A 144,179-nucleotide genomic window follows, 5' to 3' on the forward strand; every position below is an offset into this window, starting at 1 on the left:
CCATTGGTTGATCACAAATCTAGGAAGATGTGGCCAAGGGAAATAAAAAAGAAGCCTTTATGAATGCGGAGTAAAACCAAGTCTCATTTAATTCAGAAGCCATAGATACTTGGAAAGTTCAAACAGGAGTATTGAACATATTTCTTGCACTTAAAATGATTAATCGGTAATGATATTAATAAGTCAGGCTGTCACTCTGAAAGCCCCCATGGAGAACTCCCACTGGAATGGAAGCTACATCCTATAGCCTCACAATTGGGATGAAAATTGAACTCAATGATAGCAGAGGAAAGGAGAAATTAAATGTTATAAGCCTGATAGAAATGAGAGGGCATAGACAATGAGAGTTGAAGAGCAAAAGGAAATTTAATAAGGGTAATGTAATAAGCTCTTCTGTCTCTGGCAGACACTGAAGGAGATGACTCCCCCACCCAAAGGAGAAGGGATGACAGGGATGTCTAGAGAGACTGATTATTCGAGGGAAGCTCAGAATATGTCCTGAATGAGCTAGCTATCATGGCACAAAATGCCAGGGCTGGGGTCCTGATGATACTCCCTGATACACCTCTCCAGCACCTACTCCATCCACATTGCAGCTTGGCCTCTTGTTTTGTATTTTTAATATCAACTCTGATGGGCAGCCCAGCCCTACCCTTGTCCCATCCATGTCATTGCTCAATAAAAGAATTGCTTTAGCTCCTCATACATGTCTGTCACTGCATACTTTGGGACAAACCATTTTTATTCAACACTTTTGCTTTACAATAACTCTGGGAAGTCGTTAAATCAGGAATTATCAACACTATACAGGTGTGAAAATCGAAATACAATATGGTAAGTGGATTTTCTAAGGTTAATTGTAAGCTGGACTCTGAGACTCCTGGTTCAGAGTCTTGTTTTCTCTAAGAGTAGCAAGGGGGGCAATAAGTATTCTTTCCCCTCATGTTTTCAGTACAGGTCAGAGAGCAGGGCTCTGTGCTGCTTGCGATGTAGAATAAAGTGCTGTCATAGTAAAATCTGATTCTGGCATGAAGCTTTACAAGGTAGCATTTTGCATAACAAAGTCATTCTTAATTCCCTGGGGGAATGGCCTACATAATAGCATTTTGTTGATCTGGTCACAACAAATCATCTACAATTAATAATACTATATAATAAATGTTCTCTTTCTTGGCTATTTATAAAACATGGAAGTCTCTAAAATAAAATAAATTCCTTAATTATTGTTTAATTATGGCTTTTTAAAAAAAGCAGTTGATAGAAGAGTACATTTTGTTAGAATTCTAGGTGAGAAGGCATGATGTCCAGTTCTGTACAAGCCCAGCTCTTCCAAGTTTGGTTTCTGCTTTCCAGCATTACCGGTCAGCTCTCCTAATCTTTCCCAGCTTTCATGTATCACCATTCAGCTGCCACTCTAGCAGAGAAATAAAATGCTATGCAAACGGCAGTTACAATAAACAAATCATCTCGGAGGAGGAAAGGAAATATGGAGTTAAGTATATCGGAAAACATCTTTTCATTTCTGAAGTCACTATAAATTTCTGAGTGCCCTATAAATATTTGATGGATTTTTTTGTTTTGTTTTTAGCTCCAGCTCATGCCAAGGGTAAATATGGTTCACAGAAAAAAATCATTACAAGATGAAATAATTCGAATTTTTTGCAGTATTGCTCTAATGAAGTATGATTGGTATCTCTTTTCATGGTATACTCACTCTTATGCAGAATCGGAAAACAGGCAGTGAATCCTACCCTTCTGCCATACCGAAGTATTTTTTGAACAATGCTGCTAACTTTCCTTTTTAATCACCTTTTTTCCAAAGTGCTTTTTGATCTTGGTCTGTCTTATATAAACATATATACATCTGCATGCGTACCTAGACATATATATGTGTATGTGTCGGTTTATTTTGTAATGTGTTTAGATTGAAATATTGTCAAAAAAGAATTGGATGAGGGAGGGCCAGATTATGAAATGCAGTCACCTTTCATTCAGTGGGAAGGTTCTAAATTGGTTTTGATTAAGCTTTAAGAGCATGGTCGTTACAGCCTCGTTGTGGAAATAGCAATCCAAGACTAAAAATTAGAACATATGTAATTCTCAAGGCTACACTCACCCTGAGTGCCCAGCCTGTGCCAAACCCTGAGCTAAATGACTGTCCTGTGTTACCTTGTTTAATTCTTCTTAACATTCGTGTATGGTGGGTGCTATTATTTCACTGTGTGGATTTAAAGAAAACACAAACTAGGAGAGATCAGTTATGTTGCACAGAATATGCAACTAGAACTTTAAGTGGGAATCACACCTAGATATCTTCTCCTCCAAACTCTGTTTTTGAACATGGGAAAACTTAGTAAAGATAGGTTAAGAACAAACTACTGTGTGATGGAGGGGGTGTTTAGGAAGCAAAATGCTCTTTTTTTCTGAGTCAAAACAGGATAGAACAGATAAGATTTGGGTTTTGACATTTCAGACCAGCATTTCTCAATCATTCTTGGCTATCAGCTTACCTCTTTATGGAGCCTTTTAGAAAATGTTTTCCGAATTGCTCTCCCCATGAAAAGTTCATTTGATAATATACTGTTTTCTATATATGTACTATATGTATATCCACACTTTATACATAGAAAGAGTAAAATTTTTTTCATCCTCAGGAACCAGTTTTCATTTCTATTGAGAATGCAAGTTCTAGAGTTATCTAAGTAGTGATAGAAAAGTCTCAATATTAAAAAAAAAAAAGAAAAGTCTCAATATTCAAATATATGGATCCCAGAGTAGTAACAAAAATCTTTAATCTTTACATTTCTATTCTTTTAACTGTAAATAAAGATTTTTTGGTATTTATAAAAAGTGAATACAATTTAATCAATATATAGAATTTTGCCAAATTATTTTTTAAACATATTTAATTGACTGTTACTTTGCTTCATTATCAGCATGTTAAAAGATAAAATACTGGTTAGAATTAAGTTGACCTAAGTAGATGCTACCGTTAAACTCAAACAATTACCTGAAATGAAGACACAATCCTTGTTAGCAAGTTTTCAAAAATTAGGAGAAATGAAAAAAGTAAAAAGAAAAGCCTTAAATATAAAACAATCACATTAGCTAAACAAAGTTTATATGCATGAATGGATTATGCAATTTTTGCAGTACATAACCATAAACTCTTTAATACTGGCTTGCCTGAAATTTATATATTTCTTTTCATGTATGTATTGCTGTTGTTTCACTGGTTTTGGCCCCTTTGCTCTCTTTCTAGTTTTGACTTATGTCTGAAGTGCATTATCTTTACTTCTCTAAAACTCTGAAAATTCCAAGAAAGCATCATCATTTTCTATCCTCAGAATCTGAAGTATAATATATTTTAAGTCCTCTGGATGCAACTTCATGATTCATTTCATCCCTTAGCCTTGACCCTATGACAAGTGTGTGACCCTATTCATTTATATGTAGTGAGAACCTCCTGCCATGTCACAGTGGTATCCTAGGCCTAGGAGGTGGAAAATACACAAGTCAGGCATGGCTCCTGAATGTGGGAAATGGATGGCAGAGCTGGAGAATGCCAAGAGATGACATTTAGACACAAATTTGAGATGAGTCATGACTTTTAAAGTTAAGCTGTTCTGTCCCCTCTTATTTTTATGACTTTAAAAAATCCATTTAACCTCTGTCTACCTCAGTTTCCTCTTATAATAAATAGCACCATTTCTACTACTGCTACTACCCCCACCATTAATAACAATGATTATTATTACTAAGTGATAATAATAATAGCAGCTAATATTTATATTTGCCACATGCCAGATGCAACACTAATTTAATCAATGCAGGGATTTCTGAAATATATGTTATGATTATCTGCATTTAATAGATGAAGCCAAAGCAAAGAAAATTGTAGTCCTCCTGAAAGGCATAGCAGAGCTAGAAAATAACAGGACATTTGAACATAGTCTCCACTCAAGATCCCATAGTTGTAACTGTTACACAATGTGTACTGGATTAAATGTCTCCTAAAGTTTCTCCAAACTCAACTGCTTTCTGGTTCTGTGATTTCCCATTATTCTATCCAGGTCTGGTTCAGCACTACAGAACACCTTCTTGCATTTAATGACAGTGAAAGCTAAGGTTTTCCTCCAGTGAAAACATGGAATCTAAGGATACTAGGGTATGGCCACAGGACCACAGGAGAATCACACAGTGGCTACTTTAAAAAATTACCTCTTAAATTTCTTGTACTTTCCTAGGCATGTTTCTCATGTTATTAGCCCAATAATGATTGGCCATTAACCATCACCAAAAATTGGGAGAGGGAGAGAAGTGGGATGGGAGAAGGGAAAAAAGAGAGAGAGAAAGGGGGAGAGAAATAATCACCAAGATAGCAGATATTCACAGAGAGACAGAGAACCATTGTAAGGAGAAGAACCAGCTAAACGGTTTGCAAAGATAAGTAAATAACCAGTGCATTTCCATGGATAAAACTTAGGAGAATTATTTTGAACAGATAATAAGTCTTGGTGGAATTGGTTCCTTATAAGCATGTAAGTTCCTCACTTATCTAACTCATGGATGAAAAGTTAAGCTAGTGATTGGAATAGCTCCAGTTGACTTCCAAAATTTCATGTAAATGGACTAGCTGCTTCTTTCTGAATAAACTGAATCTAGTATTTGATTTGATATCAGGAAGACCCCATGGTCACCGCCTTCTTAGAGCTTCTGGTCTAAAATGTATACCATTGATATAGGAAAATCATATAAAGGCATAAAGCAACTTTTTTGTCTCAGTAAAAGAAGTTCAGCATTACTCAATCTAATAAAGTAGATCGAGTGGCTACCATATTCCCTGCTCTATACAGAATGAAATATCAAGACTCTTTTGGGGGATTCTATAAAGCATTTTTTGCCTTTGAAGAGAAATCCTGCTCCCTTTTGGCAAAGTTTACTCTTTGCATATGGCAAGTACTCCAAAGGTGTGGGCTGTGCCTTTTGTACTAACTTGGGACAAAGCCAGAACGTAACACATTTGGGTTTGTGTAAACTTCTTGGCGCCTGCTTCTTGGTTGAGGAGTGAGAGCCTCAGCTGGAATGAGCTACTCTAATTCCCAACCCTTCAAACTAACCACCAGACGATAACCACTCACAACAGATATTGACTTTCCATGCATAAGGATTCATTTTATGCGCAGAACATTTCATAGCGTTCCAGTCACAGCTCACTGGTTGTTATTCCAGAAAGCATCTGTCTGAACCACTAATCGGGGTTTCTTAAACAAACTGCATTAGGCATCTCTTACTTGGTTTTGCAAATTTCTTAGAGAAAAGAAAACAGATTTGAAATGATTGTGTATCATTATCAACAATATAATCAAATATGCCAGGTATGGTAAGGCCTATGGTGGGGGCTTATTTTCTTCTGAGATTAATAGAGATTTCATGGAGGGAGAAAAATTTCTCAAAATGTGTTCTTTGGAGTAGCTAGAAATAAATGATATTTAGTTAAATAACTCTGGGAAATAGTATATACTGCATATCTCTCCTAGAAATTTACAAATATGCTAGCCTATTAGGACATACGCACACACACATGGTACTAACAAAAAGAATTAGTACCCCATAGAACTCTGGGACAGGAGGACATCATGGGAATGACTAGGATTAGTAGATAAGAGACTGGCTCCTCCTTTAAAACCAGCTCTGTAAAAAAGAAAAAAAAGAAAAAAAGAAAAAGTAAATAAATAAAACCAGCTCTGTGACCTTACACTCAATTTTACCTCTTAGATTTGGTTTACCTATCTGCCAAATTCAGGTAAAAGTGTTTAACATGTCAAAGGAGCTACAAAATTTGTAGCAACAACAGTTGTTAAATAGCTGTGGGAGCACATAGACATGTGAAGGCAATGCAGACAAGTGACATATGTCTGTGTCCCCGAATCTTGGCTTCAGCACAATTCTAAATGTATCACTGAGGTTTTTTCCATTGTTTGCAACTCTCATCTTCATAACAAAACATTTACGGAAACAACAGTGTACAGCTGGTTAGGTTTTGTAGATTGTTGTTAGCAGGATCTGCATGTACATTCAGGTAAAACTATATAAGTTTCCCTCCAAGATAGTAGTGAATGAATACACTACAAGCCTCAGATACTATGTAATCTGACTGCTTTACTCCAAGACTTGAATTAAATTATCTCTCTGTGAATTTGTAAAATTTGGATGGTTCCTTTGTGGTTTGATGATGCCCAAGCCTCTGGAGAGCCCAATTTAGAAAACCCATTTATTATTTTTTCAGATAAAGAGAACAATGTCTAGAAAAGTAACATTTTCTCCAAGGGTACCCCTTGGAGTCTATCCTTTAAAGCAGGGCCTGTTTGAGACCTTCTTGTTCCTGGCCACTCTTTCTTTTGGGTGTCTCACCATTCATCATACCAAACATTACATCAAACATCACATTTGTATGTTGAGATAGAGCTGATGAGTGAAAGTGATTCTATGTTTTATAGATGTAATGAAATACTTATGATTTTGATGCTTTAATTTTCTTTTTAGATTCTGGGTCTGTATTTACCATTTTAGTTTCCAAGTATCATTATTGTAGGCCCTTGGAAGCCTCAGAGTTAACTAGGGAACCTAAAAGAAAAACACCTTGTTTCAAAAAATCATATTTTCCTAAGTACAGAATCTGTCCTATCCAAGTGATCTCTCTCTGCCTTCTCTCCCACTGTCAGCCAGTGTGGCTAAAAAAATCCATCTATTTGTAGGGCCAAGCTCAAGCCCCATTCATAAAGATGTTCTTAATGGATTTCCTCTCTGTACTTCAAATTTGAGAACTTAATCCAGGATCATTTTTCCATCTAGCTGGCACTCTTTGTCTCTCCATTACACTGTGAATTTCCTGTTAGGAAGAACTATACCTTTTTTTCTCCTTTTTCCTACAAAGATGGACTTGTGCTCTAGTGTATAGTGAATAGAACTTGAGGACAATGCTTTAGATTTAAAAATCTCTTCTAGTGTGTTCTGGAGGTATAGTCAATACAATGTATGTGCAGAGACTGTGTGAAGTCATGCCTGACACTCTTGCTCCTGGAACACCCTCTTCCTCCATGCCAGCCCTGTAGACAGGCAATCAGAGAAATACTGCACATGGTTCTAGGTCTTGCATAGTTTTCCAGTTTGCTGTCCCCTAATCTAGGGATTGTAGGAATCCTAGGTTACAAATGTTTGCTGATTCCTACACAGTTGAGTAAAGGGGGATTAATTAGAAAACCTGAAGAATATACTTGCTTCTCTTCTGACTGGCATCATAATAGCTGATTTCATAAACCTAGTCTCCTCTCTCCAGCTTCTGTTGGCCCAAGGTTGGCCTAAAGAGGTCTTGCTACAGTGGAGGTTTGAGACCATATACCTGCCTATGGCCTCTCTTTCCTGGTATAGCCTTTTAGGCACCTGCAGTGTTTTAAGAGGGTGGGTGGCAACCCTAAGCCTGGGCAGCACAACCTCTGTTACTTCCCAGAGGGTTCTGGTTTGACTCCTATCAAACTGTTAGAAAGCAAAGGCTTACTTTGAAGCTGGCAATCTCTGGGTTTAGTAATGTGCCATTTCTAGGACACCCCTAGGAATTGGGATGAAGTTGGGTACTTCCAGAAAATGGATCCCTGACTTCAGCCTATATGTATCTCCCTACATTACACTTTCTTGTGCCACACACACAGGCATACATACATGCATGCAGGCGTATGCATCCATAGACACCACATATTCATGCCATATACACATCACAAACAAATGCATTCGTCCCACCCACACCACACAAGCCAAAACACGAGATCACACATGCACGCGCGCACACACACAGAGCTTATGCTTCAGTTCCAGATCTGGAGTATCAGTGGGGCTGTTGTGAGGGCAAGCAATGTGCAGGGGTTTAACCTGAATGCTAAATATACGAAAACCAGTCCTGAGTCTCATATATTTCCCTTGGCATACTGTTTTTGATCTTTTAAAGTCACATGCATTACATTATGTAAAGCTTGAAAACAACTTTGTAAGGAAGCATCCCCAATTTACAGACAAGAACAGAAAATTCAAACATGGTTAGTGATTTGTCCCAGTTCTAAAGGGGATGAACTAGATGTCTAGATTGTCAAATGAAGTCTCCTTGGTGCTGTTTCCAGAACTTGTCATTTTGCCATTGGCAATAGAGTGAAGTTGGCAAATATATAGCCTTGGTGCCCCAGTCAGTCTCAATATCGCTGTCCTGCATTCCACAGGGACCTCTCAGGTGACCTGGCTGTCGAGATCCCTCCTGTGAGAGCCAGGGAAAGATTGGAAAAACTCATTGCATGGAAGAGCAAAGAAATGGTGAAATGTAGTGTGCTTCTGTACTCCCAAGAACACCAACCACATGGGCTCTCTTGCAGTTTCTTTAAAATGCTGAAAGGCTATAAGCTTTCACAAATGGTGTTTCTTCATCTAGGCCATTTTGTTCCTATTTTTCACCTACATGTTTACTACTCAGCTTTTGGGGTTTGGCTCAAATTTCACTTCCCCAAATGAGTTTTCCTTCATCCCACAATCCAAGTTAGATGACTTAGTCACTCCCCACATAGCACCCTAGGAATCTTTTTTCTTAATTCCAAAGACACTTCATCACTCTGTGCTTATTTGCTTGTTTTCTAAAAATCTAGTTCCACTGGTATGTGTGCTCTAGGAGAAGAGGGACAACACCTGGGTTTTGTCATTGTTATTTCATCGGCTTCTAGCATAATGCCAGGTAAATGGTAGCCTTTCAATGAACATTTTTGAATAAATGAATTTGTGGGTCAATAAAAGAGTTAATGTCCTTCTTCCCCAGCACAAGCTCCTTTCTCTATTTCCCATTAAAATGTGCTTGGTAGGCTCTCCTTTTAGGAGGAGTATTCTTTCACAAGTTTCAGGGAATTAAATGATGAGTCTGGCCCAGAACTTCATGTGAAAGATCTGTATCACTTATGGGACAAACATAGCTGTACACGACAATTTGAAACTCTAGATGGCCAATATGTCAGGGATTTTAGAAGGGCAAAAATCATACATGTGGTGTGGCTCAGGAGACACTATGAAGATGATAGCATCTCATATGAGACTTGTAATGGATATGTGTTGCTTAATTGTTGGGCTCCTCTACCAAACCCCCTTTGCCTTGGAGGAACTGTTTCTCTACAAGCTTAATTGTATGATTCTGGTGGGATTTCCTATCCCATGGCCCTTGCATTCATGTTTATCCTGTGACCCATGTTTGTTCTATGACCACACTGAACCATTCATAGTACCCTACTGACTAGGTCAAGCTGGCCTTCTTAGTGTCCTCTTTTGGGAAATTTTTAAAATTTAGAACTGGACGGTAAGAGGCCTTATCTTACAAGTCAAGGAGTTGAACCCTAACTACTTGCAGGCCTGGACTCTGCTGCCTAAGAAATGTTTTCTAACAATAAGAGATAATTAAATGAGGTAGAGATAAGTCAGGCAGAGAGATGGGTAAAGGAGTGAATCAGAGAGAGTGGGAAAGGGAACATGAGGCAGGAAATGACATCATATCAATTGGTAGGCCCAGTGACCCAGAGACTAATTCAAATTCTGTTCTTTTAGTTACATAAGTGAGTAAATGTCCTAGTTGTGTGTTTGCCTTCATTAAGGGTAGGTTCAGTAGTGTTTCTATTTACAGCTGAGTAATAAAGCTGTTGAGGTATTTATCCATTGTATAATTAGATGATAGTCTTATAGGCAGCATAAAAAAAAGACACTGAAGTTAAAAAGAGAAAGAAAGAAAAAGAAAGAAAGAAAGAAAGAAGAAAGAGAGTGTACTTAGGAAATTGAATTAAGATGAAAATCAAAGTACCCAAGGGGTAATTCTTCTTCTCTAATCATCTACTTGTAATGATTATCTTCCATGTCTGTCTTCCACTTGTGTCTCAAAGCACTAGAACAATGTCTTGAGCATGTGAGGAACTTAATATATGACTACTGAGCAGAATGGATTCTGGAAATAAGTAAAGTACTAATCAGATAAAGGTTAGATTGTAGACTATTTTCAGATTCTGGTTTCTAAGAGCTGGTATGGAAGGAATAACAACAACAACAAAAATACAGAGGATTTAGAATAAAACCAATATGAATTTATATACTGCCCCTTTAATTCACTAGTTTTATAAAATTGGACACTAACATTTGCCTCTCCTATAAAGTAGGCACAGTAGTCTGGATTTTACCAGACTAAAAGATTTGAGAGTAGTATGGATTATATGAGATAATCTATATAGAATGTTCTTAGAAATATCGATTCATAATAAATATTCAAGAAAAGTCTGTTGAAATTCTAGAATTCTTAAGAAGTAGTCTTCGCCATCCATTTGGCAAGATAGGAATTGTCCTTCTAAATTTTTGTTAGAGGGTCACCATGCTTCTGTTTAAATATATTCACTACTGAGGAGATTCCTGCTTTGTATTCCATATTTAGACCTCTTGAGATGCCTTGTCCAGTGTTTAACTGTGACTATTGGTCTTATAACTTTTACCCATTGTTTTTACTTGAGCTGTGGAGCCATTCATCAGCCATTACAACCCTAGTTAGAATTTAAGGTAGAGAGTGACGGGGTCAGGCATAGATTTAGTACAATCAGTCCTTCTCTTGGATGTTGTTGAAGAAATACAAGAATAGGGGATGCCTGGGTGGCTCAGCAGTTCTGTGCCTGCCTTTGGCCCAGGGGATGATCCTGGAATCCTGGGATCGAGTCCCACGTGGGGCTCCTCTGCCTGTGTCTCTGGCTCTCTCTGTGTGTCTCTCATGAATAAATAAATAAAATCTTAAAAAAAAAAAAGAAATGTAAGAATAAATATTTTTTTAAGAATAAATATTTTTGAGGATAGTTCTAAGGTTATTTTTTCCCCTAAATTCAAAAGATAAAATTTTTATTTTAATTCAGGTATAGAGAATAGGTTTTTGAAATCAGTTCATGTCACAAATCAGAAGGGAAAAAATGTCATATGTTTTTTGTATAAACAAACAAAATTAGTCTGCAAATTAGTATGATTTTTTTTCAAAGCTTTATTTCATAATATGGATTTATAGATTAAGCAAATTCTGAAAATAAAATTCAAAGTCCTTACAAAGAGCTATAAAATCCTACATCTACATCATGTGTCTCCTCTCTTCCCTCTCTGACCTCATTTGTCTTGATGCTCTTCCTTGCTCATCCTGCTTCAACCCTCCTGGCCTCTTAATGCTTCTTTTTTTCTCAGATCTTAGATGTTCAATTAGGCCTCTACTGACAACCCTGTTTAATATGCAACCTGTTGCTCCTCCTTCCTTCTGCTCACTCCCCTCCCATTTGTTTTCCATTAAATGGTTCAATTCTCCATGCTACATAGATCTTTTAGTATGTTTATTATTAGCAGTCTGTTTCCCTTTGCTAGAACTTAAACTCCTCAAAGGTTCAGCTCTTTATCTCTTTTGTTCCCTGGTGTATCCCAAGAATCTAGTACCTGCTTATAGAAGGTTCTTAATGGGTGCTCACTGGGGGAGTGAATGAAGGAATATGCCCATATGTGAATGAAAGGAGGGGACAAAAGAGACAACACTCTACCCTGGGAGCTATTCACTGCCCTATAATAAGGAAAAATCTCGGCCATGCAGAGAGGTCATAGAACCATGAAAGGGACAGAACAGCATGGAATACTTCAGAAAATGTCCCTAGGAGGCTTGAACAGTGGACGAATCCAGCTCGGACTTGGTGGGCAGGAGAAGAGAAGTGGACAGCAGATAGCAATGGCTAGTTTTCCTCCTGTGAGTATCAATAATACATACTTTCACTTACAGTTTACTGTCTCTGAACAAAAGCATGTAGAGCAGATCTTTGGATGGGTACCATTAGAGCCTCCCAGGAAAATGCCCAGATGACGTTTTTTGGAAACACTAAGGATTCCAGACTTTGACTATTCCAGTTGCTTATCCAAAATTCTTCACCACTACATAGCATTCACTTTTGTCTAGGTCTTGTATCTACTCTGGTTTCTCTAATAAGAGATTAATCCGGAAATTGCTGAAGACTAGATTTTATGTTCTCATTTGTTCACTAGAGCTCCTAACACGTTTAGAATGTTGAAGCTGCTTCAAGGATGGAACTAGTCAATTAATACTAATAGATATTTTGTAAAAGCATGATTGATTTATTGTAGTTTGTAGTGTGTCACAGAGTGTTTATAGAGAAGATTAGCTAAAATAGGGGCAGTTGCCTGAAATAAATATTTTCAGGGCACCAATGGGGGGAAAAAACATGATAGACCAATGGCCAGTTCACAAAGGGGGCAGGACTCCCTATCTTATGCTCCTGTGTATGAAGAAGTCATATGGCAGGCAGTGAGAGTCTGCATACTAGAAACCAATGAGCCTTCCAACTCTAACATCAGCCAATCTTTGACAGCAAAGCCAATCCTCTCAGCCATTCCTTCTGTACTTGCTTGTGTCTTACTTGTGTCTCTCATGAATAAATAAATAAAATCTTAAAAAAAAAAGAAATGTAAGAATAAATATTTCTGTACTTCTGTACTTCTATTGATATATGTTCCTGAAACTCAAAAATCAAAGAAGTAACTTGAGTCCTTTAAGAAATCTGTACCTTATGTTGGGTACTCAGTGAAACTTAGGAGGCCACTTCAGCAGTCAAATTAATCGACCTGTTTTTGTCCAAAATCTTTTTTTATTTTTATTTTTTGGCCAAAAACTATTTTAGAAGAATCTGTATCACTCTTTTCAGTTTTATCCTCACCCATGCCTAAAACCATCTTCTGAAAAAAGAAAAAAAAAAAAAAAAAAGAAAAACTCCTGGTTACCTTAAAAAGAACATAAATGCAGTAGGTGAATATATCACTTACCATTTCTCATGCCTAATTATCCAGAAATCTATAGTCGTGTCATGCGTATTTGCTTCAGAAGCTATTTGCTCTTTCAGACTTCTCAATTCAAAAGCTGACTGTGCATTAACACACCCTTGTTCTCTGGTGCTCCTTTTCTCAGGTTGTTATCTCCTCTTCTTTTTAAATTTCATTTTCTCTTTTATGTATTATGCCTTTTTACCACTTGGCTCTCACTTTTTTTCCAAAATACATGTGTGGGGGCAGTGTGGAAGGTGGGGGGTGTGGTACAAGCACACATGCATGCATGTCTGAATCCTGCAGTAACTGAGCAATTTAAGTTTAATAGAATTTCAAACTTGCCTTTGGAGATAGGAGCAGTTTTCCTGGGCAAGGATGAAGAAATATAGCCTTAATGAAGCAGAGAGATAGTGCCAGCAAAAAATAAGATGCCTCAATTTTTAAATTTTCATATGTATATATGTGTATATATATATTTTTTCAAAAATCTGTCCCAAAAATTGTTTTTCTAAATGCAACATAGCCTCATCATTGTCAAAACAAAAGCAAAACAGCAAAATTTCCCCAAATAACAAAATAATTGGAATATATCTGAGGTTAGAGTTTCGTTTTACTCATATGAAGCATTAATACAGATCTTCAACAGGGGGAAATGGGCTGATGTTAATCCACTTTTACAATCCTTTTTATAGGGTTTCAAACAATTTAACAGCTGCTTAAAGAAACCAACGTTTTGATGAAATAACAAAGGTGAGATTGTTGTGGAGAAGAGAAATATTAGGATTCATGAGAAATTATACAGGCCTTCATAAAAGATGAGCCTCAGTGTTAAGCAATATTAAATGTTTCGGCCTCAGCAAATAGCAGACATTTAGTGAATATTTGTTGGATAAATGGAAGGAAGGGAGGAAAGGAGGGTGAGAGGACGAAAGGAATGGGAAAAGCTTATTGTTTTCAGTTCCTGTGAACTGTTTCAATATGTGAAGTGAAGCACCATGTTGCTTCTGGGAAAAAAACCTTCAAGAATAATTTGTCAGTAAGAGAATCCTGAAACTCTAGCCCCGTGTAATCCTCCAGAGCTCTTTTTTTTTTCATGCCCCAAACACCTCAGCATCAGACCCACTAGTTGTAAAATTGGGCTCCCAGGCTGGAGACTAAGCCAAGGCCAAAAGTGAGGTGCATTATGTAACAGAAAGATCTGGAATGAGATCTGTATGCATGTCTCTTTCCCTTTGGAGGAGATTGTGGTCCTATGGACAGGGAACAGTACCCTAGTTTGAATCCAAAATCTGTTAGTGATGTACTTCTACATTCTTGGTTTCCAGTTTTCAAAGGACATGTAACAGCAACTTTCTTGCCCTCTCCCCCTACCTATCATTCAGTGTTCCCCAAGGAATGAGTCCCTTACTTGTCTGGTGAACAGTTACCTCAGAGGGTTCTCTCCTGCTCTCACATCCACTTGCTGTCAGAGGGTGTGCTCTGGTCTGCTGTCAGGCATGAGGTAGGCACGAAGGACGGTGGTTGTCCACCCCTGACAGTGACTGAGTAGGGCAGATCAGTGTCTCCATGGTAGGGTCCATTAGGACTGCACATCTAAGCCATATTCTCCAATCTAATTTTCAGGATCTCCACTGTAATTTATTGCTAAGTCCTTGGGTAAATCATTCGTTTCTTCTGAAAAAAAGGTTGGTTCAACTATAAAAAGATTCCTGTGTGTGTGTGTGGGGAGACAATGTTTATAAAATGCCTAATTCAGTGCCTATCACATCATACGTCCTTTGTAAGTGGAAGCTAAACCTTCTTTGTAGTTCCAACCATGACTCTTTTGTAGCCAGTATTCAATAAATATGTGTTAATTCACCACTGTCAAGTATGGTACACAAGATTAAATCAAGTAGAAAAGCAAGATTTTTAAAAGTGTCCTTCTAATCTTAATTACTTTTTTATATAACTTACTCCCCACTAACCCCGCAAACTTGAAGCAATATAGGAAAAGCAAAGTGTTAATTTAGGCAGTTTTTGGTGATGTTGATTAATGCAGAAAGATATTACTCACTAATTACAGACAGAACCCCCTCATTTGAACTCAATAACAGTTTTAATTAAAATTCTTAGTCTCCCAAATCATGGCTCCTTTAACCTGGTTTAATTATTTTGTGGGTCTTGCCTATGACCTTTCATTAATTTGCATGGTGCTAAACATGTTTCTCTATTTGTCTGGCTTTGTGCTATTATGAGGGAATTTCACATTTTAACTAAAATCAACATTAACCAAAGATGCCAGCTGATTAATTGGGCTTAGAGATGTGTCATACATGCACTTAAAATGCAAATAAATGGTGAACTTTAATGGTGAATAGGTAATAATAATGTGGAAGATTTCAGCTTGTTTATAATTTTTATTAATTGTGAATTGGTTAACTGTGTACCACTTAAATAGTTCACTCTCTGAGTCTTCTCAGTCTTCTTTTAAATGTCTTGCAACCTGTGTTATTTCATGATGGTGTGCAAATCAAATATAGGGTCTCTATCAAAATTTAAAACGAGCATACCTCATTCGAAAATTTAAAATGGGTTGCAAACATATAAGCAACTCTGCTTTAGGAATTTACCCTGCAGATACATAAATATATGTACAAGAAAGTTTCACATACAATTAATTATTTGTAATAAAAAAACCCTGAAAATTACCAGAATGTCTATCAATAGCATGCATCTCTACAACAAGGCAAACATGTAACTACATTCTCATGAAACCATGTTCGGTACACCGTGCAGCATTACATATGGGTTGCAGAACTGAGGAAAGAGATGATACCTGCTCTAAGGATGTCCTCTATTACCCAGGAGGCAGAACTGAAGGAGAATGAGGTGATAGCACAGACAAGGAACTAGCATACCCTGCCTTAGTGCAACTTATCCCTTGCTCTGGGCTCTCTTCAAGGAAAGCCAGTGCCAAACATTCTCCACCCAGGAAGGGTCCTAATGCTGAATGATCAAGGAGCTAAATTCTTGCTTTGCCACTGACTTTGTATACCCTTGTTTCTGTACCATTCCAGAAGAGTTTAGACTTAAACTCTATACCTTCTGTTTAGGGTGGTGTTTCCAATATTGGGCCCTCCTGGTCTTGATCTGAGGTCAGCACCAGCAAGACCACTTGCAATCAAAGGAATGAAAATAGGATTGACACCCAGAGGTCCTTATCCGATATTTCTGCTAGACCCTAGCACTTTGGGGTCCCTGAAATCCCATCTCTCCTAAAATTATTTTTAAAATAAAAATAAGAAAGACATAAGCAGATGACAAAACACTACTAATGGTATGAAGTTAGTTTTATGTTCACTGCAGAAAAAGTAGAAGAACAAACATGAAGACACTAGCAAAGTTAGACTTTGGATGGTGAGTTCATACTAAGTTATGTTTTCATATTGTAGTTCTGTATATTCTAAGTATTTTAAAAATCATGAATATATATCTTCCTATTAGTGGAATCCTGAATTAAAGTTAACATGCTTGATCAAAATCGATCTAATCCTGCCTAAGTTTTCATGCAATACATTAAAAAATATGAAAATCACTGCTTCCCATTAAAGAGAGTAAAAATAAAATAAAACAAAGTAGTTAATATATCATTCACTTAATTAATGTAATAGTTACCTAATTGTTTTAAATATAGCCCCACTGAATTGAGTGAAGAAGCTGCATGTTATCCGAGTATTATCCATATGTCTTTTTAAGACTTTCTTGCTCTCCTATGCATACCTGCGCATACACCTATGTGCACCCACAGAAGAAAGAATAAAAATATGTATATACCTATCATATGTGGTAAATTTGTATTAAAACAAAAACCAAGTGGTATTTAAAATTAGCTTTTTTTCTAACTATATACATTTCAGAATTTTTCTTGTATAGTTTTAAAGATTTTATTTACTCATTTTAGAGAAAGTGAGCAGGGTGGAGGGAAGAAACAGAGGGAGAAAGACAAGCAGACAATGTGCTGAGTGCAGAGCCAGATGTGGGGCTCGATCTCATGACCCTAAGACTGACCTGAGCTGAAATCAAGAGTTCGACACCTAACGGAGCCACCCAGGCACCACCAGAATTTTTCTTATTTATAAAACACAATCATGTCAGAGTAAAGACTTATAATTTAATTCCCTATAACCTATCAGAACAGATATTATTAAGGAAACATTCTTGAAAACAAGGCAATGAATGCTTTTAAATAGCATTTGCTCTCCAAACAAGAATAGCATATTTTAAGATGAAGTCAATGAAAAATCGTTTAAAATATCATAAAGATGACACAACTGTGCCCAATTTTATGGCACACCTGCCCCACTCATTGCCAATGCTTTATAATTATTCTGAAGTCTCTCTTTATAATATGAGATGTATTAGAAGAAAAAAGATTTCCATAAGTACTACTTTAAAAATTGTAGTTAAACAATTTAGAAATGAGAAATGATAGTCGGCATAAAAATAAGATTCAAAGAGAAATTTAGCTTTGATTTTAAATTATGTACAGGCAGAAAATAAGATGACTTTTTTTAAAAGTTCAAATACCTTGAAATATGAACATTTAGTTCTTGGGGTCATCTTAAAACAGAAAACAAAAAACTACAAATATGTTTTTCTTTGTCATGCTCTTCCATGCCTTACTTTTAGCTTAATTTCTCTCTTAGCTTCTCTAAGCATGTCATAGATCCTATCACAGATGGCTTGTTGAAAAATGTAATATCTTCATAGGGAATTTGAGTGGTACCTTAATCATCACTTTTTCTTTTTTTGAAATCTTTTTACATTGTCTTTTAATAATCTACCTTAGAGTTCCAGGTCAATATTTTTTAGAACTCTAAGTAGGAAGAATATTAAATACTGATCTCTGGGAAAATTTTATTTATGGAATATTGTCCCATTTCTGCTTTTTCACCACCTTATTAATTGTCTGTGATTCTTTTCCCAAAATTACTAACCTCGACATTTTACAGATTCCTTTTTTTCCTATTAAGTAATTCATTTGTTCTTAGAACTCTGAAATTATTTAAAGCAACCATCCATAACTCACTTCCAAAGTTTTGATTTTCTCTTAATCAAGTCTATCCTATCCTTTTAAGTGTGAAGATCATTTTCCTGAGGTCAATAATAGATGCAAAATAAAGATTGTTGATTGGTTCTGCCTTTTCTGTGTGAAATCTCACAGAGCCAGCTTATCCAAAAGTTTGAAAAATTCATAATCATGTGTTAAAAATATCTAGATCTGGGGTAACCCGGGTGGCTCAGTGGTTTAGCATTGCCTTCAGCCTAGGGCCTGATCCTGGAGACCCGGCTCGAGTCCCACATTGGGCTCCCTGCATGGTGCCTGCTTCTCCCTCTGCCTGTGTCTCTGCCTCTCTTTCTCTCTGTGTCTCTCATGAATAAATAAATAAAATCTTAAAAAAAAAAATCTAGATCTGACTCCAGTCTTGTGATTTAATTAACCTGGCATTGGATTCAGGAATCCCTGTTATCAATAAGGTACAATGTGTTTACAATCTTGTGACTTGGAATTGGAGTAGGAAACAGAAAAACTCATATTTCGCAGGATACTATTGAAAACCTTTATAGAACAGGTGTGGTGTCAAGGTAGCTCAGAGGATAATTCACTGAGTCGAAGCCAACAGAGTGTTACTGTAATCCTTTTCGTGCTGCAAACAAATCACATCATCTCGAAAGCCCCAGATTCTTCATCCATAAAATTCTAAAATTGATCTAAATCAATGTCGTAGACTCACTATAGTTTGCCTGACTCAACATTATTCCCAATTTTCTTCTCCTTTGCTTGTCTTTACTAGAGAGAGTTTAATATTTGTTTTCCTGGCTTCATTTTAATTTAGTAGTGGTCCATTCACACTGTATTTTCCAATGGGACCTAAATGAAACTACTGAAGAAGTTTTTGGGGAAAGTAGCTTTTCTGAGAAAAGGGAGTAAACTCTATTCCTTTCTCTGTCCTCTTTTCTGCCTTGAATGAGGACTCCAGATCTGGATTGAGGTGGCCGTTTTGTGATAGCTTCTGATTCAAAGTATGAGGCCAGTAGTCATTAGCTAAGGATGCAGGAGTGGGAAGATTACATGTACCTCGGTCTCTTAATGATATCTCTAAGCTATAGGGTTAATGTCAGTGGCCAACTACTTCCAGACCTGGGGTAAAAACAAGTAATTAAATAAATAAATACCTTCAGGCTTGAGCTTTTGTCAGCTGGCTATTCCATTACTTGCAACCAATTGTGTTCCTCAATCATCGTTTCACTAAATTGGACTGCTCATAAGAATCACAGAGTGTTCAAAATAAAGTTTTATAGTCTCCCCTAAGTTCCACTACAGTAGATTTGGGACCAGAGCCAGTGTCTTTGGTTAGTATTGTTGAGATCTAACTGACATATAATATTAATGTGCTGGAAGAAGTCTTCAAGAGCATGTAACCACTAGTTGACCCGTGAGCTGGACCCCAGCAGTCACAGGCTCCCAACCCTTTCCCCTACCCGGGAATGTGCATTCCACTGCCTTATCCACTCCCAGAAGTTGCTCTATGGACATAGCCTTGAGATAGTGATGTGGCATTGAGACCATCTGGATGGTATATGTGATTGAACCCAGTCAAGGCCTCTACATAAAGTTTGAGATTTCGGAGGCAGATTTGAAGTGTACTCATCTTTTGGCCATGCAAGACAAGCCTTATATGTAAGTTCTCTTGCTTGTTAAAACTGCCACCTCCAATCTGGAGTGGCCTACCTGTTTCTTCAGTCTCTCCTTATTCTGCAAAAACTGGGGCCAGTTTCAGATTACACCAGGAAGCTCCCAAGGAGCTTGTGAACTAACCATTAGTTTCAGTTGTACAACTGGCCCTCTCTTATCCAGGTTTTCACTTTCTGTGGTTGCAGTTACTCATGGCCAATTATGGTCTGGAAGCAGATGATCCTCCTTCTGCTGTATTGTTAGAAGGCCAGCTATGTCACAATGCCAGTGTCATTCACCTAACTTCATCTCATCAAATTTTAGGCATTTTATCTCACATTATCACAAAAAGAAGGGTAAGTACAGTACAATGACATAATCTGAGAGACAGAAAAAAAAGACCACATTCATGTAACGTTTATTATAGGGTATTGTTATAATTGTTGTGTTATTACTTATTGTTAATCTCTTATTATGCCTAATTTATAAATTAAACTTTATTATGGATATATATATATATATATATATATATATGAAAAAACTTGTTATATATAGAGTTTGATACTATCTGAACTCTATGCCAATCACAGGCTACCATTGGAGATGTTGAAGCATATCCCCCATAGATAAGGGGGGACTCCTCTACAGCATAATGATTTAAACTTGCGTGTATTTAAAAATAATCACCATAATAAGTCTAGTTAACATCCATTACCACCTATGGTTATAATTTTTTTCTTAGAGTGAGAACTTCTAAAATCTACTCTCTTAGCAGCTTTCAAATATATAATATAGTATTATTAACCATAGTTATCATGTTACACATTATATCCCATGACTTATTTCTTTTTAAGTGGAAGTTTTAACAAAGAGGGGTTAACTCTTTGACCCCTTCATCCATTTTGCCCACCCCCCCCCACTTCTGACAACCACCAATGTGTTTTTAACAAACTATTCTAGATGATCCTTAAGTCAGTGTTCCCTGACTTACATGATAAAATACATTTGGTAAACCAAACATTGTCAATTACCTAAAAACTTGGCTCTATTGTTCACTTGGTGTTTGTCAGTGCAGCCCTAAGATAAACCAGTAAATATACAGCGTGAGAATTTTTCACAGGTGCTTCTCATTACCTTCCCTCCTTTGATGCCTGGGTCCCTGCCACTTTGACTCACTCTATCCCACCATCATTCATCACCTTTCCCATTCCCACCCCCCACCTCCACCCCAGCAGTCTTTCCTCTTGCCTGCTGGAATTCTCACTTTCCCTGGAATATTCGCCTCTCATGTGTCACTTTCTCACTTTACAATTCCCCTTCAATCCTTCTGTTCCTCTTTATTCTATGATTGACTCTCCCTAAGAAGCCATTTGCGATCCCCTATTATGAAGAATTCCCTATAAAAATAAATTATATTGTGCTGTGTTTGGGAGATAAACTTGATGGGGTAAACAGCTGTACACAGCAGCTCTGTGCAAACAAGTTTAAAGCAAAATCCAACCAGCTGCTCAGCATGAACCCTCTGAGAGCTGAGATCAGCTGTTGTACTACCCAACAGTTGTCCTACAGAAAGCCAGGCTTGCTGGGAGAGAAATGAAAGAACAGTATCTCCAGGTGATTGAAGCAGGGGTAGTAAGTGAAATGTTCATTATCCAAAAAAGGATGCTACAGGGATAATTCTTATTTACTCACTTTGGCATATTTTAGCAGGAGCAAACCCACATGATTTTAGGAAATGTTTTGTTTAAAGAAGGACATTAAAAAATAAATAAATAAATAAATAAATAAATAAATAAATAAATAAATGACATTAATCAGCCACTTTGATGCATACCTATCCTGACTTTTAGAATAAAATACCACGGGTTAGTTGCAGAAATTAAAATCACCTCCCCTTTGGGAAGTCATAGACATATAAGTTCCTGATAAAATATCTTCAAATTCAACTTGGAGATTCCTGAGGTTTCACTTTCATCCTGCAAAGTTTGCTTTTTCTTTAAAAAAAAAAAAAAAAAAAGCATGACCATCTATGTTTGGTAGAAAAAATAAAAAATAACCAGGATAAGTTTGGACGTTAATGATTTTGTAGACCAACCACTTCTCAGTCCTCAATCCCTCTCCACCATTTACTCAAATGACCTTTAGAGAAAGAGAACCCCTGCCTCAAAAGTCAGCCCATTTGATAACTGTATCTTTGACAAGTTTCCTTATATAGAGCTAACATCAGCTTCTTTTTATCTTCTACCCATCAGGCTTCATGTGGTCAAACAGAATAAATGAACCTTTGTCAGCTCTTTGAAGCAAACCAATCTTCATACTATAATATACTCAGTCTTCCTTATTCCAAGCTAAACTTTGCTAATTCCTTTAATCGAATATCCTAAGTCATGAATTCAATTCTTTCCAACATCCATCATTTGAACAAGTTCAAGCTTATCTCTCTTAAATTTAGGGCTCAGAATTATGTGACATATGTAAATTGAAGTTTGATTAGCAAAGAATAAAGTGAGATTATTATTATCCCGTAATACTGTATGGATGTTACTCTCAACCTTTGCTGATTTATGATTTTGGAGATGTTTTATTATATTGTTGATTCATAGTTAGCATTTTAATAATTCGTAATAAGCTCTTTTCATATTACATATTACTCCACCACATCTCTAACTATTCCTAGATTTGTGTAGCTGGATATTGGCTCCAACATTAAATGTTAGGCATTAGCATTAGGCATTAGATCATTAGGCATTAACATTAGACCTGTTAAATTTTACTTCATTATATTCAGCTCATATATTATAGCTTCAATGGATCCTGATTCTGTCATCCAACATACTTTCTACTCTTCCAGCTTTAAGCCGTCAAAAAATTGCAGAATCATTGTTTTCTATCAATTTCTCCATTAAATTGTCTTCCCTTTATTAAACCAGGTTATCACAGAAAAATGAACATCAAAAATCACTTTATCTTCTCCACACACCCCACATAAGGATTCTTCAAGTTGCTTTATAAAGATATAATTAAATCACATCTCTCTGGCTTTCATTAGTAAAGGGACAGCTACATGTAGAACACACATATTTTTGGTAAGACCACTATGCCATGGGACGCTTGGGTGGCACAGTGGTTGAGTGTCTGCCTTTGGCTCAGGTTGTGATCCTGGGGCCCTAGGAACAAGTCCCGCATCAGGATCCCCAGAGGAAGCCTGTTTCTCCCTCTGGTTAAGTCTCTGCCTCTCTCTCTCTGTCTCTCTCATGAATATGTAAATAAAATCTTAAAAACAAAAACAAAAACAAAAACAAAAAAAGACCATTATGACAGCATTGTTTGTTATGTTGCACAAGGTCTCCACATAAATTTTGTTCTTTTCAAATGGTTCTCTGAGTTGAGAAGGAAAAGCTGAGGAAAGGAAATATTTTTCTTTATTTTTTTATTTATTATTTTTTAAAAGATGATGTTATTTATTGATTCACGAGAGAACCAGAGAGAAAAGCAGAGACAGAGGCAGAGGAAGAAGCAGGATCCCTGTGGGAGCCCAATTCAGGACTCGATTCCAGGACCCCAGGATCAGGACCTGAACCAAAGGCAGATGCTCAACCACTGAGCCACTCAGGTGTCCCAAAAATATTTTTCTTTAATTTCAAGATGAGAGTTTTATATGCCATAGAATTTCTCCCCTTTGCCTCATTGCTAGAAGGCTCAGAATAAAAGTCTGTAGTAATTGCCAATAATTTTTATTTCGCATAAGTATTTTGATAGTATTTTTTCTTTTGTATGGACCTTTATTATTTTGCTTTTCCCTTTTATTATATTAGTTGTTTGTTGGATTTTAAACCATATAGGTATATCAATAAAGTGAATCAGTTGGCATATTGGTATAGTTATTAAGTGAAAGAGGATTAGGAACAGAACTCACCTCTCTGTTTCCATAATCATTCTGGTAAATTAATTTTTAATCCATTAGTATTCTTTAGATATCTCTAGTCAGCTGGTGACTTATTCATGTATATTTAGCACAATGTAATCCACTTCACCTAACAGGTTCTTACTGAAATTTAAATCTCAGCTAATCATGCCTTAACTATCCCATTGTTATTGTTTGTTTATTTTTAATCAAAGAATTTATCAATGTCTACTATTTTTTTTCTTGGTCGCTCACTGGATTCTACATTTTGTGACACCAGGAGCTTGTCTGCATTATTTAACTTTATATTATTTAAACAGCCTCTGGCAGATAGTTGGTACTCAATAATTATATGCTGAATGAATTAATAAATCTGAGTTTTCACTTCACACACACAAAAAAAACTTCAAGTGAACCTTATACAAAATATGTAGCATGTATGTATTGCCTACTTTTTCTATATAGCAAAAAAGAAGCAAGAATTTCCAATTATCCAGTTATGATGATGTATAGAGTCAAATAAAACAGTTCAGTTAAAAATGATGTTGGTGCTCTCAGCATCAGTATGTAGCTGGTTAATATATTTGAATAACATTTCATAGCTTTCAAAATTCTTTCCCATATATCAACTCATTTGAATTTAATATTAACATGGTAAAATAGCCAAAGCGATATTATGCTCTTGATTTTTCAGAGGAAAAGCAAACAAAACCAAGCAAATGATTGAAGCAGTTAAATTATTTGTCAAGAGTGTCCCATTATGTAGATCTGCCTTTGTATATCTGCACAGTAATGCCAGAAAAGCCCAGAAATCTCCATTTTAAATATGGTCGTGGTGTTAAATTAGTTATTTGACTAGGTGAGTCAAGGCTATCCACTGAGTTTTAATTTTATTATTTGTAAAATTGGAACTAAAAGGCCATCCTCACCATTTTTTGTTAGATTGTGAGCTTCTTTGTCTTATAAAAAAATTAATATGAAATCTCATAGAAAGAAATGTGGAATCATAATTTCCCAGGTATAAGAAACCTTACAGATCAATATTGCAGCACCTTATTTTTCATAAGAGGGAACTGAGACCTAGAATTGTTAAATGAATTGCCAAGAGACACTGACTTACTCTGGAGAGGAGATAGGATCAAACCCTGATGATCGTGGGAATGAGCTCTTCCCCCCTACATAACCTTGCTCTTTATTCAAACATATGTCTAATATCACATTAACACAACAGTCACATAACTTATACTTCAAGGATAGATATTACTTACTGTTTTGAGTAGTAACATTTTCATGTAATAAAATGAATAACATTATACGGTAATAGTGGATTCCAGATTGATTATCCTAGTATTTGTAGTCCTAGTTCATATTTGCTGTATAGAAAAACCTCAGTATTCCTCAAATTAATAAGTCCTGATCATTTCTGTTTAGTAGTAAGATTGTACTACTACTTACTAGGAGGGGAAAGGAACACAAAAAAATCAGTTTGAAATGTCACATATAGAGGGATCTATAGCTTCATGCTGGGTTAAAGCTAAACGTCAGGTAAGCTCTTGGCTGGTTTGACAAGTTAGTTGTAACTTCTACCAAATTCCTCATCAAAAAGCTGCTTATTGTCTTAACATTCCGCTCAACAACCCAACTTCAAAAACATAAATTCTGAATATTCACTTCCCATCAATTTTCTCTTCTCCTGACCATTTGGGCTTAATTGCTTTTATGGGTTTGCTAAACCACAAAGTAGCAATCATTCACTTCTACTTATTAGGGGATTTATTATTTATTATTCTCAAGTATAGTGGTAATTTCTATAATAGATATGTGCCAGCACAGAGGGGTGAGCTTGTAGTGGCTTCAGGGTGTGATTACTCTACTACTTTTACTATCCTTTGCTTGCCATTTTACCAACAGTTCCAGTATTTGGTCCTTGGAATGTAGCAAAGAAAGAACATTTAGAGGCTACTGATTCCAGGAAGTGGTGGTCCCCCAAACCACAGCATTTGAGTCAACTGTATTTTTTCTACAAAACTGTAAGTGTCTCACTCACAGTGGTGCTTGACCACTTACTCAGCAGTCAATAGAAATGTATGATGTAGATGATTGTCCACCAGGAAAAGAGTACAGGGACATGGACGTTGGTGAAGTCAGTCCTAAATGTAGGCAGTTCCACATGTGAGAGTGTCATTGGAAGGCTTGGGATGAAAGTAGTTATGATGAGCAAAGAATAAAGGGATTTGGGGCAGAAGATAACTCTGTTCTCTGCTTCTGATGTTTCCTCAGCATCTTTTCCAATGTTCTGTGTTCTCTACTTTTCATGTTTCCGCAGAGTTTTTTTCAATGATTTTTCTAATTACAGGGATAAGATATATGTGTCATTTTAAGCATTTAGGAAGTAAAGTCTAAGAAGTTGTGTATGTGTCACTGTGTTTAAAGAAGTCCATGTGAAAAATTCATATCTAATGACTTTCATGGGGCCTCAAAATCTCTAGGAATACACATCTGTAACTGCTCAGACATGATATGGATATACTTAAAGGTAAGAGAAGCTCACTGGAAGCCAAGTTGTCCTTGAAAGGGGGGCCTGGTGAACCAGGCAATAGGTCTTGGGTATGGGAAGAGCTGTGGTTCCAGATGGAACTTAGAAAATGTATCTGAACCTTTTTTGTTGTAAAAATGAATGATTACCTTAAAGTGGGTAGACAAGGATGGTAGTAACAGAGACGCTGGATATTTGAGGTCATGTGGGAGGATCAGACCCAGTCTCACCATGTGGTCACTCCTATTAAAGAAGCAGTATTTCATATACTGCTACAGCTACCTTGAAACCATGGCAGCCCAGAGAAGGGCATTAGCAGTTGAAGCAGAAGATGACCAGGAAATCTCCTGCCCCGCCCTGCCCTCACTATTTGCTAGTCTGGGGCTCTGAGAGGGTATTAGGAAAGAGGAAAATATTGAGCTCTGTCATTTTGCTGGCTCAGCATGTTGACCCAGTTATCGAGGGGTGGATTTATCTATGATCTTTAGGCACACTCTTTTCCAGATATGCAAATTTACTTTCCCAGAGTCAGCTTGGCAGTACTCTTTGCTTGATGTGGATTATTAAAAAAAAATTAGCCGATTATGATGCAATTTTACATTTCAAGAAAACCTAGTCATATAATGTTGTCATTTGTTCTCCTTACTAATGTGTCAGAACAGTTTCTCAGAATGACCATCTTCAAGTTGAGGCCAGGTGGTTTCCAGACAATAAGTGCATTGAAGGACTTTGACATTCAGTCATGTATAATGTTGGGGAAAGCTGGCAGTTTATTCCTTTGAGAAAGGTGCCTGGAGGGAAACACATGCATTTGCTTCCCTTTCTCTCATGTGTAGAATATTCAGAAATCAGAAATTAAAATAGCTCAGGGACTCTTTCATTTTGCCTTTGTCAAATGGATAAAGACAGGTAGTTTCTGTATGACTAGGCTTTAATTAGTGGACAGTGAGGCAGGGGTACCCGTGAGAAGAGCACTGCTTAGTTGTGTTTACATTTCAGCTGGAGGAAACTAGCTCAGGGCCATCATGGGGACAGTCAGAGTAAAAGTAGGACCTAGGAGCCATTTGTTCTCTGTTCTGTAAATGTTACTGTAAGGGTGACTGGTGGGAATATGCTCAAATTTGACAAACAGAAGTAAGACTAAATATTAAGGAATCTTAGACAAACAAGGTACTATTTTTGCTTCTCACAATTATGAGTCTACACACTTCCCTCCTGTCTAAAGCACTTATTGACATAATATGCCTAATGCCATATTATATGGATGCTGTCACATGTACGTTGTAATATGTACTGATTGCTCAGATTACTGCCTAGGAGCCAGAGTCCTGTCCAAAACACACACACACACACACACACACACACACACAGACAAACTGAAGTCTTTATTCAACGGGTAATTGTGAATGCCTAATATGCTAAACACTATAACCAAGCCCTTTTGGTATACGAAAGAGTTGGATATCAGCCCTCAGAGAACTTGAAGGTTATGAAAGCATTAGACAAGTAAATAAACAAAAGATGGATATGTACTTTAGTGAGAAAACTATGGGATGCCAGGAAAGCACATAGCAGTAGCACTGAACTTGGTTCTAGATGTTCAAAGAAGGTTTCCTGAGGGAGATGATGTAGGGAATTGAGGTAGGAGTAAAAGTTGTTCAGGTGAAGATTTGGGGGGAGGAATATTCCAGAAAGAGGCAACCTCATATGTAGATGGCGTTTCAATAAAGGAGAACATAATCTATGATAGGATCTTAGTGGTAGGAATGCAGACAGCAGGTAGAGAAAGGAGGAAGGAAAGATGAGAGTGGAGAGAAAAGTTAGGAGACTGGTAATCTAGGCTATAAAAGTCCTCATAGGAAAAGTTAAGGAGCCTAAACTCTATCTTATAGGCACTGTGCCATCTGATGCTACCACTTTTTTACAATTCATAAAACCTCGAACAAATTATTTAAGCATCTTGTCTATATTTCCTCAACTCTAAAATTGATCAAAGAATTTAAATGACATGTCTTCACATGACTGTATCAGGATTTGCTCTTAGGGCCTCTGACATCAAATGCACCAAAGCTCTGTGTATCATAATACATCTCTTTGTACTTATGAGTAAATTGAATTATATATGCTTTTTCCCTCTCAGTATCCCTAATATATAAAATGTGGGTCTACCTGTATTTTTACTTTTATCCAAAGAATGATGATTAGAATATTTAGTTTAGAAAGGAAAGGCTTAGGGGAATTATAACTTTTTCAAATATGTGAAATCCTGTCATTTTAAGATATAATGAGATTTTACTGCCCCAGAGGGCATAAGTAGGATATATAGATCAAATTTATAAGTAAGTAGATTTCGGCTCAACTGAAGTTTTGAATAATTTGTGATATTCTCAAGTGCAATAGGCTACCTCAAAGATAATGAACTTCCCATCATGGGAAGTATTCAAATAGGGGCTAGATGAACATCTGGCAAATATGTAATAGGGAGATGGGAATTTAGAATAGATGGCCCTTATGGTAGATATATTGCAGAGTTATTTCCCTGACTTATTTCTCAGAGAAGTTGCTTTTATTCACAATACCAGCTGAGTGGTCAAAAGGCCACACAGCTTCCTCCGTTGCCTATGCCCATCAGCCAAGGATATATCTAGATCACAAATGATTAAATAAAAGTACCCATTCTACCTTAAAAGTACCATCATATTCTACCTTAAGAGAGTGAACTTGATAGACTGTTATCATATGATGGTCTATACTTGAGCAGAAAGTTCCTGTGATGTTAGAACCAGATAGTGAAATGGCCCCAAATGGTGACAAAGCCAGGGAAGGTTATAAGAGGTCAGAGAAACCATACATAAATAGAAAAAATATGGACTTCATAGGTAAGCAGGCAGGGAATGGCATAGCCATACAACAAAACTCTGAGAGCTCCATGAAAGACTGAGGAGAGAAGCATTAATACCTGATGTCATGGATTTTTATCCTATCCAATACATTTCTAAGATTTTGCTTCATATAGAAGACAGCTTAATTTAGAAGCCTGTGCAGAGTAAATTGAAAACTCTGAAGAGAATGAGTTCATTACACTGACATAATGTTTGTTCCTTTTGCATCTTCTATTCCTGAAGTCTGAATAAGTCTGCGTCACCTGCTCGGCCTCCGGAGCTGGCCGCGCACACGGAGGAAGCCCAGCCGAGGCACAGTCAGGACTGGGGCGGGAGGGTGCTCCGCAAACAATCTCTGTTACTAACATTCTGGAAGGCTGCTGACAGGTTTTCCTTTTTTTTTTTTTTTTTTTTTTTTTGCCCTACCACCCTCCCTTTTTAATAATTGTATATAATCAGTAGTTTTGTTTTACCGGCTCATCTTCTAAACTGGTGGGCCCTGTAGTTCATTCCCGTTGTTAGACTTTTGCCCCTTACAAGTGTACCCGACCTGCAATAAACCCTTCTTGAGAAAAAAAAAAAAAAAAAAAACTGAAAAAATAAAGAAAGAGTAGGAGAGAAAGAAAAGTAGAGAAAGGAAAAGACACATGAGCATGATCCTTTGAGTCAGGAAGAGACAGAGACTACTTGCAGGAATTATTTGGACCTCCAGAAAGTCCTTCACAGGTGGAGGGTAGAATCTCCAAGCAGATCTGTCACTCTTGGGTTGACATAACTACTGCTGTCATCCTCTCCTTTGGGTCTAGTTTAACCAGGGGGCATTAATAGTCAAACAGTAGTCCCTTCATCTTAGTGTTCGTGAGACCTCTCTTCCTGCCATGTTAGCATTTTGGTCTGTGATATTTCCCACTGATATATAAAGAACATATTATAATAAAATAATAACAACAAAAGTTATTTAAGCAAAAACATTTCTATAGTTTAGGGTGAGGAGGAAATGGTCAGCAAAGATCAAAGTAAAGGGTGTTTTTCCCACTCAAATACTCTTATACTTGATTTTTCTAATTTCATTGTGTATGTGACCTAGCTGTATTTCGCTTTTCGTTTTTGTATGTCCATGAGCTTAACTCCTATGTACTTTAAAACATGTTTTTAAAAATGGCTTGGTTTATGAGAGTTTTATTCCTTACAACAAAAATTTCCCTAATTGAACCATCTCAAGATTCATAAGTTTCAACCTCAGAAAATTTTGTTATTGGAAAAGTAATTTGATGTTTAAGAATTCCTGAACAAGAGTAATAACAATATCTTACATTCACATGGCATTTTAAATTTTTAAAAATGGATTTTTAAAAACCATTGTCCATTATTGACAAACACAATTGGTGGCTAACTTCGTAAATAAAGTTTTAGCATTTTGGACTATAGGCAGTCGAAGAGGACGAATGGCTTAGAAGTTCAGACCCATTATTTAGAGTTGGGGAAGCTTAAATATCAAAATGTGACCATATATACCCTACATAAAAGGTTGAAGCAGTGGAAACACTACAATACAGTACAAATGTCACTAGCCCATACTACATTAGCCCACATGACACTTTAAATAAATCACCATGAGTGGATGTTGTTTTAGTGATTTGAGTTACTAGAGAACGCTAGATTATTTGGTTTGGGGTACATTCTAGAAGCAATGACTATGGAAAGAACTGGATCCATTTCTAGAACTGAAGCAGGACAGCAAGGTTCTTGTCTCACGGACTTGAAAAATGAATCTCATGGTCAAAGGAAGGTGAGTAAAACAATAGAGTTTTATTAATTATTATAATAATTAATTATTATTATTATTAGAAAAAGCTCTCAGGAGTGAGAGGGGTCCCAACCATATTGCCAATGAGGGCTTTTCATCTCTGGCCTTTTATTAGGATTTTACCAGGAAACTTGCCAGTGGTTAGGTCAGTGGCCTGGAACTAGACAGGACACTACTACATTGTGTGAGAGTCTTTGTCTCTGTGACCTCTGGGATCTTTAAGTATATATTGCTAAATCTGGTTAATCCTTATAGTGAGCTTTTCCTCTGAGGCCTGATCAATTTTTGTGCTTTTTTTTTTTTTTTAATTTTCTGTGTTATAATGTATTTTTTTTTTTAAAAAAAGATTTTATTTATTGATGAGAAACACAGAGAGAGAGGCAGAGACACAGGCAGAGGGAGAAGCAGGCCCCATACAGGGAGCCCGACGTGGGACTCAATCCCGGGTCTCCAGGATCACACCCTGGGCTGAAGGAGGCGCTAAACCACTGAGCCACCAGGGCTGCCCTTATAATGTAATTATTAGAAAAACATTTTTTTAAAAAGATTTTATTTATTTATTCATAGACACACACACAGAGAGGCAGAGACACAAGCAGAGGAAGAAGCAAGCTCCAAGCAGGGAGCCCGATATGGGACTCGATCCCGGGTCCCTAGGATCACACTCCAGGCTGTAGGCAGTGCCTAACCACTGTGCCACCCACCGGGACTGCCCTAGAAATACATTTTAACCCTAATTGTAATTTGGATAGGGTGGTCTAAATTTTTCTGATGTTTGTCTTTGTTCTGTCTCAGTGTCTTCATACCTGAAATACCCTCAAACCCTAATCAGGGACCTTCAGTCTCTCCCTGCTTAGACCTTAACCCTTTCCCTACTCAGAACCATGTAACACCCTGGCCTGACCTCTGAGTCACTGCTCCTGGTGCTGCTGTAGTGGATTCCTTCCTTTGATGCTACTTAAGTACTATGTTTATCACTTGCCCTCGTTGGTGGATATTGTAAAATTTGAGACTTTCTGCCATGAATTATTTTTAATATTACAGAGTCCATAAAGTACACAAAGTGGGAACCATAGAGTCATGAGTAGGAAAACCTGCCAGTGCTACCACCATTACCACTCATTTTGTTGTGCTCAAATGATATCTGTTTTTTTTTTTTTTTTAAGATTTTATTTATTTATTAGAGAGAGATAGGAGAGGAAGCATGAGCAGGGGGTGGAGGAAAGAGGGAGAAGCAGGCTCCCTCCTGAACTGGGAATCCCCTTGCAGGGCTTAACCCCAGGATCCTGTGATCATAACCTGAGCCAAAGGCAGATGCTTAATCTACTGAGACACCCAGTCTTATATTCAAAATATAAATTCCATTATGTTCAATAGTTTAAAACTAGGAGTGGCTTAAAATTGATTTTCAAATATTGTAAGAACTGTCCAGAAGAAATATTTTACCTCTTCCATGAGCTGGAGAATGACCACACTGCAACATGAGGAGCTCTAGTCTAGTATGATCTATCATACTTTTGTATCTTCTTTACCAGTCCTGCTGGATTGTTCAATAATTCCTTTTAGATTGGGTTCAAAGTTTTCTGACTGGTTGTCAGTGCTTCCCAACCTATTTAGTTTTTTGTACTGGTTTAAAATCTCTGAAAAGAGAATAAAAGTTAGAGTAGAGGGAGAGTTAGAGAGAGGTATAGCCCTAGAGAAGGAGACAAGCTTGAAAGAGGGAGACATAAACTGAGGTAAAATGACAAAGACATTTCCCAGAATCCTGAAAAATCTCAAGGCAAGTCGACAGAAGGACTGTGGAGAGAAACACAAGTGTGAAATCAGTCAAGAAGAAGGAACATTGGTTTTTACATGCATATTATTCATTTAATAGATCTTAGCATCTTTGATGGGTTGGCTATTAGGAGGGTTTATTGATTATACTGCTTTTGTATCCCTATGTTTGAGTGTTAATCTGATGTATTTCCAGTGTCTTAGATTTCAAGATTTCATTGGGTTACCAAAGGCTGCTCAAAATAAGAGAAGCAAACACAGTATAAAATACAATACTTGTATTGCAGGTAAGTGCATTTTGCTTTCCTGGAGTGTGCTCTAACTTAAACCACAAGGAAGGATTTCAGAGCATCATATTTATAACTTATTTGACTGTTTTAAAACTCTATTTCAATTTGTTCCTTGAAGGCAATGCAATCCTAGAATTATTTAGATTTTCCTTTACATTTCTTCTCCAATTTAGATGACTGCTAATTAGGTCTTTTTCTCTTCAGTGCCCCAGAACCTAGCTGCCTAAATTGTATATGGAAATATACATGAATACATAAAAGCTAAGGGTTTCTGTTAAATATTCATAGATTTTTATATGAGAATTCCAGTTTTGATATTTGGGTAAGTATTTCAGTTTTGGAAATTTATTTTTGTAACAGTTAAGTCATTTTTTTTTTTTTATTGTTGTTACAGGTGACTTGAAGTTCAAGCAAGGGAAAGTGCTGTCCAAATGCCAGGTAGAGGGATAGAAAGAGGAGCTTAGTACTTATTTGGTTGTCTCCTATAAAAATATGTATACTTATTCTCCTCTGGCCAGTTTCAAGATCAAGATGAACTGGATCCATTCCAAGGATGATAGATCAGTGGGATGATAGGTAGATCAAAAGCACCATTTTGCCCAAAGAGACCTCCAGAATGAGAGGAAACAAAAAGTTCTTCCCAATTTTCCATTTTAGCCACATTTTTCTAGTTTTTGGGAGAGTCAGCCAGCTTAACTCAAACTCCCTGTGATCTATCCTCATATTTTAATACTTATATTACTTTGATATATAACACAATGCTCTCTTTCACCATGTTGTAGTTCACTCTCATTTTCCCCTTGTGGTTACTATTCAGTAGAATTGGAAATAGCTCATCTACAGATTCGAGAAAACCACCTTGTGTATTCGTGAAGATCATTGCAGAGTCATTCCATTAAACTCACATAAATTGAACATTGTTGAGGGCAATATAGATGGCATTTTTTTTTGTCAAAATAAGAGCACTATTCAAACAACAAATATATATGGAAAGGAAGTAAGAATTAGTAATATGTGAAGAGGATGAATCCATATAGAAAATAAATCATTTTGCTTTGCACAGTCCTATTTTTCTTATAAAAACTTCATAGTCCTATGTTAGTAATAAGTTTCCTTACTTTTTTACTCATTATATACCCATTTGTTGTAGCAGATTTTTCACTCAAAGGAATTGAATTATCTGGAGAAATCAAACAACTTATTAAATAGTATACTCTATGTGGGTTGCAAAATTCTTATGCTCTTTGCCCTCTATTTAAGTTTTCTTGAGTTACTATCTTATAAAAGATTACATTGTACATGAAATTATCTCTAGCTTCTAATATCATGAGACAAAGCAAAACTAAGTTTTAAGAACTTGGCCCTATGTAGCCAAAGTGCCTAGATTCACATCCCAGATCCGTCAGTTACCAGCTGTGTGATCTTGGGCAACTTACTTAACCTTTCTTGGCTCCAATTCTATTTGTCAAATTGTAATAAAAATAGTATTTACTTTTTCAGTCAAATGAATCCATGTTCGTAAAGTGCTCAGAATAGAACCTGGATTACTGTCAATAAATGTTGACTATAACAATTACTGTTATGTTAAAAAAAAAAAAAAGGGCCATTGCTGAATGGCAAGTATAAATATGACCTGTAACAATAGATTGTAGGGGGAGAAACAAAGTAATTTTCACTCTAACCTTCTGAGTTCTCTGCTGGGAACTCTGTAACAAAAGGCTGATTAACAAGAAAAGAATAAACAAAAGTTTATTAATATGTATACCTCATGTATACATGGCAGATACCCAAGGAAAATGAGTAACTCTCAGAGGTGTTTTAGAATCCATGCTTACATACATTCTTCAGCTAATGGCAAAAGAGGCCAGTTATGGGAAGAGTACTGTGAATAAAAATAAGGTTTGTTATGCAGATTTAGATCAGTGTCTTCTCCAATGAGAAGAGTTTCTAGAGATTTAGCCATCCTTTTCTTTCAGATGTGGAGGAGAAGACACCCTCACAAGTGGAAATTTCCCTTATGCGTGTAAATTTCCCTTACAAATGCATAATTTTGTCTCTGTTTCTAGAACTTCTCCTGTGTCTGATGTTTCTCAAAATAATTAGCTCAAAACAGTCCTTATGCCAAAGAGACATAATTTGGGATGGTGTATTGTACCACCCTACAAAGTGGCAGAATGAAAGAAATTGTATATAATCCAAAAACCTAGTGCTTAAACAGGGCTGGAATGATACCATGGGTGTCAAAATGCGTAGCCCTATTTCACACATGTGACTATATTTCTAGATCTTCAAACTGAGTTCAATATACATTGTTATTCTCCTTTCCCAATCCTACCTCGAACTGATTTGTTTTGTTTGTTTGTCGTTGCCATCTTTGGCTTATTTCGTCCAATTTTCTATCCACAGACAATTTTGACCAAATTCTTAGAGTGGTATGTTAGAGTCATGTAGGCTGGAAATTGATACTGACAAGCTGCCCGAATGATTACTGTAAATCCAAAAGAGCAACTAATTTTCAATTTCTCAACCCTCCAAATACTAGGTGTCTGAGCCTTATCACAGACAAAAAAAGAAGTAGAATTAAAGAGGAAAACCCTGATTAATTAGCAGCCAAATAGAGACTTCCTTGGAGATCTAAAATATAAATTGATTTGATGAAACCTCCCCTTTTGTTAAACTCACATTGGGATTACCTTAAAAGGGCAAACTGTACAAGACTTGAATATATGGCATTAAGAATGAAGACCACAGGAAGTGGGGGTGAATGTCTTCCATATCTGTATACAAACTGCACTAAACAATGTGACCTGTATGTGCTCCATCATGGCTTCAGAGACCCTTTTCTATAGTATGAATTTATTGGATATGCTAGAAAGAAGTCTCCAAGTTTTCACGGTGGAAATAATCTCTCAGGGATCACCTAAGAAAACCTCTTTATTTTACCTAGGAAGAAGTTGAAGCCTTTTAAAATCATGCTATGGCTAATTTGGGAGAATCTAGGCCTCTACAATCCAGCCCACTTTTCAGCAGCTCTTCCTGTTAGGTAAGCAAATTATATGCACTTTCCTCCTTGTTTGAGTTTTGCAAGTGGGCACTCCTTAACTCTTTGTCAGCTCTATTAAGCTGGGCTAACTTCCTAGGGCTAAACATACAACCATTTTTCATTTCTTGGCAATCTGTTCTATTAAATTTGCATATTCAAATATGCAGCATTTATGTCTGATCTCTAAAAGAAAACTCACTAAATTCCTAGTAGGATTATTCTCTCTCTTTCTCTTTGGCTAGGGACAAAGATTTGAATAACAACTGAGAGAGAAAGCAGAAGTTAGGCAGTGCTTTCATAAATGAAATTAGCAAGTTTCTACAATTTAAAGGTTCTATTTGTAATTCTAAAAACCTTTTCCTTTCCTCCTTGCTTAGCTTCAGGCATGAATAAAAGTGTTGGGGAGGGGGGAAATGTTTGCTTTTCTTCCTCTTAATGGGTAAGAGATAACTAAATGCTGAATTTACAAAATACTTTGCTGGTTCTGGATTTTATGCATAAGCACAAGATGAATATCATGGCTTGGATCTTAACTGAGTAATATCTGCAAAGTCACTTTGCTGTATATATGAAAAATCTACATTGTTTAACTTGACAATCTTCTCAAATGATATCCACAAGTATTTAGCATTAAAAAGCTCAGTTTAGAATTTGAATTGCTAATGTTGAGTTTCCAATTCAAGGTTCTACAATCCAAAACAGGCTTGAAAAGGAAAAACAAAAAAGAACAAGCATAATTGAAGGGAAACAGTAACATTGGCTCCCACTTGGATAAGTTGCTTGCAGGCAACCTAAGGGGTCCTCACTCTGTGTGACTTCCAATTGCCTTACAGTCTACCATGCTCCAGGGTGGAACATCCTAAAGAAAATATTGATGTTATTGTTATCCAAGCTGAAAAAGAAAACACACACACACACACACACAACACACACACACAGAGAAGCACACAAGCACATTAAACTAAGCAAAACCCCAACATGAATTTTAAGAGGGAAGAAACCAGCCAGCTTTTCACACAAATTCACTGTTCTCATCAAATTTGGTCTTCTTTTTTTTTTCTCTTTCTTCCTCCTACACCCCATGTTGTGGTTGAAACCTCTGGGCTTGGGCAGAGTTATGTGCAAAAAATGCAAAGTTTGAAATGTTTTCTTTGTGTCCTACTTCCCCCCCCTTCTAAAATTGATCTTTCTGTGGATATATTTCTTTCTTAGAGGATCTAGTTTTAATTGCATTGTTTATGTTTCTAAGGGTAATCACATCACCTTAAGGTATTTAGTTACTGATGGGGAATCAAAGGCTAGCTGAGGACAAAGCACAAGCTGACACCCCACAAAGGACCCACCACCACCACCAGGTGGGATATGTGTGACATTCCCCAGGCCCTCTTGACTGCCCTAAACCTAAGGGAAAGGAGAAACAAATAGTTAATTTATATAGAGATTATAGTCCTATAGGCTGATATTTTATAAACTGAGTCTCCCTCAGTTTATAAAATATCTTAGTGATTTACAAGAAAAAAACATCCTAACTTCTAGAAGGAAACTCCCAACTATCTTAATGTAATGCCTTGCTAGAGGGAAAAACAACCTTAATTTGACTAAGGCAAGGCCTCCAGTATCTTGTAGGTTCTCTTTAACATATGAAAATCCTTTTGAAACTTCCTCTTTCCTTACCTCCTACTCCCAGGTATATATTCAGCCACCACTCACAAGCCCTGGGCAGCAGCCCTTCTGGCCCATGGTTTAATAAAACCACCATTTTGCACCAATGACTCTAAAGAATTCTTTCTTGGTCGTTGCTCCAGACCTCACCCTACCAAACCTCCCCTATATTCCAAAACCACATCAGTTACCATCACAAGTTTCTTACTGAAAATCACTCAAGAAATTTTGTAGTAATTGCAATGGAAACCAAAAATGTTCATCATTGATTAGTCAGTCTTTGGAATAAATTGTTCCTAAATTCCAAGCCAATTGAAAAATGGATAGTAGATTTATACAACAGAGAAAAGGCTGCATAGGAAGCTTACTTTTTATTCCTCTATCTATGTTCAAGGGTAATTTTTTAAAAAATTAAATCATGACTCTCCTTGAAATATAAAATGTGTGTCAAAGATTTTTTTCCAATTAACTAAATAATTAGCATACCAGTAAGGTGTTACAACTTGTTAAAAAAGAATATCTGAATAACATCTGTATGTTTAGGCAATTAAGAATGGTCAAAGAATTGCCTAATAAATGTAAGATTGCTTAACATATTGTGTAAGAAGAGTGACCAAGATTTGCTCTTTGACCAAACTAATGAGGCACCTTAAAGGCCTCTTCTTAACTAGACTTCAACATTGGGCTCCTGTGTCTATCCTGGTTGAGCATGTGTCTCCAATTTTAGCAAAAAAATCTTCTGAGTCAGTTATAGATACCTTTGATACCCAATTACCCTTAATTCTGGGTCAGTTTTGTCATCCCCCACCTCTAGCATCTGATCACCCTGGTCTGCTTCAAAAAGAATCCTTTCAAGTGTTTTTAGCCAGAATCCCCACCCCCCCACCCCTGATGTTTTCTCTTAGCATTTTCCACCCACTAACCCACTTCCCAATCCTGCTTTCTGGATTTATGAATTGGCTGTTGTAGTAGGAATTGAGCCCATCTCTATACTGAATTCTGTATTCCACTTTTGCAATAATTCTTGAATAAAATCTGTTTTTACTGCTTTAACTACTGTCCAGCTTTGGTTTTCTTTACAGAACTGAAAATCAATTGTATTTCTATTGAACACAATTAATTGGCCTATTTTGGGGAAAAATTCATGTGCCTTGCTCCTAGTTTCATACAGTTTGCAGAATTATAAGTCAAAGGTGATGAAAGCGCCTATAGGTTCAAATAATCCTTAAAAGTCTGCTAGAATATGCTCAGAATTACATTAGTAAGGATATCCAGTAATCATTACACCCATTTCAAAATCTTTCACAATTTTTCCTTACATCAGATACTGGATTATCTGCAGTAGTAGAAACTTGGTAGTCATCTTCCCTCTTCATTATCATTCAGTAGCTGTTTCTTTCAAAGGCTACACTTATTTCATTCACCCCATTGGTCACTGTTTCTAAATCCATCTGAGAGACTATCACTAAAACAAGGTTGAGTGAAATGAATTATACACTTTTTATGAAGGCAGAAGCACATTTTGATAATCTTTTAAGGTCTACTTCTCCCAGAATACTCTCAGGATTCATATATATATGAATATATATATGAGAGAGTATATATATATATATATGAAATAATGCATCTAGAGAACATTACATCTGTTTTCTAGAGAAAACAGAAAATCTCAATTATTGAAGGAAAATAATTACTATCTGCAGGAGGCAGAATAATGCCTATCATAGTTGTCTATGCCCTACCCTGCAGAATCTGTGAATATATTACATGTAATTTAAGGTCACAGATGAAATTAAGTTTGCTGACCAATTTAACTTGATTTAGGGAAATTATCCTAGATTATCCAGGTAGGCACCACGTAATCACAGGAGTTCTTAAAAGTGAAATAGAGAGGTGTAGCAAGTCAGAATAAGTTGTAACTGTAGGAATATGGTCAGAAAGATACAATGTTACTGACTTGAAGGTTGGAGGCAGAGGCCATAAACTAAGGAATATGGAAGGTTTCTAGAAGCTGGAAAAGACAAGAAAAGGAATTCTCACCTAGAATTTCCAGAAGAGAATATAGTTTTGCCAACAACCTGATTTTAGCCTAGTGAAATCTGTGTGGTACTTCTAAACAACAGAACTGTAAGTTAATACAGTTGTGTTGCTTAAGTCATGAATTTTGTGGTAATGTATTAGGAAAGCATCCATAGACAATATGTAAACAAATGTACATCTGGATTTGGCCCATGGGAGGCAGTTTGTTGACCCTTGTATTAGTCAATGCCATATGCAATATTAAATATTAGGGAGTAAGAAGTGATCCAGTGTGGTGCCCATATTTTCTGACCTCAAAGTTAATATGATAAATGTAAAAAAAAAAAAAAAAAAAAAAAGAAGAAGAAGTTTATGGAGTGAATAGGCATTAACTTTTTGGAAATATTCTGTAAAATTTCATATCTTGTCACCATATTCACAATTTATTTTCTTTGACCTTCATGAACTTATAATTTAGTTCACATGAGAAGCTATGACTCAAAGAACATTGGAAGGTCAAATGAGTGATGTGGATAACAAGTGTCATAAATATTCAAGATAGAGGGAAGTTAGTTGAAGTGAATGAATCGAGAGAAGATAGAATGGGAACCATAGCCCTAATCTAAGCCATAAATGATAGATAGGAAAATATTCTAGAAAGACTCTGACTGTATCTGAGTAAATCTCTTGATATAGTGCCCTGCAAAAAGTAAATACATACAAAAACTGTATGTTTTTGCAACTGTTATTGTCATGAATAAAATGATTCTTATGAAAGACTGGAATCCAGTGAAACTGGAGTCAATGTGTTACAGGGTTGATGCTACTCCTATATAACTCAAACACATGAATTTGATTCTCACTTCTGATTCCCAATCTGGTGTTTATAAGTCGTCATGGCTCAAATTAGGTATCAAATTTCTACAATTTATAACATCTTCTTTAGCAATAAGATCCTGAGAAGAAATCAGCATAACTTTCTCTGATCTAGCATTCAAAACTCATTATTTGAAGTTTCTTGAGTTTATACTCAGAATGCCATCAAAATATATGACCATAAAAATCACATTCTTTCAATTCACCTACTCATATGCTATGCTTTGTATTATCACCCATTCAGTCCCTTAGGTTTTTAATGATTGAGTTTTTGCTCACCCTGCTTGCTTTTTGCAGGAAAAAAAAAAAAAACACCCCAGCTTATTGCCTAAGTGAAAAAGCATAGACTAGAGACACAGAGAAATGATGCCATGAGTAACAGATGGACTTTTTCCCTCTGGTTAACTGCTCTTAATTCCTAGTGCTTTTTTTAGGGCTTGAAAAAAAGTATATCTTTTCTCCAGTGCCACGTATTCAGAACCAATACATTAGTCACTCTATTCAGAAGTATGCCTCTGTGTCTGAGAGAAGAGCAGTCAGGAGGATGACATTTTTTAGTATCTGTTCTGCCTTTTTCATCATCGGCATAAAAATAGAAGGGTTCAGTATTTTGTTCACAGTTCTGCATCTGTCCCAATACATTATTTGTCTCAATATGTACCCTTATGATCTCCCCCTTCTCTTCCTTCTTTATACCACCACCACCACCACTACTACTGCCACTGCCACTGCCACCATAGTCATTGTGGACAGTTATTCATTCCTGCAGGGTGTTAGCAATCTAGGGATGAAAGATGCCACTAGACTTGGTCTTTTCCTTCTTTTAAGAACTATGTGCCATAGTGGGAGAGAGATCTTATTAAAAAATATATATCTAGGGATCCCTGGGTGGCTCAGTGGTTTAGCGCTGCCTTCAGCCCAGGGCATGATCCTGGAGACCGGGGATCAAGTTCCATGTCGGGCTACCTGCATGGAGCCTGCTTCTCTCACTGCCTGTGTCTCTGCCTCTGTGTGTGTGTGTGTGTGTGTCTCATGAATAAATAAATAAAATCTTTAATCTTTTATATATATATATATATATATATATATATATATATATATATAGTGAAAACAAGGTGACTAAACTAAGTCAAAAGAGTGTTAAATGCATCACAAGGCAGATGGTTCACTGAATGTGATAGGTGACGTGATGATTTTCTGCTTTCTCTCCTCTCCATGACATCCCTTGGCCTAAAACATCATTTTCCTCTTATACTATCTTTCTGAACCTCCTCTAAGAAGGCCTTTCATACTTCCATCTCCCTTCCTGCCTACATTAGGAAAGCCTTCTAGTAAGCAAAGTGAGTAGACCTGCTGCAAAATATTTATTATTCCTTAATGCTTGTCTTCCCAAGTAAATAATAATCTTCTTGAAGACAAAAATGGCAATGTGTACATCATTCTGTCCCCAGTACAGTACCTCAGATGAGAAGCTACTCAGTAAAGAGTTATTAAGTGAATGGCTTTGCATAAAGGAGAGCTTTCTTTAAACCAGAGCTTCATAAAGATGAACAATGAATATTCAGCAAAAACTTACACGTAATGAAGAGGAGGGTTATGCCTTCTGGACAGGGAGAAATGACTACATATTGGTGAAAATAATATAGGGTAATGATTAAGAGGTTTGATTCTGAAATCATTTTGACTTGGGCTTATATTTTCACTGATACTTAGTTGTAGTCCTCTTAAAAATTACTCAAATCTCTAAACCTCTATTTCATAATCTGTATGAGAATATCAACCTCACAGATATTTGTGAAGATTAAATTTAAAATGCTTTTAAAGTGCTTAGCAAAGTATATGGTGGGAAAAAAAAAAAAACACCTTGCCTCAATAAGTAAATAACTTGTTCTAAGTCTCATAGTATGTCATCGTCATGATTGCACCCACATTTGGCTGACTGCATATTCCAATCCCTTACATTACCTTTGTAGCTTACAACTTAAAAGGGGCCTTTTAAGATTACTTTCAGGGTGCCTGGGTGACTCTGTTGGTTAAGCGTCCGACTTTTGATTTTGGCTCAGGTCATGATCTCAAAGTGTTGGAAAAGAGCCCCAAGTTGGGCTCTGAGTTTAGTGCAGAGGCTGCTTGAGATTCTCCTTGTATTGCTCTGACCCTGCCCTCACCTATGCATGTGAGAGCTCTCTCTCTCTCTCTCAAATAAATAAATCTTTTTAAAAAAATTACAACTGATTTTTATCATTTCTAAATATCTAGACCACAAAACCAAGAAACTCCATTTGCAATGCAGATTTCTAGAGTGCACAGACCAGAGCTGGTGTTCCAAGTGGCACCAGGACAACAGCATTCCCCTTTACAGTGATTAGGAAACAAAGCATGAATATCTTATATTTAACTTTCTGCCAGTTTTAAAGAGCAAAGCCAAATGATGAGAGACTTGGCCTGTGTCTGGCCTAAATCAGAAGGATGAAGAGAAAGAAGCCAGCATGCACTGTGATCATGCCGATTGGTTCTTTCAGTGCTAGGAGGGGCATGGTGATGGGTGCCAGGGCACAGGAGACATTGTTCATTCCCTACATGTGAAAAAATAAGAGAGTTAAGCCTCCAAACACCTGTGCTCTCCCAGCTTGAAGTCAAAGCTGGTGCTGGATGAAAATTCAATTGTGCTCTAGGTCTGAGGGAAAGGTAGACTCTGTGAGCCAAGATTTCAATTCCCCACATGCAGTAAACTGGTGTGCTTTCCTTCCCTTTTGAAAAGAGTGTTAAAATATGGAACAAGCATTTCCAAAATGCATCTGTCCACCCTCAAAATTATTTAAAATGTAAAATAACTATCACTAGAAGTCAGGAAGCAGGGAATTTGGAGAGTGAAATGATTCCTAAATTCGTGTAAAACGGGCAGGGAACAAGCACAGCATGATTTTCTGGGAAGCAGTTTGCTCTCATCAAAACCAAACAGCAACATTCTATTTTGCCTTGGCACAAGGATCAACAGCAGAACATGGGCCCTCTTCAGTGTGCACAGAACAAGGGCACGTTAATGTGTATTTCAGAGACAAGTACCATAGAAGCTCAGGTCAGGGAAAAATGAAGAAGGGTTCTGTGCAGCATTCATGGATCGAGATCCTGAGGAATGGAAAAGGTGGAGTGGAGGGAGAAAGAACTCCATAAGCACAGGAAAACTCTTGAGAGAAAGCGCAAAGTAACAAACATAATATTTATATCCAAGACTGGCTAAAAGTTGGAGAAGGCTACTAGAATACTTAGAATTCTGATTGGTGTCCCTGGAATTTTTATTTATTTTATTTTTTGGTCATCTCTGCTCCCTGAGATGCCACCTACTTCTTATAGTGACAAAGGTTCTATTTGGGGGATGCTTCAGTGACTCAATGGTTGAGTGCCTGCCTTCAGCTTAGGGCATGATCCTGGGGTCCCAGGATCAAGTCCTACATCCAGCTCCCTGCATAGAGCCTGCTTTTCCCTCTGCCTGTATCTCTGCCTGTCTCTCTGTGTGTCTCTCATGAATAAATAATAAAATCTTTTTTTAAAAAAAGGTTCTATTAGGAAATCACAACTTTTTCCCACTCATTTGTGCTTTGGGAATGACTTTCTTAATGGATCCTTTGACCCTCATTTTCTCTTTATTCAGTCAATAGGGTGTAGTGAGAAATCTAGAGTATGGAATCTGAGGCTGCCACTTGTGTGCTGATTTCTCTGAACTTCACTTTTTTATCTATAAAATTAAAATAAGCATAATTTTATGCTTTTTTTTAACCTAATACATCAAAATATATGTCTACTAGATCCAACTGCCATTCAAAATTCAAAGGAACTTCAGCAGGTTAACTTTCCTTATATGTGTTTCCTTATTTATAATTTGGGAATATAATATGGTCCAGTTTAATCTCTAGAATGGGTTATGATGGTACAAATAAGAGTTTGTAAACCATAACATATTATATAAGTTTATCCACTCACCATATTGTGGAATTACATTGTACTTTCATATCTTCAATTGTTGTGTTTCTTCCTTAAAAGACTACCTTTATTATCCATCTCTCTCTTATCTACATGTTAAATATCAGCTCAATGTGCACCTCTTCCTTGAAGCCTTCTGAAGAGCTTAGAACTCAGTGGTATCTTTCAGATTGATACTTATGTGAGACCATACTTCCAGTTATTGTACCTACCAGTCATCTTCTGTTAGGTATTATTTATAATGCCTTGCCTCCTCTTTTTTAATTTTTAAATTTTTTTTTTTTATTAGAAAAGCTGTTGTTTCTCTCATACTCACCTGAGCATGGAGTTAACTGGCTGGCCTCTTGCCCTAGTGACCAAGAGGTCTGGGTAGTAGCCCAGGGAATTCCTGAAACCTGAAAGGAGGTTCTCTGTGAGACCCAAGAGAACTTTAATCCTTAGGAGATAGTCTTTATATGTGTGACATGCAGTCATGCTTCCGAGCTCGTCTTTTGCTTGGCTAGACTAGTGGATAGTGACTTGAGGTGGAGTACATAGGGATTTAGATTATTTTTAATTACCCACGTCTTTTATCTCTCTGTGTGTGTGTGTGTGTGTGTGTGTGTGTGTGTGTGTGTGTGTGTGTTTTAACTGACCTTTCTAATGATACCTTGATGTTGGTGGTTTTTTTCCTATTTTGATATTATTTCTTTTTCTAGTAACAGACTGTATGTCCATACTTGATAGCTACCAATATAAAGAATGACTTTCAGTCTACTCAGACCAGACAGTAGATGAGAAGAAATGGTCATTTTGACTTGCACAGTTAACATTCAGATGGATAAATCAAACAGGATTTGCATAAACACTTTCCTAAGATACGCCCGGTTTAGGGGAAAAGACTCTTGTGTTGTCCAGCAATCAGATACCTGACCTTTGATCCTCTCTCAAGCTACCATCTAAAAGACTCATGACAAATTACTTGGGAGACTTGGCAGCAGTGGTGAAGTTTGAGTATCTGGCAAGTCCAGCTTATTGACTTATCGGACATCACTCTGACTACAGCTGACATATATTGTATCCCATTTGCATTGGATTCATTTGTTAAGTAAATAAATTCTTTCTTTTTTTAAAAGACCAAAAAGTTAGTCTACATTGTTTGGAGGATTAATCACATAGGAGTTGTGCCCCAGATTCATCAACTGACAGAGGAGCCTGTTGTCCTCTGGAATTATGTCCATTAGAGGTAGGTTAAGCACCCCCAAGTCAGTGCCCACATTACTCCTCAGCAACTGTACCGACAATGTGTGCTCAAGGTAGAATGACCACATGTCCTAGTATACCCATGGCAGTTTGTTTTACACCTGCTATCTAAAAGTAATTATTAATAGTGCCTCCTTCTGCCATCGGAAGTGTCCTAGTTTAGGAAATAAGCTATGTGGTCACCCCTATTCTAGGTGCCCATCTGGAAAGCAAAGATTGAAAAGGAAACTCTGTACATGCCTAGACCCACATCTCTTTATGTGGATTTCTTAAGGTGTGTCCATACATAATTAGCCTATAGAAAAATCTGAACTTTACTCATTGGGGGAGGAGGTGATGAAATTTGGTATCAATGACTAGAAGTAACTGCCCCTGTTCAGAACATGTAAGAAAGCTTAGAAATGTATACAATTTATATTCAAATGCTCCTGTAAACAGGAGGAGAGCAAGAGAGTGCAAGTAAATGTTACAAAATGTTAACAATTATTGGGTTCAGGTAATGAGTACATACATACTCATTATATTGGCCTTTTAATTTTTCTGTTGAATTGGAAGTCTTCAAAATAAAAAGTGGGTGACGGTAAGGGAAGTGGTCTTCGGACCAGAATGGCCTACTAGGCACCAAGGGCTTCCTTAATTGGTTAATAAGTAAGACACTTAAAAAAAAAAAAAATAAGTAAGACACTTTCCCTCTGGATCACATACAGGTCTATGTGTGTGATAACACTTGTGTGTATTAATAGCGGGGACCATACCTCCTACTGCTTGTTGACCCCTCACAATTCTGATTGAAGAGTTGTTGATGTGCATTCTGAAATGACCATAAAATTTATTTCTGATGAACATTGTTTTTGGTAAATTCAACAATACATGTGTGACCAGTTCTGTTAACATAGTGATATTTAATTCTTTTTTCTTTACTTGCCCAAATTCTAATTCCCAACTTCCCTAATTTCTACAATCATTTCTTTTTTTACCAAACACTACAATATAAAACTACCACAAATAAAATGTAGGAGTAGGGGTTATTCCCTCATAATACTGTATCATAAGCTGTTATTCTTCTAATGGAAGAGGAAAATGAATTTGTTTTATTCAACCCGAAGAACTTAAATTGGTATGGAAGAGAGTTGAATCTGAGGATTTGAGGGGCTGGGTTTGAATATAAATTGAAATTTACCAACACTGTAAAAGGAATAATGTTGGCAGTCTTCCAAAATATTTGTTCATAGCAGGTTTGATATTAATGGATATATAAATTTATGTACACTTTACAGTTAGCAAAGTGTTCCATGAAGTAATTATCAGTCCAGCACCACTCTAGCTAATAATATTTAATAAAAATAATAACACTTTGTGCTTATGCCAAAGAGCACAATGAGTTATCAAGCAGTTTATTATCCAACCACATCCTGGCTGCATGGAAATACCCCCCCCCCTTTTTTTTTTACAAATGGGGAAACTAAGATCCAAAGATGTAATGAAGGACATCCTCAAAAGTCATTAAAATCCCAAGGATAAACTACCAATATCTGATGACAGGTGTCTCTGTCTCTCAGCAAGTATAAAATTTAAGAATAAGATAAATTGGAAGCAGTTACTCATTATGTTAATTATAGTAATATATTTTACATCCAAATATTCTGATACAAGATATTATTTTACATGTCATATTTAATTCATTTCTGAGGTAAAGCCAGGTTTACCTAGGTACAGGGCAGCTGCTTATGGTAGCAACAGATCACTGCAGTACACTTCCCATAGCTGGAGAACTTCACTAAATTTAAAATTTTCTAGTTAACTGGACCTATTCTAATTACATTTAAGGGAGATAAAAGAAAGGACAGAAGGACCTCAATAATATGTACTACATCAAAATTAAATGCACATATTATCTTGCTCTTTCTCTTTCTCTGTTTCTGTCTTTGTTAGATATGCAATATTTTTGCTTTGGTCTTATTTTTCCTACCTTTGAAGCACAAATTTGCCCATGATGATTATGTGAATGAACTATCCAGTTCTTTCTCTCCTTAGTGTGTGTGTATATTTGTGTTTTACAGCTATATGGTAGTATAATTGCCATATGATAAACAGCACATACTTAAAGTACATAATTTGACAATTCTTGGCATATGCATACACCTGTGAAATCAAGATAAGAAACATAGTCCTGGGGATCCCTGGGTGGCGCAGCGGTTTAGCGCCTGCCTTTGGCCCAGGGCGCGATCCTGGAGACCCGGGATCGAGTCCCACGTCAGGCTCCCGGTGCATGGAGCCTGCTTCTCCCTCTGCCTGTGTCTCTGCCTCTCTCTCTCTCTGTGACTATCATAAATAAATAAAAATATTTAAAAAAAAAAAGAAACATAGTCCTCACCAGCCAAGTCTCCTTGTGACCTTTGGTAATCCCCTTCTGCTTTTCCTTAATCCTCTGCCACCAGACAACAACTCATCTTCTTCCTCTTCTTCTTCTTCTTCTTCTTCTTCTTCTTCTGCTTCTGCTTCTGCTTCTGCTTCTTCTTTTTCTTCTGCTTCTTCTTCTGTTTCTTCTTCTTCTTCTTCTTCTTCTTCTTCTTCTTCTTCTTCTTCTTCTTCTTCTTCTTTCTTATTCTTATTCTTTCTTCTTTCCTTCTGGATTTTACTTATTTATTCATGAGAGACACAGAGGTAGAGACCTAGGCAGAGGGAGAAGCAGGCTCCCTGCAGACTCCATCCCAGGACCCCAGGATCACGTCCTGAGCCAAAGACAGATGCTCAACCACTGAACCACTCAGGTGTCCCTCATCTATTTTCTATTACTGTAGTTGCCATTTTCTAGAATTCTGTATAAATAGAATTATATAGCATGGACTTTATTGTTTTGTTGGGTTACTTTCACTTAATCTCACTATTTTGAGATTCACCAGGGTCTTTAGATGTATCAGTAGTTCATTACTTTTATTTCTGAATAGCATTACAGTGTACAGATATATCATATTTGGTTATTTACCTTTTAAATGGACATTTGGGATGATTTAGTTTTGGGCTATTACAAATAAAGCTACGAACATTCACAGACTTATTACAAATAAAGCTATTATAAACTAAAGTCTTTATAAAAATATATTTTTCTCTGCAGTAAATACTTAGAGTAGCTAGGTTATATGGTAGGCAATTGATTTACATTTTAAGAAATTGCAGAAGTTACCCAAAGGGATTATAACATTTTATAAAACCACCAGCAGTTTATGAGCATTCTGGTTGATTCAAATCTTGGCAATGCTTGATATGGTCAGTCTTTCAGTTAGACCTTCTAACATGTGAAGTAGTATCTAATTTTGATTTCAGTTTACATTTCCCTAATGAATAATGATATTAAGCATATTTTATGTGTTTTTTTTTGTATATCTTCTTTGATAAGTGTTAAAATGTAGTGTTGAATTTTTCAGTGGATTGTCTGTTTTCTGATTACACATATATTTTATATGGAACAAGGTATGGATAAAAGCTCATATTTTTATGTATGGATAGCCAGTTGATCCAGCACCATTTTTAAAAAACACTATCATTTCTCCACTGAATTGCGTTTGCATCTTTCATGAAAATTAATTGTATGTATATATATGTATATGCATACATATATATGTATAACATAGTAATATTTATATATAAACCTAAATATATACATATATATTTATATAGATTTATGTATATATATATACACACACACACACTTCTTGACTGTTTTTTCCATTGATTTATTTTTTCTGCCTTGCTAATACCTCACTGTTTTAAATTTTTGAAGTCAGGTAGGTCCTCCAATTTTGTTCTATTTCATTTCAAAGTAATTTTGAATATTCTAGGAACCATGCATTTACATATGAATTTTAAAATCAATTTGTCATTTTAAAAATAAAGACTGCCAGGATTTTGATTGGGATTGCACTGAGTATATAGATTACTTTAGAAGACTTAACATCTTAACAATAATATTTGAATTTTTCAACCCATGAAAATGGTATACATCTCCATTTATTTAGGTCTTTGTTAATTTATTTCAGCAATATATTATAGGTAGTTTGTAGGTCTTTCACATATGTCAGGTATTCTAAATTTACATATTTTTATGCTATTATAAATAGTTTTTAAAAATTTTAATTTCTAGTTGTTCATTGCTATCATATAGAAGTAAAGTTGTTTTTCATTACTGTTCTTTTATCTTACAACAATGAAAAATAATTTGTTAATGATAGTATTGGGTTTGTTTTTGTTTTTGGTAGATTCTGTGGGATTTCTCCAGATACAATTATGCCAACAGCAAATAAAGGCAATTTTATTTTTTTCTTTTACATCTGGATATCTTTTATTTCTTTTTGTTTAGCTTTATTATACTTGCTAGGAACCCAAAGATAATTTTGAATAGAAGCAGTGAGAACAGGTATCCTGGTCTTATTCTTGATTTCAGGTGGGAAAGAATTGTCTTCCACTAATAAAGAGAAATGTGAACTGTAGACTTTTTTAAAGGTCTGCTTTATCAGGTTGAGGAAGTTCCTTCTTTCCCTAGTTTGTTGAAAGTTTTTCTCATAAGTGGGTGTTCGATTTTGTTAGTTGATGTGTATGTGTCTATTAACATGATCATATGAATTGTGCCCTTTACTAACATAATGTATTACATTAATTGTTTTTTGGATCTTAAAATATTGTGCATTCCAATATATATCTGACTAAGCCATGGTGCATAACTCTTTCCATATATTGTGGGATTTCGTTTGATAATTTTTTGCTATAGGTTATTCATTGTCTAAAGTAACCTGTTATTTTATTTTCTTTTGATGTTTTTGTCTGGCTTACATTCCAGCATTATGTTAGCTTCATAGGATGAACTAGGAAGCATTCCTTTTCCCCTCAAATTTCTGTAAGTTTGTTAAAATCTACCAGTGAAACCATATGAGCCTGAACTTTTTATGGTGGGAAAATTTTAATTACAATTAAATTTAAAAATTTTGTTGTTATTATTACCCTTTTCTTAAAAATGTCTAATTCTTAAGCCAATTTTGGTAATTTTGTAGTTTTCTATTTTTGTGACTTTAAAAATGTTCTTCTATTTCTCTAATAAATACCTTCCTTTGTGTTAAATAATTGTTTGGTAGGTTGTTTCATTTTATTTTATTTTATTTTTTAAGATTTTGTTTATTTATTCATGAGAGACACACACACAGAGAGAGGGGCAGAGACACAGGCAGAGGGAGAAGCAGGCTCCATGCAGGGAGCCTGACGTGGGACTTGATCCCGGGTCTCCAGGATCATACCCTGGGCAGAATGCAGTGCTAAACCGCTAAGCCACCCGGGCTGCCTTGGTAGGTTGTTTTAATACTTCTGTTAATTCTTAAAAATTTCTTGAGTTATTTTAGTAATGATTGCTTTAAGGAGTACAAATAAATGTACATTTTGTCTTACATTGTTTAGATTGTCCATGCAGTAGTTCATAATATTCTTTTTAAATATGTTTAATTTTGAATGTTTTGGTAGTAATGTTCCTGCTTTCTTTTCCAATTTTGGGAATTTTATCTTCTCTCTTATTTTCTTGTTTAATCTAAATTAATGTTTATTGCCTTGTTGATTTTCTTAAAAAGAATAAATTTTTTGTTCTGTTTTTTTTTCTATTGATTTCATTATTTTTATTCTAATCTTTATAATGTTCTTATTGTTTCCTACTTCAATTTGTTTTGGTTTTAATTTATTCTTCACTTTTCCAGTTTCTCAAGGTAGAAATTTAAGCTGTTGATTTGCGACTTTTCTTCGTTTCTGATATAGGGATTTAAAACTGTAAATTTCCTCTACACATTGCTATAGCTGCATCTTGTATTCAGACATGTTTTGTTTTTATTTTTAATTTGATTTTTCTTGTGATTTATTCTTTGACCTACTCATTATATAAGAGGGTGTTGATCAATTTCCATATATTTATAAGTTTCTGAAGATTCTTTCTGTTACTGATTTTTGATCTGATTCCATTGTAGTTGGAGAATACACTTTGTGTGATTTCAATTTTTTATTGAGGTTTTTTGTGTTTTGTTTTTGTTGTTGTTATCGTTGTTTGGCATAAAATATAGTCTATCCTGGAGACTGTTCCATGTTTATTTAAGAAGATATGTATTCTGCTATTGTTAGGTGTACTATTCCACAGATACCTGTGAAGTCTTGGTTTTATAGTGTTATCTAAGTCTTCTTTATCCTTATTAATCTTCTGTGTAGTTGTTCTATTCATAAGTGAGAGTGGGTTATTTTAATTTAAAACTGTTATTTTTGAATTGTCTGATTCCATTTTCAATTCTACAAAATTTTGCTTCATGTATTAGGGGCACTGTAGTTAAGTGTATAAATATAACATATATTACTGATGAATTAATACTTTTTATTACTGTAAAATAAATATTTTCTTCTCTAGTTATATTTCTTGTATTAAAGTCTATTTGTATAGTATTGATATGGCTACAATTGTCATAGAGTTGCTGATTTCATGTTTTATCTTTTATATCTTTTAAGTTTATATTTGTGTTTTTGAATATAAAATGTGTCTCATAGAGAGCATATAGTTAGGCCTTGTTTTTGTGCAGTCTGACAATCTCTGCCTTTGTTTGTTTTATGTAGTCCATTTATATTTCATATAACTATTGCTGTGGTTGGGTTTATGCCTGCCATCTTGCTCTTTGCTTTTCATTTTTCTTCTCTTTTTCTAATGTTCCACTGTTTTTCTTTTACCACTATTTTTGTGTTAAATATTTTTTATATTTTACTATTTTACTTTCTCTGTTGACTGCATTATTATTTCAAGTTATTTTCCTACTGGTTGCTTTAAGTATTGCAGTATGCATCTCAACTGATCCTAATCTACTTTAGAATACTACAAATGTAATCTCAGTAAAATAAAGTATTTTTGCTTCCTTATAGATCCTTTTTTCCTCCTTTGTGTTATTATTGTCATATATTGTATCTACATGTTATAATTCCAACAATATGGTGTTACATAATTTATACAAAATATACATATATATATATATATTTTAAATATTTATTCATCCATTCATGATAGACAGAGAGAGAGAGAGAGAGAGAGGCAGAAACACAGGAGGAGGGAGAAGCAGGCTCCATGCCAGAAGCCCGATGAGGGACTTGATCCCGGGACTCCAGGATCGCGCCCTGGGCCAAAGGCAGGCACCTAACCGCTGAGCCACCCAGGGATCCCCTATACAAAATATTTTTTAAAAATGAAATAATTTTATTTTGACATATTCTTTATTAAAATATATTTGTATAGACTTTTGTATTTACACATCTGTTTATTCTTTCTGGCTCTCTGTACTTCTACAGATAAGAGATATTGTCTAGTGTTACTTTCTTTCAGCCTGAAATGTTTCCTTTTGTATTTCTTACAAGCATACCTGCTAGCAGTGAATTCTGAGTCTTTGTTTATCTGAGAATGTCTTTATTTCATCTTATTTTTGAATAGTTTTGCTGAATTAGAATCTCGGTTGACATTTTATTCAAACACTTTCGTCATTGCACTGCCTCTGGGCCTCCATTATTTCTGGTGTGAATTTAGCCATTAATTGCATTTTTGTATAGCTGTACTTGATATGTTTTTTTTTTCTTGTGCTTTCAAAATTTTCTCTTTGTCTTTGACTTTCAACAGTTCAACTATGATGTGTCTGATTCTCTTTGAGTTTAGCTTACTTGGGGTTCAGTGAGTTTTTTGAATGTGTAGAAACCTCTTCTGTAAGTAATAGGAAAGCTTCTTGTTTTCTCACCTAGTCCTTCTCTGGTTGAACTGCCATTCATTCTAGTTGAATTGAGAGAACTGAGGGATCGGGAAGTTTTATAAGCATCTCTTGTCAAAAGTGTCACAAACTTGCACTGTTTTTGCATCTTAGCCTAGAGACTCTGTGCAGGCAATAAGTCAGGAAAAGCATTCAGCACATCTTGTTTGTTTTCATTCAATCGGGGATATATGTTCCTCAATGTTCAGTATCTCCAAAATCATTAATTCCTATATTATATGCAGTTTTTAGTTGTTTTGGGTAGGAGGAGAAATCTGGTATGTGTTACTCATTATTGGCTGGATCACTTTTTTCTGTTTTCTGTTTGTGTTTATATATATATATATATTTTTTTTGTATCTTTTTTTTTTGGAGTTTGATTTGCCAACATATAGTATAACACCCAGTGCTCAGCCCCTCCAGTGGCCCCCTCAGTGCCCGTCACCCAGTCACCCCATCCCCCCCACCCATCTCCCCTTCTACTACCCCTTGTTCATTTCCCAGAGTTAGGAGTCTCTCATGTTCTGTCACCCTCACTGATATTTCCCACTCATTTTCTCTCCTTTCCCCTTTAATCCCTTTCACTATTTTTTATATTCCCCAAATGAATGAGACCATATAATGTTTGTCCTTCTCTGATTGACTTGCTTCACTCAGCATTATACCCTCCAGTTCCATCCAAATTGAAGCAAATGGTGGGTATTCGTCGTTTATATTCCATCTTCTTTATCCATTCATCTTTATCCATCTTCTTTATCCATTCATCTTTCGATGGACACCGAGGCTCCTTCCACAGTTTGGCTATTGTGGACATTGCTGCTATAAACATTGAGGTGCAGGTGTTCTGGCATTTCACTGCATCTGTATCTTTGGGGTAAATCCCCAGTAGTGCAATTGCTGGGTTGTAGGGTAGCTCTATTTTTAACTCTTCAAGGAACCTCCACACAGTTTTCCAGAGTGGCTGTACCAGATCACATTCCCACTAACAGTGCAAGAGGGTTCCCCTTTCTCCACATAATCATTATTTTATAAAGCAGCCTTAGGTTCATAGCAAAATTAAGTGGAAAATACAGAGAATTCCCATATATCTGTAATTCCCACCTATGTACAAGCTCCCTACCAACATCCTATACCACAGCAGTGCGTTTGTTACACTGATGATGGATTTACACTGATAAATCATTACTCCCTAGAGTCTACAGTTTACATCAGGGTTCACTTCTGGTGTAATTTCCATGGGTTTTGATAAGTGTATAATGACATGTATCCCCCATTATAGTATCACATGGAGTATTTTCACTGCCATAACAGTCTTCTGTGCTTATCCTTCCATTCTCCATAATCCTAGCAATTTCCAATTTGCTGTTTCCATAGTTTTGCCTTTTCTAGAATATCATAGAGTTAGAATCATGAAGTCTGTAGCTTTTCAGATTGGCTTCTTTCTCTTAGTAATATGCATTTAACTTTCCTCCATGTCTTTTTGTGCCTTGATAGCTCATTTCTTTTTAGTGCTAAATGATATTCCATTGTTTGGATGTACTAGAGTTTATCCATTCCCCTAATTAAAGACACCTTGGCTGATTCCAAGTTTTGGCACTTATTAATAAGGCCGCTAAAAACATCAATGTGCAGAGTTTTGTGTAGACATAAGTTTTTAACTCCTTTAGATAAATACTAAGGAGTGCAATTGCAATATGGCAAGAACATATTTAATTTTGTAAGAAAATACCAAATTACTTTCCAAAGTGATACATCATTTTGCATTTGTACCACCAATGAATGAGAGTTCCTGTTGACATATCCTCGCCAGCATTTAATGTTATTAGTATTTTGGATTTGGGCCATTATAAAGGCATATAATGATATCTTGTTGTTATTTTAATTTGCAATTTTCTTTTCTTCTCTTTTTTTAGAGGGGAGAGAGGGAGAGAGAATCTTAAGCAGGCTCCAGGCCCAGTAGGGAGCCAGATGCTGCTTGATCACACAACCCTAAGATCATGCCTGGAGCCAAAATTAGATGCTTTATTGACTAAACCACCCAGATGCCCCCAATTTGAAATTTTCTTTTTTTTTTTTTTGTTTTGTTAATTTGCAATTTTCTAATGACATACGATTTTGAAGATTTTTTATTATGTTTAGTTTTTTCTTCTGTGTGTCTTCTTTGATGAGATGTTTATTTAGGGTTTTGACCATTTTTTAAATCAGGTTTGTTGAGAGAAGGTATGGAATTTTTGTTATTCCCAGGAACTATATATATTACCCTTTTCTTCACTAACATTCATCATCTATCCCAACAGGAATTATTGTCTTTGGGGTAAAATAATTTACTGGACTATTTTAGCATATACTGGATCAAAGATGCAATAGTGTGAAATTGAGGCAAATGAATCTGTAATTACTTAAGTTCTTTTATGATCTTTGGGCTATAATTTTCCAATTTCGAAGGGATTAATTAAACAATAAACTATTGAGAACCGGATCTATATGATGTTTTGTGAAAGATGCACACCCAAGTACAGTATCTGTCACTAAGTACGTGTGAAATTAAATATTATTATTTAATTAAAAATGAAAAATGACATTGTGATTGGATATAAGCATGTAAAATTATACTAGCATACGTCATTGGCATGTTTGGAAATATATATATTTTACTTCTTTGTTGTTTATTTTGCCACTTATTAAGAATTTTTCTAATCACTAATGTGTTAAGATAAATATAAACCTGGCATTAGGGATCCCTGGGTGGCGCAGCGGTTTGGCGCCTGCCTTTGGCCCAGGGCGTGATACTGGAGACCCGGGATCGAATCCCACGTCGGGCTCCCGGTGCATGGAGCCTGCTTCTCCCTCTGCCTGTGTCTCTGCGCCTCTCTCTCTCTCTCTGTGACTATCATAACTAAATAAAAATTAAAAAAAAAATTAAAAAAGTACATATATGATTTTACATGTTAAAAAAATAAAATAAAATAAAATAAAATAAACCTGGCATTATATAACATTTTTATCTTAAATACAGATTAGTCCAAATTAATTCTGGCAAGCTTTAATAACAGAATTTTTTAAAGATTTTTTACGTATTAATTTATTCATAAAGAAACACAGAGATAGAGAGAGAGAGAAGAAGCAGAGATACAGGCAGAGGGAGAAGCAGGTTCCATGCAGGGAGCCCGATGTGGGACTCGATCCCGGGTCTCCAGGATCACACACCGGGCTGCAGGCGGCGCTAAACCACTGTGCACCGGGGCTGCCCGATAACAGAATATTTTAACAGCAAGTTGATTAGATGGTTTTCTAACATATACTGACTATGAATGTCTCCCTTTCTGAAATCACCATTTGAAACTTTTATCTGCAGTTTGATTTTCTCATTCCAAATGCCTGCTGGGCATATCCATTTTTCCACATTCATCCTGTTTAAAAGCAAGTAGATTGCCTTATCCTGAAACCCTCTCGGCCCCTTTTTTACTATTTATTAATGGGCCTTGTGTAACTCAATCACTGAGCATTGAAACCACAAATTCATTATAGACTTATACTCACTTTCCATGTCCTGATTCATAGTTTCTAAGATTATTTCACTTTATTACTTGAATCTCAGTTTTAAGTGATAGAAACTATGAAGGGAGAAATGTAGGATTCTGGGGAAGAATCCTATAGTCTCCATATACTGGCACATTCCCAGCTAGATATTCTTGGGGGGATAAAAAAGATTATCTTAGGGTCTACAGTTGCACTGTCCAATAGAAATACAGTGTAGTTACAAATATAAGCTACATGAATAATTTTAAAATTTCCAGTAGCCACATTAAGAAGCAAATTAAAAAATAAACAAGTAAAATTAATTTTAATATATATTTTACTTAACCCAATATATCCAAAATATTATTTCTACCTGTAATCAGTATATAGTTATTAATGAGATATGTTATTTTCTTCATACTAAGTCTTTGAATTATGGCAAGTATTTTATACTTACAGCATATTTCAGTTTTTACTAGTCACATTTCTTTTTCTTCCCAGGACAAAGAACTATTTTATTTCCAATATTATTACTTATAATAATTTAGATCTTAGAAGCATAAAGTGGGATGAAATATTACAATAACCAAAGCAAGAAGTATATCTCAAAATTATGGCTATTAATGAATAACATACTCCTGAGAGTTAGTAAACTTAAGTATGAAGCAGTCATATATGCATACATATATTTTATATATTAATTTTTATTTGAGTATATTCATATATATGTAACACAGCATTACATTATTTTCAGGTGTACAAACATAGCGATTCAATATCTCTATATATTACAAGTGTAGCTGCCCTCTGTCATCATACAACACTAATACAGTATCATCAACTCTAGTCCCCGTGCTGTAATTTTAATGCCATATCTCTCCCACTTTTCTTCACCCATGTTGCCTATCCTTTCTCTTCCCTACTGTCTGGCAATCATCAGTTTATTCTCTGTATTTATAGATCTTGTTCTGCTTCTTTTTGATTATTCGTTTGTTGTGCTTTTTTAGATTCCACATGTGAATGAAATCATATGGTATTTTTTTCTCAGTCTGACCTATTTCACTTAGCATAATACCATCTAGGTGCATGCATGTTGTCATAAAATGGCAAGAACTCATTCTTTTTTGTGGCTGCCTAATATTCCATTACACACACATATACACACACACATCTCTTTATCTATTCATCTACAGTAGATATTTAGATTGCTTCCATATCTTGGCTATTGTAAATAAGGCTACAATATACATAGGGGTACATATATCTTTTCAAATTAATGTTTTCATTTTCTTAGGGTAAATGCCCCAGTAATGAAATTATTGGGCCATAGGGTATTTCTATTTTTAATTTTTAGAGGAACCTCCTCCATACTGTTTTCTACAATGGCTATACGGATTTACATTCTCACCATCGGTGCATAAATATTTTTTTTTCTCCACATCCTCATCCAACACTTGTTATTTCTTGTCTTTTTGATACTGTTCACTTTGACAGGTGTAAGGTGTTATCTTATTGTGGTTTTGATTTGCATGTCGCTGATCATGAGTGATGTTGAACATCTTTTCATGTGTCAAGTTGACCATCTGTATATCTTCTCTGGAAAAAATGTCTATTCAGATCCTCTGCCTGTTTTTTAATCAGATTATTTTGGTGTTGAGTTATATGAGTTTGTTATGTATTTTGGATATAAACACCTTATCAGAGATATCCTTTGCAAATATCTTCTACCACTCAGTAAGTTGCCTTTTTATTTTGTTGATAGTGTCTTTTACTGTGCAAAACTTTTTATTTTGATGTAGTCCCAATAGTTTTTTGTTGTTGTTGTTTCCTTGCCTTAGGAAACATAACTAGGTAAGTGTTACTATGGCCAATGTCAGAGAAATTACTACCTGTGTCCACTAATTACCTATCAAGCCACATCTGACTAGGGCTACCATATAGAATAATGCATTCCTAGAGAGTGTTGTACCATCCTGAAATGCAAGAGTCTAAAAGATGAGGTTTTTGGAGAACAAGGTCTGAAAACTGAACATCAGAAAATGTGAAGATAATGTGTCATTCTGGAGTTATAGTTAGATTCAGTGCCAGAGGAGGTGCAATCAGCCAATGTCCATGGAGCAGGTAAGACCTGGAAGAGTTAGCAAACTGAAGTGTAAAATCTACATTTATTTCCTTTAGAGACACCTCCTCATTATTTCAGAATATTGCATCATGCCTCTCACTCTGGACTCTGGAATCCTTTGACTATATATCTTTGCTTGTGCTATGTGTGTGTGAGTGTGTGTGTGTGTGTGTGTGTGTGAGAGAGAGAGAGAGAGAGACCAGGAGAAGGAGCAAGTGTATAGGCAAATGCATGTCAGTATTTTTTTTTAAGATTCTATTTATTTATTCATGAGAGAGAGAGAGAGAGAGAGAGAGGAAGAGACAGGCAGAGGAAGAAGCAAGGAGCCCAACGTGGGACTTGATCCTGGGACTCCAGGACCACGCCCTGAGCCAAAGGCGAGCCAGGGATCCCCCTGCATGTCAGTATTTTTAAAGAAAAAATTTGAACATAGATTCCTAGATTCCCTGTGAGTTCTCTAAATCGCTTTTGCATTTGGCCATACACTTTGAACATCTTTACATATTACTACATGGAAATCTACCATAATATGTTTAATCGGAGCATCAAATTATATACTTTTTCTGCCTTTTACTTAAGCAATATCCTACCAGTAGGTATTTACGTTATTTTGAGGTTCCCACAACTAAATGAGTTGTGGCTATATACATTCTTGTGCACATTGTGAATACTTCATGCAGGATAGATCCTTATAATGTAAACTGCTTAATCAAAGACTCTGGGCATTTAAAGGTTTTGTTACACACTGATCAGTTGCCTTCCAAAATAGTTGAACAAGTTTATACCCCACCTACATGACAGAATGTATCCTTCCCTACACCTTACTTGTTCCATAGGTTCTGAGCCTCTAAATCGTTTTGTCAATTGTGGGCAAAATGATGTTATATTATGATTTCATTTTAATTTTAAAAATTTTTGTGTCATTTCTTAGAATGAACAAGTCATTTTGTATTTTATTGGAAATTAATACTCTTACAAAATGTTGCAGTTTTATACTTGATTGCTTTTTAGTTTATTTCAAAAGTACTTCATGGATATTAATACTTCACTGTGTCATAAATGTTACAAACGTTTTATCCTAGATTATCATTTGTCTTTTTTTTATGATGACGTATTTTTCAGTGAGATGTTTAAAATTTCATGCATTCAATTATATCAGTCTTTTTTTTCATGGCCTCAGAAATTTGAAACTTAACTAAGAAGGCCCTTCCCACCCTGAAATTCAAAATAAATGTTTTCTAATATTTTGTCTAACACAAAATATTTACTAGATTTCCATATTTTGATTTTTATTTGATTGACAATTTGTTTTTAAATATGATATAGGAACCTAAATTTATTTTTTTTTAATCTGTACTCAATTTTCTGACACCATTTAAGTTTCTTGGTGTTCTTTTAAGGATGTGATATAATCTTAGACATTTAGTATTTTGATTCCTCTGTGAGTATTATGTATTTCCTAGCTGCTATTTTTTTCCAAGGTCTTCACGGCTCACATTTAAATTGTACTTTGTTCATCGAAAATAATAAATATTTTTTTCACTGACAAAATAACTAGGTTGATTAAATTCTGGATATTAATAATGCCTCACATTTACGTAGCCTTTTGTCATACACAAAGCATTTACACATATATATTTAATTCTCATAACACCCTGTGAATTAAATGGGGCAGGTATTCTCCACTTTACAAATGAGGAAACCAAGGCTTAGGAAATGAAGTGATTTGTTCAAGGTCACATTGCCACTGTGGGATGAGTAATGATCCAGAAACAATTCCTATCTGGTGCTTTCATTCCCTTTTCCAGTCAAACCTGCTCAGAGATCATTCACATTTAGTCATTTGATTTTTCAATAATCATTAATTGAGGACTAGAACAGAGACTTTTAGTTGCCTATCCAGCATCCATCTTTACCTTCATTTCTAAAAGAATGTTCATTATGTTCAGGTATCTCCTTTTTTCAGGATATAGCTCAGAGGAAGAGTGGATTCTGATAGAATTATTCATCACGATAATCCCATTCCTCTTCTTGGTAACTGGTTTGGAACTGATATATAATTATTTTTGGTCAATGAGTTGTATGGAGAAGTGTGCTTTGGGTTAAGGGGTTTCTGAGTCCTTTTCTTTACTCCTAAGAAAAGAGACACAGATGTTACAGTTCTTGTCTCTCCCCAGCACAGACCAATACCAGGTGTAACATGTGGCACTGCTGTGGCCACCCTTCTGCTGGACTAGAGAGGAAGGCACCATGGAATAGAGCAGAGCAAGAGAACAAACAGCGAGAGAGGTACTGGATCCTTCTCCACCTTGGAACTTCTAGTGATGCCAAATAAATGTCCTAATAGTCATGTCAGTCTGGACCAGGGCTTTCTATGAAAAGTATTCTAACCAATACAAAGGCTCAATGAGCATGCAAAACAGAGAGACTAGTAATACAGAGATCACCAATGCAATATGTTTCAAAGAGGCTACTTTTCATATTGACCTGCTGAACATCCTATTTACAGTTTTTCATGCTACCATCCAAATTAAGGCCTCTGGAACATAAGGATATGCCAGGCTTTTTGTATCTTTTTTTTTAATTTTTTAAAAAAGATTTTATTTATTTATTCATAAGAGACACACAGAGAGAGAGAGAGAGAGAGAGAGGCAGAGACATAGGCAGAGGGAGAAGCAGACTCCACGCAGGGAGCCTGATGCGGGACCTGATCCCGGGTCTCCAGGATCGCTGGAGGGTCTCCAGGAGCCCTGGGCCGAAGGCGGCACTAAACTGCTGAGCCACCCAGGCTGCCCGAGGCTTTTTATATCTTTAATGGGAATCTGTACATATTTACTGTTTTGTAGTATGTATTTGCTTGAAGAAATTTATATTTAAGAAAAATCAAAGCCTTTTTCTTTAAAGATGAAGATATAAATTTTTTTAAAAAAGAAGATACATCATGTGCTAGTAGTCAAAAGTGAGCTTTCCATCCTTGAGAACCATTGTGTTATAAAAGATGGAAGAGTTGGAGTGTCAGAGAGGTTCTAGTGGAAATTACAGCTCCCACTCACCAGCTATGTAATCCTGGGCCAGCTCCACATTGTCTCTTAACCTTGATTTTCTTGCCTTAAAAAACAAATACAGTACCAGCAACATGCAAGAGTTGCCGTAGGATTGGATAAGATATATATGAAGTGTGTGATGGAGCCTGACCCCAGAAGAACACCTAGAAAATGGAATTTCTCTTTATTTCCATTTTTTCTTCAAATTTTGCCTGGTAGGCTAGTGGTCTGCTCTGCAGGTTGCCTCTGCTTCCTCTGTTATTGTCACGAGACAGCACTTTTTTGAGGTCCCTCAGAGAACGGATCAATGCATGCAGTTGCAGATATTTCTTGGAGCAAGGACTTGAAACAGACCCCCAAGACCCTGGAGGCCACATATTTTTGGAGTATACCGCTCGGTTGCTTATTGCCCCACTAATTGCTTGGTCCTGCTCCAAGGAGAGGAGGCTTCTTCGCTCAATGCTCTTTCCTAGGTAAGGCGTGCCTGGTGTTCTCACTGCTGTGGCATGTCACCTGCCTAATGTCCTCTTGCCCCTCAGAACTGCCTCCTATTATTACCCTCCTGCTACGCTTTCCCCTGATAATTGTTGGCAGATGCCCTCCATCTGCCCTCTCCCCCTGGCTAATTGCCTTCTGTTTTTCCCTCCGCATTGGTCACATGCCTGGTCTGCCCTCCTGTCACCCTCCTTACCTGCTAACCTCTGCTTGATTTGCTGCCTGGATGCAGGCAGCGTGGGCCTTTCTGCCCTTCAGACTGCCTGCTGCCCGCTCATTTCCTGTGCCGCTCACCCCACCTGCTGCGCGCCTGGGGTCACCTTCCTGCTGCCTGCTCCACCTGTCCCAGGGCTGTGTGATTTCGCCCCCTGAAAAGCACAGATGGGATCTCTCCAGCTTCCCTGTGATTGTCTAATGGGGAAGTGGGATGCAAATGACTGTGTAGAATAAACTGAGAGGAAGAAAAAAAGACACAAAAACTGAAAACCACAAACACCCAGATAGTTATTAAGAATCCAGAATAATTTAGCTAAATAAAGTCCCGTCTCTCTCAGCATCCAGGACGTATATACAAGATGGAAAGAAGGAAAACATACTTGTGAACTAGTTAAAATAGGCTCTCCATCACGTGGGCAACAGCCATATGTTGGCGGTAAGTTCCCCGAGGGTAAAGGTTCCTCTTCCACATTTAACGCTGAAAGTAAGGATCAAGCTTTGGTGCTACACAGGTCTGTTCCTGGAGTGTGATTGCATTTCACTGCTTGGCATAATTTAAACTAACACCAGGGGCCCATAAAGCTGCTGCTGAATATTTGCAACCTGTATCTGGGATTTAGCTTTCCATATCTATTTTAGATGCTCTATTGGCGCTGTTAGCAGGAATCTCTTTTTTGGGTGGCATTTTCCTTTGATTTCCTCTAATTGTTTGTTTAAACTGGCACAAAACACTCACAAATGGGGCACTGTTGCAAGTTAATAGAGTCTTCTCTTGAGAACTTTAGTCCCAAAGACAGCCTTCCATTTAGAACGGAAAAGTTGCTCTTAAGCCAAAAATTAATTGTGTCATCCAGGATACAGAGATTTTTTATATTTGAGTGGAGTGCCACAGTGATCAGATGTCAGGCCCCCACACAGCTAAGAAGACAAGGAACCTGCGAGAAGGAGTAGTCATAAACATTGGCTTTGGACATGATACCTAAGATTTATTTTTATTCTTCCTCTCCAAGCCTAATAGATAGTCCTTCCTTACAGCCTTCTCAAGCAGGAGATGTTGATGATGCACATGTGAATATCCCTAGGAGTTACACTGTCAGTTGCTCTGTCCAAAAACTTCTACTCTGAAATAAAATATCTTCGTTACCTTTAACTGAAAATCTTGTTACCTTTCTCCTCAAGCTGACGGCCAGACCAACGAGATGATGATCACATTATTTAATTGTTAGAGTGTTTTTTTGCTTCTTTCTTCTAAAAACAAGTTATTTATTTGGTAGTAATGTTAACAATGACAACTGGCCTTAGGCTTCCTCCTCTTAACCTCAGTTAACTCATTTGTAAATTGCAGCCAAGGGCAGAAAAAAACAGATATTCTATTGAGATTCTACTGAGCTTGAAGATACTGGAATATATTTGTATCTTGAAACTCAGGAGACTTAAGATTTCTAGTTATTTCTGAAACATGCCCATGGCCCCCATTGATAATAAATAGATATCAACACCTGCATTTGGCAGATTTTCTAGTTTTCATAGTCCTAGGCCGTGAGTAAACAAGGCTGTAGCAGACACGGCCATTTTCTCTGGAAGGAGGATATGTATGAAAAGCAATCTCCACGGATACAAGGAGAGTCATATAATCTGTTAATATGAATCATAGAAAGTCTGAGGTGAAGGAAACCTCAGTGATATCTAATCCTATTTCTTTACGGTATGAATATTACTATGCAAGTGACTTGCCTGGTGTTAGTGCTAGAATAGGACTAGGGCCTTTGCTATTTACTTTTGGTCCATATTCTTTTTTTTTTTTTTTTTTAAGATTTTATTTATTCATGAGAGACACACAGAGAGAGGCAGAGACATAGGCAGAGGGAGCAGCAGGCTCCCTCCTGGGAGCCTGATGTGGGGACTCCATCCCAGGGATTTCAGGATCACACTCTGAGCTGAAGGCAGACACTCAACCACTGAGCCACCCAGGTGTCCCTGGTCCATATTCTTAGTATAGTTTTTATGTAGGGTTTTGAGATCACCCCACCTTTTCTTGACCCTTTGAATTTGGGCTGGTAATAGTAATAATTATTGCAATAAATCAAAAAGTCTTGCTGATTTGGCAGATATGAAAAGAAAAAAAACATTTTGGAGTTTTACTCCTTGGCTTAATTGAATAAATGTGAGATTAGGTCACAGTCCATATCATGTGAGAAATATGAGTGCTGATGTCTTCAAATTGACACAAGAATCATTTACCATCTATCTCCCATCTCATAGTAATTAAGCACATTGCCTCCATTGCTGAGCACTATTTTAATTTTCCACCACAGGTATTTTTAATTGTCTTCATCTTTAAACCAAAAGAAAAAGAATAAGGCAGTCAATAGCTTGTTCCAGTGAATAACTGTTCACTGAGAGAGGTGTGTGTCTGGGGACGGGGGAGTAGTTACTCAAATGTCATAGTTTTCAATTCAATTTAGATTTAAATAATTTTAAAGAATCTATTAGAGGTTCCTGGTCCCACATACCATAGAAAAACTTGCTATGACCTCATATTCCTTGGAACACTGTTGTGAAGAAAATGGTGCTGGCTCTAGGCTCATTGGAAGATGGTCACAAAGAATGAAACAGTTCATCAAGTAAAGCTAAGTTTGTTAGACTTACTGTGGGGTAAGGAGAAACACTAATTTTATAGTGTCTCAAAACAAAACAAAACAACAACAACAACAAAAAATAGAAGATATTAGAGGGCCTTGACTGGGTGATTCTGAGAATGGTGAACTGGCTAGGATTGGGCGGAGATGGTGACATAATAGTTTTGGAATAGTGGGCCCAGTGAGATGAGGGTCTTCAAAGGATCCTGGACAAGAAACTGTTTTAGTTCCTTTGACATTCATTCATTCATTCACTCATTCATTCATGTAGGCTTCATGCCCCACATGGAACTGAATGCAGAACTTTAACTCATGACCCTGAGATCAGGACCTGAGCTGAGATAGAGTTGGACACTTAACTGAGTCCCCCAGGTGCCCCTGATGTTTTATTTTTGAGGAGTAAGTACAGGTGATTCTCATTATTCACAGTTTCTGTGTTCACACATTTGTTTACCAGTTACAGTTTATCTGTGAGCCCCAAATCAATACTTCTTGTGCTCTCGTGGTCATTTGTCGACATGTGCAGAGTGACAACAGCAGCTGAGGTTGAACAAGGCAACATTCTGCCTTCTTGTTTCTGCTCTTGTATCATAATCAAATACCTTTTTTGTGGCCTTTTTAGTGCCACGTTTTTCATATTTTTGTGCTTTTTGTTAACGATTTTGCTCTTCAAAATGGCCCCCAAGCATGATGCTAAAGTGCTGCCTGGTGTTCCCAAGTGCGACACAGCTGTGCTGTGCCTAACGGAGAAAGTGCACGTGCTGGAGAAACTTTATTCAGGCATGAGATATAGTGCTATTGGCTGTGAATTCAAATATTAATGAATCAACTATATATACACAATGTGTGTGTGTGCATACTATTGAATATAATCTTCAAATATAAACATACATAAAATAAGGTTGTTTAGGGATCCCTGGGTGGCTCAGCAGTTAAGCATGTGCCTTTGGCTGAGGGTGTGATCCTGGAGTCCCGGGATCGAGTCCCACGTCGGGCTCCCTGCATAGAGCCTGCTTCTCTCTCTGCCTGTGTCTCTGCCCCTCTCTCTCCCTGTGTCTCTCATGAATAAATAAATAAAATCTTTTAAAAAAATAAAGTTATATATTGTTTAGCTTATAAAAATATAGTGACTAGAGACTTGCAGAAACCTGTGTATTTCCCCTTGGAACAATTCAGTATTCACTAATTCAGTGTTTTTTAAACATTTTAGAACACAACTGCTATAAATAATGAGAATCAACTTAACTTTTGCCCCCCCCCCTTTTTTTGATGTCTTGTCCCCCAGTCTTACAGGGACAGTAAATGATGTTTTCAGTTCTCAGTGACTTTTTTGTTTTTGTTTTTGTTTTTGTTTTTTTAGAGTTCTCAATGACTTTTTAACCATGCCACGAGATAGGAATTCCTTTAGCCCTTTAGTGAGTGTTCAGGGGAAAGGGGTGGCATGGACTGTTTGGTTATTTCCTACAGTGAGCAGCCATATTTAGGGCTTCTGGGAAGATGATTTCAATGAAATGGGGCTCAGAATATACGTCCCACTGCCCTTCTGTGTCCCCACTGTCCCACTGTCCCTTGTGATTAAGAGTACGTTGAGCACAACTGAGGATGTGCTCTACCACATGGGCACCTGCTTCAATAGCAGTTGTAGGTAGGGCCCACTATTGCTCTTTCTGAGATGACCAGACCAGCTGCCAGGTAACTACTAAAAACAGATGCACCTTTTGCAAATTAAACCTTCACCATTCTTTTGAAATTCTTTTCATGGCAAAAGTTCAGTTGTATTTGAAATCCACTCACATTTTCATGAAAAAATTCAGCATTACACTTGTCAATGGGAAAAATAACTATTTTGCAATATGTAAATACAATCTAAACTCTTGGAAATTTTTCTGTAGTTGTAAAAAATGTGATTTAACATTTCTATCACTAACCATACAGTTCCTCATCAGGGGCAACTGTGAATAATCTGAAGATCATTATTAAAAAGCAACTACATGTAACAATTACAACTATATAATCTAATATAAAAAGTTATATCCACTGGAAGCATATTCGAGCTTCTCATTAAAAATGTGAAAACATTTTATATGAAAGTTTCATACAAATTCCCTATTAATATCTTCCTGATACTTTGTATTTAATTCTTTTATTTTAGCAGGCCTGTTATTTCTCCCCTGAGAACCTCCCTGCCCCCACGTAGACTGTCAGGTATGTTGAGCTCCTTTGGCCAAGGTTATTTTCTCTTCCCTGAAAGAGTTTGCATCTAATAACTAGTTAATGTGGGGGTACAGAGACCTCTCCCTCTTGACACAATTTGGGAAAACTCTGAGAAGCTTCTTAGCTCCAAAACTCTCTATAGGTGGGACTGGCAGAGGCTTCTGCTGGACCACATTACAATTTAACACATCACACTTTGCCTTCTGCCCATTTCTGTTTTCCCAACTCCCTTATAGGTATTGATCTCCAAAACATGCCCCAGTAAACCACCTGCATGCAAATCTCTACCTCAAAGTTTGTTTCCCAATGAAACCAAACTATGACTCTTACCGTAATTACATATTGCAAAGGAAAATTAGTAGACACGTTTTTACCAAACTCCATGTAGACCCAATTTATTTAAGCTTAACTTGGCGTGCTTTTCAGGTTTTATCATTTTGTATAGGTGCTATTTCATACAAAAATGAAGGAAGCATAGCTCCTAGGAAAGGTAAACCAAAGACTTATTATCTATTCTTGTAACATATAATACTATCCGTATGCTGGTGACTTCTGAATGTATACGTATGTATACCCAGACCAATTTTCTTCTACAATATCTAGTCTAGTTTTGCATATACAATTGCCTTTTTGACATCTCCCTGTGCATTTCTCAATTGTTTCTTTGCTCTATTACAATCTTAACTCCGTGAGAAAGGAGTTCTTATCCATTTACTGCCATATCTCTAGGGCTCAGCACAAGTCTTGGCCCAGAGTTAGCATTCAGCAAATATATTTGGGGTTAATAAATGATTAATGAAGAATGTATCTCATGCCTACATGTGATATTCTCTAGACACTGATTTAACTTGTAAACTAATCAGAGCAAGACATTCAAATCCTGGAAATGATATTTCTCATACAAAGTCACACTAAATTTGATACCTTCTTTCAGAAAGAGGCATAGAACCTTTAGAGGAAAATATATTTCAAAATATAGAATTTAATGGCACTTCTGAGGAATCAACTGAGCATGGTGTTTTCTCATCATTTAAACCTTGGTTGGGATTTGAATATTAGAGAAGAAATTCAGTAAATATCAGATGTCAACCAAGCAAGAAAAATATAACAGAATATTAAGTGAAAATGGACTGATGAAGTACAGCTATAATTTCAAGTCAGCTATGTCTTTTGACTATACATAGTAAATCGGCCTTTTGTGATCATTAATTGATTAACATTATGAATTGCTACTACCTGTAAGTCATTGAGTAAGTTACATTAAGTACAAAGGGTCCCACTTTGAGGGAACTCAAACCCGAGTAGGTGAGATAGTCATCCTTAGACCTCCTCAAGGAACTTTAGAAAATTCTGCCTCTGATCCTCAAAATGTGTTCAACCTAATATTAAGCTGGGATTAAATTTTATCACATGCCAGATGCTGTATTCAAGAGGTCTCATCCTCACCTGGACCTGATTTTGACGTTGAGCTTCTGAATTATGCACAGATGCTGTAATGGGATGAGACTCTTAAAGACTTTGAGGGAGTACCAATGTATTTTGCATATGGAGGGGCATGGATCATTGGGGGTCAGAACAGATACTGTGGCAGACAGACTCTAGGATGACTCTTCATTATTACCATCTCGCGTGTAGTGCTCCCTTCCCTTTAGTGTGGTTGGGTCTGTGACTTTCTTCTAACAAATAGGATATGGTAAAAGTGATAGGATGTTCATGATTACATGTGTGTGATTATATGGTTATGTTTCATAAAATTAAAGCGCCCATCTCGCTGTAGTCTCTCTTGCTGGCCCACATGGCAAGAAACAGAAGACACTGTGTAGAGGGTAGAGGGGAGCCTCTGGTTGACAGCAAGACACTGAAGCCCTCATTCCTACAACAAGAAACTGAATTCATCCAACAATCATGTGGGTGGGGAAGCATATTCTTCCACAGCTGAGCCTCAGATAAAACCACAGACCTAGATAATACCTGGATTACACCTTTATGAGATTCTGAAACAAAGAAATCAGGTAAATTAGGTCAAGACTCCCCAAATGTACATTGTTTTAAGCCGCTTGACTTCTTGTTTTTGGAGCAATAGGCTAACACTGAATTGCTCTGCATTCTCCTTTCATCTTCCTTTATTTTCTCTGACTCCTTGACTAACTATGTTTGTGTTCATCTCTATGAGTTAGAGCCCTGATTTCTACAGGATATCCTTTTCACCAAGTTCACAGTCTACAAGATAGACACAGGGTTCAGTCTATCCTGATGAGTTCCAGCTAATCTTCATCAGGTTCCAGGCTGCTCATAATCTTCCATTATCAACTATTTGCCCTTCAGACTTTGGGTTTCAACATTGGAGGTAAAGATAGCCTTGTGAAGACTATATAGTAATCTCTCTCCCATAAGGTGTAAACTAATTGCCTATAATCAATTAATCAGTCAATCAATCAATATCTACCTATCTGTCTGTCCATCCATCTATCCATCCATCCATTCATCTATCCTTCTGGTTCTGCTTCTCTGGTTAAACTCTAACTAATAGATTATATGCTAAGCACTCTGTTATGTGTTGGGGATCTAAAAACTGATGAAACGTGCTTCCTTGCCTTGATAAATAAGTCAGTGGAAAAGAAGGGTATAAAAATAGAAAAAAAATCTAACACAATATGTAAGCCAAAATGAATTGCAATGCAATGTCTTGTGGAGCTAAAATGGAGAAATAATCACAGTGCCTTGGAGACTCAGAGAATGATGCTTCTAACCCTTGTGTTGAGAAATGGAAATATTGACAGAGAAGAAAACATTTAATTAGTAGGGACTTACCAGGAGAAGAATGGAGTTAACATTAAGAAGAGAGCAGTGGCATAGAAAGGCAGTGTTGGGATACTGGTAAGAGCATAGAGACAGCATCAAAAGGAAGTTTTGTGATCAATGATAATTTCCATGAAGTTCAGTCACAGGGTGCTAGTCACAGGGTGCAAAGGTTGTTAGGAAAGCCATTTAGTGAATGGAGTACATTGCAAAGTAGGATCTTTTATCCTATGGCAAGGAGTTGTGATATTTTCCTGTTGTTAATAAGAAACTATGTTTTAAAAAGACTTTATTTATTTATTTATTTATTTATTTATTTATTTGAGAGAGACAGAACAAGGGGAGGGGCAGAGGTATCTGGAGAAGCAGACTCCCCACTGAGCAGGAAGCCCGTCAAAGGATTCTATCCAGAGACCCCGAGATCACAATATAAGCTAAAGGCAGACACTTAACCGACTGAGCCACCCAGGTGCCCCAATAACAAGAAACTATTAAAAGTGCTTCAGAAGGTAACTCTAAAAGTAATATGGAAAAGCAATTGGAGAGAGTGGAAGACTGATGGTAGAGAAACAACCCAGTGTGTTATAGTAGTCCCAGGAGAGAAAGATGATAGCTTCAACTAAGAAAGAAACATTAGGAGATAGATTTCTGGGGCAGGCTCTTAGGATTTAATATCTAGAGTAATGACTCTGGGAAAGATGGAGAATTTTGATATTTATTTATCAACTTTTATATTATGAAATGCTGTAATTATTTAATTTATAAAACTAAGAATCACCTCTTTAACCTTTAGGTCAGAGAGTTTGAGAGAGAGAGGTCAAGATGTTCTCTTTTCCTTTATCTTCATATCATGTTAGCATATTTGTAGGGTAAGAGGAAGGAAGAAGTATGGGAGAGCCTGACAATAAAGCAAGGGTAGGTATGTTGGAATTATTAGAAAGCATTGTGATGAGTGATGGAATTCCAGGCACAGATTAAGGAATATCTTTTCCTTTGACGTGGAAGACTAATGCTTTCAACAAAATTAGATTAAAAACTTGGGTATGTTGTTGGGAAATAAAATTACTATATTATTCCAGTTCCAATTAATATGCTATTAATTGGAATTTAAAGTAGTACAGCTTCTTTGGAAAATATTTTGGCATTTCTTCAAGAAGTTAAACATAGAGTTTTTGTATGGCCCAGGAAGTCCACTTCTAAGTATAAATCCAAAGGAATAAAAACATATATCCATATAATACCTTTGCAAAGAAAAACAACCCAAGTATCCATCTATTGATGAAGTGATAAAAAAGTGATGTATAATTAAATATTCTTCAACCATAAAAAAAGGAATGAAATACTGATTCACGGATATACAATATGGATGAACCTTGAAAACATTATGCTCAATGAAAGAAGCTGGGCTCAAAAGACCACATATTATAAGATTCCATTTATATAAAATGCCCAGAATAAATAAATTCACAGAAGCAGAAAGTAACTTAATAGTTGCAGGGGCTAAGAGCAAGGGAGAATAGGTAGTAGTTAAAATGGGTACAGTTTTTGTGTGGGGGGGGGATGGTGAAAATGTTCTAAAGTCGGATAGTGGTGGTGGTTGCACAACTCTGTAAATGTATTAGAAATCACTAAATCGTATACCTTAGAAGGGTGACTCTCTTGATATGTGAACTATATTTTAATAAAACTGTGATATATTTTTTTAAAAGAGCAGATTTGTTGAGGGCTCACCCATATGATGGGCTCTGTTTTCTCTAAAAATATGTACTGAACTTGCAATGGTTAAAATTCTAAAAATTTTCAGGGATTCTTGTCAATATAGCCGCATTAAAGGAAAAAAAGTAATATTTCCTCCTTTTGGTAAATCTCAGTAAGTTAGCATTGAATTTTATAGGAGCTGCCTTTTCTGGTGTCCAGATTCTTTGGAATGTTGCTGTTCCTTGTGATCTATATATGTAGACAATGTTTAGGAGAGCTAGAGAACTTGATTTGGGTAGACTTCAAAGTAATCCCTTATTTTTCTTTGGTTATGTTTCTTATGTCTATAAGCTAGGATTATCTGGATTTCAAATGCCTCACATGTCTTTAGAGTGATCTACATTTAGCAATCTTATACTAACACACATTTGAGATTAATTTGACCCAGGAAGCACAGCATATTAAAATAGCAAACAAAGGTTCATTAGCCTCCGGGAATAGATTTCATTCTATTTTATATGTGTTAGCCCAGTCTATTTCATCCATAAACTGGAATTCAGAAGAGTTCTCTGAATAATGAGTGTCTGGCTCTTCTGATTTTGACGTTGGAAAATATAAAGCAGCCAAGCAACAAACAAGTGGATCAGGAATATTTAGAATGCAAATCCAAATTTCCTTCCAGGGCTCTCAGATGTGATTTTAATGTCTCATAGGATCCCTTCAGTTCACACTGTTCTTTAGATTCCTTGTTGGGAAGAATTCATGTTAGAAAGGCTAGGAAGGGTAAAAACTCACCATCCTAACTAAGAGAGAAGGAGAAAAAAAAAAATAAACCAACATTTTCTAAACACCAAGTGAGAACTTACACAATTTATCTTCTAAAGATTCTCTATTCAATATTCTACCCTTGTGCTATTTTAATATGGCCATTAAAGTAAGTGTGCCCCTTTGTTTAGTCACCCAGAGAACAACCTTCACATGGCATCCTCTGGGTACAGAGCAGTGTCATAATGAATCTCTTCCTCCCCATTAATGTCTTTTGCTAAATGTATAAAACATTTTATTTCTCATTAATGTCGTTCATTAAATTAAAAAAAAACCTGAATGCGTATATTTTTATTAAAACCAGTGGGATCCTAAATTCACTTAAAAAGTTTTGCCAAGATATATGCTGCACATTTTTATCAGTATACCCTAATCATAGCAATGCAGAAATAGTTTCACTTGACAATATCAAAACAAATTGTGCAAAGGGGAGAAAAAACTGGAGAGTGAACTCTGAAGAACCCAAATTCCTTTCTCTACATCTTCCAGTAAGCAGAGGTCTGGTGCAAAAACATCACTGGAGGGAAATTTTTAAATTGCCCCATCACCAGGTTGAGTACACCATGCTGTCTTGTTCCATGTATGTCTACACGGGAAGTTACACTGATCCATCATTAATTTGTCAGATGTCATCCTGTTTTCAGTATTTGGCCCAATCATCTGCTACCTGCCCCCTTGCCCTTTCCCAAAGTGGAGAGATAGGGAGCCTAACAACCCATCTCAATAGGTCTGGCTTTCTGCTAGCTCTAGATCTTGGCATCTTCTGCTTCTCTTGGATTGGAATTATTACAGTTATAATTATGTGTATAATGTTTACATCCTCAACTGTAGAGTAAGCTTCAAGAATATAGGGCCAAGTCTAGTTTGTTCAGCATAGCATTTGGCACATTGAGATTTTTAATACATATATGTTGACTGACTGACATGGACTAGAAGAGCAAATTGGTTAACTTATTGTCCACCTATACACTATCTTCAAACTCATGATTGGTTTGTACTGCCATCCTTTCAGGATGGTCTCATCCCACCTTGTTGAGGAGTGGGCAATGCTATCAGATGATGGGATCTGATCTCCAAAATCGAGAGAAGTATGGTGACAAACAACTACATGGGAGAAGAATCTTTACTGCTAATATGTAAAAAATTAGATTGTTTTCTCCCCAGAGCTTCCTTTACATTTTCTTTATTTCTCTTTATGATTGTGTATCTCAGCTAACTTGGAATTTGTCCTAATTACTTCTGTGTCTGGGCCCAACTGAGAATTCATGAAGAGGCAGAAAAGGTGAATTTGACATCCCTAGCAGTATAGCTATAAGTTCTAAATGTAACCATGCCCCAATTCCAATTTTGCTTAAATGAACAAAGTTCTTGTAAGGAATCAATGTTTTCTGGGAACTTAGCTTCATTTTTCAGTCTCCTGTAGACAGGTCTTATCAATCCCAGCTTGATATGCACCCAAAATAGGACAATAGGCCAATTTTTAGACTTATTTTCTATCTTCAAAGGTTTTTTTGGATTTAACAGCATTATAACTTTTAGAACAGTTTCCTTCATCACCTTTAAAAAATTTTTATCCTTAGAATTGAAAATCCTGCTGCATTTCAGACCTTATAGCTGCATTGATTAGTCTTCTAGGAAGCACAGCTGTGGCAATAATCCCGTCTCTGCATCTTTGCAAGCAGGAGGGAAGGCAGGAGATAAGAGTTGCCACAGGGAGTCTATATTTAATCTACAACTGGCTTATCCAAGTGTCTTATTGCTCCCTGAGGGTCTCACCACATGCACTATTGTGAGAAAAAAATGATAGAGAAGGAAGGAAAGAAAAGTTCACCCAAGATTGGTCTTCAACTAATTAATTCATTTCAGAATTGGCACGGAAGTTTTTGCTTTGCTAGTGAGGCAGACTCTGAGAAAGCTAGACCTTCTCCATACCAGCACAGCTTACCTTTCTGGCTTTGCCCTGTGGCTGCTATTGGGGGATGGCTGAACATTTTCTTGGCAACAGTCATTAAGGCTGCTGGGAGGCATCTGTAAATGGTAACTTCAGTAGCTCCATCAAGGAAACCCCGCCGATCTACACTGCAGATTTTTATGGGCATTCACGCAGTGGAATAAAGTGGGTATTTGAGACAATTATAAAATCAATTACAAAATAAGTAAATACATAAATAATTAAAACCAAACAAAGTAAATAAACATTCAGCCTCAAAGGGGGAAATAGAGGAAAGCTACTCTCCTTTAAACACAATTATTATTGTCATTCCGTTTCTTACAAGGTTACTACAGTACTGAACTTATTTGACATCAAATTTGAAACATGTCTGACTTTGCAGGTCCTCTGTCATCTGGCTCGAATCTTCACACATTTCAAAGTGAAACCTCAGTCCAATGATATTGTTGTGAAATTAGACCACATTTGTACCTAGTTGAGAATCTGTGTGCTATTACCTTCTCCTAGAATGGCCTTCTTCCTGTGTGTGTCTATCTTAATTTTTTTAAGAATGAACTCAAATATACGTCTTCCCTAAAACTTACATTGACTTATAGTCCCTACCTTCTCTGAACAACTTTAACATATATTATTGTTATTATGTCACAAAATTGGAATGCAATGGATGGGGAGGTTTGGAAAACAGAAGACAACTAAGTTAGGACTGTACAGTTAATACATTCACATCCTGATCTACCAGACACTGTATGCTCTGCTTATGAATAGCAAAAGATTAAATGAGATCTTGGTTCTTTTCTTTTCTAAGACAGTCACCAACAATGATGGTTTATCTATTTTTAGGCTATATTTAATATTTATTTCCCTGCAACAAAAGATAAGACATTTTCAGAATCATTGAATAACACTTCTTATGGAAGCTAAAACTTACCACCATCTCCACTCAGACCCAGGAGAGGCTGCAGGTAACAGAGTCAATAGAGCTCTTCTTTGGAGCCAGCAGAAGCTAAACAAAATGAACAGTTAACACCTCAAGCTATAGAATTCACAAAAAATGGAAAGCCACAAAGGCAATGGATGCTTTCACGGAAGTCACTGGAACTTCTTTGTTACTTTGTAGGCTGGAATGATGCCTACTTGCAAAGTGAAGGGCAGGTACACTGGATGAAGCATATCTGAGAAGACTGCTAGAAAATAGGGATGAGAGAATGGGATGCAAAAGGTTCATGAAAGTTAGGCTAAGAGATCAGCACATGATACCCTTCGCCTACTCTTCAGTGCAGTTTGTGACAGTTGTTTAAGATCACGTATCCTGCATCTCCCCTTAAGTGCAATTTGGGATAGTTATTTGAAATTGTGCACTGTTCAGGATAGTGACTTGGGAAATCTACCCACAGAAGACAACCCAGTAAGAAATCAGTGAAACTCAGTCTCTGCCTTTTTTCCTCTGTGTATAAGAATGAGGTCCTATTTTTCAGTATACAGGACAAAGTATCTCAAGCCCTCTGAAAACTAAATTAAAAACACTAATATGTTTGGCCAATGCTATTTTGGCCAATCTAATGGTATTTAAGGAAGCTATGCTTCCTTAAAGAAATCTCACGTTGTGTAATTTAGACCCAGATGTTCATCCACCAAATTCAGTTACGAGCAGGTTTTGTTAGCTTTCAGAAGCAAATAAGTTAATAGCATTTTCTCAAGTTTCAACTTTTCTGCCATAAATATTAGTTATATATTTGATGTCTATCATAACTTGTCTTACTAGCAAAAAAAAAAGCAAACATTGAAAATAGCTAGCTGATCACACTTAGATTGATAAAATTTAATGAATCAATGTAATATCAGTTTCTAACTGAAGGTTCGTAAGATGGAATAATAATCACCAAAAGGAATAGGTTTACTTTGTCAGATGATCAAATTTGGAATTAATACCCAGAACTTTTATCGGGTCTATATAATTTAGATGTTCCCATTGCTAAGCATTATTTAGAAACAGACCAGAATAGTTTGTGAATATGCTTGTGTGTAGATAATGTGTGGAGCCAATATCCCCAGCTGCCCATACTGCCAAAACTCTTTAATATCACAGTCACCATCATTAACCAAAACAAAAATTCATTTGGCCACATGTTGTACCTATTATACAGAATACCTAGTCTCTAAAATGGATCTCCTCAAACTTCTATTTTACTTTTCTTTTGGTGTGACTCAGAATCATGCTTCCTAGTCTTTTTTTTAGTGCTGCTTCTGTAGTTTTTTTGTTTTGTTTGAAAATAATATAAAGGAATAATCACTAAAGTGTCTCTCCCAGTTTCCCCCCAAATCTCATATTTTTTAAAAAAGGAAATATAGAACTAAGTAAAAGGAAAGAGATAGTATATGCTTGCATATGTGGGTAAAGGTATTTGTGTTGCTCATTTGGCATACATAATTATGCTTGCACCACTGGCCCCTCCCTTACTGAATTGTGCTTCCCTTTGGTTTCCGTGGGCTTCTGTTCATTTGCTCACATATCTCTGGATGTGCCTATTTGTTTTTGTTACTCTTTTCTTTTCTTTTACCCAAATGGAACATACTGGAATTTCTTCCTTCTTTCCCTAAGCCTCCTTCTTTTTTCAATATATGCTCTCTTATTAGGTTATCAAATGTATTCTTATGGTTTAAATAATCCTTTATTATGTTAATGATACTCACCTTCATACATCTAGCCTCAGATCCTAAGCCCAACTGTATTTTCAACATTTAAACATTTCTTTTCATCTAGCACCACTTCTTAACAATAAGTATTTTCTGACCTTGGGACTAAAGTAGGATCTACCTGTTATTCATTCGCAAAGTTCTCTATTCTCCTTTGTAGCAATCAACATACTCAGGATTATTTAATTAATTAAAAACAGAGTAAAATAGTTCTCTAATGTATGGTTATTAACAGTCTTCTCATCTCCTTTCACACACCAAAGCAAATTCCATTTTTGCTTGCTCATCACCTTCTAAACTTGCATTCTGCTGATTGTAGAATTTGGTGAAGTGGAGAATTGGAGAAGTAGGTGAAGCAAGCTTGATTTATATTGCAGAGAGCAGACTTACTCTAGGGAAAGGAAATGAAATTTATTGCCACTGAGAGTGAGGGAGGCATATTTCAAGGCAGACTGTTGGGTTGGAGATAGTTTTGGGGGGGAGTTTGCAATGGGAAATAGGAGATTTTAGACTGTCTGCCATATATGGGAGTTAATGAGAATGAAACAAAGTGGCTTAGCTTTCTCTGAGTCCTAATTCATTTATTTGTTTAATGTTTTTCTTACCAATTCAACTATAAGGTTACATGAATGGAGAAACAATGCTTATCCTTCTCATTGTTATATTTCTACCAGCACTTTTCAAGTCTTAAATTATTGGAGATGCATGATCAACATTTCTTGATTGATAGTTAATTATCTGAATGCATACTTCTAAGTTATTTAATGAGCTATAGCCATAGCTTCAGTATATATTGTGAAGACACAGATAAAATAGAGAAAGAGTTTTGACTCCTCGAGGTGAGGTTATACATATATAACCTAAGTAAATTTTGATAAAGGTTTAGATTGAGTGACATTATTTTCAAAACTTTAAGAGTTAAGTAAATTTGTACAGGGATCATCAAAGAAGCCTTCTCACAAAGGATAAAAGATAAATTTAGAGGACTAGAAGTGGAATAAAAGAAAAACACTTTAAAACATTCTTTAGAGAGAAAGCGTTTTATATATTATTTTATCAGATTACACTTCTTTGTGTTCAACATTTTTACAATATTCGTTGAACCAAAGTCCAAATAGAAGTATTCATCTTAAGTCATACACTACAGGAATTGCAGGAGTCCTGCCTTAGCCACAGGGGATATACTCTAAGACCCCCAGTGGATGCCTGAAACCACAGTAATGAACCTTAAATATACTGTTTTTTTCCTATTCATAAACCACATCTAACTAATAACTAATAATAAAATAGAATAATTGTAACAATATACTGTAATAAAAGTTATGTGATGTAGCCTCTTAAAATATCTTATTTTACTATACTTACCTGTCTTTTTATAATGATGTGAAATGATAAAATGCCTATGTGATGAGATAAAGTGAGGTGAATAATATGGGCATTGTGACCTAGTGTTAGGCTACTGTTGAACTTCTGACATTTAGTCAGAAGGAAGATCATCTGCTTTCATACTGCGGCTGATCATGGGTAGCTGACAACCATGAAAAATGAAACTGCAGATAACGGTGGTTACTGAAATAGGACTTTTAGTGTATGACAGATCTGTGTTTAATTTGGTTTTGTTCAAATTAAATCTCTTTAGGCCTCATTTTCCTTTTGTGGAAAAGAATGTATCTGTAAAGGGCTGAATAGTAAATAGGCTGTTTACTTTTTAGTAAATATTACAAAGACTTTCCAGACCATATGGTCTCCATCGCAACTACTCATCTCTGTCATTTTAGCATGAAAGCAGTTGTAGATAACATGCAAACAACTGGGTGTGGCTGTGTCCCAATAAAACTTTGATTACAAAGGCAAAAAGTAAATGATAAATGGCTTAAAATATTATAAAATACAATCTACTGTCACTCTAATAAATCTTTAACAAAATGCCTCTAGGAGAACAAACAGTTCCCTATCCTAACAGTCCACCAAAACAGGTACCAACAGCATCTCAAGGAATAGGATAAAATTAAGGTGTTCAAAAACATAATATTCGCAATGTCCAAAATCCAATGAAAAATTAATAGATATGCAAAGAAGCACAGAAAGTGACCCATAGCCAGAAAAAAATCAGTCAATAGAAGCACATCCACAATCACAGAAATTATAGAATTTGCGGGAAATAAATTTAAAATAGGTATTATAAAAAATGCTGAAAGGTTTAAAGGAAAACAGAAACATAATGGGAGAGAAATGAAAGACATGAGTATGGAATTGCTACATTAATATCAAATAAAATAGGCATCAAGATAAAGAGTACTTAGCACAGAAGGGATTTTTCATAATGAGGAGTCAATTCAAGAGGATGACATGGCAATCATAAACATCCAGGCCTATATATCCAATAGCAAAACTTCAATATACATGACACCAAAAATGGAGAGAATTGGTTATAGATAAGTCCACAATCATCATTGGGATTTAAACATCTCTCAGCCCTTGAAAAAATGACTGAGAAAAAAAAATCAGGAAGGACTAAGGTGATTTGAGCAATACTATTAAAGTTACTTAAATGATATTTGTAGAACAATATACTAACAAAGTGCAGAATGCCTATCTTTCATGTGTTCAAAGACTATTTACCAAGACAGACTATGCACTAGCTCCCCAAACCTGTCTTGGTAGATTTAAAAGAAATAAAATGATACATGTTGGTTTCTTGACTAATAAATTATACAAAAGTCAGTAGGGGAAAATCTCCAATTATTTGAAAACTAGCAATAATTAATATTTAGGTCAAAATAAAATCACAAAGGAAATTGGAAAATATTTGAACTGAGTGATAAATTTGTAAGATGAGCTAAAGCAGTGCTTACAGGCATATATACAGTTTAAAATTTTTCTATTGGAAAAGGAAAAAAAATCTAAAGTGATGTAAGCCTTCACTTTAAGAAGGTAGAGAGGGGCACCTGGGTGGTTCAGTGGTTGAGTGTCTGCCTTTGGCTCAGTTTGGGATCCTGGGATCCTGGAATTGAGTCCCACATCAGGTTCCCCACAGGGAGCCTGCTTCTCCCTCTGCCTATGTCTCTGCCTCTCTGTGTCTCTCATGAAAAAATAAATAAAATCTTTTTTAAAAAGAAGGTAGGAAGAAAAGAATAGAATAAATTCAAAGTAAAAGAAGATAAACATGAGAAATGAAATCAACACAATAGGAAACTGACAAACAATAAAGAAAATTAACAAAGTCAAAATTTATTCTTTCAAAAAGACCACAAGGTTCATAAAATCTTAGCTAAACTGATTAAGAGAGAAAATACAAATTCCAAATATTAATAACAAAAGAGGCTCTATCACAATAGAACCTAAAAATGTTAAAAGGACAATGAGGGACAATTATAAAAAAATGTTATGCCAACAAATTTACTACTTAGAATAAATATTTTTTTTTCAAATTATTTTCTGTTAAATTAATTCTCCTTTCATTTATGTTTAATCTGCAGTTAAATTCATTAGGGAGGTTTTAATTTTAATTATATATTTTTATTTCGTAAGTTCTATTTTCCTTTTAAATCTGGATCATTTTTTAATCGTTTTCTGTTCTCTATAGATATTTTTTTCTTTTTTGTTCTCTATAGATATTTTAGCCTCATATTTTATTCATGTAAATATAGTAAACAGTTGTTTAAAATCTGTGTTTTTGATCATTCTAAATCAACTTTTCTCTGGCTGTTGTTTCTATTGGTCCTCACTCATGGTATTTATTCCTTGAGAGCAGTAAGCTCATTTCTTTTAGAAAATTATGTTGATTATTCGAAGCCTAGGATGAATATGTGTTCTCAGGAAGCACGTTTATCTGTTTTTGGCAACCACATGTGACCATCAGACACATTAAACTAAATCTGTGGCTTCACACCCAGAACATATGAATTTGTGTTGCAATCTCAGCACTGCAAATTAAAATTATGAATTCTTAAGAATTAAGGGTGTTTCTCTTTTCATCTTCTCATGTGCAATACACACTGTTTTGTAGCCTCCCGAGTGTATGTGCTGAGGTGGGAGTGAGAAACCCTTTTGGTTCACCCTTAAACAGAGTAAAGCCCAGTGGTACCTAATTTTTTCAATGTAGTGTGGTGTAATTAGACTCCCTACTTTGGAGGGGGACTTAAGCTTTGTCTTCTGTTCCTCATGCCTCTCATTCAATGCGTGGGCTCTGATATTAATGTGACTGGTTTCAGATCACAGCTTTGCAAAGTACTAGCCATGGCCCTTGGGCAGGCTAAACTTTCTGTGCCTCAGTTGCCTCAACTGTAAGATTGAGAAAACAGTCTATCTGTTGGATCTGGCTATTATATTAGATGGGATAATACTTAAAACTTATAGAAAATTCTGGACTTATAAATAAGTATTCAATGGTAGATAGATATAGTGTTTCCCCCAAAGTGATTTATCATCTAGCAGGAGAGTTGCAAGATGTATATAAATAATTCTAATAAATCTAATGTGATATGTTCCATAAGTGAAACAATGAAGGTGTTTTAAGAGTTTAAAAGAAGGAAAGGTTATTTCAACAAAAATACCATAAAAACTCATCGGAATAGGATTCATCAGTATAGGAAAATAGTTGTACTTTTTTCTGTATTAAAATACTTTATTAAAATACTAAAGAGACAAAAGCGCCAGTCTTTTCCTCAATTCTATTCAACAATACACATAGACAGACCATAACACAGATTTACAGGCAAGCAGGCCCTCATTTCATGTATATACTCCAAACAGTTGGTTTGGACGTCTTGTGGCCTGCTGTTTATTTTGTAGTCTTTGTATCCATGAAAAAATATGTATAAATAAAGGTTTTGTATCTTTTCCCAAATATGAAGAAAATTTGGACTTTAAGCTTTCAGAAAAGTCATGGACAACTACCTTTCAGTATGTGGATGAATTCAAATTTTGTCTTATTTTATTATGATTATTATTATTACTTCTTGTCACAGCCTTGAAATTGCCAAGGGATAGTTCTAATGCAGTTCTGACCACAATGCCCTGGATGCCCTCCTCCGGCATCTGCCTTTAATCACAGACAATATGGTTTGTGTTTAGAATCGAATGACTGTCATCATCTAGCACTAATGTTCTCTGTCACAGGGACTTAACAACCCATTTGGGGAACACTCTCAGAGACTTTCAAATTCAATATTCTCTCCAAACTCCTGGCTTTTCATTAACCGTGCCATGTGGGTTTCCAAGGCATGATGCCCAATGGTATTATTTTTCCAAAGAGGTCACGGGAGAGAAGGTTTTTTTTTTTTTTTTTCCAAGTGTATATTTCAGCACATCTAAACATGCAAACTCACCATAGTCCCTACATAGAAGTCTGTGTTCACAGATAGCCTACATTCAGGACTCAATCTGATTTTACAATAGAAATTGCACATGCTTTTGGATTGCATAATATGCAATTACCCAGCACATGATTGAACTGAATTACAAACTGTTGTTGATTTTCTGCATGGAGCTTACTTGGCTCTTTGATATATATTTTCTCATTAGCTTTCCCCTGATTTATTTATGATATTGTTATGCATATAAAGGGCAGATTGCTGAAGTTCACATTGCAATGACCGAATTAGCAGTTGAAAAATTCACGGTTATGATGTGCAAATAATTCCCTGGGTGTTCTGAAGGTATGCTCTAGTCTCCTCTGTAACTGTGAAGCTGGCAGGCCTGTCTTTACAACACCTCTCACATTTATCCTCCCTTTACCTTTCCCATGACCACCACTTCAGAACCTAGACATCTCTTGCCTGGAAAATTGCAATATTTTTCTAATCATATCCACACATACAAACTAATCCCCTTGAAGTTCATACATCTTAGTGCTGCAAGATTGACCATCCCAAATCACTCTTCTGGTTATATTGCTCCCAGATCCAGGAGTAAAGATAAGGAAGAGAAGATAAAAGAAAAGGAGGAAGGAAGAAGGAGGGGAATAAAGAGAAAGGTGAGAGAGAGCAAGGAAATTTCTATAAGGGGGGGATGAGGGATGCAAATAGCAAGGGAGAAGAGTAGGGAAAGAAAAGAAGGCTGAGAGGAAGGAAAGGCAGCAAATGCTATATAGCTGATTTCTATCTGGTATCAGCTTCCTTTAATAGTACTCGCTTTCTGCAAGTGGAATGGAAGCCGATGATGGTTTCTGCAGTTACACACTTCAGTGGAACATTTCTATTTAATCTGCCTAACTGGGTACTTTTCCACCTGTGTATCTCTCTCGTCTAAATGAAAGGCTATTGTCACTGCATCCAAGCACAGGACATTATAATTAGGTCAATTTCAAATATTTATGGGAAAAAGAAAGGCATCCTTCTCTCACCCCCTCTCAGCAGGGACCATTATTGATTGGATGGTGATGAATTAGTGAGATGTGCTGGGAGAATTGGTGGGGTGCAGAGAACATGCGTTGTTAGTGCCGATTATGCCACATGCATTTAAAATCCAAGGCATACAACGAGAGAAGAAAGTTATTTAGCAGGTTTAATTTGCCCACAGTCTAAGAAATTGTCTGAGTTAAGATATGGGAGAAAAATCCAGAAGAGTTCATCACACATTGAGGGTGAAAGTGATGTTTCGTTCTTTCTTTTTTATGATTCTAAAGGCCAACTTACAAAGAAGAGCCGTATAAGCAGCTTTAAAAATTCTGAATTGTAAGATAAAGATTTAGTGCCTCACAAAATCAAATTGGAAAAGTAGAAATCTTAATAACTACCTCTTCTAAAAAATGAAGAAAATGAAGAACCAAAAATCGTATAGGAATTCAGTAATATTCATAGTTACGAAACATAAAACAATTAAATGTCTGAAAGGAGATCAGCAAACTGTTAGTTTCCTTTTGAAAGAAAAGTGATGGGTGAACAAGTTCAATCATGTGGCTTTGCCTATCTTTCCATAAAATCATATTTCAATAATAAAACTCCAACCAAGAATAAGAATATAGAAAAGAACTTCTCTAATTAACACTACCTTTATCATCTCCATTCTAGTCATACAAATTCCTGACCATGAGGATTGAAAATGTTTACTTTTCACCAATATATCTCTATTAGCTCAGAGACAAGAATATAGCAAATACTCAATTATTACTATTTGGATGTATACATGATTTAATTATGTTTGTGAGATGTATTGTTTCCTCACAATTCTCAGGGCCAGATGAAATATAAGATCAAACATTTTTGTTATTTATGAGAGTGATTAGCTTAAAATCCTTATTGAAATCTGTTTTTTATATTCAAAATATATTTGAAATTAAAAGAAGAGATTGTATATGATTTTGGGGTGTGTGTGTATGGAATGCATCATTCTTATACAGATTTTTTTTTAAAGGGAATAGACTTTGGTATTAGTGTTGGACAGCAGTAAATCTTAAAATATAAGTGATTTATTGGTTGTAATTTAAGATTAAGATGCCAGCCTTTCTATAGGTGAATAAATAAATGGTGCTACATCTACACAATGGAGTATTATTCAGTGACTCTAAGAAATGAACTAGTAAGCCATGGAAAGACATGGAGGAAACTTAAATTCATATTGCTAAGTGAAAGAAGCCATTGTGAAGACTACATGCTATATAGTTCTAATTATAAAATATTCTAGAAACAGCACAACCATGAAGATAGAAAAAAAAAGATAAGTGGTTGCCATGGTTTGAGGAGGGGTTTTGTGCCATTACTGCCATTCACCATAGGTGGCAAAACATATCTTTTCTCTGGATAGGCACTACATTACTAACCCAGAGTCTGCTGAATTTGTGCTAAGTCCTAACTATACCAGTTGTCATCTATAACTACAAGTCTTAAAAAAGTACTGTCTGATTAATTGTGGGAGAGATGCTGTAAGAAAACAATCTAGTCACCTTTCATTTTAAGGACTTAGCACTTGTAATTGTGAATAATGAATAATGAGTGTGGTATACATGAAAAGAAAATGGTGAAACTCTGGTCAGAAAACTCAAAAGTCCAAGAAAACCCTTTGGCTCTACCTTGAAAAATTAGCAAATGAATACCTGCGTATATACTTAAAATGTGCCAGGAATACAAGTATCTCCTCCAGGATTCCCAGCTTATCTCAAGTTTTTCTATTATTTAACCAAGTATAAGTCCAAGTATGCTGAACAAAAACAAAACAAAACAAACAAACAAAAAACTTCTATTACATATTCATATCTTAATATTTATTTTAGAGAACAAAACCAAACAAAATACCTATAACCTATGTATATTTGACCAGGGGAAGGGGCGGAAGTGGCTGGTATTTGGGCAGGGTACACTTATCAATTTTCTGCCTTATTTTCCCGGAGGAAATGAAAGCATACAGATTATGTTTCTTAACCAAAGATATTACCACTTGCTCAGTGATAGATTGAAAATGAAGGCAATGATTAATGAGAACTGGCATCTATCATAGTGGCCTTTCCAGCTGTGGTCAACAAAATTCTAGGAAATCTTAGGAACTTTCTTGGGGACAGCAGTGGGAGGCAGGAAGACTAGAGAACATGTGTAGGATGCTGAGCACCTAAATCTACTATAACAAAACAGCTCCATTTACTTGTTTTATATTTTAGTTGTAAGCACATGAATTCTGTTCAAATCAATGCTTTCTTGGCTAGAAACATAATTAGAAAACTGTTGGTCTAGAGATTATGCTTTGAAAATTCAAGCCAATATATTAATGGCATATGTCACAAAATCAAATGTAGGAACAACCATGTAGAAAAATGAAAAGAACAGTGTGAGATAATGATAATAAAAGGGGAATAAAGGTGAAAAATGTTAAATGGATTTTGCAAATGTATACTGAAGAAAAAATATTGCAGAAAAACAGGTCTTTTAACAAATGAGAACAGCACTGAAAAGCAATCATTTCAAAGTTGTTGAGATACTAGACTCACTCAAATCAATTTAATAATAATATAAAGGAAAGTTAAATTTCATCCATTGGAAGGATTTTTTAAAATATATTTGATTACATACTTGTGGAAATTTATACCTGTGTAATTCCATATCACATCATTTTTAAATAAATAATGAAATTTGGTTGTAATTTTATATTTGTATAAACAATGAAATTAATAATTTAAAACTTAGTTTATAGACTTTTAATTTAAAGGAAATCAAAGGTTATCCTTCAGAATAAAGAAAAAATATGCTTGAAGTGTATTAAAAGTGGCAATAGTGCAATAGGCAATTATAATAGGCAAGGAATCAAAGATATATCTCAACTTTTAGATTCAAAGACATTTAAGGTTAGTGTGAAGCAATATTGTATATGTTCCACATTGTCTATTGGATCAAGCTCAGATTAGCCTCACATTTGGTTTTCTACTAACTGATCTAACACTTACTCTTTGGTCTAATCAGTTAATAGTTATTAAATACTCACTATATGCACTGCAATGTATGGAATGATATGTGTGTTTATCTTGAAGCTTTCATTTATGTTATTCATTTTGTGTCTTTTTTTTTTAAGAGACACAGAATAGAATATGTGTCTCTCTTTTTTTTTTTTTTGTCAACTCAAATTCTGTTAATTCTTTAATATCCATGTCAGGTCTTGTTCCATGGAGCTCTCTTAGGAAAGTCAGGCCCAAGGAAGAGTTCCCCCTCTTCTAAATTCCTAAAACAATTAAAACGTGACTGTTAAAATATATGCTTGATTATGTTATTTCATGTTCTCTAGCAATTCCATTTATATGTCTTATCTCCAGCTGAGTTTTTAGTATTTGCTGAATGTTTAATGGATAAATATTTGTTGACGATGAATGAATTACAATTCTTTGAGATTAAGGTTTTTATCTATTCTATTTTTTCTTTTCTAAAAACTACTATATAACTTGGCAGTCACATGGTGTCAAATAAAGATATGTTGATTTTTAATTAAATAATTAATGGAATTAAATGGCTTTTTCAAGTTAGAAAACTTACACTTTTAAAACTACTTTCACAGCTTTTATTTTTTTATTTATTTTTTTAAGATTTTATTATTTATTCATGAGAGACACAGAGAGAGAGGCAGAGACATAGGCAGAGGGAGAAGAGGCTCCCTGTGGGAAGCCTGATGTGGGACTTGATCCCAGGACCCCGGGATCACGACCTGAGGCAAAGGCAGATACTCAAGCACTGCGCCACCCAGGTGCCCCTCACCTTTTATTTTTAATGGTATTATGATAAGAAGCCTTTTATCTGGAGGGTGGAGAAGAGCAATTTAAGTCCACCCAATGTGTCCATATCAAGTAGTACCCGACCCACACCTACAGATCCTGGTTTCCAGTCACATGATTTTAAGATTATAAAAGAAAGAAAATCACTCAGGTTTAAATTCTGGGAAACACATCAACTTTCTTAAAAAAAAATAGCAAATATTTGCTTTTAAATTTTCTTTTTTAATTCTTTTTCTTCCTTATGCTCCATGTCTCCCAAGTTAACATTCACTGTCAGAAAAATGAGTCCAAGAATATATATAAAAAATATAGTAACTGAAAAAGTCCAGACATAGCAAAGCTTCCTGACTTCCCACTATTAACTAACACTTCTGAAGCATAGTGCTTTCTTAATGGTCCACATTTCTTTAGATTTTAATGTCATCCTGGGATGCCTGGGTGGCTCAGTGGTTGAGCATCTGCCTCTGGCTCAGGGCATGATCCTGCAGTTCCGGGATCGAGTCCCACGTTGGGCTCCCTGCATGGGGCCTGCTTCTCCCTCTGACTATGTCTCTGCCTCTCTCTCTCTCTGTGTCTCTCATGAATAGATAAATAAAATCTTAAAAAAAAAAAGATTTTAATGTCACCCTTTGTATATTTTTACTCCATCTATTTGGGTTATAACCTTCTTTATGAGACAGATGGAATAATATTCACTCTGGTGCCCCTCACTCCTCTAGTGCAGACCCTTCAACAGGGTAGGATGTGTGCTAAAAACAAATACATGTCTGCGACAAAAAAAAAAAAAATTATACATATGTAGGTAGACATATATAGGCTCTGTGCTAGCTGATGCAAATACTAAAATAAAAAAGAAAGGCAAAGTTCTTCCCACATGGAACTCATATTCAAGTGGATATAAAAGACACAAATAAATAAGTAGATGAATTGGTAGCTAACTTCTATCTGTAGTAAATTCTATGAAAGAGACAAACAAGGTATTGAAGGAGAGTTTGACAGTAGTGGACCAGCTTCTATCTGGCAGTGGAAGTCCTCTCTGAGAAGGGAATGGTGGTATAAAACATACACTACCATGATGATCCCACTTGGGGAAGAATGTGGAGCCGAACTCATCTGGCATAGAATACAGTGTAAGTATAGGCACTGAAGATGCAGAACCAAAGAAGGTTCTGGGTGTGGGAAAGGGTACAAGAGTTGGCAGATGAGGCTGAAGAAGTAAACAGGAGCCAGATTATGTAGGGTCTTGTGGGCTTGGGAAAGGGAGTGGCTTTTATTGTAAAGGTCATAGAGCCTTGAGGGGTTTTAGGCAGAGGACTGACCTCCTTGAGTGTCTGTTATTTTTAAAGATTACTCTGGATGCTGTGGGAAGTACTGATAGGAAGAAAAAAAGGTGTGGAGGTCTCATGGCACTCCTCTTTGGTCTCTGATAACATCTCTGGCTATTGATCCCCTCTATCTAATGCTTCCACATGGGTTTCTCTATGTTTTGTCTTCACGCTAGTGTTGTTTCTCTCTCTTTATGCATTATCCCTTGAAAATTCCATCTAGTGTCATGGTTTTAGTGCTCACTGATAGCATAGGATTTCTAAATCTAAATCTCCTAGACAGATATTCTCCAGTCTTGTCATATACATCTGCTTTCCACCTGAATATATTCATTTGGCTATCCATGGATGGCTAAAACTCAGATGTTCGGAATAGAATTAATTATTTGACCTTCCTTCACCTGGCTTTTTCTCATTTATTTTCTATCCTAATTTCTGGACACTAAAATAGGAATTGTCAGTCCACAGCCAAACACAAAATTCATTTGGACTTCACGCTCCCACCACATTTAATAAATCATGAATAAATTATGAGTTTCAGTACACTGAAATTTAGGAGAATTTATTTTCTCCTAAATTCTTCTTGAGTCCTTTTGCTTTTCTTCAGTCCTACCATAGCAATTCTGGCTCAGGCACTCACTGTCTGTCTTTGGTTTCAGTAGCATTCATGCTATATTCGTGTTCCTTTTTACACAGCCTCCTCAAGCATATCCATAGCAAGCCTTCTAAGCTTTCAAAATTCAACTTTGAAAACAAATCTCAAGCAAAGGAATCCACAAAGCAATCCCAGATGTTTTCAGAAGCAATGGAGGAGTATCTAGAGTCATCAGCTGATCACCAGAGGATCTCCTGAACATCTCTGGTGAGCTGCCTTATTCCTCTTCCTTATATCACTGCCTTTTTTGTAGGCTTGCATCTTCTCTCTCCCTCCAGATTACCAGTCACTTGGAATATATATACTGAATCCATTCACTCTATTTTCAATCCATTTTCCACGAAAGTCTTTAATAAATAAACTTGATTGTATCAGCCCTCAGTTTAAAATCTTATTTTATAGTTGTTTTTTTTTTTTTTTTTTTTTAATGGGTTCAGGAACACCTTAGCTTTTCTCTAGGACAGGCTTTATCTAGTACTCTTAGCCTTGGATTCTGATTCTCCTGTCCTCCATTGTTCCCTTATTTTAAACCATATCAGAAGCCCAGTTTTATGTGAATCTTCATGCTGATTCGTTCCTTTCTGAAGAGGTATAAATACTCTCATTCTATAATTCTCAAACTCAATTATATTTCAAGAACAACTCAAATGTAACTTCCACTGTGGAGCTCTTCCCTTCAACACAGGATGTACCGACTGCCATAGAATCATAAAGAACAACCAACACAGATAGCATTGTTCACCCTCCATTGCCTTACAGAATTACAATTAGACCATGGGCTGTTTAAAGCCAAGGACCATGATGTTTCTTATACTTTTATAGTGCATAGCAGTGTTTTAGCATTTTAAAAGTGTGTAACACACATTGTGGAATGAATGAATAAATGAATAGAAGAACAAATGAATAAAGATGACTGCAATCATAGGATTAAGAATAAATATGATTTGGTTAAAAGGAATAGAGCAAATAATGAGAATCGTAAAAATGAGATTCATTATTTGAGAGAATCCCCATGAGTGGTGAGAATCAAGACCAAGATAAAAGCAAATAGGCCAGAAAGAAGTTCATGCTTTCACCAGGTGAGAAAAAACAGTTGTGGGGTAGAAATATCAAGTTGATCACATAGAAAGGTTATAATATGTGACATATAAGCAGAAATTACAAATATTTGGGAAAAAAAGTAAAATGTGAGACTAGAGAAAAGGAATGTGAAGAAATATCCCAAGTTATAGGCATGAAGCAATTGTGAAGAAACATGCAAGGGAGTCATAGAAAATGCCACAAGGACTACTTCAAGCCCAAGTTAAACTTTTTTGAAACTTGAGTGTGGGATAAAGGAAGACACTTCAGGACACCTGAATCACAGGAGTTTAATGTTGAGCCATTTTAAAAAAAGCAGCATAAGCCAATTTTGATTAGGATTTTTCAGGGAGTAATTTTTTCTATGTTTCTACTAAGATGCAAATTCATTTCTAGCCTTGGTTGGCATTCCTGTTTCCAGAAAAGGCCTGTGCAGAGTAAAAGTTGGCTTAATTCTTTCAAATTTATTTTTGATTAAAAGCTCACAATGTACAGAAAAGTTTCAGTTACTGCACAAGAAAAGAAGGTTTTTATTTTCCTATACATTTTGATAGTAAGTTAACAACTCAATATCACATGCCCCTAAAATATTTTAGAGTGCCGTGCTTGTAGATGAGGTCATCCTCCAATACAGTATTTAAAATCAGAAATTAGCAGTGGTAACATTTTTAAAAAATATTTTATTTATTTATTCATGAGAGACACAGGGAGAGGCAGAGACATAGGCAGAGGTAGAAGCAGGCTCCCTGCTGGGAGCCTAATGTGGGACTCGATCCTAGGACCCCTGAATCACAACCTGAGCCAAAGGCAGACACTCAACCACTGAACCACCCAGGCACCGCAGCATTGGTAAAATTTTTGCCATCCACTCCTCAGATCTATTCAAATTTTGACAAGTGCCCCAGTAATGTTCTCTCTGGAAAAAAAAAAAAAAAAAAAAAAAGATCCATTCAGAATCATGGGCCTGGTGGTTGTTATATCTCTTTAATCTGCATTAATCTGCAGGAGTTCTTTAGGTTTTGTCTGTTTATGTATTTGACTTTCTAGATCTTGATGCTTTTGAGGATTTTTTTTTTTTTTGATGCTGTTTTGTAAAATGGACCTCAGCTTAGGTTTGTATGATGTTTGTTTGTATGATTGGATTCAGATTCTGCTTTCTTAGCAGGAAAATCATGATAGTGTTGCCAGCCTCTCATTGTTACTCTATCAAATGGTGGTATTTGTTCCATAACTTCATGAACACTTAATTAAGGTGATATAGTCCAGGATTCTCCAAGTAAAGTCATTTGTTCCCCTTTTGCAATTCATAAGTTCTGTGACTTGCTGCTGTGTAACAGTATATTTTGTTCTTCATAAAATTTCCACATTTATTTTTTATTTATATCTGTATGCACTTATGGCTTATTATTTTATTAATAAGACCATCAGCATCAGCAATACCTGAGAACTTCTTAGAAATGCAAACAAATGCCCATGCCCACTTCCAGATTTACCTAATTCAAAACTGGTGGTGGAACCCAGTCATCTGAGTTTTAATTGTCCCTCTAGATGGTTGTGATATATGCAAAGGTTGAAGAATGACTGGAATGCTGGATCTCAATCCAGCACATTGAAATCCAGTATATTAAAAATCACCTGTAGGAACTTTTAAAAACTGCCAATTATTTAATCCTACCCCTAAAGATTAGATATAAATTGTTGTAGGATGGGCCCTCATTATCACTTTTCTTGGTGTTTTTTTGTTTGTTTGTTTGTTTTTTGTTTTGTTTTGTTCTGTTTTGTTTCCTAAAATGATTCTAATGTGCAGCCAGGTTTTAAAACCACTGGAGAATTTTATCTGAGACAGTGGTTCTCAAACTTGGCTCCAGATTTCAATCATCTAGGGAGCTTTAAAAAGTACAAATGCCTGAGTCTCACCTATAGAGATTCTAATTTAATTAATCTTGGAATGCAGCATGAGCATCATAATTTAAAAATATTATAATCATCTGGAGAATTCACAAACCTGCTGATGCCCAGTATAGTCCACTCTCTATGCTAATTAAATTAGAACTCTATCTAAAAAAAAAAAAAAAAATAGAACTCTAATATAGGTTCCAGTATCAGTAGTTTTAAAAATTCCTCAGTGGATTACAATGCATACTAAATTTGAGAACCAGAGCTCTAGTTCCTTCTACACCTTACAGTGGACTATTCCATAACAAGGCTACTTAATAATAATAATAATAATAATAATAATAATAATAATAATAACAAATAAATAAAACTATCCCTTATTGAAGCTGTAATGTGTACTAGCATAGTGCTAAGAACTCTCTCCAATTTGTGATAATTCTATACTATTCAGATGAGGAAATTGAGACTGAAAGCAAAGAATTAATTTGGCCCAATTCACATGACCAATAAGTGGAAAAGCAGATATTTGAACTTAGCCTCTGTGACTGCAGAACATTTGCTCAAAGCTCTTATACTCCATCTCTCACTCCTTATGGGTGAATCTTTTTTTTTTTTTTTTGTTCATGAGAGACACAGAGAGAGAGAGAGAGACATAGGCAGAGGGAGAAGCAGGGTCCACACAGGGAGCCTGATGTGGGAATCGATCCTGAGTCCCCGGGATCATGCCCTGGACCAAAGATGGCGCTAAACCGCTGAGCCACCGGGGCTGCCCTGAATCTTGCCTTTTGTGAGCTCATTTATTTCATTTAACAAACATGCCTTGATTATAACAGGTATTGTACTAAGTTTCAGGCATGCAGAAATTTAAAAACTAATAATAAAATGCATAGAAGTCCTAGAAGGTCCTCTTTAAATGGGAGGAGTCCTGGATTGGGTGACATAGTACTTCTAATAGCACATTGTGACTCAGTAAGGAAGAATGGAATAAACAGATCATGATTTGGTTTCAGGCAGAAATTGGCTGAATCCTGCCTTTGCCAATATCTCTCTCATTTCTTCACTTATACATGGGAAGATAATAACTATTACCTAGATTTAGCCTATGAGATTTAAATGTTGAAAAATAGCTAATTTATCATACCTGGTATGTAGAAGATGCTTATCAAGTTAAATTAACATGGCTCATGGTCTTCTTTTATGAAATTGCTTTCTCCCTGATGTAAGGTAGATAGGGATGGGAGCAACTGACATTTGGATAAACCTAAGCATCCTTTTCAGACCAGTGACATTGGTATCAGCTAAGAGATTGTTAGAAAGGCAGACTCATGAGTTCCACCCCAGATTCTGTAGTTCAACAAGAACCCCAGGTGATTTGTAGGTGCAATTAAGTTTAAGCAGGTATCCAAGCAAATTCCTGATAGAATGAAACACATACTGGTTAAATTTTGATGAGAAATGCAGTGAGATTGGTGGTTGGGGATGGGGTGGTATTGGGGCCAGAGTTTAGAAAGATTTCAGAAAAGAAAATCTAAGCCTCAATTATAGAGTTAACCTAAAAGCCCGCCCTAAGCCACCATCTTCTTTTTCACAGAATCTGGCTACAGATTTTAGATTTGTTTTCTAATGATCAGGTTAATGATATTCCAGCCCAGTTTATCTGTGATTATTTAGTGACTCATGTTGACTGGTTGTTGAGGGTTTTTCTTTAAACTTTTGAAGTTAAGTTGATGTTTGTTTTCAGGTTAGGACTTTGTTCTTTCCTCCCAAGATGAAGTGTTTGAGGAGGAAATGAACTGGTCAGGTACTTGTATCTCTAAGGTGGGAATAGTTTAGCAGTAACAGAGTGCACATCGTTACAGAAATTGTATACCATCCTGGGGCCATATCCTTGTGATAGAAAAGAAAGTGTCATCCAGTCTCATGGTAATGACTGTCATAAATAAGGGAAATGGAATGGCAAGGACAATTAACCCACACTCTTCATCATGGTAAGTGGTTCTTCTTGGCTAAGGCTGTTTTATGTCCATAGACTATCTTGTACACATTCAGGGTATACTCTACAGTGTTCGTAATTATGAAAATCCTACCACTGTGTTTGCAACTACTTGAAATTTTGATTACTCTTCTTCCAATTACATCAATTGCATTGTGTGTGCTTTTTTTTTTTTTTTTTTCTCAGATGGCATTAAAGGTTGCTCTTTGTACAGCATTTGTGGGGGAAAAAATGGGTTGTGGGGAAGAGGAAATGTCATCAGAGAAGAACTATAAAATAACACCATGAAAAAGATAGCATATTGTAAGAGGTGCTGATATGGTAGATGGTCCTTATTCAATGAAGAGTGAATCTAGGCCTAACGACCAGATGGCAGAGCTGAACACAGAAATTCCATATGTGTGATGGCAGCGAGGGACGGCCATTGACATACTTGCTTTTCCAGCCAAATGCCTCGGCAGATGCAGAGTTTTACACTTTAACATTGCAATATGGCACTAAAACCCAGGAGAAGAGTTAGATGCAAGATTGAAAGCTGATTTAAAGTGGCAGAGTTTAAATCAGATCCTATCCTATCAGGGTAAAAGCTATGAACAGAAAGGAAGGAGGAGATTAGCTCTCTTTCTACAATTGTGCTTTGGATCTGCTGGTCTTGTCAGGTTTTCTAAAGAGGAGTTAAGTCTGGTCATATTAGTTATAGGCTTCTTCGTATCCCCAAGCTCTTCTAAAAAAATAAATAAATAAAATAAAATAAAAATCAAGTTTTAGAAATGGATTATTAAAGGAAAGCAGCATTAATGTGCTCTGCCTGGAGTCTGAAAGCTCATAATGTGAGTTATTCTCCACTTTGAATAAACTGCGAGATGCACTTGAAAATTAGATTTTCATTTAATTGCATTTTTCTGTGTGAGGCGCTAGAGGCAGCCATCTTTGTGGAAAAGGGATCGTGTCTGTTCTGTACTGCTCAGAAAGCCCTAAGAAAAATTTACTTTAAAAAAATTGAGAACACCCAAAGACTTTTACAGTTTTAATACATATTTCTTGGAATATTGACAAACATCAAAGTTCTTTGAAATTATTAAGCTATGGGCTAGAAAGTCATTTGCAGTCTTTTTCCTTGGGTCTCAGTCATCTTCCTTAAATTGCCAAAGGCAGCAACAACAAATTCATTTCCCCAAACATATCCAAAGTTGATCACAGAAATTTTACATGAACTTTCTCCATGTTCTTGGTGTGATGTGTTGTTCAAGGTTCACTAAAGGCACTAGTGTGAATCAGCTTTTGTCTGGTCTCAACTTGCTTTTGCCCTGAGACCTTTAATGGCCTTTTGAGAATAGGAAATGTCTTCTGTGCCCACAGCTTTCCCTTTCAAACCATTCTTTCTCTATTTTCTTTTATGAATCTTAGGATTCAGGTGCATAAAATTTCTGTCCATTCACTGGACCTACATGGTATTTACACATCTCTACATTTCTCTTCATGGTATTCCACTGAATATTACCCCTGGTCTTCTGTATTTTATTGTTTTCCAGTGGTTTGCTTTTGAACATGAATAAATGGTTTCATGGTTTCTTGGAGGACAGGAATCAAGACTTTGGTTCTTATTTTCTCATAGTGCCAGGGGCACTGATATTTAATTAGTATTTATGGAATTGAATGAATGCTCATGAGACTAACTGGGTCCATATGGTGCTCTGGAGAAGAGAAGGGAAATGACAAGAAATTAAGATGAATTAGTGTGACTCGTTATGGCAGGGGGCAGTAAGGTAGAGTCTGCAGGTACAGATCATCTGCTGTTACCTGCGGTAGGTTTGATGCCTACTATGTAGTGATGTGATGGTCATTACATTGTGCCCAGTTCAAACTCTGCCTCCTGCAAAGGCCATCTCTGATGACACTCTTATGACAACTCTGATGAGAATGAGATATTATTTCTGCTTTTTATAAGCTTCCAAAGTAAATGATTTAAGATAATAAGCAATAGTAGGAAGTGTGCTCATAGTTACAACAGTAATAATTAACATTTATGAACAGGTACTACATGCCAGATACTGCATTAATTATGCATTATCTCATTTAATCTTCCCCAAAATAGCTTAGATTTAAGGGATATATATATATTAGGGAGATTATATAAACTGCCCAAGGCCCCAGATCTGGTAAATAATAGAACTGGGGAGTAAAGCTTGCTCTGTTTAATTCTAAAACCCTAGTTTTAAGTGTTTTGGTATTATACAAAAATTATGATCATTGAACACTTTTAACCAAATTGTACTAGAGTCTTTTAAAGTTAATATTTACAGCCTGTCTTAGATTTAGGCTAATGTTCAAGGTCTTTCAAGTCACATGAACACAAATGTCCAGAACATAGCTTGAGCACATTCCAGTGTGCATTTGTTTTCATAAGCTGCTTTCCTTAAAATTTTCATACCCAGTTACATACATTTGATTCTTACTGTCCTTTAAAACTCAACTCAGTATTCATATTCACATAGAAACTTCTTCTGATCTCTTTAGCCCAGAATGATCAGGTTACATGAGCAGCTTTAAATCTGGCTACCTCCCTCATTCTCCCCAGCTACTGCCCAGGCTCATGTTGCCATCATTTCTCACCAGACCACTACAAATACCCCTTAAATGGGCACTCTGTTTCCATACTGTCTCTTTTCAATCTCATCTGTTACTTAGTTTTTTCCCAAAATGATCTTTTCAAGCTATGTCATCTAATGTTCACCCATATTCTAGTGGCTTTCCACTGTTTTTAGGATAAAGACCTATGTCATTAACCTAGACTGTCCTAGCCTCTGAGTAACTTACTGGATTCAGCTGCATAATCCCGCACTCTTTGTGCTCACAGTTGCTGGCCATCTTTCCTTGACTCCTCCCTGCTCTCCTCTCTGTCTCTCATCCTGAGAATCTACACAGGCTCTTTCTTCTCCCTGGATTTGCTCCATCTTTGACTAGCTTACTCAAGCATCCTTCAAATTTGGAATACATTGAGCATGAAGAGCCAGTGACCTTGAAGCCACATGCTAACTTTTGGCCAAATACTTAAGCTAGTAGTAATGCTGAAATTTTTTCTAGCTTAAGTTAAATTAATAATCACTTTTAGTGAGTTGATCAATATTTAAAAGGAGAACTGAGAGTTAGAAGCCTTCTCTTTTCTTGGAGGGATATGTAAATAGCAGGGCTCATGACATTAGAGTGCATTGCTTGATTCCTTATTCTATCTTCATACCAACATGTTGTAACATGTTGCTTACAACAATATCTGCTGTTGCAAGTACTCTTCTTACCATGTAACTTGACATTCCTCCTTTTTAGTGATAGAGTCTGTGATTCTCTTTCATTGATCTTGAGCAGAGTTCTGTTACCTCTTTAACCAATAGAGTACGATGGAAATAAAAGTGATGCTTTGTAACATTAAATCAATTAAACACCTATATTAGTTAAGCTTCAAAGCATGGCCTTACCTCATGAATAAATGTCACATACTTTTCTCTCACTCTTTTGGGACTTTTACTCTTGGAATCCAGTAGTCATTTTTTGTAAACAGGCCCAGAGTAGAGTTGTATGGAGAGAGGCCACAAGTAGAAGTTCCAGCTTGCAGCTTAGCTGAGGTCCCTTCTAATAGCCAGCATCAACTACCAATACATGAATAAGTGTACTGCCAAATGATTACAGCCTCCAACCATTGAACGATGACATCAACATACTGGAGCATAGATAAGTTGGCCCCACTGAGTCCTGCCTGAAGTCTTTACAGATTTGTAGTAAAATAAAGTGGTGACTTTTCATCATTTTTGGGGGGAGGGACCATTTTGTCATGCAGCGGCAGAAACTGTAACAACACCTAATTTTAATGTCGACCTCTAAATTAATTGTTCTTTTTTAATGGAGTCAAAATTGTAACGCTTCTAAGGAATACACCATGGGCCCAAAGACTAGCAATAGTGATTTCAGTAAGAAAGGTAATTCCTTTTTTTTAGTATTATATGCTTCTTTAATATTTTTATTTCCCTTGTCTGTTGTGACTTTTCTACATTACCACAATATTAATACAGACCTAAAGCCAATTCCACTTTGGAAGTCTAAGCAGGCCTATGTTGGGGACCAGGAAAAAGAGGCATGGACTTTTTAATCTTAAATCAGCTTTGGCTTTAGGGAGAAATGGTGATTCTCCTTCAGATGATTTTTCTTTTCCTTGCTTTCCATTTATCATAAAAATTTATCTTTAAACTCAGCTTTTCTTAGTTGGTTAACTGAAGTTAACTTTGTTTGGAGATTAAAACAGAATTATCAGTCAATATTGTCTTAATTTGGGCTGCTATAACAAAGTGTCATGGATTGGATGCCTTGTAGATGACAAATCTATATCTTATAGTTCATGGTCCCAGGGTTCTGGGATTAAGCCCCACATCGGGCTCCCTGCTCAGTTTGCTTCTTTCCCTGCTGATCCCTTTGCTTGTGTGCACTCTCTCTCTTTGAGAGAGAGAGAGCAAGTGCAAGTGGGAGGGGCAGAAGGAGAAGGGGAGAGAATTCCAAACAGATTCTGTGCTGAGTGCAGAGCCCGATGCAGGGGTTCAATTTCATGACCCTGAAATCACAACCTGAGCTAAAACCAGGAGTTGGATGCTTAACTGACTGCCACCCTGCCACTCCTGATCCTCAGTCATTTTAATTTTAATGGAACTGGCTTTTTAGACCAGTATATGTTTTAATTCTAGAATAATTTCATGTGTACATAAGAATATGTATTCTACAGAATACTTACTATATTTTAAACTCAGTAATTTTTATTGTTGTTTTATTAGGTCAATATTTAGTATAATTTACCAGTTTCATTGTTCTTCTTGAATTCCTAGCCATCCACTTGGAATGATTTTTCTTCTGAAAAGCAAAAAACAAAACAGGGCACCTGGGTAAGTTGGTTGAGCATCTGTCTACCTTTGGCTCAGGTCAAGATCCCAGAACTCTGGGATCGAGTCCTACATTGGGCTCCCTGCTCAACAGAGAACCTGCTTCTCCCTCTCCCACTTCCCTTGCTTGCAGTCTCTCTCTGTCAAATAATAAATAAATAAATAAATAAATAAATAAATAAATAAATAAAATCTTAAAAAAGAAACAAAAACAAAACAAAAAACTTCTATTTTCATAAGTTCAATTCTGATGATCATTTTTTTTTCTTCAGTTTTTTTTAATCCCTATTTTTTAATGTTCTTCATTATGGAAGGATAAGCTTTGCTAGATTTATAATTTTAGTCTGGACATTATTTTCCTTTATTGCTTTAAAGGTATTTTCTTATATTTTTGCTTCTACTGTTTGTGTTGAAGTCAGATGCCAGCTTAATTGATGCTATTTGGAAAGGCCTTTTTAATCTGCTGATTTTAAGATTTTCTATTTGTTTATATTTTTAACAATTAAAATCTGCTGAGTTTTGATGTTGATCTATATCTTGATTAAGGATTTTAGGATTTCTTGTGTGGGTGGCTTGTTGTCTTTAATCATGTTTCAAAGTCATTATCTGTTATATTCTATCTTTATATTACTTGTACATATCATTATATTACTTTTGCTCCATGTGCTCTCCTCCCTTTCTGGGACTCCAAGTAGAAATAAGTAGGGCTTTCTTGCTACATTCTCCATGCATTTTTGTATTGTATTTTCAATCTATTTTTCTCTGTATTCTTTATTTTAGATATTATCTTCTGGTTCACTAATTATCTCTTCAGCTATGTCCAATCTTTCATAAAACTCATTCCTTGTTTCTGCTTTCAGTTATTGCATTTTTTAGGTAGAGGATTTTATTTATGTATTTATTTATTATTAAATTTCCAGTTCCCTGAAAAAATTCTCCATCATTTCAGGGACATATATTATAAAGACATCACTGATAATTCTAATATATAGAGCATGTGAAAATGTTTTATTATAGTTTTTTCTTTCTTTTCTTTTTTGTAGAGAGGGGCAGAGGGAGAGAGAGGGAATTTCAAGCAAGCCCCACATCTATTGCAGAGCTCAGTGACATACTTGGCCTCACAACCCTCAGATCGTGACCTGAGCCAAAATCAAGAGTTGTATGCTTAATGAACTGAGCCACGCAGGTACCCCATTACATTATTTTTCTTTTCTTTTCTTTTTCCTTTTTTAAGATTATTTTATTTATTTGAGAGAGAGAAAGAGAGTAAGTGAGCACAAGCAGGAGAAGTGGCAGGCAGAGGCAGAGGCAGAGGGAGAAGCAGGCTCTCCCTTGAGCAGGGAGCCCAACATGGGGCTCCATCCCAGAACCCTGGGATCATGAGCTGAGCCAAAGGTAGATGCTTTACGGACTGAGCCACCCAGGTGTCCCTATAGTTTTTTTCTGAATATAGTTCACATTTTATTTTTACATTTCCAAATGAGACTTGCTGTTATTAATTGTATGCTGGAGATGGCATTAGGAAAAACATTTACAGTTATATTTGATACCTAAGATGATGCTTTTCTCCAAAGGTGATTTGCCTTTGCTCTTGCTAGACACCAAGGAGTACTAGAAATCTGGGGCCATTTTTGTCTAATTTGAGAAGATGAGGTATATGAAACATGAGCTGCAGTCTTTGAAAGGACCTTACTATTTTGGGGCTCACACTTATTTTTTTGATGCTGCTGTTTTGTGGGATCCCAATCAAAAGAGGAATCCTCACATTCTCATTGGAATGTCCTGGATATCAATATTTATATCCATATCTTCTCTGGACTGTCAAAAAAGTGTTCCTTTATTTCCTAGGTTCATCTCTGGAACCTACACTCACCTAAAGAAAAAGCATACACAAGTGCAGGAATCAAATTCCTTATCTGCTTTCATTGGTACCAAGTTGAAATTTCTCACAGTTTTGTTATCTATCTGGTGCTTTTTGATTTTTACACACACATGCACACAAACCCCACATAAATACTACATATACATTTAAATTTTATCCAGTATTTCTAGTTGTAGTCACCTGGAATATTGATTTGAATTACCTAGTCTACTATTACTAGAAAGGAAAACCTTCCTTTTCCACTTTCCTAAATCTTTCTTATCCAATATATTGCATTCTCTAAAAATCAAAGACTCAATCTAAAGTCTATAAGCATCCAAAGTAAATATCACTAAGTGTGCACATGCATTTCTTCCATTCATAGTAGATGAACCTCAGACCATGATATGATTCAAAGATTATTTACTCTAAGATTACACACTTATATAACAAATTTGCAATCTAGGTTTTTAGTCTAGGAAACATTAGAATAACAAGTTCAGTAGCAGAATGAGAAGTAGAGTGACTTTGCCAGAGTAAACATACAACTGCAACTTGAATTAATGGTTATCAAGGAAGTTAGTCAAAATTCAGGCTAATATAGCAATGAAAGGATGCCTATCTCAACACCATCTAAGAGCATTAATGTACAATAATAAATATATAATGTTTACATGCCCTGCAAAAAAACCCGCATAAAATGTTGTTTGTGAGTTCTACCTTAAAAAGGTAGTGAGGTTTATGATGAATTTAGTATAAATTTCATTATCATTTCTGAGTTCAGATTGGCAAATTTCAATTGTATTCATCTCTGTGAGCAACTCCTTTTATGATTGACATTGAAAAAAAGAATTTGTTTTTCTTCCTCCAATTACCTTCTTACATTGCCAATAGAAAGTAATCCTTTTAAATTCATGTTTCTTTAGGTTGTAATAAAATTATTTATTTTCTATGTACAATGTTGCTATATTTTTCATCTTTAACTATTTTTTCAAGGCCATTTTTCACTTTATACTAGCTAGCACTGAGCTGTTTTCAGTACAGGGAGAGGAAACATAATATTGCTGATAAAGCAAATCTCTTTTTCTGCTGAGTCTTTTATCCATTTTGGCCAGTGGTACATATTGGAGTCTTTAAATTATTACTTTTCTGTTCATATAACCATGATGTATAACAAATTGGACATCAAGCTGAATGTATGTACTTCCTTACTAAATTTATTTATTTATTTTGACCACTAAACTAAACCAATCTAGTGCCTTATCTGACCTCATCTAAACTTCTGGAAACTGGATGTATTTCTAAACAGTTGGGAATTTGGCCAAGAAACACCCTTTGGTCTGCTCTACCAAGCAAATTATATACACTTATAAATGGAAATGTGAAAGAAAAAAGAAAGGCAAGAATCATATTTGCAAGCTTAGCATATTCTGGTAGCATAGACCACTAGTCATCCATGCATCAAGAAGTTGGCCTTAGCAATGGTGTGTCACCTTTTCTTCCTATTAAGAAAGGCTGATTTACTTGGGATTATATAAAAACTGTTGCAGAAGTACTGGGAATAATAGGGTATAATATCACTCTAAAACTTTGAGAAAGACCCTTGAAATTTTTTTTTCCTCTTCCATTATGTAGAGTTTCAAAATGCTATTATTTTGAGAAAGAAGCAAACCTAAAATCCCAGTTAAAAATCTATGCGTTTTAAAAAGTCTAATTAAATATATATAATCTCCACTTCCAACCCCTAAACAGTACATCATCTTAAAATATGCCTGCAGATAGGTTAGAAAGGTTGACAGTTTCAAAGTGTCTACCATGAAGAATGACTGAGAATTGCTACTCGTACTTAGTGTACAGGCATCAAAGATGCTAGTCACCTGCAATGTGTATAATAGTAAATTCTGGGAAAAAGAAAATTCTGGTCTCCCAATGGAAACAAAACAAAACTTCCCAAAATATTAAGGGCAGAATAAGGTCTTTTGAGAGAAAGAAAGGAAGAAATTCCAGAACAAGGAATCTGTGGGGGGAAAGTGTAGGACCTGAAAGGTCTGGGATACTCAGGAGCTACAGAGATGGAACAAAAGGCCTGAGAGAGAACCCTGGACAAAAGGGCACTGAGGACAAAGCATTTGCCTTCAGGGATGGTTTTATTCCCTGGAATGGGGGAGAAGGGATAAAAAATTTAGATTTCAAAAGGTCTTTCTGCCAAAGACAGAATTAAAGTTAGAGAATTTGTGAGATCTACGTAGAATTACTACTTATTGACAGTGGCTGTGAAAGTAAATTCTAATTCTGGATAGGCTCTTGGGGAAGTTTCTGCCTGCAGATAATTAGTTTTCTCTCAGTGCCACTAACTAATTATTTTATCCCAAAGGTAGGATATCCTTATCCTAAGGCATTGAGTCTGGTCCCTGGAACTCTTGGCACCAGAATTCTTTGAAATTCAAGGGCTTAAATATATCATCTGGGGAGTATCTCTTCCAGCAATAGAAGACTAGATATTTTGGACTATGATTCCTGCTGAGAACAACTAAAAATGTTAAACAAAATATTAAGAGTAAGCCTGTAGGAAAACATTAAGGAACATCCAAGTTAGCAACAATTTTGGGAGCCAATATTTTGGAGAAAAATAAAACCCAGAAAAGTGAACTCTGCTTTTGACATTGCCTTTTCTCTCCAGTCATTTTCCTATTTCTAAAACTGAGTGGCTAAGGAAGCTGAACAGTATTTTCTGCGGGCTCATGGAGGCAAAAATTGAAGTTCAGGGACTCCTAAGTAGTTATTTGGGGAAATAACAGTTCCTGATATTTATTTATTTATTTATTTATTTATTTATCTATCTATCTATCTATCTATCTATCTATCTATCTATCAGTTGGATTGAAAATATGTGAAATTACTGAATTTCAGATAGATTCCTCTTATTTAATCCTTTATTAAAATAAACATTCCCCTACGAATTCCCAGGGGTACAACTTCTTTCTCAGGTTAAACAGTGTTATTCTGAATGTTTTCATTCTGATTATTACTTAAGTTTTTCACTTACTTTTCACTGTAAATTTTTAAAAGGATTTTATTTATTTATTTTATAGAGGGAGAGAGAGAGAGAGAGAGAAAGAGAACAAACAGAGGGAAACAGCAGGCAGAGGGAGAGACAGACTCCCCGCTGAGCAGGGAGCCTGATGTGGGGATCAATCCCATGACCCTGTGATTGTGACCTGAGCTGAAGGCAGACACTTAATCCACTGAGCCACCCAGGCACCTCTTGCTGTAATTTATAGTGAACTAATATCTAGCCCAGTGCCCTCATAATATTCCTAAATTTCTTTGTTAATTTTTACAAAATGTTAAGCTTAATGGAAGCCCATAATATTGTACTGTGGTTTCTTAATGGGTCTGGTAACCTGTACAAGACTGAGTTGGGGTGTTCAGATTGAGTAGAGGCCAAGAGTGCAGGCAGTGAAAGAATTCATACAAGGCAGAACAAAAGAGATAGAGTTTATTAAACATACTATAAGGGAGCAGCAGGCAGGACAGCAAAGGAGAGACTGCCAGGAGGTGGAGGTGAGGGGCTATAGTTACAGGATGAAATGAGCAAGTATGGGGGCATATGGAATTTTTTCTGTTTTGGTAATCTTAGGAACTGTGCCTGGTTGTAATTGGTCATTTAGGGCTTATAGCTATTTCAAGGTGGGTAGTAGCTTAATGAGCCTGGTCACTCTGGGCCCTTTCACCTTGCTCAGATTTCCATTGCTCAAGTCTGTTGCCTAAAAGCAGCCTCTACACTGAGTACAATATCAACAAATGTTTCTTTAATTTTTAATTAGGTCATCCTTTGGTTCTCTTCTATACCACTTATTTGTCTCTGTAATTTATTCCAGAATGAGATACCATAGTTTCTTAAATTCTTTTACTCAACACACATTTATTAAATTCCTGCTATTTCCAGGCACTATGCAATTATCTGGATGTAGAAAACATGAAAGACAGAGAAATACTTCAAGGAACTCATAGCCTAGCAAAGAGATAAAACATATAAATATCACCTAGGAATAGAATTTTGAATTCCCTTGAGTGAAATAATTTTAAAAATACCCATTAAAATATGGTAGAAATCAATGCAAAGTGGTTCCCCTAGGGACAGAACATAAAACCTAGAAAACAGAATACATAAGTGATAAAAATGTGGTTTCCATACCAGGCCCCAAATAGAATAAATTATCAAATCATCAAAATCATGGTATTTTGAAGAAGTTATTCTAAAGAATTAAGAGGATTAAAGATTGTGAAATTGAAATAATTTGTGTTCCTCTTCTCCAAATTGACAACAAACATTTTAAAAGAATAATTTCATGGGCAGCAAAATGTTAGGTTTGGAATACAATCCCCCCAAAATAATAAGATATAATCTCTGTGAGTTTATTATTCTTTGAAAGAAATGAGATAACCACTTGAAAATGGTTCATGGTGTACCAAGGCTTTTGTGATCTTACTTCTATTTTCACTGATACTTTCACTTTGGAAAAACAATCATGTTGATTCTTGAGAAATTCTTGAATAGGATATTCTCTCTCATGTCCCATGATTTTGCCTCTACATTGTCTCACCTTCAACCAACTCCAAGTCCTATTTCTCAGATCACTTCATACATCAGTCAAAACTTGGACAGGACCTTCAGGAATTTGTCCTATATCCATCCATACTGGGCACATATATAATAGTCATTTGTTTTAAACAAGTCCAACATTCCAGCCAATTGTACACCACCCTCCTTTTACATTGTCATGATCGAGTTCATATTGTTCTAAAATGCCAGTGAGATTCTTTTGAGGGTTGGAATCCAAAACCTACTTACATTAAGCTCATTAACATATTCTTATTGTTAATCTCTTATCTGAGTTTTAATCTATCATTTCTATTTGCTTGTGGACAACTTCTGCCTAAATATTCTTTTACCATTAAAATAGGCCTGTGTCATGTAAATCATTCACAGTGTCCTTGTATGACCTTATTTCAGTTAAATGTGATTCTTTATTCTTGTTGTTCCAGGATGGGAATTGTTGTTGTTGTTGAAGTGTAGAAAAATCATAAACTGTAAAGCATAAAACGTACCTAAAATTGTCCTACTACACAGGCAGTTGGTTAGACTTTCTGATCCTCACTATTACCACCTATATAACGGAGAATTGAAATAGAAGAATGGTACTATGGCTACTTAGAGTACTACATTCCTGATTATGTAATTACTGCTCCTTCATTACCCTCATTCTGTCAATTCAGTTTCTATCTAATCAAGTCTCTTTTCCATTCTCATTGCTATTCTCTGCCTACAACTCTGACTCCTCATGATCCCACCCCCTATTAAAATTAAAATAGTTATTAGGCCACTCTTGAGCAATTACAGGAGCTTCCACACTGTATTCCCTATTTCTTTCCAGCCTTGGTCTGTTTCAAACCATCTTGTGTACCTTATGTTCAGTAGTCTTGTTTAAGAGAATTCTCCTGCGTATAGGATAAAATTAAAACATAAACTGAATTCAAAACCTTCTAAGGTGCAGTGTTTCTTTCCATGTTTTCTGTACTTCTTATATAAATCTCTGTGACAACCCCAAAGAAATCCTGATGCTCCTACTTTTTATGAAAACTTTCTCAATTCCTTCTTATTGCAAATTGAAGTCATTTCCATTGCTTAAGACCGGATAATTCCTAAATCACCAGGAAAGTTTTCACTGATGAGGAACTCCATCCAGGGAAACTATTCAATCTCTTGTACTCTTATGGTTGTGATTCTCTCTTCCCCTGCCTCATATTATTAACTTTTAGGAAATAATTGATATCCAGTATCATCTCTTGACCCTAATGGTGGGTTTTGAGGGTTGGCACACGATAAAACAAATAGTCAAGATTTATTTCATGTCACAATAGCTCCTAACTATATTCTACTTTATAGATTACAAAAATATAGACTTTACTTATAACAATACAATTTACCTGATGGGAAGATGTCGTTACCCCACTGTTAGATGAAGAGACTGGGCTTCAGAACAGTTACAAATTCGTGGTTTGTTCAAGGATTCACAATTAGTAAAGGAGAGCCAATAACTGAACCCAGATCTCCTGACCTATAATGAGTTCAGGGCTTTCATGGTAATCAGTCCATATAAGTATCAAAGAACTTGGCCATCTTTTATGGAAACAATCTTTGATGACAAGGATAATGCCTCAATCATGACAATCATTGTTCAGACACTATCAGAGTGTCAGCAAACATTTTCACTTGCTTTCTGTTAGAATCTTTTGTCCCAGTGGCACTTCTTCCTGGAGTTCCAATACTTTTCCTTAAATACTCAGGATTGTAAAGCTGAACCCAGGACACCACTTGTCTTAGACCTCTCATTACCATCACCCTTCCAGGCACATTTCATCTGTGGATTTCTTTTTTTGAGGAAGTCGATATTAGCTAGTTGTATTGGAAGAGGGACTGAACCCCAATCACATAAAGTACTAATCATTGATTGGACTTCCTGTATTTCATATTTCAGGGAAGTTTTTCAATTTAACTAGAAACCATTCTGTAACCTGAAGGGAACAATTTCTAGTGGGATGATAGCAGATAATTTGGTAAGCAGGGAAGATGTTTTTGAGTGAGTTTCCTTTAAGCCATATTCCTAGTGATTACCTGTTTGGCCTCAATCTAAAGTCAGACATGATTTCGATGTTAATTTTTTCTTTTTTGTTTTCAAACAATTGTCTCCATATTGTGCACAAAGATAAAGTATTTTGGAATTTTAAAAGCTTGAAGAAAAGAGACAGGTTGGTTATATTCTTAGATGGGTTAGGGCATTCTTGCATAATTTCCTTTCAGCAGCAGCAGGAAGTCAGTCTCCACTAACCTGACATGTGCAGAGGGAAAGGCATACTTCTCTCTGCACAATTTGGCCTATTACTGGAACATTACTCTGACTTTCTTTATCTTCCTCACAATACATAGATGTTTGGGGATGGTTGCATGTGTATTTGCAGATGGATAAGGTGTCGTCAGAATGTCCACACTTTAAGTAAAGCTTATCAATTATTTACAACCTAATACAAATGAGTTTATCAGATCTTTTTTTTTTTTTTTCAGATCTTTATATTACAGCAAGTTTTGAGGGAGAAGTTCGAAGCACCAGGAGACGGAAAGAAGTGGTTTGATGGAATAGAATAAAGAATTTAGGAAGGAAGGGAAAATGGGAGATGCTGGAAGAGAATCTTTGCTTTAGCCTTGAGCTGGCAAAATTTCACCACTGATAATACAAAATGGTACCATGAAATCAAGAGGGTGACCTAGACAAATCTTCTTGTCAAATGGTATGTTTTTCCTGTTCAATACATCATCTCTGGTTCTTTATTTTCTCTCAAATAAATTCTCTCAGAGAAAACACACGTTCTAGAAAATAAAATGTTCAGGCTACAAAATGACATCTGAATTACTTGCACATTCAATCATTCTTGCAAGTAAAACAAAATTGATCAATAATGTTTGCTGTAGTGTGCTCCATTAAGCAGCTTTTCTTTCTGCTATATCTCCATAAAGCTTTCTATTCCCAGAAGGACAAGGATTAAAAGAATAACAACAAATATATATCAAGGAGAAGGAGAGTATATGGTGTGTTAGATATGTTTATGCTAATCCTAATTTATTCCTTCCAAAGTGAATAAAATGAAATTCTGAGAACATCCACTTCTCTTTTATAATCTTACTTTCACTCTGGAAGTTATATTTCTTGAGATGCATTTGGAGGAGACCACAGTTATTGACAGTATACCAGATGTTCCATTTTTCTTGCTTTTGATCTTTTTACATTAATTTTGACCATTCTGATAGTTTCTGAATCTATATAATATAGTTTTCTCTTCCCTCCCCCTTTCCTCCAATACCGTTTACCATCATTTTAACTATGGTTTTGCATATGTATCAAGAAACAAATCTAAACTGGATAGGTGATCCAAAGATAATTTTATTGTTTCATCCTTTCCCCCTTTCTCTTCTCTTTGCCATTCTGTTCATATACAATGTATATTCTTTAAAACAATTATAAAAAGAAAATAATAATGTGTCAAGGGACAATCTTTTAATTGATTTGTGATTGAGAAGAAGAAATAATACTTAAACTTATTCTCATTTCCTTACTTTTCTGTTTGTTCTCTCTTCTACTCTTTTTCTCATCCCCCTTTCCTCTCTCTCCTTTGTGATTGTGAACTTCTAAAGGTCACTAATTCCAGTACTAGGTCTAAGTATGTGCTTGTTGAATCAGGGAATTAACTATATACTATAACACACATCTGTTCCTTTGACACTGGTTTCTAACCCTTATTAACCTTTTCTTATCCCTTCTGGATTTTACAAGGTCTATGATATCATTATATTCACCGTGATTCGCATTTATCGGACACGTGTAGTGTGCCAGATATTGAGGCCTTTACAGTGGACAAAATGATAATCTTTGCTTCTTGATACTTTCATGCCAGTGAGAAAAGAGAAAAAATAGACACAATTAATAAGTAAAATATATAGTACATAAGTCGGACAAAAGGAGAAAGGCAGAGAAAATGGAGAGGGAGTATTGAAGGGGGTTGCAATTTAGGAAGTCAGTGAAATCTTCCTAAGAAGGCGCCATTTACAAAAAGGCTTGAAAAAGATGAGGGAGTAACCTGTACTGGTTATGGGGCATACAGCATACACAGTGGCCAATGATATCAATCTGCCTGACATATATGAGAAAGATGAAAGTGGTTGATATGGTGGGAGTGAAGTAAGCAAACAGGAGCGATGAGTCAGTGAGGCCCTTGTGGTGCCCTCAGTTATGAAGCCTGTTTTAGTCTGCTTGGGCTGCTGTAACAAAATACTATGGACTGGGTGGCTTAAACAGCAAAGATTTATTTTCTCACAGTTTTAGAGGTTGGCAAATGTAAAATGAGCTGATGGCTGTTTTGGATCCTGGTGAGAGTGCTCTTCCTGGTTTGCAGAGGCCTTCTCACTGTGTTTCCTCATGTGGCGGAGAGGGGGCGCTGTCTGGTGCATCTTCTTACAAGGCCACAATCCTATTGTATTGGAGCCTCACCTTTAGGACATCATATAATTTTAATTATGTCTTTATAGGCCCTATCTCTAAATACAGACACATTGAGGGTTAGAGCTTCAGTGTCACAAATTTGGGTAGGAGTCCAGCACAAAGCTCAAAGAAGGAGTAAAGCTTAAAGAGACCTTGAAGCAGTACTCCCCTGGTCTTCTCTGTGAACTTGGGAAAACAGCTACTGAATGGCCCCTTCAATCCCAAAGGCCAGGCAGCTGGAGGGCAATTTGTGTCTGGCCTCAGTGGCTTGTCAGGAGTTAGTCCTATGTGTGCATAGTCACTAATGAATCTACTACTACTCTTTGTTATTTATTAAAATAACTGTAGGGCCCTATTCAGCATGTACTCATGTGTTTTATTTCTTTAAGTATGCCTTGATTCTCCCTACTACAGTGCACCATCCTTAAGAAGCACCTTTTATTTTTTTCCCTAAACACCGTAGTGCCTTTACCAAGACTGAGTTCACAGTGGCAAGTCAATAAATTCCTTTAGTACAGAGACACTTCATTCTTTCTTTCTTCATTAGGAAAGTTTTCATAGCCAGAAAAGAGTGAAAGATTCATACAATTAGAGCTCTAAAAGTATTTTTAATCTCATATATGCATATTCACGTGTGTATTTGTGTGTACATATAACACAACAACAGCTATGACAGAAGCAAACGTTTATATATAAGATAATTTTGCTGCCCAAGATATTATGGTTATCGTTCCAAAATTGTGTTTTCCAAGGATAAGTTTGGATAAATAAAAACGCTCCATGAATATTCAGCTGTGCTTTTGGATTGAGATTTCTACTGTTCTGAATAAATTCCAAAAGTATTTCTACATTTAAGGTCCTATTACATCTTGAAAGGCTAACTCATTGTAGAGAAGAGAGTTTGATTTGCTGATTTCTTTTAGGGCAGGCATATGAACTAAGTCAAAGAGATCAGCTAATGTTAATAGTTGTGGGAGGGCACGTTTGATGTCTTTGAGCACTTCATTTTACTTTTTGAAATATGGGATAATCATTCTTATTTATTTTTCTAACGATCAAGCCGATATGATGTGAGCCCATAGATATATCTTATAATTTATAAAGAGCAGACCATTTGTTATTTCCCAAGTCTAACAATATTAGAGTTACCAAATTCATTCCCCAGAAGAAAATGATAATAAATGATAGCTCACTGACATAAGCCAGATCACTCAAGATCATTTGACTTGAAAATGGGAAATAGATTTGGGTTTTACTCCCAGTAAAACCCAGTTGAGTGACTTGGGGCAAGTCATTTTGCTGTTTCCTTAAGATGGTTAATCTGGATAAAAAAGGTAAAATGATATTTATGGGATTATGTTCTTGGGAAGACTCAATAAAATAATGTGTGAAAATAGCATTTAATAAGCCAAACGACACTGTTCAGACTAAGATATTTTTTAAATCATCTAAAGTAAGACTCTTCCCTTTTTGAAAAAGTTCACCTTCTTACGGTTGGGAAGGGAGATAATTCAAATCTATGATTTAAATTAGGTCCTAACAATGGAAGGTTGTACATACTAAAAAGTAAAGGTCCAAGTTGTTCTTTTTCTCTTTCAAAATTGACCACTGGTAGAGAATGTCATTGCACACTAAAAACTTCCATATAAATGTTCATTTTTAAAAATTTCCAAACTTCCCTTGGGCACTAGGAATGGGATTGGACAGACATCTGGAATCACCCATTATCTTGGCTGTGAGTTGGCATCTCCCAGGATGGTCCATATTAACATATCCCTGGATGGCAGAAGTTGTCATATGCCTTCATAGCATAACTTGCGTATTTTGGAAGGCATTTCTGAGAACAGATTTTTTCGACAATGAACATGCCAAAGGCTTGACATGAAAAGTACTTATGCCTAATGTCTGTCATTCTCTCTCTGCCAGTTCATCTTTCCTGGGTTGGCCTTCTGCCACACTGGCACCTGAAATGTAGCAAACAATGTCATTGGATGCTGAAGGTGTGACCGTAAGTTGTGGTTATCTTCCAAGCAATTACCATATGGTGTGCAATTCAGCTCTTCATCTCCTTGTTCGATGGGAGAATAATAACAATGACAATAATGCCATTTAATAATGTATTTTATCTTTATGGCCTATTCTGTTCCCATATTTCTGTGTCTTTAAGTACATCGATGCAGGGGGACCTTAGACAGCCATTAAAGTTTAGTCATCTCTCCAGAGTGGGAGGCTATTGTATATAAAACAATTCAAAAGCAGGCTTGATCAAGAAACAAGGGAGATTAGCATATTGAAACAGGATTAGGGAGAAATTTAAGAAAAATAAATTAACAAGTGGAGCGTGCCTTTTTACAAAGCAGGCCCTATGCCCACGCTTCTTCTTTTCATTCTTTTCTTTTTTTTTCCCCTGCTATTATTCCTGAGAAATATTTTGTGAAGTGTTTATAGAACAAAATACAGAAATGAAAACCTTCTGGAGGCAAGATACCTTTATAAATAAATATGAATTGGGCTCTCTACCAGATTTCAGATTCAAGGTTCACCACTGTCAGTTTTATGAAACCGGATCACAACTTTCACAAACTTAAAAACTAGATCACTGTACCCAGCTCATAGGAGATTGGATCAGATCTGAGATGTCATTCAAAGTTATTCAGCCAATAAACATTTACTGAACACCAATGTGTTAAAGATTTCATGGTTATCCAGGTTTTAGTTCCTGCAGTCTAAGATTTTACATCATCATGAGGGATATTGAAAATTAAATCAAGGATTATGATTCAGCACAAGAAGAGCTGTGTTGGAGCATATAGCAAGTATGGGCATCTACGAAGTATTCCTGAGAAGATAATCATTGTGTTGCATTTTATAAGGAAAATTAGAATTAATCACATAAAAGAGGAGAATGGACTTTTATATACAGAAAACAACATGTACACAGTTATGGAGGATTGATCCCCACTACATATTCAGGAACTAAAAAAAAAAATGGTTGGAATAAAATCTGTGATTTGTTTTGGAATATTCATCTCTTGATTTTTAAAAGAACCCTATCAAATGGAAAGCATAGGCATTCCTTTTCCCATTTTATAGAGAGGACATGGTAGTTCACGAATTTAAGTTTAATGCCCAATTTAAACTATAATGGAGAGGAAAATCTGGTTCTAGAAGACTGACCTTCAGATTTCTCATTTAGTTACTCTGTATAAGTGCTACCCTGCACGAATTCATATTTCATAAGGAAGATGCACCATGATAGAAAAAACACAGGATGATCAGTTCATAAAATGGGAACAGACCTTTGAGAAATATCTGGAAAAGAATATGCACCCTCTCCCTACTGCAATCTGTTAAGAATTTTTTTTCTTGCCCTTGTAGCCACTGTTTATTTATATTTTCCTATTTACTGCATAAAAATTAATTTCAGTGAAGCCCTTTATGTATGTAAGCACTGATAAGTAACACTGTAGCTTTCTCTATCACATGATCCAAACTATGCATTCAATACAGCTTCCCAGAGTATTATTGAACAGCTTCCATCTACAAAATAATTTGGAGTTACTAGGGAAAGTATATGGAAAAGTAACAAATATGAGCATGCAACTCTTCCTCCCTGTAGTAGTTGATAATCTAGTAAGGAATGATGACTCATAAGGAGCTCTAAGTAAAGACAGAATAGGTACAGAGAGTGAAAATATACCCTGGGAATTTGAGGAAAGATGATTCTAAGTTTATTGTGAGGATATCTGGAAGATTTCTTAGAGGAGAGAGAGTTTATGCTGGCATCTGAGGAATAGCTCTGACTTTAATGGATGTTATGAGACCAGAATTGTTGCAGAGAGGGGGCACAAAGTGAGGAAGAACAAGGGATTAAGGAAACCTAGGACAGGGGTGCCTGAGTGGCTCAGTCGGTTAAACATCTGCCTTCAGCTCAGGTTGTGATCCCAGGGTCCTGGGATCAAACCCCACATCAGGTTCCCTGCTCAGCTGGGAGCCTGCTTCTCCCTCTCCCTCTGCCTGCTGTGTGCTTACTCTTTCTCTCTCTCTCCCCTCTGTCAAATAAATAAATAAATAAAATGTTAAACAAGAGAAAACTTAGGACATATTACATAAATAGAATGGTACCATATGGTGTAAGATGCAGCTAAAAGGCTTAGACACTGCAGAGATGTTTGCATTCCAAGTAATTATTAAGAATTGAAATCTATAGTTGTATTAGCATTTACTTATTTTTTCCTTCAAAATGTGTGTGTGTGTATGCACACACGTAGGTGCATAATAGATATAATGTATTATATACATTATAATATATAAATACACATGACACATAGAACTTTAATCCAAATTCCATCATTACAGATGAATAAACTGATGTCAGAATAATTAGGCAGCTTGTACAGATAACTCGAAACAGAAATAAGCTATAAACCAACTGTAAATTATCCAGCTTCTAGGATGGCATTGTGCACAGGAAAAAGTCCTTATAGTAGCACAGAAGCTCTCCTCAAACTCATCTGAATTTACATTTTCTGGCCTCATCTCCTCACACGCTTGACCATCTCCTCACACTGAACTATCACTGTTACTAAGCCCTTCAGTCCCCTTTTCAAAACCTTCAAGCACATGCCTGTCCTTCTTCCACATACCCATTCAGTTTTGTGAAGGAAAAACGCTATGATGTGAAGAGCTCTGACCCTAACTGCACAGGATGGGATGAGAATGGGGTAGGCAAACTTTGAACTGGGTGATAGCTGGATACTACCATGAGATATATTTATTTATGTAGTTATAATTTATAACTTGCTTACTTCTAGAAAGGATTTGAGTCAGCTAGCTAAAAGTTAAAATACTTGCAAAAATCCTATTTTGAAGCTCTTTGATGTGAAAATTATACCGCACAAGTTCGCACACCGAGAGTTTCTCGTCTGATTTCTGCCTCCATGTCTGATCCATTTCAGCAGTGCAATTGCTTGATGATTTTTTTTTTAAAGCAAATTTAACAGAACAACTCACACTCTCAGAAATGCTTTGATTTTACTTTGGTTTATGCTCAGGGCGAAGATTTTGGCTCTGGTTTTCCCATCCACAGTTGTGAATTCACTTTAAATAAAACGCAAGAGGAAATCAATGTCCAGTGTCTTGGCTGAAAATTAAATGAAAACAAACATTCAGGATGCACTAAGCATCCAGGTTTCTGTAACTAAACTCCATCAAAGGACCAAATGTGAGGAACCTCGGGGAGTCCATTTTTCTCCATTTGTAAAGGCCCAAGGGCTAGTAATTAGGAAGCTGAGCTACTCTTCCTCTTCAATTCTGGCCCTAACATTTTGTGCATGAGGTGAGAGATCTTGTTTTCCTAAAAGCATTTCTCTGCCTACTGGTCATTTTGTGATGTCTTAAAATTATCTCTTTATGAAACTTCTCTCCCCCTCCTTCTTCTCGAATTTGGGTTAAGGTTGTTAAAGGAGTCTCCAGATATAATATATTGTTCTAGGGAGGGAACTTATAATGACTTATAATGAGAAAAATTAAAACCTGAATTAATTTCTGCATTAAACTCAGTAACAATTTAGCCATTTAACATAAAATGTTGTATTTGTTTTGTTTTGTTTTGTTTTGTTTTGTTTTGTTTTGTTTTGTTTTGTAGAGCCTTAGGAGAGAAGCAGGGTTTCAGGTGCATCGACAAGCTGCAATAGTAAGTAATCTGTGGCTATTATATTTAAAAAGAAAAGCATCGATGAGGAGAACTTTAGAATGATTCCCTTATAGTAACACACCCAAAAGGAAAAGAAAAATAATCACGATTGAAACATTAAAGAGCAATTTTGCATTTTTGTGCCTGTTAAAGGAAGAGGTGGGGACTCTGTAAAACATCTGAGAAAGATGAATGCTCTGAAGAACAGAGGCCAGGAGACTGCAAGGAGCTCTGTAAAAATCACTTGAATCTGAACCTGAGTTAAAATAATAAATTCCACTAATAAGGTTTTAGTTCTGTATTTCAGGTTTTTTGTAATATAAAATAATCTCCTGAGTTCCTGCTTATTCCACTTTTGCATTCTGTTCTTATCTGGGATAGGCATTGGGTTTTAATTCATTTCCAAACATCCAAGCCAAACTACCAGAATATGTCTTTGCTGAAGGGAATTTATGCTTTTAAGCCTTCATTCATTCTACACTTTGTTCCATACAGGCCTGTGTTTTCACAGCCTTTCCTCTTCTATCTTCTAAGGAAAATTCTGGAAGAGAAAATGTAAAATGCTGAGAAAAACTATGCTGGTTCAGATTAGAAATAGTAGGAGGGAGGAAGAGCCAACTGGCCTGAAGTTGAAAAAGAGAAATAAGACATTTGGAGGGAGGAGATTATGAGAGTGCTTAAGAAAAAAGGTAGAAAAGATCTTTAGGGCATTTGTCCTTAAGGAATTTAACTGCCTCATTGATATGCCTTTAAGGCACTTCCACAAAGATTTTCATTGTATTCCAGTATTTTTTGGAAGTCATATTTTGTGTTTTATAACTACATCATCATGCAGGTCTGGTAGTGTTGAGCAGAAGAGATATAATTCCTGGAATCTGAGGTACAGATGATAAGGACCACTCACACAATTATAATGAGAAAGTGTTATTAAAGTTCTTAGTTCTATATTTATACTTATTGCATTTAATATGTTATGTATGTTAATTCTCATTAATGTCTGTATTGTCTTTAAGGCTTTGTCAATTTGATGGAAATGTTTACAGAACAGAGTTAGGGAGAATGAGTCCTCTCTATCGCCAACAGTACCTAGCTCTATATCTCATTCACCATCTGTAGAAAGTCAAGGATTTTTAAATTTGAAGACCTAACATTTTGATTTCAGCTCTTGAATTCTCATCTTTACGTCCAGTTTTAAAGCACCAATATAGTCCATGATATTAATTATCACTTAGGTTTGTCATAGTTATTAAGTGAATTACCCATTGTTTTGAAAACAAGTAGTTGGTCTGTACAAATTCTGTATTTGTCCCATTTTCTGTGCCCTGATTCTCAACAGTCATGGTCTCAACCAAATGGCATATGCTCTATAACATGTACTAAGTGATAATAACAACACTGCCTAGCACAGAGCCCTTACTATGTGTCAAGCTCTATTATAAGCATTTGTAATACATTAACTTACTACGTTTCACCAAAAACCCTATAATGTAGGTTTATTACTACCATTTTACAGATGGAGTAAATGAGACAAAGAGAGCATAAATGATTTACATACAGTTGCACAGCTAATAAGAGGGCTAGAATTCAAACCCAGGTTTTGTGACTTTGAGAAGATTTTATGATTAATTACCTTATTAATGCACCAGTTGGCCTTGGGATCATTCTCATTCCTATTCTAAGAGCTCAGGCAGTTGGTTGAATTGATATTGTGCTGATGTATTTAATGGAGAATCTTTAGATGGAGGAAGGAAGGAAGAAAGAGGAAGAGCCAACTGGCCTGAAGTTGAAAAAGAGAAATAAGATATTTGGAGGGAGGAGATAATGAGAGTGCTTAAGTCCCCTTCTCCTGAACCACCATTTCTCCCTGCTGCATATTTTAGTAATGGCCTCTGGAGACATTTATATTAGGTTCAGAATTGGTAAGAGAACCATGATGTGATTTCTTTAGTTGGATATTCTTTACCAACAACTAATGAGGTGGGTACCAACAGGTCTTATTGTCAGAGATGGGGCCTAAGTATTAGAAAGTTTACATGATACCCTTGGTCATAGCACAGATTCTGGGCTATCATCCAGAATGCACCAGGTTTTTTTTGTTTTGTTTTGTTTTGTTTAATTCTTGGGGTCTGCTATTGTCTGAATGTTTATGACCACCTGCCCCTCATTCATATATTGAAATCCAAAGTCCCAAGGTCACAGAATTTGGAGGTGGGGACTTGGGGAGTTGATTAGCCATAGTAGAGCCTCATGAGTGGAATTAGTGCCTTTATAAAGGAAAGAACTCTCTCACCCCTTCCATCATGTGAAGTAATGGCAAATAAAATAAAATAAATAAAATAAAATAAAATAAAATAAAGTAAAATAAAATAAAATAAAAAGCTATTTAGGTAGTTGGCTCTCGCCAGATACCAAATCTATTGACACCTTGCTCTTGGACTTTCTAGCCTCTAAATCTGTAAACAACTAATCTGTGTAGTTTATAAGTCACCCAGTCTATAGAATTTTGTTAGATTAGCTCAAATGGACTAAAGCAGGTTCTTTCTGACATATCATACCATAGCAAGAACTTAAAATCTGGGAAATATCCTAATTAACAATCTAGTAGTAGACAAACATAATAATTAAATATGGGGCAAATATTATAGGGAATATTTAACTGTTTTACCTACCTTAGTCCCAAATATTTAGCCATAAAATTGGGATAGGCCTCCTAAACCATGAGTTTGTTTCCACAAAGGAAGTTTGATACAATATTAAATTGAAATATGAATTATTTCAATTGGTTTATTGAATCCAATTATAATGATGTGCTGTAAATTAGTTGATAAAACAGCAAAGAAAATTTCACTAAGAATATCACCATCAGGGGTGCTTGACTGGCTTAGTTGGAGGAGCATGGGACTCCTGATCTTAGGGTTATAAGTTGGAAACCCTACGCTGGTTGTGGAGATTCCTAAAATCAATCAATCAATCAATCAATCAATCAATCAATCAACTTTGAAATATCACCAGAATCTTTAGTACTGGTTGTCAGAATATAAGCAGAAGACAACTTCCATGAATGTTTGATAGGTAAGCAACACAAAATTTTTGTTCATACCTTTCTAGCTGACAGGACAAATTAGCATTTATTATACAATAGCATCTTCATCTATTACAGTAAGTTTCTCTTACAGAAACCAGAGGAGTATCAATTAAAAACATGATCTTGATCCTAAAGAAAGTAAGAGGAGATTTTTCTACTCCTTCATTATTTATTTTCTCAAATAAATATTTTTATCAGTTTAGTAATTTTGAGAAACCAACATCATGATAAATTCTGTATCATCTGACAATGCCCCACCCTCTGTATTTTGGTTCTAGAAATAAAAAAATAGAACTTGTCCATTTTCTGTCAAAACTGAGGAATTTAGCAGAACTTGAGATATGAAAAATATGTTATATTTCATGCTCAGATTTAACCAAAGCAAACGTAAGATTGAATTAATTCTCCATTTTGTTTTGAGGATGTATGTGTATATATATGCATGACTACAGAAATAATGATGTAATTAGATTTGTGGTTTAGCATTTTCAAAGGCTTTTATTTGATAGATACACATAAATATATACAAAAGATATTTTGCATAAGTAAGGGTAAAAAATCACATAATGGAGCCAAGCAAATCTATTTAAGCAATTAGGATACAAATTAAGATTAAAAATGGTTCACTTGTAAGGAATTGGTCTGCATACTATCAGGTATCATAATTCTCATATGGATTATTAATGATTTACTTATTTTAAAGTCAGAATTTTTTTTTGCTTATTTGTGAATAAGAGGAATAAACATAGATTGAAAATGATTATTTTAGAATGGTGAATAGAAGAAGAAGAAATTTCAGTTATGGATCACAGAGATTGACTTTTGCAAGTGAAGGACAGAATGGCTCAGAAATAGGATGAAATTAATAAAATTTTATTTAAAAAAAAGAAGATAGAAAAGTGTGGTTAGTTAGATTTGCATAGTCGAAGCTGCTGAATAATTTTACTTAAAAAAATGACATTTTATCAATGATACTCAGAGACACTAAGTAACTGATGCATCTCCACTTCATCTCACTTTGAATAGGCCTGGCTTCAAAGGCAATATTACATTCGTTAAATGAAGCTTGTTATAGGAAAATAATAGTGGTCAAAACTGCTATTTGGGGTTTCAACAATAAAGTAGCAGAAAGATAATTCCATAGGCTGATTTCCTTTACTCTATCTCATGCTGAATAAAAGCTACACCCACCAGCTGTCCTTTGTGAATATGTGAAAACTGTATCTGAATTTCATTATGACTCCTTGCTTTTCAACTACCCACATTCATAATTCTGGTTAGATTGGAGAATTTAGTGCAGGACTGGTGTGTGTGTGTGTGTGTGTGTGTGTGTGTACATGTGCCTTCAGATGAGTGGTGTGCATGGCATTAATATGAGGGTTGGGTGGAGAAGTATGATGAGGTAGGAAAAGAAAAAAAAAGGGCAGGGAGAAATGAGGCTGTAGAGCCTGGAGTATAGGTAGAAGCAGAACCTAGTAGGTCATCTTGGAAATTACAAGCAGCCCTGAGAGAAGAGAAAAGGAGGAGCTCAAGCTGGTGGCTAGGGCAGTATTAGGAAATGATGTTACCACCAAGGACACCTTCACCAGGCCCTCAGTAAACTACTGCAGCAGCCCATGACATCACCAACTCTGGCATAACAAAGGATTTCTAGATTAGCCATTTAATTGCATTGATCAGCAAATTAAATACAACACTGCCTTATCTGACTTTTAATACCTACGCCCCTTAATCAACCAATGTCTTAGGTAGAGTGACTGGTCATTAAAATTACTGAACCTGCAGTGATGGCATATTTCTTTCCAATGATTTGTAAGAGGTTGTGGATAACTCACAATGACAAATTTGTACTACTCCGGAGTCTTGTTAAAGAGATGAAAGTATTTTTACATGATGTAATTCATAAGAACCTATTAAAGTTTGCTTTTATAGTGAGTCAGATGAAGAAATGCCAGGATTCTGGTCAGTCACATTATATCAGTTCATGTTGGTAGGGACACAGTCTGCCTGGCTGGAGAAACAGAATTATAGGATGAACTATCTAAATTGAAAGAAAAATTCATCTGAGCTGTCATTCATAAAAAAAAAAAAAAATGGTCAAAATTAGAAACTTTTTTGTTCACATATGAGAGTAGGGCTGGTTTTGAGGGCTTGCGTGGGACCCTGTGCTCAGAAGGGCTTCATGCTGGGTTTAATGTTCTCCTGTTGCTATTTTGAAATTTTTAATAATTTTTTAACAGGGGACTTCACATTTTAATTTTGCCATGGGTACCACACCTTTCATAGCTAGTTTTGCTAGGGGAGCTGTTGGAAGTACAGGAAAGGAGAATCTTGATATTGAAGCCATGCTTGATTTCAAATGATGGGATTGGCTTCAAAATCTATACCACTCCCTCCTAGCTCTAACCACCTATCTATACTTGCAAAGGTAAAGATACAGTCTTCCATACTTCTATACTTATAAAGGTAAATTATATGGTCTTGTGATCCATATTTGAGGAAAAACAAAACAGCAATTATGAATGTAAAATTGCATTAAAATATTTCCCTTACATTTTATGTAGTAGCAGTTCTTTGTTGTTTGGCAGAAGAATATCAGAGATAAAAATTGTACATCCAGGATAGTTCACATTCCCTTTCCTTGTACCAAGCAGAGAAACTGGTTGTTGCATTTTCCAGTAGATTGAATTGTTACAATTATATTGTGTGTAATAATATTTAAATAGCTCCTAGTGTTTGGCAGGCATTTATCTGTTTTACTCTCAAAGATTTGTGAATGTTGCTCTGCCTTAGAACACTTTAGGTAACAAGATATGCAGTATTGGGTAGTCTTTAGGAAGAGTGTTTCTTTGACCTACTACATGTACCAGACAGCATTCATTTAAATTAACAAATTGGTTGACAATGTTCATTTTTATGATTTTTAATAAAACAACTTTTTTTGGGGGGGGGTTGGGGGAGGTGAGAGAAAGATGATGGGGAGGGGGGAATTTTAAGCAAACTCCACACCCAGCCCACTGTAGAGCTCAGTCTCATGATCCCGAGATCATGACCTGACCCAAAATCAAGAGTCATACACTTAACTGACTTAAGCACCCAGGCACTCCAAGAAAACAACTTTTACTTTCAACCTAGACTGTGTTTTTATCAAATTTAAAGAGACTAGTTATTAGCATCTTCTCTGTGATTGAGGGCAAGAACTAGAAAATGAGCTTTGTTTTGTTTTGTTGTTTTTTAAGTAGAGAAATGAAATTTACCTTTTTTTATCTGAAGATCAACAGAACATTGTTTTAATACCCACATTAAAAACAATGGCAAAAACAAAACAAAGCCAAAAAATAAATAAAAAATAAAAATAATGGCAAAACAGTATTCTGTTGATTTTATTTCTGAAGCATCTTTTGAACTTTCCATTTCTCTCTCCTTCTCTTTATCTCTTTTTAAGATTTATTTATTTGAGAGAGAGAGAGAGAGAGAGAGAGAGAGAAAGTGAGTGTGAGCTGGGGTGAGTGAGGGGCAGAGGGAGAGGAAAGGAAAGAATCCTCGAGGCAGACTCCCAGAGGAACGTGGAGCCCAACATGGGGCTCAATCCTAGGACACCAAGATCAAGACCTGAGCTGAAATCCAAAGTTGTTGCTTAACTGAGCCATCAGGTACCCCTCCATTTCTCTTTATCCCAACTGCCATCATCCTAGTCCAAGCCAGTCATATCTAACCTGGACTATTGGATAAAATTGGTGTCTATTTTCCTTCAGTTTTCCTTTAAGTTATTCTTACATAGCAGCCAAATGATAGTCCCAAACCATAAATCTGACCTGGTGGCTTCCCTACTATAGCCAAACTTCCAATGGCTTCCTACTCTGCTTGTAATAAAATCCAAACTCTCCAGTTCTCTAAGTAATCCCTGTCTACTTTCTGTTCCTCATGTTTTATCATTAGTACTTTCACATTTGATTTTCCCGCTCACTGAGACTTGTACTGTTTCCAAATTATGTTGTACATTGTTTCCTTGTTCATAAAAGTTTTAAGGCTTTTTCAGTGCTGTTTTCTTTCTCTACCATATATCTATCCTCCAAATGTGACTGACAGATGCTTTCTCTCCAAATCTAACATGAATGCATTCATTCAACTAATATTTGTTAAGGCCTTCATTTCCTAGAACTGTTAGACATACTGGTTTTATAGTGAAACAGAAAGCAAAGTCTTTGTTTCATGGAGCTTATAATCTAGTCATTAAGAGATTAATATAATAATGTCTGGCAATGATTAGTGGTAAGATAAATCTCAATCAATCAAAATAGAAGGTGTTATTTTAGACCAATGATTGAGGTGGATTTTCTGAGATGATAAAACTTAAGTCTGAATATTGAAAATGTGTCTGTTAAAATAACAGAGGAATGAGCATTCCTGGAATAGGAAACAAGAGAAGAAACCTAGAGATGAAAACTGCAAGAACCTCTTTATGGTCAGAGGGGAAGAAGGGCTAGGGAAGGTAGCTGGGGATCAGACCATGTAAGAACTGGTGGGCTATGAAAGGATTTAAATTTTAGTCTTAAGTGAGATGGGAAACCACTAATGAGATGAGAGTGGAACGATTACGTGATCTTTTTAGGTTTTAGATGATGCCTCTGGCTTCCCTGAGGAGAATATACTGTAGAGAAAAGAGTGGCAGCAGGGAGGCCGCTTGGAATTAGCTCATTGCAATAATACAGGGCAGAGATTCACACAGTTTGGATAAGATGAAGATAGTTTTGTAACAGAATTCACTGATTTGAAGTGTAAGAGAACCAGACATTATGGATGACCACAGTTTTGCTTGATAAAGAGGTGAATGATTGTAACATTTACTGAGAATAAGGTGAAGGATGGGGAAGATTTGTGAGTGGTTTAGAGCATAGGAAATTTCTTATGTTGTTGAAGCGACTGGCTATATGCTCACCAAGCCTATCCTTTCTAGGAATATAGATAAACTGTTTCATTCAGCCTCCTTGGCATCTAGATTGGAACCATAAAATGTGAGAAAAAGTCATATAAACTATTTCTGAGCTATCTCTGTTTGTCTCTGTTTCTTTGTGTCTCTCTGAATACCTGGAAGTGAAAGACTGTAATGAAGAGACAGACTATGGAAGGAGACCTTTGTGGAGGAAAGCTACTCAGGAGGGCCACTTGATTCTATGCAATATCATATTAGAATTAACAAGACAGAAACCACACAGTAATATGAACAAGTAACATTTATTGTTAAGACTTATTAACTTAGAGATAATTAGTAACCTAAAAATCAGAGAAACAAACTTGGCTAGAAAGAATTAGGAGAATTATAAAGGAATAACAAATATAAGGTATATTTTATATAGGAATTATATAGGAATAACAAATATAAGGAATAGCTTCTAACTCTTCTAACTCTTAGGACACCCAAAGAGGAGCCTATTCCTAAGACTCAGATATATAATTATTGGGAAGGTTATAACTTTAGCTCACTGTTAATATGTTAATGTTAGCTCACTGAACGTTAGAGAAGTAGCTGTGGTGCTATCCTGGCAGAATGTGATGGAAATCCTGTATGTGGACCTTGCCAGAAGTATGGCCTCTGGTGGTCCAGGAAAGGCTCTTCATAGCATTGTATCTCACTGAAGGCACTTTGCTATTAAACCACATAAGGGAGTTACTGGGGAAGCTCCAGGCTGCTAGATGTTGCTTATCACTATCCATTTCAGTAGCTATGTGCTGGAGAAGCCCCCTATACTCCAGGACATGATCACAGGATGCAGCAAGAACCCACTAAGAAGAACTCATTGGAGTTCCAGAATTACTTCCTCCTGTAACATTTCTCTGGTGCCTTTTAGTGACAAAACTTAACATCATACCAACTAGCAAAAGAAAAATAAAGGGCCTAGTTCTGTTCTCCTATATCAAGAAATTCATGGTCAACTTGAAATTGAGAGAATAAAGTGATAATAGAACATATTCCATTGTCTTCTGACTTCCTAGTTTTTGTTTTTGTTTTTTTTTCTTGCTGGGTTTTTGACAGGAAGCTGGCTCTAAATTTTGCCTTGTCTAAGTATATTGTTCTTTTTTTTTCCTCTGGTTGTCTTCAAGATAGTCCCTTTGTCTTTTGTTTTCAGCAATAAAGTATGTCTAGGAAGTTCTTTTGGAGGCTGGGGTGGTATTTATTTTGCCCTTATTGGTGTTCTTTGGGCTTTCAAAATCGTGAATTTTGGAAAATTCTTAGTCATTATATTTTCAAATATTTTCTTCTGACCTATTTTCTTTCGTTTTCTTCTGAAAGTATAGTCCTCTATCTATTAGAGTTTTTGGTAATGTCTTACTACTCGCATACTCTTTTATCCTTTTTTAAAAAAAAATTTCCATTCCTTTTTTTCTCTTTACATTTCAGTTTGGATAATTTCTGTTGCCTTATCTTCAGCTTCTTTGATTTCTTTCCTCCATTTTATGGAATCTGCAGATGATTCCCCAGAAGATATTCTTTATCTCTAGTGCCATGTTTTTCAGTTCTAACACTTCCTTCTGCCTCTTTCTCATAATTTCTGTCTCTTCTACTGAAATCAACCCTCTAATTTGCATGTTGTCTAGCATTTCCATTAGAGCTTTTAACACCTAAGTTATACTTACTTAAAATTTCTTGTCAGATAGTTCTAATATCTTTGTTCTATCTGAGTCGAGTTCTGATGATTTTTTTTATTTTCTCAGCATGTTTTCCTTGCCTTTTGTATGCCTTATGATTTGTTGTTGAAAGCTGTACATATTATATAAAATAGTAGAGACTGAGGTTAATGGTTTTTCTGCCTGGAAATCAGCAGAAGTTCTGCTAGTCTTTGAATGCAGGCTTTAAGTTAGTCTAGATAGGATTTGGACTGGGTTTGAGATTTATTGTTGCTATTCACTATTGTGTACCACCACAGGCTTCAATTTGTGTAGGTGTTGATTTACAAAAACAATGTCTATTTAGTGTTATAATTAGCTCTTCTTTTGTGCTATGTCTCAGAGTAGGTCTCTTTGTTCATTCTTTTTCCTCTCCTGTGTCTCTTCCAGCAGTATTCTGTTGTCTTTGAAGGTTGGTAGCTTGGTTGTAGAGGGTATGAGGGAGTATGTTTCTCATTATTTTGATTAAGCTTCTGACAAGGAAGCATTGTGTCTCTGGATCTTGAGGGTATGGCCTTCTCAGTTCTACCTTTCCCTCACATGTAGCTGTTGATCCAGCTCATGATCCTGCCCCCTCTCTTTTATCCCCCATTCTTTATTCCCAGCTACAGTGATTTGGGGGGGCAGTTTTTACAACAGTAGCACTTGTCTTTTCCCTCACAATTTGAGGGTTTGTTCTATGCTAGAGATGGAGAAGGATCTAGGCAGAATTTCTTATCCCTCATGAATGGCTGCCCCCCCCCCCTTTTTTTTTTAGCTCTGTACTATAATAGATAATTTTTTTAAGGATTTTTAAACTTTGTCTGGTGGTATCTATGGAGAAAACCTATAAGAGGGTATGGACTTCACAATTCCTGCTATTTTCAGGGTTTCACACTGTCCCATCAACTCATGCTTGGCCTTCACCAAGTTATCAACTCTCCTAGCTTAACTCTTTACCGATCTATTGCTTCTGCCCAGCATGAGAACTGGCTTATATCACTTCTGTCTACATAGACATCAACTCTTTTTAGAGTTTAGAACAGTTGTTTGCTCTCCAACTCCAAGGATTCAGAAAAATGCATGAATTTGAAGTTTGGCTTTTTGTCGTTGTTGTTGCAAGGGTTAAAGTGACTCTTCTTTCATTTCTGTAAACTGGGCTGGAAGCCCAAAATTCCATATGGCTAGTCTTTAAATAAGCAACATATACCTAACATGGATAGGATAGATCCCTAAATATTAGGTGAAAATTAATTTGCCAAGTAATACATACAGTACAATAGAGATTATATAATTTTAAAAACACACAGAGCAATATAGAATAGAGTTTATGTGTACATTCATATATTAAAAGGGTAAAAACAGAGTGGAAGAATCCATAGCAAATTTATGATAGTGATTACTCCTGAGGAGAAGGTAATAAAAGGAATTTCAACTTTATCTGCAATATTCTATTTCTTTTATTTAAGAAAAATCACTTTAAAATGTCCAACTACTACATGAGATGAAGTATCCCCAAGGCCAAAAGCATCATCTATTCCTTATGATGTGCCACTATGAGCTTAATTAGCAGCTCAGTTATGGCAGCCATTCTGCAGGCAGACGATAGACAGTTGTCTTTAATACTCCATAGTGTTGAAGCTATTCCAACTTTGTACAGCATAGACCATATGAACATTTCACTTTTTTAAAATTTTATATATCACTTCAAGCTCAGCAATACCCAAATGAATCTCATACTTTTTCAGATTCTTGAAAGGGCAGTAAGAGAATTTTTTTTAAGTGCATACCATAATTGTATATAGCATTGTGTTAAATTACTGAAAGAATAATCTTACTTAATCTTCACACCATTTTATGATAGATATAATTATCCCATTTTCTTGGCTAGGTGAGTGAGACCCAGAGAAGTTAAGTAACTTGTTGAAGTGGAAGGTGTGAGGAAAGGTAGAACATGGAGTTTATAAGATCTTCAGGAGTCTGAAAAGCTAATTAATCCAAATGATTAAAAAGAGAAGGGAGCAGTTTCAAGGAGTTAGAGTGGTTACAAAGAGAGAATAATTAATGCTCAAAGTTTTATCAATCTGATTCCAAAGAACTAAAGCAGGATATAAACATGAAAATATCAATAATTTGGTTAACACTGGGATGCTCTACCCAGATATATCTTCAGTAAGGTCTGGTTTTGATCCTGTTGCTGGCCATGCCTCAGGGATTGACTCTGCTCCAGAGATATCCCTTAAAACAAAATTATAAATGTTGGAAATTTACAAATGTCAAGAAATTTTACTGAATTCTTAATTCCCTTTTCTGAAGAGCCTAGTAAGCCTAGATTCATTCTTTTCTCTTTTTATTTCTTTTTTGAATGTTGAATATATGTTAGTAAGATGATGATGATGGTGGTGATAAACATCAGAATCAATTAGAAGGCTCCTTAAAATACAGATTGCTGGGCTCCATCCCCAAGCTGTCTGGAGACCACAATTTGAGAACTACTTTTTCTGGGATATTTTAATTCTCTCATTTGTCTCACATGCAATATGTGACATATGACTTTTTTACATAGTGTGATATTGTGATTTATAATAAGAAATATACATTTTGTCTTTGTCCCTGTTTCTGGCACTGAGCTCCTAAAACCCTTGGATTTTCTAAGTGAGGAGAGTAACAGAGGTGTTGTTTGTTATGTTAATGAGGTTACTTTAGGCCACTTAAGGATGGGGCTGGTTTCCAAGAGAACCAATCAGATGATTCGAAGCTTGGCACCTTTCATCCTATTCCCTGACCTCCAGGGAGGGGAGAAAGGCTGGGAGTTGAATCAATTGCCAAAGGCCAATGAGTTAATACATCATGCCGATATTATGAAACTGCCAAATAAAAAAAAAATCTAAAAGGATGGGGTTTGGAGACATCTCAGGTTGGTGAGCACGTAGATTTGAGCAGAGTGATACACCTAGGAAAACGCGTGGAAGCTCCATGCTCTTTCCCTCTGCCTTACCCTGTGCATCTGCTCCACCTGGCTGTTTCTGAGTTATATCCTTTTATAATAAACCAGTAAGCTCGTGAGTCAAATGTTACTCCGAGTTCAGTGAACCACTTCAGCAAATTAATCAAACCTAAAGCAGGGGTTGTTGTAATCTCCAGTCTATAGCAAGTCAGTCAGCAACACAGGTGATAACCTGCTCCTTCAATTGGCTTCTGATGTTGGGAGGACTCACTCAGAGGACTGAACCCTTAACCTGTGGGATCTGGAGCTATCTCCATGTAGATAATATTGGAATTCAGTTGAATTATGGGGCACACTGCTTGTATACAGAGAATTATTGATGTGGGAAGAGCGCTCCTATACCACACAGTTGAATTGGGTTCAGAATCCTTTTTAGCAGATACCAAAACAGAGCATCAATGTCAATCAATGTATTAAAACATTCCTGATGTTTTATATAAGAGGTAAATAGAAGGATTTTTTTCCCCCACAACTGCTTAAATGCGTTCTCTAGAGTATATTTTTCCCCACTTTGAAGTCCACATAATATAAATCTTCAGACCCTAGGCCTCCAGAGAGTGCTCCACATGAAAGAAAGCTCTCGAATTTTCCATTTCCTGTTAGCATCCTGCATTTTCTGTTTTTTTTTTTTAAGATTTTATTTATTCATGAGAGACGCAGGGAGAGGCAGAGACATAGGCAGAGGGAGAAGCAGTGTAGAGAGGCAAAAAGAAAAAAAAAAGGTAAAAATTCCAAATGTATATTTTTTCTTATTGCCTTCCCTTGCCCCCCAAATTATCACTTCCTGTTACTGTATTACCCTTGTTATTAGGAACTCTAAGCCATGCGGAGCACCATCCTTTTCCTTCAACCATAGATGCTGCCCTAGGTCCCTTGACCTCTTGCAGTGACAGACAACTCCAGCTAAAAGTGTTTGGTGTTCTTAGCTTCATCCTTTTTCCCACTTTGCTTATCCTCATCCTCAGACAGATGCCTCTTGCTTTTATAAGTCGGATGTAACTCTATGACTTTGGGTTCTCAGTCTCTGTTAAAGGGAGAGACCGGAGAGAAGGAATTGAGCCAGTTGCTCTTCTGGTGAGCCATTTGGATGAGTCCACCAGAGGCCCAGTTGTATGGCCAATAACTTTGAGTCTTCCCCAGCCCTTGAGGCAGTGTATGTGGATGTGTGCATGTGGATATTTATATATGTACCCTGCACTTGTGAATGTATGAACTGGAGGAAGTTACTACAGTGGAGGGGTTCTTAATAACAAGGTCTGCCTAGCATGAAGTATTTAACAATCTCCCAACTCTTTAAAAATATACATTTTTATAAGATGAAAACCATAATAAATGTTTTGAATATTAAAAAAATTTAACCTACAGAAGAAAAAAAAAATGCGGCACTTGATCCTGGACCCGGGGAACATGCCCTGAGCCAAAGGCAGATGCTGAACCCCTGAGCCACCCAGGCATCCCTGTATTTTCCCTTTGTAACCAATCTCCCTAAAAATGCTTCTTTCTTTTTCTAATCATTTGAGGATGCTTCTCTTCCTCAGGGTCTTAGTTTTCCATGCTCCTTTGGGTGGCTTAAGTTTTGGCTCTGGCTGAATCAGGACAATTGCCAGAGAGGCCCTCTATGCTAGGTCGCTGTTAAATGTCAGATACATTTCAAAAAAAATGGATTAATTTCCTGCTTAAACTCATATGTTGCCTTCATAAGAAATTGTTGTTCCTACTCTTAAGTTTGTCTTTACATTAAAAAAAATTATTAATCCATCTCCCCATGGGTTTCACTGCAGAATCTACTTCCATTAATGTGCTAAGAAAAAGCACCATGTCCAATAGATAATCAATGCTAAAAATCCACATTCTTGTTAGGGAAAAAAAGGTTATGCATATTAAACCCTTACATAGCTATAGGTGACAAAATCAGAAGTATGTGGTAAGGAAGGTATTAATCATTATGTAGTAAACATATCACCATTTTAGTCCTCAATATGTTTCAGCAATCAGAAGAGAGATGTATGTGGGCAAGCAAAACTCTTAGAGGGTCTTCAAAAGATGAAATTGAGGATACTAGTGGTATCCTTAAAGGAAAGATATAAAATCTTTCCCATAATTATTTTGAGTTACTCTTTTTCAGCAGTACACAACAAAAGATATTAGGGAATGGTGGATGATTAAGAAAGAGTGAACAATTTTTATTGGAAATTTTAAAATAATCATTTTCTTTAATTATTATATTTTATTTAAAAATACTGCAATGATAGAACTACATTATAGAAGAAACCAAGCTATTAAAATGCAATAAAATCTTCATTAGTTTTATCTAAATAAGTTAGGCAAATTTTGTCATTGATTTATACTGAAGACTCACCCTTTGAAGTAGTGGTAAGGGTAATGCATAGTTATAGCTATAATAAATTAAACAAATTAGTCGTTTGCATTTTTTCTTTTTTTTTACCTTTAACATTTTTATTTTATTTTATTTTATTTTTTTTACCTTTAACATTTTTAAAAACAACTATACTCTTCTGTGTGGTGTAACCTAGATGCCAAATGCCTTAGGAATTGAGAGGATGGAGCAGTTCAACCACCAAAAGTCAGAAAAACCTGAGTTCCTTAAACTTTTATGATAAAACAGAAGAAGGTAAAGGGAAACATTTGTCATTGAAGGCTTTGCCTCCTTTTCTTCTGTTGTTCTTGCTTATCCAGGTGTCTGTGAGTCGCAATAGGATTTGGATGCCCATTTTTACGCTATTTAAACTATCTCATTTGAGAACTTAATTTTCATTACCAACCCCTTCAAAAATAGTAACAAAGAGAAAAAAGAAGAAAATGAAAAGCCCTGCCAAAATTAATTTTCCTCTCTTTGCTGAGATCCTGGTGGGACATTTGTGTTCAAGTCACCCATGCTCCCTGTCAGCTCTCTCCCTGGAAGACATGCCCACTATGTCTCTGGGCAGACAGGGCAACACATTCAATTGGGAGATGCTTCGCATCTCAGATGAGTATCATGTCATCATTACTAGGAAATATAGGCAATCGAAATTGAATATGATGATCTCACCTCTTTCGCAGAAGTCCACCTTACCCTCTGATGGAAATGATTCACTTCAGCGTCCTGTCTACAGTTCTTATCTCACACAGGCCACCGCTGAGAGTGACAAGTCTCTGAGCATGGCCCTGCCGTTAGGGGTGAGCTCAAATCTACAGTTGAGACCATTAACATGTCTTAAGGGTTTTACTTTTCTGGAGAGCAAAGAATAAAATGTAATTAGAGAAGCATTTTATTGTGATCCTGAAACCCACATTATAATCAATGGAGGAAATAACTGAAAGATGAAGAGAAACCACAGGGAACATCTGTTGTTTCTTAAATGTGGGAAAGTGACAAACCCAAAATGCAGTGTGTTTAGCCATTTGCCATTAACTGCCTAGATGAACTAGGACCAGCTTCTGGGACCAGAAAGTAAGAAAACACTAAAGATAAGTAAAGGATAAAACATGTTGAAAGGACCCAGGCCAAAGCTCAGTTTGAATCACCAGCAACCACATAGACTAACTTCATATATAACCCAAAGTATAAAACAAATGTGCATGAGGCTATGTTGATATAATTAAATGATTGAATAAATAAATGGAGGAAGAGACAAATTTTCCTTACAAGAATTCCAGGAGATGTATGTAAATACTACCTACCAGCAATACAGCTTAATCCGTGGCCCTACCTTGAGTATAGGATGTACTTTATGTTTTCCTTCTGTAGAAAAGAGTATGGAAAGAATTGAGGGAGAATGGAGGGAGTTACAGTGGAAAAAGCTGGCAATAGACCCTTAACAAAGTAATCAAGGCACATCACCAATGACAGCATGTGGCTATTATATATTCTTGATGTGATGTGACGAGAAAGACATTTTCACCTCTGTAGTATTCCTTCCCCAAAACCATAACTCAGGTCTACTCATGAGAAAATAAATCAGACAAACCCAAATTAAGGAAAGTTCTACAAGATACCTACCTGATTGATATTCCTCAAAACCATCAAGATCATGAAAAACAAGCAATGACTGAACAGTTATCCCCAATTAGAGGAAACCAAGGGGACACGACAACTAAATGCAATGGAACATCCTGGATTGCATCTTGGGATAGAAAAAAGGACATTAATGGACAAACTGCTGATATTTGAATAAAGGTTGGTACTAGATAATAGTTATGCAATATTGGTCCTTGATTTTGACAGGTGTACCATAATAATTAAGATCTTAAAATTAAAGGAATGTTTGGGAACTCTCTGTACTATCCATGCAATTTTTCTGTAAACCTAGAATTATTCCATATAAAAATTTAAAAGGAAAACAAAACAAATAAAACTCTTAAGCCATTTTTTTGATTTTGTCCATTTTTCTAAAAGTATGTTATACTTTAATTAAATGTTTACTTAGAAAATTCAGTATCTATTTATGATTTAAAAAGTGACTTTTGCAAAGAATAGGAATGGATGCTTTAATTGGCAAGGGCTTTATGCTACCAAGTTAAAGCAAAATAAGAAAAGACAAAATATGAATGCTCTCTCTTAAGATTAGAAACAATATACAAATGATGCTGTCACCACTGTTTAACATAACATTGGAGATGGTAGCCTCTTTTATAATGATGGACTAGCCAGAAAACAGTGTACAAAAGTACTCTTTATAAAAGCAGCATGAACTATCAGTCACTTACAATTTATCCTATTTAAAAATATATAATTCTTATGGAGAAAAATTTAATTTCCCAATAAAAGGCATAAAAGATAATCAAAATTAGTTCCATACTTTCAGATGAAATGATTTAACTTTTAAAGATGCTGGTTCTAATGAATTATGTATGTATTAAAAGCAATCTCAATCAAATTTTCAATTGGATTTTTTTCAGGAACTTAATAAACTCACTCTAAAATTCATATAAAAGAATAAAGTCAACTTTGAAAAAGTATAAGTTGGGGTAGAGAAATTGCCTCACAGAAATTATGACATACTACAATGACATAGCAATGTAAATTAATGTGATATTAGAACAAAAATAGAAGAATAGTCTAAGAGAACAGAATAGAAACTTTAGAAACAGAACACTTGTGTATGGGAACTTTGGCAACTTAAAAAGTAATAAAATTTCTACTTAAATCAATAGGGAAAATAAATGATGTTTCTATGCCTCACTATATAGAGATTAATTTAGATACCTAATGAAGACCATTTACAAATGGACTCCAGATGGACTAAATGCATACACAAAATGTAAAACTTTTAAATTCTTAAAAACATCTTTGTGATCTTGTTATTGGGAAAGACATTAAAAATTCCCAAACCATGAACTATGATTTTTTTTTTAATTGGCTTTTATTCAATGGAAAACACTATGGATACGTTTGCAAAGATAACAAATGGAAAAATGACATTTTCTACTTCTAAAAATAGCAGGGGACGGATACCTAGAATACATAGGATTTCCTGGAAATAAACAAGAAAAATACAATAACTACAAAAGAAAATTGGACAGAGGAAGCAATATGCAGTATGGGAAGAGAAAATCCTATAAGATATTAGCATATGAAGAAATGCTCAAATTCATTAGTAACCAAAGAAGTACAATAAAAAATGGCCAAAGGGTATTACTTTGCACCTATCAATATAGCACCTTTGCACTATATTCATATAGATATTGCTTTACTTGTTTTTATTTTTAAATTTTTATTTATTTTTTTTAGTGGTCCCAGGTTTCATTAAGATACTGCACAGCTTCTCAGAGAGGACCCCACATTAGGCAGCCTGGGCCCCAAGCAAAGCATTTACTTTTTGCAATCAAATAGAGGGACAGTATAACCAGAAACAACTTAAGACACTCTTGCCTTGGTCTTGGACCTGAAAGAAATCCAGGCAGTGGCTCATCTGACAAAGCTTTCTCTTTGGGATAGGTCATTCCACCCTCCTGGATCTGGGAGCCCTAGGAGCCTTTCCACAACCCTGTTGCCCTTCTGAAGTCATTTCCTAAAGGGGGAGAGAAGCCTACAGACACATTTCCACTCAGTGACAGACAGGGAGCTGAGACCTGAGAGTCCCCACTTGTAAAGAGCCCAGCCATTTTGGAAACAAAGCCAGGGTGTGGCAATATTAGAGTAGACGTGTACACAGGTGCTTTTGTTCTAGACAGCATTCTGGCAGAAATTAATCAATGAATTAGCTGTACACTCTATGATAACAGTTTACCTCCTAGATATATATTCCAAAGGAATCTGCACACATTCCAAAAGGTGCAAAGTAGATGCTCACCACAATATTATTCTACAGGGTGGTGGGAGGTTGGAGAGCATCCATGACCCAGGGAGTGACTATTTAAAAAGTGGTGGGGTTAGATACATGCAGTTAGATACAATGGGCTAGATATTCACAAGCAACATGGATGCCTAGGGATATAAGTAACTGATTGAGAGTGTATTATATAGCAGAATATATAATATTCACTTGTCAGAATATATACTATTCACTCTGCCCATATATCAACAATAAACATTTTGCAAGAAAATTTAGCAACAAAAAGTTATACTTTAGCTATTAGAGTAGTTGTCCATGGGGGATGGAATGAGAGGAGGAAATGCCAATAATAGGCAAAGGCAAATTTAAAAATATATGTCCGAGAGAGGAAAAGTTCAGGAAAAAAGAGCAGCTTCCTGAGAGAACAGTGATGGTAGTAGTCAATGCTTCTACATTTTATTGCGATAAATAACAACGTTTGTGTTATTTTGACTCTTCTGAAACTGTGTGTTGGTTAAGGATATTTCATGCTCTGTGTTTACTTACTTCATCCTTAAATCCTTGAAAACCTCTGACTCACTCCAGAAGTCATGATACAACCCTCATTAAGCGGTTTAAGAAGGAAAGAACTTTTAATTAGGTGGTTGGATAAAAATTCAGACTCATAATGGATTATGTAAGCTTGCTGCTCTGCAATAATTTCTACTACTAAGTGAATCCGTTGAGATTAGCTCTCTCTGATAGCCTAATAAATAAATGCACGTATCAGAGAAGCATTCTTCCTTTTATTCATTCCTCTAATTCATTTACCCAAAACTGACAACTCTGCAGTTTTGCAAAAGCTTGACAAGTCCTTATTTATCTCCCTTTGATACTATTTTATGAACATAACAGGTATTTCTTCATCTCTCTATTTGTGAAAGTCTAAAATTCCTAATTAGATTTGCTTTGTTGATTGGAACCCCCAGAATTATCCTTTATATAACATTCATTACATTTTTAATGAAAGAGATATATGCCTATTATAGAGAATTTGGTATACACATGTAAGAGGCATAATTTGGAAGGTTATAAATGAAAGTGGGCATTTTTTCCCCTCTGTTTTGTCTGTAATTAATCTTGTCTTTCAGTAGACAACATATTCTGTTCCATTTCAGGGTATTCATTCTGTCCCAGAAATCATTTTTATTTTTTTTCCCTGTGGAATTCAAATATCATCCCTAATATTGGCAAATTTAAAGCTTAGTCACTTTGCTTTAAATGCTTTTTTTTTTTTTTTTTTGGAATGAATCTACACACTCCCCAATCCCCACACTAAATCTTAAATGTTTTTGCTCTACTTTCATAATACTTTTGGGCTGATTTCCCCTTCATGTTCTGCAGAGATAAGTATTCTATTCGATATCTTTGTTATCCCAACTACCCATATGCCAGGTCTTTCATTGTTTTTTTCCACATCACACATAAGTGTGTGAAACCTTATAATTTTATAATAGCACTTAATATATAGTAGTCAAAATTTCTTCTTTCCACACTATCCTTGGTATCCTGCCATATGAATTGTATAATCACCTTATCAACTTCCAAAGTAATCTTGCTTAATATTGATTAAAATTGCATTGTACATACAAATTCATTTGGGAGAATTTTTTCATTTGGAAGAATTAACATCTTTATAACATTGTATTTTAAATTTATTTAGGATATACTTATATCCCTCAGTCAAGGTCAGTAGTTTTTTGTTTCTGTTTTAGATAATCTCTAGCTGATTTCTTGATTTCTAAGCTTTTTTCTTAGCTATGTTTTTTATGTGCACTTTTTTTTTTGAAGACTTAAAAAACAATTTTTTAAAAGTAATTTCTATATGCAAAGCTTAAACTCACAACCCCTGAGATCAAGAGTTGCATGCTTCACCTACTGAGCCAGCCAGGGATCCCTTGTATGTACTTTCAAATATGATTTTATTATACTTTTGTTGATTATTCCTAATTCATATAAATGCAAATTTTAATATATTTTTCATATTTGTCCACCTTAATATGCTTTTACCATAGATTATTTTAGCTTTTTTGAAAGATAATTGTATCATATAAAATGTGACAGTTTTTTCCTCTCTATTTATTATATGCCATAGTTTTCTTTTCAGATTTTTTGTCATATGTTAGAGTTCCCAAGTTTTTTTTAAAAAAAATAATGCTAGTAAATATTTTGATCATAAATTTTAATGAAATTGGTTCCAGATATTTACAATAGCATGTAAATATTGAAGGTTAAGACTAAGTAGTGATTCTTAATCAAACATTACTGAATTACTAGGGGTGTCCGATTTTAATTTCCCCAAAACCTTGGGAGTACCTGAGGAGGGGGTGTGTGTGGAAAGATAGAAGTACAAAATGTAAATACAGAAGATGGGAATATATGCCTAACCCTAGGTTGGTTGGTTTGTTTTGTTTGTAAGAGAGGAGCTCTGATCAGGACTATGCTGCTTTTACTTCAGAACTTTCAGCAAATAACCAAAGGGGGTATTTGGGTTGGTGACTCTCTACAGGTTGCTAGATAAACAGTGATGTTTACCAAATCCACACAAACTAATCACTGGGCATGAAGAGCTAGAATATAAATATTAAAAACCAAGTATGGGCCAGACATTATAGTAGACAACATAATTCTCACCAAATATTTGAGAGGTAAGTGTTGACATGTGTTTTCTTTATTAATTCCTTCCCTCATACATACACAGGCACACATATGTGCATACACTCCTGAGAAGTAGATACTCTTCTCATTTTACAAACAAAACAAAACAAAACAAAACAAAAAAACCAAACTGAGCTAGTACGACAGAGTAACTTGTATACAGTTACTTAGTTATTAATACTGGTATTTGGATTCAAAGTTTTCGTTTCTATTTACAGTCATTTTCATTGTAAGATAGGGATCCTGCCACTTGCACCACTTTTGACTTAATGGTAACTAGAATGCATACAGTGCTGTGGTAATATCTAAGAGAAAGGGAATAATTTCAGCGGAGGAAATTCAGTAAGGCTCTCTGTGTACAATTTAGGATGCTAAAAATTATCTCAGTAGTGGATATTTGTGAATCAAAACTAAGGACACACTTCTTTTTTAAACATGGTAACTTCAGAATTTCGTTAGCATACATTTAGATCAAGAAAATAGGATTGTGTTTGAGAATTCCTGGTAGCATTTGTAAAATCTGATAAATAAACCCTGTTAAGTACCATAGGTTTCTGTAAACTCCACTGCCCTTCCATTATAAATTTCTGAAACACCTAAGCTGATTTGTTTCATATACTAAGTAGTGAACCTGCTATAATTGTAGTATATGGTAAACTGCTGTGAATCTGAGTCCACAGACTTAGAAAAAAAAAATGTGTGTGTGTGTGTATGTGTGTGTGTGCTGTGTTCTCATTCACCATTCATTTCTAATTATTGAACATCCACTTTAGGTCTAAAATCCTGAAAGCAGTCCTTAATGTCATATGTTGTGCATATAGTTCTAGTTCCTTTCCTGGTATATGTAGAGTGTGTGTGTGTGTGTGTGTGTGTGTGAGAGAGAGAGAGAGAGAGAGAGAGAGAACATTTTAAGAGAATTTAGGCTGCATAAATAGAAATATGATTTCCAGGACAAAGCATGCATTCTTTCAACTCTTTTAGTGGGTGGCACATGTATATTATTTAATAACGGAGCATAAAATTCAAGAGTAATATTGACAAACACTGGTGCTTGGACAAGATTCTTCTAGTTATTGGATGAGACTAAAACGTTGCCACATTCGTATTTCAATGACTTTGGCATTTTATGTTTCAAGAACATGAAAACCAGGGAGACACCATAGCTGCCTTCAAACATTTGAAAGACCATCAACGTAGCAGAAGAAATGCGTGGATTCCGTGCGGCTCAGCGAGGCATATGAAAACCAAAGGACAGAGATTACTGTAGAGAGAGAGAGAGAAAGCAAGAAAGCGAGAGAGCGAAAAAGGGATGCTGGGAACACGCTCAAAGGAGCACACTGAAAACACACCGCCAGAGCGGAATGCTGGGAAAACGACTTAAGAGAGGGGGATGCCGGGAACTTCCGTCAGAGAGGGATGCTGGGAACTTCCGTCAGAGAGGGGGACGACTGAAGGCTCCTTCAGAGAGGGATGCCGGGAACTTCCGTCAGAGAGGGATGCTGGGAACTTCCGTCAGAGGGGGGGACGACTGAATGCTTCTTCAGAGAGGGATGCCGGGAACTTCTGTCAGAGAGGGGGACGACTGAAGGCTCCTTCAGGGAGGGATGCCAAAAATACACATTACGAGGGGGGTGGGTGGGGGGTGGGGAAGAGGCTGGAGGAGGCGGCTTCCCGAACTCCGAACTCTCCGTCTGAGGGGGATGCCAGGAGCTTCCCTCAGAGAGAGGATTTGCGAGAACGTCCTCAGAGGAAAGGATGCCAGTCACGCTAGTCAGAGGGATTGTGGGAACAGGTCGTCAGAGAGAGATGCTGGAGACACCTGTCTGAGAGGAGCATGCTCGGATCACATCATCAGAGAGAAGAATGCTGGAAACATGAGGTGAGAGGGGGACCCTATTTCATGAGGTAAGAGAGGGGGACCTATGGGAGAGAGATGTTGGGAACGCACATCAGGAAGAAGGATGAAAAAAATTCAACAGTGAAAAAGAGATTAAAGGTATAACCACTTGATTTTTCGGGGAAAAAAAGATACGTTGACCTTCGCAGGCATTGAGTTTCTTGTTATTAGAGGTATTCAAACCGAGCCATGACCATAACATGTTGGGAGGAATTCAGTCCTTCAGTAGAAGATGGGATTAGATAATCTTTGATATCTTCTCACTGCATATGTGATTGTATATTTAAAAAAAAAAAATCCATTCATGATCAATTCCTCCTTTTCAAGATGACAATTTCAATCATGCTCAGCACTGATTCAAACCTTAAGGCTTTTGCAACCAGAACCAACACCCTTTCCAAAATTCAAAGGTTTTCTTCCTGCCTTTCTCCCCTTGGCTAACATAACTTCCTGTTTAGCAGAAGGTTGGGGGGAGAGAGCCCAAAGGTATCATACACATCAAAGAGCTCTTGAAATATAACATTTTGATGAGTTAAGAAATAAAGCAGTAAGAAATAAGTATAGATTAAATGTCTTTTAAAAAAATGGGTGTTAAAAATTGATGGAACAGCACCTGGCAAATCACACTGAAGGTTTTTGCCAAGCCCCCAATATTTGAAATATTCTTTGTTACACTTGACAAAGTCAACCCCGCTGAGTGTCTCAAAAGTTATTGCCACTACAGGTTGGCAAAGCAATCCATAAATACACTCTCCAAGTTTTCAAACAGTTTCTTCAGTTCAGAAACAAAATACACTCCAAATTTAAGTGAATGAGGATTTCATGGACCCCTTCCAATAGGGGGAAATAAATATGGAAAAATACAGCTATTAAATAGCGTCAGTGATATAATTATTTTCCTTCTAATCAAAGAACTCATACTTCAGTTTTTATGATATGTTGTATATACTTGTTGGTTTTGTTGTTACTTTACTGTAAGGAGTTATATTGCTTTGTATATACTGTTCTTTCTGAAATCACAGCATTACTATTATGGAGACTATCTTGCTCCTTCCCTCCCGGACAATCTTTTTTTCTCTCCCCATCAACTGACCCCTCTCCTATATTCCACAGTGTCTCATCCAGGAGGTGCATCTATCTTTCCCTTTTATTCTTTTCATTTTTTTGTTGCCTGAATCACAGTAGGATGACAATAGGATCTTCAGCAGCCATATTGAAGCGTGAAGTAAACTCAAGGACAGATGCCAAGGACTGAGAATGGTCATTGGTAACTATGAAGCCACCATACCAGTCCTAGATTGACCCTTCCAAACTCCTTTTATTTGGAGAAGATACATAAACAAGTTTTTGTTTAATATAATATACATTTAAGTTTTCAGTTAAATGTAGTCAAAATTTATTCTATGAATCTAATTGGTCTATCAGTGGAATCAGAAAATAAGCTAGAAATATCCCTATTTATTTCTCTTCCTCAGTCCACTGACTTCTATTCTGGAAATCATTCACTGATTCTGGAAAACAAGTAACATTCTCATTTATCTATTCTCTTTTATCACCTCTGTGACAACATTTACAGGAATGTTGTAATTGTTGGATTATTTGTCTCTCTCTTTCACTTACTGCACAGGACTGGTGTACCCAAATAATAAACAAAGAGATAGAGGGCCTGGAATGCAGGAGATAATAAATATACACTGAATTAGTTAATTTTTAAAAAGATTTTATTTATTCATTTGATAGAGACAGAGAAACAGAGAGACAGAGAGAGAGAGCACGAGCCAGGGGAGGAGGCAGAGGGTGAAGGAGAAGCAGACTCCTTGTTGAACTGGAGCCAGATGTGGAGCCCCATCCCAGAACCCAGAGATTGTAACTTGAGCTGAAGGCAGACACTTAACCATCTGAGCCACCCCAGCACCCCTCACTGAATTAATTTATTAATAGAAAAGTCTAAGAAAGTAGGAAAGCTAGTGTCCCATAATAGGAAAATGTGGTAGCTAATAATATGGCTTACTCACCATGCTGACAAAACAGTACCCATGGGGATCCCTGGGTGGCTCAGCAGTTTAGCGCCTGCCTTTGGCCCAGAGCACAATCCTGGAGTCCCGGGATCGAGTCCCGTATCAGCCTCCTGGCATGGAGCCTGCTTCTCCCTCTGCCTGTGTCTCTGCCTCTCTCTCTCTCTCTCTCTATCATGAATAAATAAATAAAATCTTAAAAAAAAAAAAGCAGTACCCGTGATGAAAATAAAAGCTCAACAAAAGGAAGGAGAACCAGGATATCGAGGAGGGTACAAAGGCAGCTTTTAGGCAAGTAGAATGACAGAGACCTAGGCATTGTGGCATGTTCATAGACACCTCCTTACAGGACCAAGGTGGCAGCATATTGATGGCAGTCAGTATAGAATGTTATGCAGAATTGATGCAACCTTATTTAGTGATTCTTTAATTCCTCCAAGCGTTAGAATGTTGGGATGTGATTGTCACAAAAGGAGGGCAGTTGAAGATAAAAATAGCAAAACATTTTCTTAACATTTTGTTTTTCTACTCTAATCTTACTCTGTTTGCAGTAATGATAAATTGGTAACAAAAGACTCTTTCTAGTCCATTGCCTAAATCATCAGAACCAGAATTCTTCTCTATGTTTCCAAAATAATAGAGTACTTTAGAATTTCACCCTAATTCCTTTTCACTTTTATTTTATATATGTATATCCCATGGTATCAGTTACCACCCAGATCCGGTTAAATGAAAGCTACCAATATGCCTCCATTCTTCTCTATATATACATGTGAAACCTCACTAATCAATAGACACATATTTTTCACTATTAAGGAATTTTGCCTCAAATTCTGTTTTCAACTCAGAACTCTAGAAAAATCCTGTAATATTTCAGAGTAGAAACACAAGATAAAAATTTAGCCATTCCTGTGCCATGTATTGAATTTCACCAAATATACATCTTCACTAGATCTCTTTCCTGAGCTTCATACGCATAGATACAACTGCTTGTATGTCTCAAACTAAAGTCTGAAATGGACTTCAATATTTCCCTTATCACTCCAAATTTCTTGTATGTTTCTTCTTTTGTCACTATAAATGCTACCAGGATCCTTTGAGTTGTGTCTAAGCAAAAATCGCAACATTGACTTCAGCTTGTTTGTTCTCCTCATCCCCACATATAATCAGTTATAAACTCTTGTCAGTTCTACCCTTAAATATATAGTTTTCCACTACTCTTCTGTTACTGCTTTACTTCAGGGTTCCAAGACTGCTTACCTAAATTAATAAAGTGGACTCAAGTTTTGGTTATTTCCATGTATCCTCCATATTGAAGCCAGAATAATATTCCAAAATGCACTTCTCTTCTTTTTATTCTGTAAAATTTTCCCATTGACCTTAGGATAAAGTCCAACTCCATCATAAAGTTTGTAAGTATCTTCATGATCTTCTTCTGTCTTTTTTTTTTTTTTTTTTTTTTACAATATTTTTAAGAGTTTATTATAAACTAGTTTCACAAGCTACAAGGAAGTAAAAGGACTATGTACAGCCTTACAGGAAACAGGCAGGGAGCTGAGGAGGGCCAAGAAGAGTCTAGGACCTTGGTGGGTGCATTCCTGGGGGAGAGGGCCCTGAAAGGGAAACCAGACAATCGTGTGAGACTCCAAGAACAAAGGCATAACAAACCATTGTTGTTCCCATTTCCATCCAACTCTACACTCTAGAGATTTCTAGTATTTTGTGTATACTATTCCTTCTACTTGCTAACTCTTCTTCATCTTTTGATACATAGTTTATATGTCATAGAACACTTTCGGATCTATATGCTCTTCCTTAATTTATTCAATAAACACATTTTGAGCATGTATCTAATGCCCGGGCATTGTGCTGGTAAGTAAGAATAAGAATAATACTATTCTTGGAGCTCCTGGGTAGCTCAGTTGGTTAAGCATCTGCCTTTAGCTCAGGTCATGATCCTTGATCATGGGATCAAGCCCTGAGTCAGGCTCCCTGATCAGCAAGGTGTCTGCTGCTCCCTCTCCCTCTGCCCCATCTTGTGCTTGTGCTTTTTCTCTCTCTTCCTCTCTCAAATAAATTAATAAATTCTTTTAATAAAGAATAATACTGTTCTTGTATGTACACCACTATTAATCTACTTAAAAGACATTTAGTAAATAATAATTGCAGAAATAGCTATTTATAATAACTGCTGGATAA

The 144,179-nt window shown here is 36.1% G+C and overlaps 1 long non-coding RNA gene across 4 annotated transcripts; it reads left to right on the forward strand.

The window, feature by feature from the left end:
- Nucleotides 1-19,836: 19,836 nt before the first annotated feature.
- LOC112647825 (uncharacterized) lies at nt 19,837-116,576 on the forward strand. 4 transcript variants are annotated; one of them, XR_004817272.2, is made up of 12 exons: nt 19,837-19,980; nt 25,440-25,558; nt 25,885-26,064; nt 29,190-32,816; nt 33,214-33,257; nt 35,767-35,862; nt 89,859-90,024; nt 99,652-99,708; nt 100,749-100,891; nt 108,693-108,916; nt 112,588-112,669; nt 115,716-115,981. It is a non-coding gene; the product is annotated as an uncharacterized LOC112647825 (long non-coding RNA). The 4 variants fall into 4 exon arrangements; XR_003128502.2 differs by lacking the exons at nt 99,652-99,708; nt 115,716-115,981 and adding an exon at nt 116,309-116,576; XR_003128500.2 differs by lacking the exon at nt 115,716-115,981 and having other exon boundaries at nt 112,588-113,614.
- Nucleotides 116,577-144,179: the final 27,603 nt, after the last annotated feature.

This window comes from Canis lupus, chromosome 7 (assembly GCF_003254725.2).
Source record: "Canis lupus dingo isolate Sandy chromosome 7, ASM325472v2, whole genome shotgun sequence".
Classification (NCBI taxonomy): domain Eukaryota; kingdom Metazoa; phylum Chordata; class Mammalia; order Carnivora; family Canidae; genus Canis; species Canis lupus.